This window comes from Pan paniscus, chromosome 7 (genome assembly GCF_029289425.2).
Source record: "Pan paniscus chromosome 7, NHGRI_mPanPan1-v2.0_pri, whole genome shotgun sequence".
Classification (NCBI taxonomy): Eukaryota; Metazoa; Chordata; class Mammalia; order Primates; family Hominidae; genus Pan; species Pan paniscus.
In genome coordinates this window covers 31,368,310-31,512,488 of record NC_073256.2, presented here as the reverse complement: position 1 = coordinate 31,512,488, position 144,179 = coordinate 31,368,310, and the positions used below count along the sequence as shown (strand labels likewise).

General features: G+C 41.7%; 1 protein-coding gene, 1 non-coding gene and 1 pseudogene across 7 annotated transcripts; 1 reads left to right on the top strand and 2 right to left on the bottom strand.

Annotated features, from left to right (window-relative positions):
• The first annotated feature begins 26,544 nt into the window (after positions 1-26,544).
• On the top strand, positions 26,545-26,618 carry LOC112440806 (small nucleolar RNA U3; annotated as a pseudogene).
• Positions 26,619-28,744: 2,126 nt separating this feature from the next.
• On the bottom strand, positions 28,745-28,851 carry LOC112440821 (U6 spliceosomal RNA). Its single transcript, XR_003028819.1, has one exon. It is a non-coding gene; the product is annotated as a U6 spliceosomal RNA (small nuclear RNA).
• A 14,504-nt stretch (positions 28,852-43,355) lies between these two features.
• Positions 43,356-121,060, bottom strand: TRMT9B (tRNA methyltransferase 9B (putative)). 6 transcript variants are annotated; one of them, XM_034965668.3, is made up of 5 exons: positions 120,924-121,060; positions 82,332-82,498; positions 67,007-67,161; positions 60,400-60,573; positions 43,356-52,121 (listed from the first exon to the last, which is right to left on the bottom strand). In XM_034965668.3, the coding sequence occupies exons 2-5, from the start codon at positions 82,388-82,390 to the stop codon at positions 51,085-51,087; spliced, it is 1,425 nt and encodes a 474-aa protein (XP_034821559.1). In that variant the 5' UTR covers positions 82,391-82,498; positions 120,924-121,060; the 3' UTR covers positions 43,356-51,084. The 6 variants fall into 6 exon arrangements, with proteins under 6 accessions (XP_034821559.1, XP_008957795.3, XP_034821562.1 ...); XM_008959547.5 differs by lacking the exon at positions 120,924-121,060 and adding an exon at positions 120,578-120,917; XM_034965671.3 differs by lacking the exons at positions 67,007-67,161; positions 120,924-121,060 and having other exon boundaries at positions 82,332-82,350.
• Between the last annotated feature and the right edge of the window lie 23,119 nt (positions 121,061-144,179).

Sequence of the window (144,179 nt, the reverse complement as noted above, 5' to 3'; positions counted from 1 at the left end):
AGTGAAGGTTCCTGGCTCTCTTAATCACTCGGCACAGGAGGTGATTAATCAAGGAAATGGAGGATTTAACATCTGTCCCAGAGAAAACAGTTTTCCTTACTTCCGGGGCCAGCAGATAGAATGTATTTTTTTTTTCAATAACAAAGATAAGCGGAGCTCTATTTTGTTGCAGTGTTTCAAAACGTAAACATATAAATAGATCATTAATATCATTCCAACAAAGCAGGAAATTCTTAGTCACACGGTCTGTAATGATTATTAAAGCAAGGAGAAAACGCTGAAATATCTCAAAGAGCTAGAGAATATTTCACCCCAAGATGCAGAATACTGAAAATAGAATATGTTTCTGAGCTACCTTATGGAAAGGAAAGAAGATACTAAAATTCTGGAAGAAAGCAGACCTGGCTGGTAAGGCAGGATGAGGGTAAATCTCTTGGTTTGGTGGGGGGATTTGATTGCTTTTTGTTTTGTTTTAGCCAACTTAATCCCACAAACATTCTTGGATCAGATTAATATTTGCCACCATAGGCATATCCCATAACCCAGTGGCCTTCTACTCTGAGAGACCCAACAGTTCCATCCCTTTTGGATGAATAACTTCAGTGGCTCATTCAGCCTAAGGTCAAGCTGCCTTTCAGACGACCCGTGGGCATTTACATTTCAGAATTGCATTTTTTGGTGATTTTTGAACAGAGCCATTTCATGACATAGGAGACCTAAGAGAATAAGAAAACCATTTCAAAGACTAACTCCTTTTGTTTGCTTTCATTCACTTCCTAGTTTCCTCTGATTCTAAACCCATTTAATCCCAAGAAAAGAACAAATAGAGATAAAATCAGGAAATATAAAAAACAGCATCCTCCAAATAAAACCAGACTCTCATTTAAGCAACAATAAAAAGAAGAACCAGTCTCTGAAGGAAGCAAACAAAAGAAGGACCAGGATGAGGTTTCTTTTTCTTTTTCTTTCTTTTTTCTTTTTTTTGGACAGGTATTGCCATGTTGGCCAGGCTGATCTCGAACTCCCGGGCTTAAAGAGATCCACCCACCTCGACCTTCCAAAGTGCTGGGATCACAGGCTTGAGCCACAGTCCACGGCCCAAGGCAAGGTTTCTCATGATCAAAATAGACTTGCAAAAATTCCTGAGTCTACATCACACCTCTGTGCTTGGAGACACCAAAAGAGCCAGACTCCCTTTATTAGGCTACCTGAGAGAATGCGATTTCTTATTTCAATTCTTACACTGACTCTAGGCCTTCTTTTCTCATCTTCTTGGTATTCAGGCTTTCATTATCTGGCCCACGTTCCTTCACACAAATGCCTTCTTTCTCTCCGTGACTTTTTCTCTCTTGCCTCCTTCAAGCCAACATTAGGACTCCAGGGCCCTCCCGGGGCCTCAAGTGGTCCCTGCTCGCTGTGTCTTCCCTCCATCCTTTCCTTGTTTTTCTCTCTCTTCATCTTTCACACCTCCATACACCTTCCCTTCCTATCCCATGATCTCTTAAAAAAGAAAAAAAAAAAAAAAGATTTTTAGTTTCAGCAGATTGCAGTGGCTCACACTTGTAGTCCCAGCACTCCGGGAGGCTGAGGCCAAGGCTGGCAAATCATCCGAGGTCAGGAGCTCGAGACCAGCCTGGCCAATGTGGTGAAACCCCGTCTCTACTAAAGGTACAAAAATTAGTCTGGCGTGGTGGCATGTGTCTGTAATCCCAGCTACTCAGGAGGCCAAGTCACGAAAATCACTTGAACCTGGGAGGCAGAAGTTGCAGTGAGCCAAGATTGTGCCACTGTAGTGTAGCCTGAGTGACAGAACAAAGACTCTGTCTCAAAAAAAAAAAAAGATTTTTAGTTTCTTATAGTTTCTTAGGTTCCCATTAATTTGTAAATAAGAAAAATCACCTTATGTTTCTTATGTTTCTATTAATTTAAAAGTATTGATAATCCCAGCACTGTGGGAGGCCAACGTGGTTGGATCACTTGAGCTCAAGAGTTCAAGACCAGCCTGCATAAAGATGGTGAAACCCCATCTCTACTAAAAATATAAAAATTAGCCAGACTTGGTGGTTAGCAACTGTAGCCCTAGCTACTCAGGAGACTGAAGAATGAGAATCGCTTGAACCTGGGAGGCGGAGGTTGCAGTGAGCCGAGATTGCACCACTGCACTCCAGCCTGGGCGACAGAGCAAGACTCGTCTCAAAATAAATGAATATATAAATAAATAAAAGTACTCAGACTATCTCTGCTAGATAGGCTGAGGAATTATTTGTCTTTTGTCCCCTTTAAAAAGGGAGAACTGACAGGGTGCAATGTTTCATATCTGTAATCCTAGTGCTTTTGGAGACTGAGACAGGAGGATTGCTTGAGAAGAGGAGCTGGAGACCACTCTGGGCAACATAGCAAGATCCCTTCTCTACAAAATATTTTTTAAAAGTTAGCCAAGAGTGGTGGCATGCAGCTGTAATCCCAGCTACTCAGGAGGCTGAGGCAGGCGGATCACTTGAGCCCAGGAGTTTGAGGCTGCAGTGAGCTATGATTGCACCCCTGCACTTCAGCCTGGGTGACAGAGCAAGATCCCATCTTTAAAGAAATGAAAATAAAATAAAACAAAAGTATTCAGACTATCTCTGCTAGATAGGCTGAGAAATTCCTTATCCTTTGCCCCCTTTAGGAAGAGAGAGCTATCTAAAGTCATTATAGAGGGAATACTGCAGGAGGCAGTTGGGTGATAGTTAGAGAGCCAATGGGCCTCAATAAATTAGACAGATGAAGACACAGCTACAGGGTGGTGGTTACAGAAAGTAGATTTGGGCAACATTTTCTTAAGTTCAGGGGCCTATATGCAGTTTTAAAAACAAAGGACATTTGCCAATGGAGAGAGAAATAGCAAAGACGCCATGAGGAAAGAAATACACAGAGCATCAAAGTCACGAAACATGCCTTCCTTTGGAACAGTAGAGAAAGACAGGGTAAGAAAGTATCTTCCTATGCAAGAGACTTGGGGGCCACGGAATCAGAGAATGTTGACTTGGATGGCATTTTCAAGATGGCCAAATCTAAGCACCTAATTTTCTAGAAGTGGAAACAGGCCTAGAGAGGCTAAGATTTTCTTTATTTTTGTTGTTTTGTTTTGTTGTTTTTAGAGATGGGATCTGGCTATGCTGGCCAGGCTAGAATGCAGTGGTTGTTCATAGGCACAGTCACAACACACTGCAGCCTAGAGCTCTTAGCCTCAAGCAATCCTCCCACCACAGCCTTCAGAGTAGCTGAGACTACAGACAGGAGCCACCACACTGCTTTGCCCAAAGGATTTTTTTTTTTTTTTGAGATGAAGTCTCGCTCTCTTGCCCAGGCTGGAGTGCAGTGGCACGATCTCAGCTCACTGCAACCTCCGCCCCAGAGGTTCAAGAGATTCTCCTGCCTCAGCTTCCTGAGTAGCTGGGATTACAGGCAGGTGACACCTTGCCTGGCTAATTTTTGTATTTTTAGAAGAGATGGGGTTTTGCCATGATGGCCAGGCTGGTCTTGAACTCCTGACCTCAGGTGATCTGCCTGCTTCAGCCTCCCAAAGTGCTGGGATTACAGGCGTGAACCCCCGTGCCCAGAACCCTTGCCCGAAGGTTTTAAATGACAGCAATAAATGGGCTAGAAGTCAGGTTTGGATGACAACAGTTATTCTGGAGGAACTTTAGGTTGGTTCCCCGCTGCCCAGCAACATAGTAGATGAGTGCTTCAGTTGTAGTCATTTTTCTCAGGGTTTACCTCCACCAAGGTGCCCTGGTCTGACTTTCATTCAAAACTCAGATTCTCCTAGCGCAGGGCCCTACTTCCTACCAGCCAGCGATGTGTCCTCTTTCTCTACTTTTACTCCCCTAAAGCTATGACTATCCATTGGGTTGCATGAATAATGTTCATTTAAGCAGGTAGGTCTGCACAGTTCTAATTTTTCCACGCATTATCTTATTTAACCCTCACCACAAAAGAAACAATGAGATTGGAGGTCATATTATTCTATGTTACAAATGGAGAAAGCAAAGTACAGCTAGGTTAAGTTCTCCAGGGTTCCCTGTGAAATTCATCACACAAAGCCTTAGGAACAGCCCCTGGCACATGCTAAGCCCCGGTACCTGTTAGATATTATCTTTATTGTTGTACTAGAGGCCATGTCATGTAGCAGGTGGGAGCCTGGACTCTGGAGCCAGATTCTCTGGGGTCAAACCACCATTTATACTAGCTATGTGCTCTCGAGGAGACAGAGGTGATAACAATAAAGAAATTAGTACTCAGCCAGGCGCAGTGGCTCACGCCTCTAATCCCAGCACTTTGGGAGGCCAAGGTGGGCAGATCACGAGGTCAAGAGATGAGACTATCTTGGCCAACATGGTGAAACTCTGTCTCTACTTAAAATACAAACAATTAGCTGGGTGTGGTGGCGCGTGCCTGTAGTCCCAGCTACTCGGGAGGCTGAGAATCACTTGAACCTGGGAGGCAGAGATTGCAGTGAGCCAACACTGCACCACTGCACTCCAGCCTGGCGACAGAGTGAGACTCCATCTCAAAAAAAAAAAAAGAAAGAAATTAGTACTCATAGTAACTAACACATAAGGATCGCTATGTATTATTACTTCTAAATGTGTTTCTTATTCTTTCTTAGTTTAAGCACATGCCTAAAACAAACTGTACACACCCATAAGATTCATATGAATCAAGGTTATTACCATTCAAGCTTGCGTGGCTATCCCTGTGGGTGAGTTGGGAAAGGCCTGACAGCTTCCTCTCCTTATGGAGGCTCTGGAATTTAGCAGCACTGGATTTCTAGATTTTTTACTGAGTTAGGCATTCAACAAACAAGTATCCACTATGACCAACAGAGGAAAGCCACAGAAATGTAAGTCAACCCTCCTGACTTGGAGGTGCTGATAGTCTTTCCAAGGAGACAGAGAAATAATTTCAATACAATGTGTTTTAGTGGAGACTCTACCCAGTGGCCCAGAAAAAGAGAGGACACTTAAACCAGGTGCTGAAGGATGATGGAGGAAGGGGCAGGAGGCACTCCAAGCAGGGGCAAGCTGGGGACATAGGCAGCCTGAAGAAGTCTAGGCTGGCAACAAAGCAGGGAGGGTCCTGCGTGCCTGGAGGAGGCTGTTCTGGAGGCTCAGCAGGAGAAGCGCCTGCAGAAGGAGGCAGGGGAGATGGGAAGATTGAGAACAGCCTTATATACCATTCTAAGGAATTTGATTGTCACGCACCAGGCAAATGGGAAGCTTTGAGAAGCTTTTAAGGAGGGAAGCATGGAGATAGAGTTAGAGCTGTATTATGAACCCAAGACAATTAAAAATTTTTAAATTAAACTGCAAAGAGGCTGGGTGCAGTGGCTCACTCCTGTAATACCAGCACTTTGGGAGGCTGAGGCGGGAGGATTACCTGAGGTCAGGAGTTCAAGACTAGCCTGGCCAACATAGTGAAACCCCTCTCTACTAAAATACAAAAATTAGCTGGATGTGGTGGTGCACGCCTGTAATCCCAGCTACTGAAGAGGCTGAGGCAGGAAAATCGGTTGAACCTGGAAGGCGGAGGTTGCAGTGAGCCAAGGTGGCACCACTATACTCCAGCCTGGGCAACAGAGCGAGACTCCATCTCAAAATACAAACAGACAGGTTGGGCGCAGTGGCTCACGCCTGTAATCCCAGCACTTTGGGAGGCCGAGGCAGGTAGATCATGAGGTCAGGAGATCGAGACCATCCTGGCTAACATGGTGAAACCCCGTTTCTACTAAAAATACAAAAATTTAGCCGGGCGTGGTGGCAGGTGCCTGTGGTTCCAGCTACTCGGGAGGCTGAGGCAGGAGAATGGCGTGAACCCAGGAGGCGGAGCTTGCAGTGAGCTGAAATCGCGCCCCTGCACTCAAGCCTGGGCGACAGAGCGAGACTCCATCTCAAACAAACAAACAAACAAACAAATGAACAAACAACAAAAAAACTGCAATGAAAAAAAGTCAAACAAAAAAATTCAAGTTAAAATGAGGTCACACTGGATTGGGTAGGCTCTAAACCCCATCACTGGTCTCCATCTAAGAAGTGACACAGACGCATGGAGTCATAGGCACGTGGGAGAAGTCTATGTGATGAGGAAGCAGAGATTGGAAGGACGCATCTGCAAACCAAGGAGAGCCCGCAATTGCCAGCAACCACCAGAAGCTACAAGAGGCAAGGAAGGGTTCTCCCAGAGCCTTTGGAGGGAGCATGCCCAGGTGACATCTTTTTTTTTGAGACGGGGTCTTGCTCTGGCTCTGTCATCCAGGCTCAGGGCAGTGGCACAATCTTGGCTGGCTGCAGCCTCCGCCTCCCGGGTTCAAGCAATTCTCTTGCGTCAGTTTCCCAAATAGCTGGTAATACAGGTGCCCATCACCACGCCTGGCTAATTTTTGTATTTTTAGTAGAGACGGGGTTTTGCCATGTCGGCCAGGTTGGTCTCCAACTCCTCGCCTCAAGTGATCCGCCTGCCTTGGCCTCCCAAAGTGCCGGGATTACAGGTGTGAAACACTGAGGCCGGGTGCAGTGGCTCACTCCTGTAATCCCAGCACTTTTGGAGGCCACAGTCCAGCCCCAGGTGACATCTTAATTTTGGACTGTAGTCTCTAGACTGTGAGAATAAATTTTTATTTTTTTAAGTCCAACCACAAATAATTGGATCTGATTTTTTAAAAGAAAAGTCTGGCCGAGTCACACTTGTAATCCCAGAGCTTTGGATGGCTGAGGCATGCAGATTCTTTGAGGCCAGGAGTTCAAGATCAGGATGGGCAATACAGTGATACCCTATCTCTACAAAAAAATAAAGAAAATTACCAAGGAATGATGGCACACGCCTATAAGTCCCAGCTGCTCCAGCCATTGGGAGGCTGAGGCAGGAAGTAGTTTGATCATGCCACTGCACTCCAGCCTGGGCAGCTGAGTACGATCCTGCCTCCAAAAAAATAAAGAAAATAAAAATAAACAAACAAAAGCCTGCAAGGGCTGTGGAGGCTGGATTCACTGGAAAGGATTTAGGCAAGGAGAGCCTTACATAATACCCACAAAAGATCATAAGTGCCCAAACCGAGAGAGTGCTGTGGGGAGGAAATAGCAGGAGGCGAGGAACAGAGAGAATGAGGAGGGAGAATCCTTGGCATGCAGCGGCAGCCCTTTTAGAATAAGAGATGGGAGATAAGGATTGCACTCTAGATCATAGCTGCACTGCCCACGTGAAGAGGGATGCTGCTGTCTGAGATAAGCAGTGCAGGAGGAGAAACAGGTTTGAGATGAAGGAAAAGGGTGGTGAGTTCAAGTGGGAGTCTACTGAGACTTCTGCAGGGGGTCTAAATGGAGTTCTGGCCCGGCCCATGGAAACAGGGGACAAGAGTTCCTGGGAGCAGATGCCTGGCCAAGGCAAGGATTTGGAAGAGTAAAGGGTAGCTGAAGCCCTGGATGATGCAGAGATGTCCTGGTCTAGGAAGAGAACAGAGAGGTCGGTACCAGGCTGCCTGGGATCAGAGTGCTAGCTACCTGCCTGGAAGTCACCTCATAAAAGATTCTAGGGTCACAAGACAGGGACATGAGTTTCTTCATAATTATCGTGAACCTAAGTTTGCTTGTTTTTTTCTTAGCTTGATGTTTTAGGTTCCTGAATTTCCTAGCATAGTGGAGACGATGAATGCCGTTTGGATCTCTTCCATGAAGAAGCTGGAGGCGTCGTGGAGAAGTGGAATGGCTCACGCTTGTAATCCCAGCACTTTGGGAGGCCAAGGCCGGAGGATTGCTTGAGCCCAGGAGTTTATGACCAACTGGGGCAACAGAGCAAGAACTTATCTCTACAGAAAATTTAAAAATTAACAGGGTGTGGTGGTGCATGCCTGTAGCCCCAGCTACTTGGAAGGCTGAGGTGGGAGGGTCACTTGAGTCCAGGAGTTTGAGCCTGCGGTGAGCTGTGATCATGCCATTGAACTCCAGCCTAGACAACAAAGGGAACCCCTGTCTTCAAAAAGGAGAAGAAAAAGAAAAACAAGAGAAAAAAGAATGACTGGTGTCAACCAAATAATTAAATGGAGTAAGTGTGCTTGCTCATGAATAAAAAGTCACAAATTATCCTAGGCTATCTAATATTCAGGCACAGTCCCTGATAAGTGAAGTTAGAGTTGACTAGCATAAAAGAGCTGGTTGCTTTCTTTAGTATCTTTAAAATACAAACAACAAAAACAAGAAAGACAAGCGCAGGCTTGTGCAAATCTTGTCCCAGCACAAAAGGGCTGCACGCAGGAATCAGAACATTTTGTTGATTTCATAAGGCACTACATTCTCCCTTGGGTATCCTGTAATAATCAAAAACTTTGGCAGTTATATGTGTTTTTTATAAACTCTGAGAAAGCAAATTAGGTTGGTTTAGTCAATACACTTTAATTGCCAGACATCAAATTTTCAAAACCTGAAGTTTCTAGAGATTAAAAAATAAAATAAAATTAAATGTTATCCAGAGAGGGCCTGGCGCAGTGGCTCATGCCTGTAATCCCAGCACTTTGGGAGGCTGAGGCAGGCAGATCACGAGGTCAGGAGATCAAGACCACACTGGCTAACATGGTGAAACCCCGTCTCTACTAAAAATACAAAAAATTAGCAGGGCTTGGTGGTGGGCGCCTGTAGTCCCGGCTACTCGGGAGGCTGAGGCAGGAGAATGGTGTGAACCTGGCAGGCAGAGCTTGCAGTGAGCCGATATCGCGTCACTGCACTCCAGCCTGGGCGACACAGCGAGACTCGTCTCAAAAAAAAAAAAAAATGTTATCCAGAGAGGTGACAAGTTTGGGACCTCACGGCAAGTGTTCAGCCCTTACTCACTGTCCTTGTTAGTGACTTGGCATCCCCAGCAGCGCCACCAGCATCCTCTGTGGTGAGCCAGAGCCCTGTCAGCTGAAACTTCCAAACACTTCTGTCAAAGAGGTGAGTGGAAAATTGTAAACCTCCCTAGCTAATTCCAAGGGACTCTTCAAGTGATGGTTCCTCTAAGATATCCCCCAGGGTAGGGACTAAGTGTCCTTCCTCTGGGCTCACTCTGTTTGGCCACATTATTTTGTGTTGTCTGAGTCTGCCTTTTGTTTTGTGTTACTTTGTTTTGGTTTGGGTCTAGGTCTGCTCCTAGACAATAGCGTCTTTGAAGGCAAACATCGCCTTCTTCCCTTCTCTGTCCCGAACACTAACATAGTACCTGGCATATTTCCAGGGCTCCAAAATCATATGGACCAGAAGACAATCTGCTTTACAATCAGACGTGCTTCTGAAGACAAGAGGATGAAGAGAAAGCAGTGGGGAAGGAGGGCCACTCCATGATCTGGGGCAGTTGAATAAAGAAACCTCTGGCCTGGGTGCAGTGGCTCATGCCTGTAATTCCAGCACTTTGGGAGGCTGAGGCGGATGGATCACCTGAGGTCAGGAGTTCAAGACCAGCCTGGCCAACATTGTGAAACCCCGTCTCTACTAAAAATACAAAAGATTAGCTGGGCATGGCGGTGGGTGCCTGTAATCCCAGCTACTTGGGAGGCTGAGGCAGGAGAATTACTTGAACTCGGGAGGGGGAGGTTGCCGTGAGCCAAGATCACGCCATTGTATTCCAGCCTGGGCAACAAGAGCGAAACTCTGTCTCAAGGAAAATAAATAAATAAATAAATAAATAAATAAATAAATAAATAAATAAATAAAAATTAAAAACCTCTTTCCTACCTTGAAGGACCATCCCTGCAGCACCCAGCAAACACAGACACATACTACCTTCAGGGCTCTAGGGTGACATGTGGCCTTTGGTGACTTGAAACCTCCATCTAGTTAGAAAACAAAATCCAGCAACCCGTAGAGTAAATTTTTTTTTATTTCAGTAGGTTTGAGGGAACAGGTGGTGTCGTGGTGATTTCTGAGATTCTGATGCACCCATCACCCAAGCAGTGTACAGTGTGCCCAATCTGTAGTCTTTTATTCCTCACCCCCTTCCCACCCTTTCCCCTGACTCCCAAAGTACATTATATTATTCTTATGACTGCATCCTCATAGCTTAGCTCCCACTTATGAGTGGGAACATATAATGTTTGGTTTTCCATTCCCGAGTTACTTCACTTAGAATAATAGTCTCCAATTCTATCCAGGTTGCTGCGAATGCTATTATTTCGTGTTTTTATTTTTTTATTTTTTTGGCAGAGTAGTATTCCATGATACATATACAGCACATTTTCTTTATCCACTCATTGACTGATGGCCATTTGGGTTGGTTCCATCATTTTTGCAATTGCAAATTGTGCTACTATAAACATGCGTATGCCACTATCTTTTTCGTATCATGATTTCTTTTCCTCTGAGTAGATACCAGTAGTGGGATTGCTGGATCAAATGGTAGTTCTACTTTTAGTTCTTTAAGGAACCGCCACACTGTTTTCCATAGCGGTTGTACAAGTTTACATTCCCACCAGCAGTGTAAAAGTGTTCCCCTTTCACCACATCCATGTCAACATCTATTATTTTTTTGATTTTTTGATTATGGCCATACCATGAGCGTGAATCTTGAGAGCCCAACAAGTTCTTCCTTTATGAGAGATGCAGGAAGTGGAGAAGGAGCTGAATTCTGAGTATCTTTCTTCTCCTTATCTACTTAGACCCTCTTAGACAATTGATCTAAATACCCATTTGTCTCAGAGCTAAGTCTAGTGCGCCCTGGAGGAAATTTAAATCAGGTCAGGTGTGGACAGAAGTATTTGCTGTCTCTTCTCCTTTCTTTTACTTTTTTTCTTTTTCCTATTGGCAAAGGGCAAGAGGAAGATTCAACTCCAAATGCTCACAAAGTATGTTTCTCCTTCATTGTAATTAAGGTTTCAGTCACCCATGGCTTTACTAGAACTGTATGTAATTGCATTCCAGGTCTCCTCTTCAAATGACTCTGGCAATCTTCCCAGGGGACTCCGCTGTAGGTATGTCTTGGTAGGTGCAAGAACTGACTTCTCAAACCATTTGCAAGAACTGACTTCTCAAACCATTTATCTACTTACTTACCCAAGCTCTCCTCCTTTAAAAAATAACAAGTAACAGAGTCTTAAGATATTTATTTCACCTAGCGCTAACGGCTGACAAATAGAAATCCAGACTTTGAGGGGGTGATTTCAAAAGGCAACCTTTGATCTCTTTAAACTGTCAGCCATCAATCTGTAAGAACAGGAAATGTGCTGTATGTAATTGAATCACCACCCTGTTTTCCATCCTCCATTTCTCTTCCCCGATAAAGGGTCTCTCCTCACATTCCTTTATCTTCACCTAATGCCTCACCTCTGAGAGAAGGAGCTAGGAGCAGTGAAGAGAATTAATTTGGTTGCAACAATCTGGGGGGAAAAGGCATGCAAATGAGGTTGAAAGCAGGAGGTTTTACTTTCAGAATCCAGTTGCTATTCACACTTCCTTGTGCTTTGTAAGTGCTTCCAAATGTCACCCTTCAGGGTGAAGGGAGGCGGCTGCATCTGGGTTCAAAAATGTGGTTTCACACTTGGATTCTCCAGTCTGCTCCACAGGGGAATCTGGGATTCCACCAAGCCAGGATGAGACCTCCAGACTTGACAAACCCCTTCAAATGAATCCTGGGCTTGGACGTGCTCACAGTCTACTGTCTGGTCATTTTCAGCGTTATCTTTTAGCACGTGGTTGATCGCAGGCATAACACGCTGCTTAGAAATCAGCAGAGGCTCTCTGCTGAGTGTCAGGATGGGAGGGAGAGAGGGGAGGACTGCATTTCTTGGTAGAGATACCCAATTCAGTGATTTGTTTTATGACACTCCTCAGATGAAATCCACATCGTGAGAGTAAAGGCTAAGAAGGAACCTTAGCTCTTTGGGGTCACCCCAAGCTCTGACCCCCCGCACGGATTGTCATGGCCACACGGCAGCGCTTGAGAATTTCCATTCCTGTGGAGGCCGAGCTCACAGTTCTGCAGATTGTGCTTTTTGTAAGGTGGAGGGGAACAGCGTGATACTGCTGTTACCCAGTTAATATTCCACATATGGCTGCACTTTTGATATCTCTAAGCATGGGGAGTTGGGAGTAGCAGGACATGATTAATAGAAAAAATGAAGTGGAATCAGAATTGTTGGATTCTAGTGCTTTTAGGTATTTGAACCTCTGTCTCCATGTCAGGAAATATGAAGGAGAAATGTCACCTAGACTAGACTAAGAGTCAAGTGAGCATAAAAGGGCTTCAGGTACATCAGTCTGCACAAGGGGCTTAGGAGACACATGCCTTTTTGTCCGTAAAAATGTGGGCATTGATGGATTTTTTCATAGGGTGGTGGACTCGAGCTTTGAAAATCTTCCAGGATGAAATCACCTCTAGCCCTCTCTGGATAATAAAGCTCTGACTTGTTCATGGGGTAGGGTGGACCCCGAACTGTTTCCTGAGAAATTCCTGGCTTTGCCTTCAGGTCCTCCCTGCCTTCCATCACAACATAATAAGGTTTCAAGTCTACAGATCATTCTTCAAATAAGGACACAAAATAACGTCTCTCTAAGCCCTTGAACTGATGCCTTCCAACTCTTACCCAAAAGCTGCGTTAGAGAAAGTTCCTTAGGAAGAACTATTTAAAAATTATTTAGTTCCTTCACTTTTCTTAGTACTTTAGGATTTTTCTTTGGATACAGCTGGACATCAGTAAAGTAAACTCCTAGGTACTTAATACTTGGGTTCCAAACAAAACTACAGAGTTATATTTTCACCAGGGAAGCTCCAAGAAACAGGGTAGAAAGCATGAAGCATTTGGTTTGGACCTGCTTACGTTGTGGAGCTGGGGCCCCTGTACCTCCTGCGTCTATTCTAAGAAACCTCACATCCAAGGTCATATGCAGTGGCTCATGCCTCGGCCTTTGGGAGGTCAAAGTGGGCGGATCGCTGGAGCCCAGGAATTTGAGACCAAGTTAGGCAACACAGTGAGACCATGTCTCTAAATAAGATACAAAAAAAAATTAGCCAGGCTTGGTGGTGCACACCTGTGGTCCCAGCTACTCGGGAGGTTGAGGTGGCAGAATGGCTTGACCCCGGGAGATGGAGGTTGCAGTCAGCCAAGATCACACCACTGCTCTCCAACCTGGGTGACAGAGTGAGACACTGTCGCAAAAAAGAAAAAAGAAAAAAAAACACTTCTCTTCCAAAAAGACTTTTATTTGTAACGGCTTCAGAAAGCTTTCTCTCCCCTGAGTTTACTCTCATTACTGATTTTATCTTCCCTACCCTACCACCCTCCCCTCTACCCTGGGATTTTTTTGAGATGGGAGTCTCAGAATCCAAACGGAAATGCAATATAATTCCGTGGCCCCTTGTGTGTCCTGCCTGCTTGTGACACATTACTTTTCAGACCTTGCTGTCTATCCTGCTTGCCTCCCTCCTGAGTTTTGCATGTGCTTTGGTTTAAATTGTCTCAAGTCCTTTTTGAAAATTAAGTCATCATGCCGGGTGCAGTGGCTCATGCCTGTAATCTCAACACTTTGGCAGGCCGAGGCGGGTGGATCACAAAGTCAGGAGATCGAGACCATCCTGGCTAACATGGCGAAACCCCGTCTCTACTAAAAATAGAAAAATTAGCTGGGCGTGGTGGCGGGCACCTGTGGTCCCAGCTACTCGGGAGGCTGAGGCAGGAGAATGGCATGAATCCAGGATGCAGAGCTTGCAGTGAGCCAAGATCGCACCACTGCACTCCAGCCTGGGCGACAGAGCAAGACTCCGTCTCAAAAAAAAAAAAGAAAATTAAGTCATTACAAGCAAACGTGTTTGTAATGGTCTGTTCTCATGCTGCTAATAAAGACATACCCAAGATTGGGTGATTTATAAAGGAAAGAGGTTTAATTGACTCACAGTTCAGCATGGCTGGGGAGGCCTCAGGAAACTTAACAATCATGGTAGATGGGGAAGCAAACACGTCCTTCTTCACATGAGAGCAGCAAGGAGAAATGCAGAGTGAAAGGGGGCCCGGGGGAAGCCCCTTATAAACCATCAGATCTCCTGAGAACTTACTCACTACTAGAAGAACAGCATGGAGGTCCCTCCCATGACACAAGGGGATTATGGAAACTATAACACAATTCAAGAAGATATTTGGGTGGGGACACAGCCAAATCATATCATTGTTTAAAATACGTTTAACAAAACACCTGTTCAAAATAATAAATTTCAAATTATATACATGTTACAAAATCTCTCATGTACTCCATAAATTTGCACAAATAATAACTTTTTTTAATTAAAATAATCAGTTCGAGAGACTGATGATCCAAGTCATAAATTGGCCAATCCATTTTTGTCTTCTTTCCTTCCAACTATCCTTCCTCTAAACAACTTCAGTTCTCAATAACACTGATCAAGTAACAATGTTACAGTTTAAAGTAGTAACTCTAAATGACTTACAACTCTCAGCACAGAGTCATGCCAGTTAGAGGGTATTGGATACATGTTTGTGAATGAACAACAGAAAATCTGCAAAGATTAGAAACTCGGTTTTGCTCTAAGAGTTTGAAAATTCTTTCCACATTAATTACTTGAGTTTCTACCCCATAATTGAAGTTGTTTTGCTTTTCCTTATGAGCTCCCTCTGGTTTGGACATTGTTCGTGACTTCCAGTGCCGGTTTCATTCTCCTTGGAGGAAAGGGTGAACAAACTGGAGAGCAGGGGCTGGCAAACATTTTTTTTTTTAAGGGGCACAACGCAAATACTTTAGACTTCGTGATCTGTATAGACTCTGCTGCAACTACAGCCGATCCTCATTATTTGTGGATTCTGTATTTCCAAATTCACCTACTCACTAAAATTTATTTGTAACCTCAAAATGAATACTCATGGTGCCTTTGCACTTATTCCTGGAAAAACATATGTCACCTGACACCCACGTTTCCAGCCAATGCTGAACAGAGCAATGTTCTATCTTTTTGTTTCAACTCTCACACTGTAAATAAGTTGCCTGTTCAGGATCTACTTAGTCCCATGTGTTTTGCACTTTTGTGCTTTTGGTTAGTGATTTTGCATTTCAGTGACTCGCAAGTATAGTGCTGAGGTGCTGCCTAAAGTTCCTAAGCACAAGAAGCTGTGAGGTGCCTCAAGGAGAAAACCCATGTGTTGGATGAGCTTCGTTCAGGCCTGAGTTCTAGTGCTGTTGCCGTGAGTTCCATGTTCACAAGTCAGCAATATATATTAAACAGAGTCCCTTTAAACAGAAGCACATGTAAAATATAATTACGTATTGATCAGTAGACAAAAATGTGACCGGAGGCCTACAGCAAACTAACCCTATATTTCCCCTAGGAGCAATGGTTCAGTATTCACTAATTCAGTATTAATGGTAACTTTATGTAACATAAATGTTGCCAATAACAAGAATAGATTGAACTCAGTTCCCCAGATGACGTGCCAAAGCAGCCACAGACAATATGCAAACAATGAGCCTACGTTCCAATAAAATGTTATTTATGGACTCTCAAACTTGAAATTCATATAATTTGTATAAGTAACAAAAGACTGTGCTTCTTTTGAGCTTTCCCCCAACCATTTAAAAATATAAAACTAGTTTAAACCCACTGGCCATACACGAACTTGTGATGGGCTGGATTTGACCCATGGGCTTCTGTTTGTCTGCTCCTGCTGTAAAACCTTGTTTTCAATGAATCTCACTGCTTTGGAGCCAGATCATGGTCAATTTGGGAGGCCCATAATCTTATTCCCCTCTGATATGGTTTGGCTCTGCCTCCCCACCTAAATCTCATCACAAAGTGTAATCCCCATGTGTTGAGTGAGGTGATTGGATCATGAGTGCGGTTTTCCCCATGCTGTTCTCATGACAGTGAGTGAATTCTCATGAGATCTGATGGTTTTATTTTATTTTATTTTTTGCGATGGAGTCTTGCTCTGCTGCCCAGGCTGGAGTGCAGTGGTGCAATCTCAGCTCACTGCAACCTCCGCCTCCCAGGTTCACGCCACTCTCCTGCCCCAGCCTCCTGAGTAGCTGGGACTACAGGCACCCACCACCATGCCCGGCTAATTTCTTATATCTTTAGTAGAGATGGGGTTTCACCGTGTTAGCCAGGATGGTCTCGATCTGCTGACCTTGTGATCCACTCACCTCAGCCTCCCAAAGTGCTGGGATTACAGGCATGAGCCATCGCACCCAGTGATCTGATGGTTTTGTAAGGGGCTCTTTCCTTTCTCTCACCTGCCACCATGTGAGATGTGCCTGCTTCGCCTTCTGCCATGATTGTAAGTTTCCTGAGGCCTATCTAGTAGTGTGGAACTGTTAGTTAATTAAACCTCTTTCTCTTATAAATTACCCAGTCTTGAGTATTTCTTTATAGCAGTGTGAAAACAGATTAATACACCCTGGAAGTCTCTGCCACCTCAGTGTCATCACTCTGATGGGGACTAAGAACATTCATGATGTTTGGGTCTGTTTAACAGAAGGAAAGACTACTGAAGTTGGACTCCAGATCGCTGGTTTTGAAAGCCAGGGGTCTTATTCTGTCACCCAGGCTGGAGTGCAGTGACACGATCATAGCTCACTACAGCCTCAAACTCCTGGGCTCAAGGGATCAATCCTCCCACTTCAGCTTTCTGAGTAGCTGTGACTATATGCGCAGCTAATTTTTTTAAGTTTAAACAAACTGATCACACCTGGCTAATCTGTTTAAACTTTTTTTTTTTTTTTTTTTTGGTAGAGACAGGCTCTCCCTATGTTGCCTAGGCTGGTCTTGAATCAGCCACAAGTGTTCCTCCCACCTCAGTGTTCCAAAGTGCTGGGATTACAGGTGTGAGGCACCTTGCAGGGCCAGGTATCACTTCTTAAATGTTTGACTTGAGGCAACTTTACTGAGCCTCCTACAGAAGGCAGAGAAAGACACCTGTGAATCTCCCAGGGCCATAATGCAGGTTAAACCACACAGCAAGAGTAGGCTTTGCAGATGGGACTCCTGATTGCGCCTTCGCCAGTCCCACCCCTTTGCAGTTAAGAAATTTGACCCCTGAGGTTCCTGGGAAATCATCCAACTCATGCGGAAAGCAAGCGGATACCGACAAATCTCATCCTTTTCTACCCTTCTCAACATTTTCAGGGGTCAGGGATACATTGCAATGTCATCAAAAAATGAGCAGGAAGATTTTTCCCTAAAAACTGTAGCCTTCATTTCCATCCGCTCACAACATGCTGTTTAGAGCACCAGGGAGGCATCCTCAGATTGTCCCCACCCTTGTTTAGGCTCATGTCAGTCAGATAATTCTCAGGCTTGGGCAGAAACCTGCTGGTAAGAAACTTCTCAAGTGTCACTGCTTACAAAAGAGGGAAGAAAACAGAAAAGTCTGTTTATTTTTCTGACCTAAAAGATAACATGGCTTTGCCCTTTCCTTTTGTTTAAGGTTAGATCAGGAGCATTCCTTGAAAGTTGCCCAAGAAGAGATTCTCTCAGCCATTTTTTCCTGGCAATTTGTGTTTTCATTCAAAATGGATTACTTTCGGTAATAACGAGGATTCATATTATAAGAAACAACGCTAATTTCCTCATCTGTAAAACTGAAACAGTGGCTCAAATCCCTGCCTATCCGATCACTTAAAGTGATCTGTAAACTACGTAGGATTTTTTTTTTTTTTTTTTAAAGACACAGTCTTGCCCTGTGGGCCAGGCTGCAATGCAGTGGTGCAATATCAGGGCTTATTGCAGCCTCAACCTCCAGGCTCGAGCAAGCCTCCTGCCTCAGCCTCCCGAATAACTGGGACTACAGATGTGTACCATTATACCCAGCTAAGTTTTCTTTTTTTTTTGAGACGCAGTCTCGCTCTGTCGCCCAGGCTGGAGTGCAGTGGCGTGATCTCGGCTCACTGCAAGCTCCGCCTCCTGGGTTCATGCCATTCTCCTGCCTCAGCCTCCCGAGTAGCTGGGAGTACAGGCGCCTGCCACCATGCCTGGCTAATTTTTTGTGTTTTTTAGTAGAGACAGGGTTTCACCATGTTAGCCAGGATGGTCTCGATCTCCTGACCCAGTGATCCACCTGCCTCAACCTCCCAAAGTGCTGGGATTACAGGCGTGAGCCACCGCGCCCGGCCTATGCCCAGCTAAGATTTTAAATTTTTGCAGAGATGGGGTCTCACTATGTTGCCCAGGCTAGAGTACAGTGGTGCAGTCATAGCTCACTGCAGCCTTGAACTCCTGAGCTCAAGCAATCTGCCTGCCTCGAGTACAGTGGTGCAGTCATAGCTCACTGCAGCCTTGAACTCCTGAGCTCAAGCAATCTGCCTGCCTCCGTCTCCCATAATACTGGGACTACAGGCAGCCACCAAGCCCAGCCTGAGTATTGCCATGTTATTGGATTACAGAAACCGTGGGTGACAAAATTAACTCATCACCTCTATCCCAAGGAATTCATGGCACTTTTCAGATATGGTATCATTAATTTTTTTTTTTTGCAGAGTAAAATGCAATATTCATAAAGCCATAGCCTCAGACCTGAGAGCTGGAGGGGACCTCAGAGGGCTCATCCAAATCCTTTGTCTATGATGGGGAACCCGAGGCTCTTAGGAGCCTGTGGGACGCTGGAGGCGGGGGATCGCGCTGCCCGGTGGCTGGGCCAATCCAGCCCAGCAGGGGCACATCCCAGGGCAGCAAGGGGCATTGTGAGTGGGCAGTCACGTAGCCGCGAGTCTCCTCAAGCCAGGCCAGGTCGTTCTGCTCCACCTGAGGACTGCATGACTCCCGAGGTCAGCATTTTATTACCTAGGTGTGACTCAGGTTTCTCATAACCTTAGTCGCAACTTTCTAGAAATGGATAGATAATGGGAATCTGGCACACTTGTATGCGTTACACTTTTCAAAGACAAAGAAATGTCACAGTGAGAGGTAACAGGGTGCCCAGAGAGCATAGTTTCTCTCTTGTTTTGCAGATAAGAAAATAGATTTGGCAGGCCGGGTGCGGTGGCTCACGCCTGTAATCCCAGCACTTTGGGAGTCCGAGGCAGGTGGATCACAAGGTCAGGAGATCGAGACCATCCTGGCTAACATGGTGAAACCCCATCTCTACTAAAACAATACAAAAAATTAGCCAGGTGTGGTAGCAGGTGCCTGTAGTCCCAGCTACACGGGAGGCTGAGGCAGGAGAATGGCTCAAACCCAAGAGGCGGAGCTTGCAGTGAGCCAAGATAGCGCCACTGCACTCCAGCCTGGGTGACAGAGCAAGACTCTGTCTCAAAAAAAAAAAAAAAGTGTACAAGGGTTCCTGTTTCTCCCCATCATCACCAACAATTGTTATTTTCCGGTTTTTGATAGTAGCCATCCTAATAGGTGTGAGGTAATATCCCATTGTAGGTTTGATTTGCTAGAAATGCATTTTTATTGTAGAAATTATTGGCATTCAGTATACGTGGACTGGCTAAAATATTTTATAGAGACATTCCCGAAGATAAAAATAATATTCAAAGATTCCTTTAAAAGTAAGCAAAGGACACAGAGACATTCCTCCAAAGAAGATATTCAAATAGGTGATAAACACAAGAAAAGATGCTTAACATCACTAATTATTAGGTAATGCAAATCAAAACCACAATGAGATGCAACTTCACACTCGTTAGGATGGCCATTCTAAAAAATTAAAAAAAAAAAAAAAGAAACAAGTATTAGTGAGGATGTGGAGAAATCAGAACCCTTGCGTACTGCTGATGGTAATGTAAAGTGTTGCAGCCATTGTGGAAAACAGTATGGTGATTTCTCAAAAAATTAAACATAGAGTTACCATATAATCCAGCAATTTCTGGGCATATACTCCAAAGAACTGAAAGCAGAGACTCCAACAGATATTTGTATACTCATATTTATAACGTCTTTATTCTCAGTAACCAAACAACCCAATTGAATTGAATTGAATTGAATTGAATTGAATTGAATTATTCTAAATTTAAAACAACCCAAGTGTCCACTGACAGGTGAATGAACAAAAAAAAGTGGTATGTACATACAATGATATATTATTCAGGCTTAGAAATGAGTGAAATTCGGACACATGCAGCAACACAGATGCATCTTCAAGGCATTATTTTAAATGAAATATGCAGGATGCAAAATGACAGATATTGTATGATTTTTCTTATATGAGCTACCTAGTAGTCAAATTCACAGAGTCAGAAAGTAGAAAGTTCGTTGCCAAAGCTAAGGGAAAGGGAGGATGGAGAGTTACTGTTTAATGATTTCAGAGTTGGTTTGGCTTGGGTTGTTGAAAAAGTTCTGGAGGTAGATTGTGGTGATGGTTGCACAACAATGGAAATGTACTTAATGTCACTGAACTGTATGGTTAAAATGTTACATTATATGTTATGCATATTTTACCACTATTTTAAGAAAATCTGTTTAAAAAAGGAACCTCTTCAACTCATCTGAGGAGACCAGAAGTTGCAGTGTCTCTCATATTCTCAAGACTTAAATTTTGCACTTTGACTATCAGAGTTAGAATAATAAAGTCTAATCTCTACATTGTTCAGCTGAAGAAATAGTGTCTCAGAAATATGTCTGTCTTGGGATATCAAATCACGTCAATTTCTTGAGCACTTAATTATGTGTGATGGTTAATTTTATGTGTCAACGTGGCCAGGTTATAGCACCCAGTAGTTTGGTCAAACATCAGTCTAGATGTTGCTGTAAAGATATTTTAAAAGATATGATTAACATATAAGCCAGTAGGCTTTGAATAAAACAGATTACCCTTTATAATGTGTGTGGGCCTCGTTCAATCATTTGAGGGCTGTAAGAAAAATAACTGAGCTCCCCTAAAGAGGAAGGGATTCTGCCTCCAGGCTGCATTCACACTCAAGACTGCAATAGCGGCTCCTTCTGGAATTTCCATTCTGCTGGCCTGCCTTGCAGATTTTGGACTTGCCAACCTCCACAATCGCATGAGCAGATTCTTCAGAATAAATCTCTTTCATTAGCTCTCTTTATCTGGAGAGGCTTCACTAATCACCGTAGAAAGGGCCGCGTGGGATGTACAAGTGATTCAGACCTGGCTTTCAGGCCTTTTGACTGGTTCAACATCCACTTACCAGACTCTAAACCAGAGCAATTGTTTGGTTCACAGCCATGTAATTCATAACATTGCTTGGGAATAAGTGGTTTTCCTGACACATTCGGCTTCTGGTGTGACAATTTCAAAGCACCATAAGCCAAAACCAAAATTAAACCCTTTGAATTTACTATTCTTCCCACTGTGCCACACTGCTCCTCTTAGGAAATAGCCTCACCAAACTTAGGCAGTTTATTGCTGACACGTCCCATCTGTTGTCCTCACAGTGTGAATGCCATGTGTTCGTCAAGTTCACTTGGATTTCTCCCACACACTCACACTCTGTAATCTGGGAATTAAGCTGAGGAAAGTATCCTCTTCCTCACCAGCAACTGCTACAGTCAGCTTCCTTTAGTAAACAATGTCGGTGCAGTGAATGTTCTCAGTAAAGCCCTCTGGATGCGTTCTTTGCCTGTGTAGAGCCAAAGAAAAATAGCTGAAATGTGCAATCTCAGCATTTTTCTGTCTAATATTATCAGTGCTTAGTCTCTTCCATGGAGATCCTGTGTGGATGGCTATGAAACAGGATAAATTTTTTGTCTTAAAAAATGAGCTGATATTACATAACGGAAATTATATATTGGTTAGGATTTCAGCTCCTATTCCCTTCTCCATGAGCTCCATTTTAAGAAACCAAACAAAATAAAAAGGAAACATTGAAGGAAAATATTTGAAGAATTAAGGTTTGGGACACACACAACTTTCTTTGAATTCACTTAATGTTGCCTTTAAACAAGAACAGCTTTTTGATTACAGCTTCCTGATTGCAGTCCTCTTTCCCTCTTCCATGATGACCACCAGCTCCTGGTTCAGCCATGGGTGATGGAGCCAGTGGTTTAACAGGGTTCTCTAAGGATAAAAGGAGATGCTCAAACTACGGGGTTGAGAAGACTCGATGAGCCAAAAAGCAAGCTCTGTTTCAAGGAGCTAAGAGGTGAATCACATTTGTAGAAAGCAAAGAGAACTGGAAGTAGGAATTGAAAAGCTGGGACACAAAGCTAGAATTTAGGATGAATCAGATAAAGCCACCAGCTAGAATGCACCCTCGTTTTCCTAGCTTTACTTTGTGGTACGTGCATTTACTGTAGAGTAGAGGGCTTTTTGAAGAATGAACAAAGGAAAACTATTCTGCTTTCCTTATCTTCTCTGTAATTTCCTGCTAGTGCCCCCACCCTTAGCTACCACCCGCCCCCATACTAATTCAATCAGCAGACTGGCAAGGCTGATTCCTCATGCATTATTTAGAGCGCATGCTGGTGGTGTTAGAACTAGGTTAGGCAGCTGTGAAAACCTAGAGGCTCTCTTGCGATTCTGATTTGCGTTTTTCTGATTCAACTGTGTTGTTCCCTTGTGATGTTCCCCACAGTCCAAAGTGCAGGCTTGGGATGATTCCTGTAATTTCTTTTCTAAGGTGAAAAATGTCCCTGTGATAGAGATGCAGGACCAACTGTTAAAGTTTATGTGAGAATCTGTTTTTAGGAGACAAAATGTATCCAAGATACATGTAAAAGTTGAAGAGCGAAGACAAAACAACAATGATGAAGGTGTGGAAGACAGGACAAAAGGATATTGAAGCTGGGAAAAATATGATGAAGCCCTTCAGGCTTTTATTCCCAAGATACTTGTGATGAGATCCCAGAGCTGCTATGCGGGGATTATAAATTTGGCTTTAAACACTTTAGAAGCCAGGCTAAAATGGGACCATATAATAAATTATGTGACTGGGGGAGGGGTGGTTAGAACAGAAGTACTATTGCTCTTGAAATAGAGATTAGAGAAAAATCCATTCTCCCACCACCCTTATCACCCACTCACAACTCTCTCTGGGGACAACATGAAGACCACAGAGGCTGACTGTAGTGGCTTATGCCTATAATCTCAGGACTTTGGGAGGCTGAGGCAGGAGGATTACTCGAGTCCCAACCTGGACACCGGAGCCAAATTATCCAGGGGTGGTGGTGCATGCCTGTAGTCCCAGCTATTTGGGAGGCTGAGGCAGGAGGATCACTTGAGCCCAGGAGGTTGAGATGTAGTGAGCTGTGGTCATGCCACTGCACTCCAACCTGGGTAACAGAGTGAGCCCGTCTCTAAAAATAAAAATTAAAAAAACAAACAAACAAATAACACTACTGTGCAGTAGTCTTTCTAAGCAAATTTTCTAATGTTCTTGCAACAGAAGCATCAACCTTCTCCAAAGGCTGGGACTGTAGGGATACGAGACGAAACAATAGGCTTGCCTTCAAGAATTTTCTGATTTAATGAGAAGGGGGAGTACGTTATTAACTAACTGATGGAGGGGATTGAATGGATGCCTTTGGGTGCGCATTTCTGTAGCAGGGAGATTTTTCCACATTTGAAGTAGGGTGCACATGATCTGTCTACAGTGCAGTTCTGCACAGAGACCTGCAGCCACTCCAGGACGTGTCTTCTGGAAAACACGAAGTGGCTAAGAGAGAAATGACCTGTGAAAGGGATCAAATGTGCCTCTGTTGGGGTTACAATAATTCATACTTATGAGAAAAGCGTGAAATCCATGAAACCAGGTCGTGGCTCCTCAGTGAAGCATGGAGAAGAGCATTAACTCCCGGAGAAAAGATCACAGGGAAAGGCGGAGTGAAAGGCTCATAGCCCATGTCCCAGGACTGGAGAGAGCAGCTGCATCACAGAAAAACACCAGAAGCTTGCCCGGGAGATGCCGCCCTACTGCAGAAGACACATTCCTTCAGCATGAACAACAGCAGCATCTTGCTGGGATAAAGGAGAGAGGAAAACAAGGAAGGAATTAATTCCAGGGAAACTTTCTCGAGTGAGTAGCATCATATTTATTTCCTCAATGGCAAAGTGCTTTTCAAATTAGCCACCACACCTGGCTAATTTTTCTTTTTTTTTTTTTTGAGATGGAGTCTCTCTCTGTCGCCCAGGCTGGGGTGCAGTGGCGCAATCTCGGCTCACTGCAAGCTCCGCCTCCCGGGTTCACGCCATTCTCCTGCGTCAGCCTCCCGAGTAGCTGGGACTTCAGGCGCCCGCCACCACGCCCGGCTAATTTTTTGTATTTTTAGTAGAGACGGGGTTTCACCGTGTTAGCCAGGATGGTCTGGATCTCCTGACCTCGTGATCCGCCCTCCTCGGCCTCCCAAACTGCTGGGATTACAGGTGTGAGCCACCACGCCTGGCCCACACCTGGCTAATTTTTATTTATTTTATTTTATTTTTTGATACGAAGTCTCGCTCTGTCACCCAGGATGGAGTACAGTGGCGCAGTCTCGCCTCACTGCAACCTCCACCTCCTAGATTCAAGCAATTCTCCTGCATCAGCCTCCTGAGTAGCTGAGACTACAGGTATGTGCCGCCAGGCTTAGCTAATTTTTATTTTTATTTTTATTTATTTTTTTTAGAGACAGGGTTTCATTCACCATGTTGACAAAGCTGGTCTTGACTCCTGACCTCAAGTGATCTGCCCACCTCAGCCTCCCAAAGTGCTGGGATTACAGGCGTGAGCCACTGCACCTGGCCTTACCTGGCTAATTTTAAAAATGTTTTTAATAGAGATGGGGGGTCTCACTATGTTTCCCAGGCTGGTCTCGAACTCCTGGCCTTAAGCGATCTTCCTGTCTTGGTCTCCCAAAGTGCTGGGATTACAGGCATGAGCCACCATGCCCAGCCTATTTTTTACTGTGTTTTGTCTGGTTTTGCCCTAGATACCCAGGTTAGGTGAATGCTGGTACAGATGAAAAATATTAGTATGTCCTAGAAGCAGCTCTGGAATGCCCCAAAGCAGGAATAATAGCCAGCTCCTGAGTGTCAGTGTAAGTTGGGTATTTCCATAAGGATAATGGAAACTTCACATTACAAACAACCCAGTTCCATCCTTGCCCCCTTCTGCCACCATCCTCAGGCCGAACAAGTAGCAGCTAGGAGCATCAGCATCCCATGTTGGCCCCCAGCAGGACAGAGTGGCTTCTTGTCCTGGGCTCAGCTTTTCTTAAGTGATTTCCTCCCAGTAACTTGCTCTTCCCCCTGGGAGACTGGCCAGGCTTCATTCTACCCAGAGCCCTTTCTTTTTTCTTTTCTTTTCTTTTTTTTTTGAGATGGAATCTCTCACACTGTCTCCCAGGCTGGAGTGCAGTGACACGATCTCGGCTCAGTGCAACATCTGCCTCTTGGGTTCAAGCGATTCTTCTGCCTCAGCCTCCTGAGTAGCTGGGATTGCAGGCACCTACCACCACGCCTGGCTAATTTTTGTATTTTTAGTAGAGACAGGATTTCACTTTGTTGGCCAGGCTGGCCTCAAACTCCCGACCTCAAGTGATTCGCCCGCCTCAGCCTCCCAAAGTGCTGGGATTACAGGTATGAGCCACTGCCCCTGGCCAGGAGCACCCCTTTCAAATACAAGCAACCTTGCTTTTTATCCCCTTCCTCTTCCCCAGCTTTCCAGGGCTATTGCAATTCTATGGTAGACAGATTCTCACTGGAATCTTCAGTCATCCCACTTATGATGTACTGTTATGCACGCCGGATACACAAACGTGACACCTATTGGGTTGGGGCCGCCTGGCTACTGGCTCATCCCGTCATGCTCAGTGGCATCGGTTTATTTGTATGGTTATCACAGCACTTAACATTGTTGGAAGTTACCAATTACCTTGTATGTTAATTCACTTACAAGTTTACTGTCTGTTTTCTCCCTCTAGAATACAAAGTCCACAAGACCAGTGACCGTGCTGCATTTTCAATGCTTTGAACAGTCTTTGGCACATATTAGGTACTCAATAAATTTTTTTGTTGTTGTGAATAGAGGATATAGTACATTCTATTTTATTTTTTGTTCATTTATTTATTTTTGAGACAAGATCTCAGTCCGTCACCTAGACTGGAGTGCAGTGGTGCATTCATGGCTCACTGCAGCCTGCATCTCCCGGGCTCAGGTGATCCTCCCATCTCACCCACCGGAGTAGCTGGGATTACAGTCTCACACCACCATGCCCGGCTAATTCTCATTTTTGTTTCTGTTTTGTAGAGACAGGGTCTTGCTATGTTTCCCAGGCTGGTCTCGAACTCCTGAGCTCATGCAATCCTCCCACCTCTGCCTTCCAAAGTGCTCAGATTATAGGCGTGAGCCACCACACCCTGCCAGGATATAGTAAATTTTAAATCAGAGAACTTAAAGAAATACAACTCTACTGAATGCTGCAGTAGGGGAACTTAGAGTGGACAAAGGCCACCAGGAGCTGCAGAGCTGAGGAAACAGGCGTGCAAAGGTATAAAAAGGAGCTGAGAGCAGTGGTTCTCAAAGTGTGCCTCGGACGACTGTGGGGTGGTATCCCTGAGACCATTCCAGGGAGTTTGTAAGGTCAAAACTACTTTTATAATAATATTAGGATACTATTTTCCTTTTTCACTATCTTTACATTTCCACTGATGGCGCCAAAGCAAAGACTGTACTTTCAGGGGTCATTTCTGTAGTTCATTAATATAGTTTTCTGAGCATGTAGAGCACCAAAAAAATAAAAATATACATATTTTACAAAGCAAAAGGGGGTAAAACTGCTGTCATTTTAGCGTGGCACCAAATTATTACCACATACTTACAGCAAAATGAATGGCAGTTTCACTTACGAATGTCCTTGATACATCAGTACTAATTAATTTCATTAAGCCTTGACCTTTATGTTCATACCCATTTAATATTCTGTGTGACCACACGGGAAAGGCACAAAAGCAGTTCTGCTGAACAGTGAAGTTTGTATATTAGTTTTCTTGAGAAGAAAAACACTTGGTAATTGAATTGTGAGTTAACCTAACCTTTTTTTTTTTTTTTTCATGGAACACTGTTTTTACTTTAAATTAAGTAAGACAAACTATGGTTATTTTAGGCTTAAATATTTCATAAATGCTTCCTCAAAAATGAATAAAGTGAGATTGTCACCTCAAGTAAAATAACAGAGTATTTGGTGCCAAAGATAAAATTTGAACTCGAGAAAATAAGAACTATAGAAAACTTATGTCTATCCCAGTGAGCTTGACAGCTTCCTTATAGAGACTGTTCTGATGAGATTGCTGGTAATATTGTTAAAAATATTTTTGATGTTGTATAATAAAATATATTGAAATTGGAAGATCTGTATAACTCAGTGAACCAATATCTTCCAAATATTACAAAATCATGCAGATATAAAATGTATTCAAAGTGCAAAATAAATCAATGTATTTCCTATAACAGAGGAAAAACTCCATTGTTAAGGTTGCAGAAAACTCCATTGTTAAGGTTGCAGATTCCATCCTGAAATTAACTTCTAAGAAACTAGTACTTACTGAACTTAGGTACAGTATCACACCGTAAGCACCAATACCTGAAAAAGCTATTAAAATATTTCTCCCATACACAGAGGTTGATTTGTCTTCACGAACTTCCACTAAAACAGGTTATTACAACAGGCTGAGTGTAGAAGCAGAGTGGATATGAGAATCCAGCTGTTTTCTATTAAGCTAAACATTAAAGAGATCTGTAAACTGTAAATGACATCACTCTCCTCACTACGTTTTTGTTTTGTTTTGGAAAATACATTTTTCATAAACTGTGTTATTTATATTAACATGTAATACATTACTTTTACTTTTATATGAATAAATAATTTAAGACTTTCTCAGTATTGTTATTTTATTTATTTTATTTTGAGGTGGAGTCTGTCACCCAGGCTAGAGTGTGGTGGCATGATCTCAGCTCACTGCAACCTCACATCCCAGGTTTAAGTGATTCTTCTGCCTCAGCCTCCCAACTAGGTGGGATTACAAACGTGCACCACCATGCCCAGCTAATTTTTTTAGTTTTAGTAGAGATAGAGTTTCTCCATGTTGGCCAGGCTGGTCTCGAACTCCGGACCTCAAGTGATCTGCCCACCTCGGCTTCCCATAGTGCTGGGATTACAGGCGTGAGCTACCACGCCCAACCCTGAGTATTATTTGTGAATATAGTAAATATCAATAACGCAGACTTAAAAAGCCATTTGGAATCCTCAATTTTTAAGAAAGTAGGTGGGTTCTGAGAACAAAATATTTGAGAACCTCAGATGTAGATTAGGCCTAAGAGAACTCACCAGTGGCTCCACTGTAAATGAGGCATTTTCTTCTCACTTTTCTCTTTGAGGCCCAAGTCCGCACAAATTAAACAAAATAGAACAATTAAATGGGGCCGGGCGTGGCGGCTCATGCCTGTAATCCCAACACTTTGGGAGACCGAGACAGATGGATTGTTCAACTCCAGGAGTTCAAGATCAGCCTGGGCAACATGGTGAAACCTCATCTCTACAAAAAATACAAAAATTAGCCATGTGTGGTGGCGTGCCTGTAGTCCCAGCTACTTGGGAGGCTGAGGTGGGAGGACCACCTGAGCCCAGGGAGACTGAGGCTCCTGTGAGCCATGATTCTGCCACTGCATTCCAGCCAGGGTGACAGAAGGAAACCCTGTCTCAGGAAAAAAAAAATCTATCTATCTATCTATCTATCTATCTATCTATCTATCTATCTATCTATCTATATCTGAAAGAAATGGCTAATATTTACTGGTGTGTCTTCGTGCCATAGAACATTGACTCTCTTTTTTTTTCATATGTAGAAAAGAGGCTTTATTAAGAAAAAAATATGGAACGCTTCATGAATTTGCATGTCATTCTTCCGCAGGGGCCGTGCTGATCTTCTCTGTATCGTTCCAATTTTAGTGTATGTGCTGCTGAAGCGAGCACAGAACTTGACTCTCATTTTCACCTCAGAACGATTCTGGAAGCCAATAGTTAATCAATCTCATTTTGATAGAAGAAGGAAGAGGCTCAGAACAGTTAAGTTGCCCAAGTTTACAGAGCTAGTAAGTGGATAATAGCCCCATAGGTTTTCTCAGCATTTCCCATGAGACCAGGATGCATCTGATGATTATTAGAAATATTTAGGTCCAGAATACTTTCACCTAAAGTATAAGCACAATTGAGGTAAAATATGGCTTTGATTTGTTTGAATATCCCCATAACTGCCTTGGTACGGCTACTTTCCTGGGCCGGTGAAGACAATGGCATTACAGAGGTCCCCAAATTTCCTGCAGAATTCTATAAACCAGCTGGGCCTCTCTTTAAACTTCTTGGTATAAGTCCTCTTCCAAAGGAAAAGGATGGTTGGATTTATTTTTTTTTTCTTTTCTGTCTGTTTTTGTTCTGGCATTCTTTTGTGAGTATGGAACTGATTACTAAATACGGTCAAACAGCTTGAGTCGGGCTTCCTGTGTGAATGTGAACAGTGCTGATTTCCAGCCTTGCATTTGATATGTTATCTGTGGCGGCTGTGCCCGACGTTGAAGTTTCAGATGGCTTCCTTCAATTTCCTGTATTGTTATAATGGTGGCTGTGTGTGCACATGTGCACGTGTGGACAGAGAAAGCAGTGGAGACAGAAGAGAGGATGTTTCTCTGTGTTTACTTGGATTTTGTGAAAGGTTTTTAGTTAGATATTGAGAGGGCCACATGTTTCAGGGGAAAGAGCCCTGGTTAGCAAAAATGAAGGTCCTCTCTTGTCTGCCACTAATTGCCTGCGTGGTTTTTGGCAAATATTTAGTCCTTGGGCCCAATTCTGCTTCCTTATAAGGCCGCTTTCAGCTCTGAAATTTTGTAACTCTGGTTTCTACTCAAAGCTTCACTTTCCAACTCCCCACACTTGGCTGTTCTAAAACGTTTGTTTTTCCTCCTGGTTTTACTTTCCAGGCCTTTTTTGTTCTCCTCCACTTTCCATTACTATCCCATAGCCTTTTGGATTTAAGTTCTTATAGAAAAGTTCTTCCTTTCTCAGCTCTTATTTTTCAGCTTCCGTTGTCTCTGAAAAAAATATTACGAATGGTCGACTTTATCTTGGAAAGAAGATCCAGAATGTGTTGGCTTCCTGTTTTGTTGGTGAGATGTCTAGAGCTTGGAGATTGGAGTGTGGGTCAGGATTCCCTACTAAGCCTTATATGAGATAGCTCAGAGCTGCTGGGCTGGCAATCACTTCTCTATCTCTGCTCTATTTTTATTAAACACAATTAACTTTAAATATGCAGGATAGGCTACGCGCGGTGGCTCACGCATGCAATCCCAGCACTTTGGGAGGCCAAGGCAGGCGGATCACAAGGTCAGGAGTTCGAGACTAGCCTGACCAACGTAAAACCCCGTCTCTACTAAAAATACAAAATTTAGCCGCGTGTGGTGGCACGCTCCTGTAATCCCAGCCACTCAGGAGGCTGAGGCAGGAGAATCGATTGAACCTGGAGGCAGAGGTTGCAGTGAGTTGAGATCCTGCCAGTGCACTCCAGCCTGGGTGATGGAGTGAGACTCCGTCTCTCTCTCTCTCTCTCTTTCTCTCTCTCTCTCTATATATACAATAAAATATAAATATATATATGCAGGATAATGGCATATCTAATTCATCTGCTTTTATGGCCCAGTATGAACGTTTAAATGGAACCCGGAAATGAAACTTCTCGTTTTTCATCAGCTTCTAGTCCCACGCTGATGGCGCCCCCAGAGCCTCCACAAGTGGGTCTAGTGCCATCTGGTGGTAGGATGCGCTGATGCTTTGCTGCCCGATGGACAGACAACACCGTGCTTAATGAAGAAAACCTGTTGACTGAAATACACGCAGAAACTTAAACAACGGACTGGTGACATTTGCAGCAGATGACTCAGTAGCCCAAAAATTCAAATTTGTTATTAAACATGCAAATCTGTGAAAGTTACAGAATCTTTGGGACCATGCAAAGCTAATATTGATAGGTGTGTGCACTTTAGGCATGAGGCATGTTCAGTTTGTAACTCTGTAGTGAGATGTTTGTGTTCTTAGTATGGAATCCAGATGTTGTCTGCTGGTAATTTATGCTCCTGTGCAAAACATGGGCAAATTGATTAATTTTTATCAATCTCACTTCATCTTGTTCTCATCTGTAAAAGATCATGTCTAAGGACCCTTAAAACGCTTTAAAAACTTTCAAAGAACCTCAAACATTGCAGTATTCTGATTTCCTCTAGTGACTGTATGTGCTTTACGTCCATGCTTTCTTCCAGCCTCCAAGAGTTTAATGTTAACAGGAGGTGTGGGAGAAATAGTAAGAATTGTCGTTTATTGGATGCTGCTATGTTTTTTGTATTCTCTTAGGTAGTTTAACATTTTTAAAATTCTGGTTTACAAAACTCTGCAAGATAAGTATCACTGAGCTCATTTTACAGATAAGGGGTGTAAAGCTTATCGCATTCTGCTTTCCATGTTTACAAACGAAAAGATAAACGAGAAACAAGGAAGAAATGTGCTCATTGTCTTTATAATTCAACACAACACCATTTACAGTGCATTTACAGCTCAGTGCAATTTGCCACTTTGCAACAATACAAAATGTCAAGTATCCAAGCCACATCATTGCTCTATCTTCACATACTGAAAAAGCAGCTGCCATACTGCAATTGTAGGAACAGTTTTAAAAATGCATTTTCCAGGGAGCCAGGGGGAAACAAATATTTGCCGAGACCAGAGCTGGTGTTTCACAGATCTCTTTTCTGTGAGCTGAGGAATGAGGAGAGGTGGAGTGACAGGCCGTCGAGTGTAATTACCATGTCCCAGATGCTGATGCAAGGATGGCGAGTGGCAGAGGACTATTGGCAGGTGTCTCGGGCATGGCACCACAGCAGCACTCTGTTTCTGTTGACCGGTTTGTTTGGGTCTTCCTTTTAAAAGTTGGGCATCCTTTCCCAAAGAGTGCTCCGTAAGGTGTTCATACATTTTATATGGAAAATAAAGATTTTGAGTGAAATATTATGAGAAACAAGGGGCTGATTACTGTTAAATGGGTTTCTTTGCTCTAGTATAGGACTTCTTGAAACCTTTCAGGTTTCAATGTGTACTTTTAACATAATTTATAGATTAAATGTATTTTATTATATAAATTAAATACAGGTGATATGGTTTGGCTGTGTCCCCACCTAAATTTCATCTTAAATTGTAGTTCTCACAATCCCCATGTGAATCGGGAGGGACCCGGTGGGAGGTAGTTGAATCATGGGGGTGGTTAACCCCATGCTATTCTCATGATAGTGAGTTCTCATGAGATCTGATGGTTTTATAAGGGGCTTTCCTGTTCTCTCAGCTTTCATTCGTCTCCTTGCTGCTGCCACGTGAAGAAGGATGTGTTTGCTTCCCCTTCCACCATAATTGTAAGTTTCCTGAGGCCTCCCCAGCCATGCAGAACTGTGAGTCAATTAAACCTTTTTCCTTTATAAATTACCCAGTCTCAGGTATGTCTTTATTAGTAGTGTGGGAATGGACTAATACAACAGGTCAAGGTTAAATAATTCAAATAACCCCAATAGCCGGAGATAAGGCAGAAAATGTAACCCTTCTCCCAGAGCTAGGAATCCTTAGACCTAACTATTTTAGCAGACTTGTGTGTGTGTAAATTTCCAAAAAATATCCTAGTAGCATCACCTCGCTTATGTGGCATAGTGCATTAAACCTGATGAATGTTGAAATAATGCACTGTAGATGTCAAACAGCAAGCCTGGTCCACACTTACATAGGGCAATAACGAAGTCAGTAACAGATTCTCTTTTGAGGAGGGCTTGTGCTCTCTAGGTGGTACACCCCTCCTGCCATCCCACCCTTAGGTCACCCACCTGGCTTCTGGAGGCATTGGGGTTTGTTTCCAATGGTTGAAATAAATGATCAAACCCACACTGACTTGATATCCAGACAGGCTTTACTATATCATAGATATTAGTCATCAAAATTTTAGGGCATAAATTATATGTTTCAGAAGTCTTTTGAGAATTCCTAGGCTGCTAAACGCTTGAGAAAATCCTTGACCCGGATGCATTGCATCTTACCATTTTTTGGTTTTGTTTTTTGTTTTTTGAGACAGAGTCTCACTTTGTTGACCAGGCTGGAGTGCAGTGGCATTATCTCAGCTCACCGCAACCTCTGCCTCCCGGGCTCACACAACCCTCCTGCCCCAGCCTCCCGAGTAGCGCCCGCCACCACGCCTGGCTAATTTTGTCTTTTTAGTAGAGATGGGGTGTCACCATCTTGGCCAGGCTTATCTTGAACTCCTGACCTCGTGATCCACCCGCTTCGGCTTCCCAAGGTGCTGGGATTACAGGCATGAGCCACCGCGCCCAGCCACATCTTACCATTTTAATAGCAACATCTTTACTTTGTGCCTGGAACTTTACATGCAGAAACTTGATGAATCCTCCCAGCAGCCCTATAAAGGTAGGGGCATGTAACATCTTTGATGTATAGAAGATGAACTGAGTCAGAGAGTAGTTAAGCAACTTTCATCCCTACACAACTTCCGGAATCTCTTAGTGACTCCTACTGTTTCCCCTAGTTAGCCTTTGATTCTCTCCGTGAGATCTGCTGTCAGAACTTCAGCTGATCCTGATGCAGCCTTACTGACCTATGGAATTTCCCTTCCTTCTCCAATGCTCACCTCCTATTAGAACCCGTGGGTCATTGCTCTGAGCATGACACACTGGGGCAAGTGTCTGTGTCAAACTTTGTAAGACATTTCTATATTAAGATATAAAGAGAAAGAAGCAAAAAGCAAACTTTTATATACACTCTGACTTCAGTTATGGGAAATGCATGGAGAAGAAGGCTGGAAGGAAAGGCGGTGATGACATTACATTAGAGTTGTAGGGCAATGGATTTTTTTTCTATTTTCTTAGTTTTATGAAATATGGTATACCAGGTATTAAATGAGAAAGGTTTACCCTTTTACTAATTTAAATATTTCTTTCCAAAAACTGAAATACATCTATCAACTCAGATGGTTACCATGCAATATCACAAAACATGCAAGAGTCTTTTTTTTTTTTTTTTTTTTGAGACGGAGTCTTGCACTGTCGCCCAGGCTGGAGTGCAGTGGCGGGATCTTGGCTGACTGCAAGCTCCGCCTCCTGGGTTCACACCATTCTCCTGCCTCAGCCTCCCGAGTAGCTGGGACTACAGGTGCGTGCCACCACGATTGGCTAATTTTTTGTGTTTTTAGTAGAGATGGGGTTTCACCGTGTTAGCCAGGATGGTCTCGATCTCCTGACCTCATGATCTGCCCTTCTCTGCCTCCCAAAGTGCTGGGATTATAGGCATGAGCCACCGCGCCCAGCCTATACGCAATATTCTTTAAAATAGTTACCATTTATCAATTGCTTAATAATTGCTAGGTATCTTACATATGTAATCTTGAACCCCTATAAGAACTGACCAAAGCAGCTATTATTATTATTATTTTTAAGACAGAGTCTCACTCTGTCGCCCAGGCTGGAGTGCAGTGGCACAATCTCAGCTCATGGCAACTTCTGCCTCCTGGGTTCAAGTGATTCTTATGCCTCAGCCTCCTGAGTAGCTGGGACTACAGGTGCACGCCAACACGCCTGGCAAATTTTTGTATTGTTAGTAGAGATGGGGTTTCACCATATTGGCCAGGCTGGTCTAGAACTCCTGACCTTGTGATCTGTCCACCTCGGCCTCCCAAAGTGCCGGGATTCAGGCGTGAGCCACTGCGCCTGGCCCAAAGCAGCTATTACTATACACTTTTTGAAGCTGAGGCAACCAAGGCCTAGAGAAGGGCAGTGATTTTTTCCAAGAACACGTTGCTGGATTTACATGGCCAGGCTCATCTTACTTCAAAGTGATCATCATCAACTAATCATTCATCTGGTAGAAACTTATTATTTCCATTTTCAGGGTACCCAGAAATTTTGTTACTGTATCAAGATCACAGGAAAAGTGTTTGAGACATCACCAGAATCTACAGCTTCTGTTGGTGCTCCTGGGTTCAGCTTCTAGCTTTACGAGTATGCTAGCTTGTCTCCAAGATGGTGCCCGTGAGCCCTAAATTCCTGGATTGACGCTCTTGCCTAGTCCTCTATTGTATCATATCAGGGGTGTTCTGAGTAACCAATAGAAAACAGCAGAGGTGACGGCATGTGACAAAGTTAGGTCATAAAGTACATCATGGCTTCCATGTTTGCTGGCTTCCTCTTGGATCACTTCCTCTGGAGGAAACCAACTGTGTGTTGTGAGAAGATTTAAGCAATCCAGGGAGAGGTCCACAGGGTAAGGATCAGAGACCACCAGCCAACAACGATGCTGGTGAGGGATTTTTAGAAGCAGATCCTCCAGCCCCAATCAGGCCTTCAGATGACTGCATCCCACATTGACTCCAACACTGTGAAATAACACTGAGTCAGACACACCCAGAAAAACCACCAAACTCCTGACCCACAGAAACTGAGATAAATGTTGTTTTAAACCACAGAGTTTTGGGGGTAGTTAGTTACACGGTGATAGATAATTGATAGACATTGCAGATAACTTGTCTTTTTAGTCCACAAGACTTCAGACAGAGAGGAACTCTACTTGAAGATGTATTCTTAAAGAACTACACCTGGTCAGGCACGGTGGCTTATGCCTATAATCCCAACACTTTAATAGGCCGAGGCAGGATGACTGCTTGAGCCCAAAAGTTTGAGAACAACCTGGGAAACATGGTGAAACCCCATCACCACAAAAAAAAATTTTTTAAATTAGCCAGCCATTGTGATATGTGCCTGTAGTCCCAGCTACTTGGGAGGCTGAAGCAGGAGGATTGCTTGAGTCCAGGGGTCAAGGCTACAAGTAAGCTGAGATTGCACCACTGCACTCCAGCCTGGGCTACAGAGTGAGACTCTGTCTCAACTCAAAAAAAAAAAAAAAAGAACTGCAGAACTACACCTGAGAAGACTTCTCCATATTCGGATCTGATTTAAATAATTACATCCTGGACTTCAAACCTGGACATCTTGTACAAGTTTGAGACTTTTGGGAGGAGTTGAGAGGAATGAGAGTATTTCACATGTGGGAGAAATAGAAATAATTTATGGCCAGGTGGTGGACTGTGATGATTTAAAATACGTCCACAGATTATTTAACATTCCTTTCAAAAGATGGTACCTAATTCCCCTCCACCTCAATTTGGGCTGGTCTTAGTGACTCGTTTGTAGTGATAGAATGTAGAAGTGATTGTGTGTGATGTCACAGAGTAGGACATAAAAGTGATGGTGTCTTCCGGCTTACTCTTTCTCTTGGATGATCTGCTCTGGGGACAGTTGTGAGTAGGCCTCCAGCCCACAGCCATGTGAGTGACCCTTTTGAAGAGTGGATCTTCCAGGCCCAGTCAAGCCTTCAGATGACTGCAGCCCCAGCCAACATCTTGGGAGACCCCGAGTCAGAAACCCCCCCTAAGTCACTTCCAGATCCCTAAGTCTCAGAAACTGAAGAAAAAAAAAATGTATGTGGTTTTAAGCCCTAAGTTTGGGGGGTAATTTGTTATGTTGCAATAGATAATATGTCTGATATGGTTTAACTGTGGCCCCACCCAAATCTCACCTTGAATGGTAGCTCCCATAATTCCTTCATGTTGTGGGAGGGGCCCAGTGGGAGATAATTGAATCATAGGGTGGTTTCCCCCATGCTGTTCTCATGGTAGTGAATAAGTCTCACAAGATCTGATGGTTTTATAAAGAGAAACCCCTTTCACTTGGTTCTCATTCTCTTCTCTTGTCTGCTGCCATGTGAGACGTGCCTTTCACCTTCCATCATGACTGTGAGGCCTCCCCAGGCTTGTAGAACTGTGAGTCCATTAAAACTCTTTTTTTTTTTTTTTGTAAATGGTCATGTCTTGGGTATGCCTCTATGAGCAGCATGAAAATGGACTAATACAATATCATTGCTGAAAATTTACCTCATTATATTTTCACATTTGGATGAGAAAAAAGATTTTGGATAAATCCAAGCAAATTCTTTTCATCCTAAGGTAACAGAAACAGAGTAATTTGCCTCTATTCTTGCTGCTATTTTGTCCAATATAAGCCCAGAAATGCCTTTTGTCTTTATTGTCTAATTTTTTATTGTAGAAATTTACTTATTCAGTCACTATATTTAGTTTAGAGAACTTTGCTATAAACAGAACGTTGAAAAATTTTTTAAATACATATTTTCTGAATAGCTACTTTATCATGTACACTGGGCATCCAGAGGCTATAAAGATGAATGAGGTGCAGTTCTTATCTTCATGGAATTTAATCGTTTCATGGACTATTAAATAATTTAAAAACAATAATATATATTAAAGTATCAAACGACATATATCCATATATTCTAAATTGTCTATTACCCTTTTACTCCTGTCTTTTCAACTTAGCCCTTGCAAGTGAATTCTTTGCTAAATTTTAAGTACATTTTATTTAAAAAAATGTTTTAGAGATGGAGTCTCACTATGTTACCCAGACTGGTCTTGAACTCTTCGCTTCAAGCAATCCTCCAGCCTCAGCCTTTCAAAGTCCTGGGATTACAGGTATGAGCCACCGCACCCAGCCACTTCACTTATTTAAAGTTGAATATACTACCAGGTGTGGTGGTGTATGCCTATAGTCCCAGCTACTCCAGCTACTCAGAAGGCTTTGGTGGGAGAATCCCTTGAGCCTAGGAGTTCTGGGCTGCATTACAGCCTGGGAGACAGAGCAAGACCCCGTCTCTTAAAAAAATATATATATATATTTATATATATATTATACAAACACAAAAGCTCACATATCAAAGTCTGTACTCCTGAATTCACACAGTGACACACCCATGTATCCACACAGTGACCCACCCCTGTATCCACAATTAGATTTGGGAGCAGAACATTACCCAGCCCATATCCTGAGGAGCTGGTATTCTGCCTTCCATCGCCATACAAAAATTTTGCCAGTTTTTGAAATTTGTGAATGGAATGATATATGTGATTTTTGGTTTGGCTTCTTTCACTTAAGTTATGCTTGTGACATGTACAGAGTAGCAGTAAATTCCCATAGCTGTATTATATTAAGTTATATGAATACACTTATATAAATACACTTGTCCATTCTACTATTGATGGATAATTCGATAATTTCCAGGTTTGGGCTATAATGAAAAGTACTGCTAGGAATATACATGTACATATCTTTTGGTAACATAGAACTCTTTTTATGTGGTCTACACTGGCAGTGGAATTGCTGGGTCTTGGCGTACTGTCTTACATTGGACTTTCAGCTCAGCTCTGTCTCCCTCTCTCTGTCCTTGCTGTCTGGCCTTGCGATATCTCCTATTAGTGGAGTTTCAAGTTTTTCCACATCTTGTTCCACATCTGCAACAACATTTGATATTATAACATTTTTTTATTTGAGATATTCTTGAGTGTTTTATTATCTATTTTTTACCTAGGTTTTCTTCTGTGCTTGATAAGTCTGAAGGAATTACAGAGAGAGAGACCGTGTAAAATATAAACTGCTTCTGAGTCTGAAATAGGATGCATTAGAAGATGTAACAACTTGTTTGACAGACCCTTGTTCTCCCCCAAACAACCAGATTTGTCCAAATTCCTACCTGGTTACCAAGTTGTTAGTTACCAGTTGTTTGTTACTTGACTAGTTAGTATCAGCTCAGCATCAGTCGGTCCTGTATGGAGGTATACATATATATATAAGATATACATTTAAATATATAAAAGGATATATAGTTAAACGTGCTGATGGCCGGGTGTGATGGCTTACACCTGTAATCCCAGCACTTTGGAAGGCCAAGTTGGGAGCATCGCTTGAAGCCAGGAGTTTGAGACCAGCCTAGGTGACCTAGTGAGACCTCCTCTCTACAAACAAACAAAATAGCTGGGTGCAGTGGCACACACATGTAGTCCCAACTACTCAGGAGGCTGAGGCAGGAGGATCGCTTGAGCCCAGGAGATCGATGTTACAGTGAGCTATGATTTCATCATTGCACGCCAGCCTGGGCAACACAGCAAGACCCTGTCTCTGAAAATAATAATAATAATAGTAATAATATATTGTCCTGGGCAGATGAGGACTTTGATTCAGCTTCCGGCTTTTATTCTCCAGAAGAGGGCAGCCTCGTTCCACGTTTTGTCTGTAGGCCTCCCTGCAGACACCTCCCCGCTCCTGTGTTTGTTAAAGGGCATGCTTTATTTGTTAAGCACATTACAGCCTCCTGGGCAGCCAGGTGGGAACTTGGGAGGTATTTTTTCTCTTTGTTCTTTCTGGCTCTCTAACCAGATTCTAGTTAATTCCACCTGAGGTCTGGACGTGTCCTAGTTTCATTTCTAGACCTGCTGTCCTAGCTCTGTACTGTGTCTCCCAACCTCCTGCTGCAGACTCCTCAAGTCTCAGACCCTGCCCTCCCCTCCCTCACTTTCTCTCTTTTTCAGAGGAATTTTTCCAAAGCATGTGCTCAAAAACGTTCAAAGGCTCGCTAGCATTTGAAGAAATAAATACGTGTGATTAGGTTGAAGTCTAAATCCCCCGGTGGCATTCTTGGCCCCTAAGAATCAAACTGCAATCCGCTTCTCCACTTTCCTCTACTTGTACTGCCCTCAAAAAACCCACTTTTCCGTGGAGTGAGCAGAACTAGGGTTTGAACAACTCTAGGTCTAAGTCCAAATGCAAAGCTCAATATCTTTACTTTCCATCCATAGGACTGTGGCAAGGAACTTACCTCTATGAACCCTAGTTTTCATATCAATAGATGGGGCTCAGTGGTACCTACCCCTCATGGTTGGTGTAATAAATAAACGGTGCTACGAATATGAGAGTTCCTGGCATAAAGTGACCACATGATAAATGGTACTGTCATTGTCATCATCATCATCAATTTACTTAATTTACTCTGAGCTTCGCTTCTTCTCATTGTCCAAATTCCCTGCCCTCCTGCCCTACTGAGATTTCATCTTGTGAGGTCCAGCCTTGTGTCACCTCCTTTACGATAACCGTCTTCCTTTCCCAGGGTCCCAGCGTTCACTGCTACTTCTGAGCACCCTCTTTCAGAGCCAGGTAAAAATTCATTCACACAAGTTTACTGGGCACCCCGAACAGCGCCAGCACTATGCCGGGTACTGTGGGTACTTCAGTGAAAGAGAAAGAGGCAGACAAATCCCTGCCATGGTGACAGGTATACTCTGATAGAGAAATATGCTTAAATAAATAAATAAATAAATATGCGTGATGAATTTCAAAAGGAAATTCACATAACTCTGGGACCACAGAGCAGGAAAATAAATTAGTGTCTCTTCTGTATTAGGGGCAGGGGCCACAAAGGCTTACCTCGGAAAGGCACATCGAAGCTGAGATGGAAGCATGATTAAGTCAGGCCAACTGAGGAGTGGAATAATATTCTAGAAAGAGAGTCAGGCCAACTGAGGAGTGGGATAATATTCTAGAAAGAGAGAACTGTGCCCATCTTATCTGTCCTGCCAATTTTAAATTCTCCAAGATCAGACACTGAATTTTTTTCCCATAAAATCTCCAACAGCACCTGGAAAGTCCCTTGCCTGTAGGAATTGTTCAGAAATTGTTGAACAAAAAATGCAAAGAAATGGCAGTTTTTAAAATTGAAGTCTTTAAAATGATAGGGAAACAAGCTCTTTCTCTTCTGTGTTTTCTGTTCCTTTCTCGGGGTGGTTACATATTTTGAGTCCCAAGATGATATGTTAGTGAAAAACTTTAGTTCTTCACAGATTGCCTCCTTTGAGGGCCGAGAGCTCACAAGATGGCCTGGGTGAGGGTTACTTCAGGACAGCTTCTTACCCCCTGAAGCAGGAGAGTTCTTTCTGTGTGAGGTGTGCAGGTGACTTTATCCATCACACTGAAGTTCCCTCCTTAGCCAAACAAAGGAGTATAGGGTTGAGTTAGACCCCCTAACAATCAAGTTCTCCTGGAGTCATCTTATTTCGTGGAACTTTGGGGTCCAACTACATTTCTTTTAACGAGAAACTTTTAGTTGCCTCTGGGGTGGGGACAGTGATCTCCCAAGCAGCAAGAACCAGGCCTGTGGAAGTGGCCCCCCATGCAGTTTGAAGGTGGCAGCTCCACTCACTCCATGCCAAGCATTGAACACAGGAATCTTCGCCAAGCTTCCCAGTCAGGCAGGCCAGTGCTCAGGCTTGGCGCCACATCTGGGGCTATTCCAAGTCAGGTTTCTTCCACTCCTGGGCAGTGTCTGGGGGGCTCAAGTTCACTGCTGCAAACAGTTGCTGGCTAGTGGGGCTGTTCCTACCCTCCCCTCAATGCAGCATCCTCCCTGGGCAAACACTTTGAGGGCTCTGGCCTCTCAAAGATGGATGGGGTTCACTTCAAAGTGGCTGTGAGTTCTCTTCTGGAGCAAAAGAGCTCTAACAGAGGCCTGCCTTCCCTGATTTTTCAGGGGTGGGGTGTTGGGAAGCAAGGGATATCTCTATCTCAGCTTACCATGCCCTTCATTTTCAGTTATTATGAGCTGTTTCTTTGCAAGAGAAAGAAAAACTTGTAGCTGATGGTCAGATATCGTTCAGTGGTGGTTTCCGTTTTTACACTTGGACGATTAACCCTGAGGACCAAGCCCACATGATTAGTTTTCATCAGTATTCAAACAAAAATCTAGCAAATAAATAAAAACATATTCTTCACACCTGAGGTCTCAGAGAAGGCTGAGAGAGGGGACTTAAACCTAAGGGCCTGAGAGGAAAGGTTGTCTCCTAAGAGGAGCCTTACGATGCAAGAAGTCAATGAAGCCGGGACATGACCCTCCATTGCCAGCTGATCCCAGGAGCTGAGAGCCATCAGCCAGGGTGGGGACTCTTCCTCCCTACAATGCTGAAAACAGGCATGGAGTCGGTGGTGGGCGGGAGAGCTCTTCTGTTGCTCATTTAGAGTAGGTCCTTTAAAATGGCAAATGATTGTTTGTTTCTGGAGGTCAGGGATGGGGTGACATGGAGGATAAAAATACTGTGGTCCCTCAATATCCATGGGGGGTTGGTTCCAGGACGCCCTCGGATACCAAATCCATGGATGCTCAAGTCCCTGAAATAAAAATGATGCATAGCATTTGCATATTACTGACAGACATCCTCCCTTATACATTATATCATTTTCAGGTTCCTTATAATACATCACACAGTGTAAATGTTGTTATACTCTATTGTTTAAGGAATAATGACAAGTGAAAATGTCTGTACGTGTTAGCACAGACATAATCTCCTTTTTTCAAATATTGCTTGAATCTACAGAGGTGGATCCCAGGGATCTGGTGGGATGACTGTGCTAGGTGGAAAAGTGACTGGAGCTGGAAAGGCCTTAGTCAACTATCTCTCTTAACAAAAAATTGGTACAGACATAGGGGAAAAATTGTGGATGATGCAGAATGGTTTTTTAATTGCTAAATTGTAAAGGTGTAAAACGAGTAGTGCTGTAAAATACCCTAAATGCAAAGGGCGTGTGGTGAAGGAGGAGAAGATCAACGCGGAGCTGTGGGATCGGGGCATTTCTTTGACGATGGGACCTGAGTGGGCTGCAGTGTGACAAAGATCTGGATGGATGCATAGGACAGCTACCTGGAGGAATGCAAACACAGGTGTGTGTGGAGGAATGCAGAAAGAAGCATATGGATCTGGTTCTTGGCTTTGCAAGTCACTCCTTCTCGGAGTCAGTGGCTGCCAAGGTTTCTGGTATCCCAAGCATCTGCTGCTTTTCGTTGCACACACGTGCACTTGCATGGGGATTATCTTCTGTGCCCTGCATCCGGGATGGGGTGGGGAGTGAAGTGTTCTGACGTTGACACTTTCCTTCTGATTTCACCCATTGAGAAAACTGTAAAACCCACTATACATCTGTTAAGTATATCATTTTAAGCTAAATTTATGCTTAGATATTTCAAAAATAGAAAAGGAGCATGAAGATGGAAGAAGGGATGGCTTCTAAAGAGAATAACTAGCAATGTTTTTAAACTGGGAGGTTTCTGGCAGAGTACAAAGCACAGGACTGAGGTCTCACTGATTCTTGTCAAAAGGTCAGCACAGAGTGTATTTTATTTTTCATCATTTTTGTCTTTCAAGCAGCCACCTGAGGGCCAATCTGATGCTCGGGGAGATGGAGCATCTTCTTCTATCACAGGTGAGGAGCCATCAAGCTGCCCCATGGCAGGGCACCATCTGCTGCAAGATTGCATCCCCTCTGAGTGGCATGAGAGCCACAGCAGGGTGGGCACAAATCCTCCCTTGCTTCACACCCTCATGCTGGTAATGAGCTGACAAGCTGCAGATGGCGCAGGTCAGGAAAGAGAACAAACTTCCCTACCTCCCAAGCAACATACAAAAATGATATCCTTTCTAGATTAGGACCACATTTGCACACATCCACTTTTGGATAATCTAATACATCTTTATTAATCTCAAAATATGTCTTTTTGGTCAATAACATTCTTTTGATAACCATTAAAGATAATCTATTATTAAAAGGTTAATTTTGCTTCCCTTAGATAAATATAACAGAATTCAGATACGAACTTGCCCCGTTCTGTTGAAGTGTAGTGAGAGCTGACTGTGTGAACTGAATAATGCTTGTCCTGTACAGAATGGTGAAGAAAAGCAAACTTTTGTTCACCTGGGAACATTTTTAAAAAAATACACTGATACTTAACTTAAATAATTGAATACATATCATAAACACACAAATTACACCATTTAAAATATACTTACTACAAAAAGATCCTGAACGTTATTGATTAATGCAAATAAAACTACTTCGCATTATTATAAAAGTCAAAATATTTTACATCACTTTGTGCTTTTAAAACTATTGCTAGCTTCCCCTGGGAAAAGTTAAAATAACTGTACATTGTAGAAAAAAGTTTTTGCACTTTTGACCCAAATACACGTATCAACACGAGAAGAGGCACAATAACAACTAATAATTGTTTTAAATTTCCCTGAAACAAACAAACAAACAAAACCTATTTATTCAATGAAATACATTTCTATGGTAATTGCTAATTTGATGTTTTCACGCGTGCACAAAAGAACTACTTTTTCTTGGTCACTAATGACAGCAAACACTAGATGTCTAGGAATATATATATATGTGTGTTATATATATATTTACAGACATACATATTTAAGAGAGCATATAAAGAAAATAGGACAGTTTGCACATACATATTCAAAGCCTCTCAGAAATTCACTTAGGTCCACATTAGTGAGCCTTAATGTATTGCCAGCGTTTTGTGTAAATAACCAGAGAAGTAAAACAAACTTTAGTAGTGGAGTCCCTCCTTGTACATTAATAGAAAATCTAGTTAGAAGTGGTATGATTAGCTCGTAAGAGGTCAGGAGTTCAAGACCAGCCTGGCCAACATGGTGAAAGTTCGTCTTTACTTAAAAAAAAAATACAAAAATTAGCCAGGAGTGGTGGCATGTTCCTGTAATCCCAGCTATTCAGGAGGCTGAGGCATGAGAATTGCTTAAACCTGGGAGGCAGAGGTTGCAATGAGCTGAGACTGCACTACTGCACTCCAGCCTGGGCGACAGAGTAAGACACTGTCTCAAAAAAAAAAAAAAAAAAGAAAGAAAAAAGAAAAGAGAAAAGTGCTTATCACTTAGCCAAATTCTTGCTAAGGGAATGTAAATATAATTGTACCTTCTTCAGGGAATTCAACATCAAGGTACACTGGCTTAACTGCAGTGACTCACTCATTTTTCAATGTGGAGGTAATATTCATAGAAAAATCAATATTCCATGTGGAGAAAATGTATTTTTCCTGTGGATGTATTAATGATTAATTGGGTTGGAGTAAACTTTACTTTCTGCAGCTCTAGTATTTATTTGTCAAATGAAGGTCCAATTTGACAAACAGCTCTTACAAATGGTCCATCAGATTGGTAAGATAGATTATTCTATAGCTCCAATCCCTCCCAAATAAAGTCATTGATTATCTGTGTATAATCAACTGGGGAAGACACGCATCACAAGAGGACAGAGTATGTGATGTAACTGAAATGATTCACATCCCTGTTAATGTGTCATAGACCGTAGGATCCCTGGGGAATTAAAAATAGAACAATTCAGCTAGAATCTTCTCTTTGATCAACTCTCTTCAGTTTCTGATTGTGCTCTCATACTGAGCTCTTTCATTTGCAATACAATTTCAATCCTTGTTTGGTAAGAGTTCTTTTTAAATGTTTGCACTTCAGTGTTGTAGATAACTGAGGTTGCAGATATGGAGTTTATACTATCAAAACAATCATTAAATAATCAAAATAATCATAATTTTGAGTTAAGATTGGAACAAGAGGAGTTAAGCATTATGGTTGGTTGAGGGTCTGTTAATGCTTCTCTGATTCCCTCCCACTTCCGTGGTTTTCCCATCTGCTGGACGGGTGTATAATAACGCTTACCTCATATGCCTCTTGATGGAATGAAGCCTGTATCGTGCATTTTTCTTTGGAGAAAGATTACAATTATGGCATTTGAAATCCAAGTATATATCTAGGGAATGTGGGAATTACTTGTCATTATGTAATTTCTTATGAAAGCTTTGTCTAAAATAGCAGATTGCAGAACAGAAAAAATTGGGTGCAACTGCAGGAAATGAGACTGAAAAATAATTCAGAGTTAGTTTATGAAGGGCCTGAATGCCATCCAAAGGAGTCTGCATTTATTCTGTAAGACATATTATTTTCTGAAATATATCCCATGGAACACTTGCGCTACAGGATGTTAATATGTCTAGGGCAAGCTAGATTAAGTCCAAGCTTTAGGGTAGTCCTTAAATATGCTAATACGCATCATGATTCTCTAAGGGAGGGTGGTTTGTTGTTTTTCTCAAACTAAACAATATAACTTGGTAATAGGCACACAGGGAATACGAAGAATGTTTCAGCTTGGCACCTGTGGGTCAGTTAATTCTAATATTCTGGGTACCTTCAAGATGCCAGATAGTCATTACCTTGTATCATATGTATCCAGCACACAGCAGATTGTGTATCCAGCACACAGCAGGGCTTAGTAAACAAATGGAGTGAATGAAATATCTGAATAGTCCTCAGTTGCCTTACTTATAAAATGGGAAAACAATAATTGTTGAAAGGTTGAAGAGTTGGAGAAAAGTGGTCCCAGAATATTTTGCAACCAAGAACTATTTTTTAATTCAAATCAAATCGAAACAGATTTACAAATGAAAAAAGATAAAAGGGAAAATATGTAAGAGACTACTATTGAATTATTGTCTAGCTGTGTAATCTTTGCTTAAACTTTTCCAAAGCTCATTTGGAAAGGGGATAATCACACTTACCTTGAAAGGCTCTAATACTCTGCCAAGCACATGAGCTGGGTCCAGGGGTGGGAGTATATGGTGTTGTGGTTAAGAGCAGAGACTAGGAGCCAGACCTGGGTTTGAATCCCAGCTCTGCCTCTAACTAAATGTGTGATGCCTACTATGTGTGTAACCTTAAGCAATTTAATTTCTTTCTGCCTCAGTTTTCCTCATCTGCAAAATGGGAACAATAAGTATACTTATCTTGGAGGGCTGTGGTGAGGACTGCATATAAATTAATGAACGTTGATTTTTTTTAAAAAAAAAAATTCCTTTATTCCTCTTTTTTAACAAACAGCCCCTGGGACAGGGGACCAGGGGAAGGGGAAGGAGGGGAAGTGAGGCCCCAGCCCCACAACCCCTCCCCCCCACCCCTTTCCCCCTTATATATTTATAATCTATATACAAGCCCCGGGGGTAGAGGGCAAGAGGAACTCCCTCAGCGGGGTCACAACAGGCCCCAGTGTGTGATGTTCCCCTTCCTGTGTCCATGTGTTCTCATTGTTCAATTCCCACCTATGAGTGAGAACATGCGGTGTTTGGTTTTTTGTCCTTGCGATAGTTGAATGTTGCATATTTAGAAAAGTTCACAGCTATTCTCATTTCAGATTTTCTATGTAATAGGAAAGAGATGCTGAGGCCTGCCCTAATTTGTTTTTCTTATACTGCAGCTGCTTGGCTGGTGGTTGGTTCCCATTTCCTCCTTCCTCCAAAACTGGGGGCTCACAGCTCATATTTAACCTGTGCCCTCCCCCACCAAGTTCAACTACTGAGTTAGAACTTCTGTTCTCCTCTAAACTCGTATATATGTATTAATTTAATTTAAAATCCACCAGCGCTTTTTTTTTGGCCATTAATATTCAGGGGCATTCATGTTCCTAGCTGGTTTATATTTGGATGGTTTTTTCTCTGGATTACTCCAAATTTTTGCCTATTGAATTGATGGTCACTTAAAAGACAGAGGAATTACTGGCATGTAGAATTTGGAAGGAAATAGAAAGGCAAACGAGAAATAAGAATTAGCACTATTCTGCACGGAGATGTGTGATGAGAAAAGAGAACCAAACCAAACTCCAAGACGTTTGTGTAGCTAGTTTGTTAGTTACTTTGATATGCTGGTGTCATATCATCAGTATACTGGCAATTGGAAAAAATTTAAATAGGTGCTTGAATGATTCTCACTATAACATTATTTTGATTCCATCCTTTGTCCATGTTAATGCGCTTTCCCCCAAATCCTTTGAAGATTCCGTGGAATTCCTCAAATAGACAGTGAGGCATCAGGAAGCCAAAAAAGTTTTGTTTTGTTTGAGATGGAGTTTCACTCTTGTTGCCCAGGTTGGAGTGCAATGGCACAATCTTGGCTCACTGCAACCTCCGCCTCCCAGGTTCAAGCGATTCTCCTGCCTCAGCCTCCCAAGTAGCTGGGATTACAGGCATGCACCACCAACCTGGCAAATTTTTTGTATTTAATAAAGACGGGGTTTCACCATGTTGGTCAGGCTGGTCTCAAACTCCTGACCTCAGTTCATCCACCCACCTCAGCCTCCTGAAGTGCTAGGGGTACAGGTGTGAGTCATCGCACCCAGCTGCCAACCAAGTTTTTAAGACTCCTCCAATAAACCCCCAAACTCTCCCTTCTATTTCAGATAGTGGGACTCTGTGCTGATGCCAGTAAGTAAAGAAGAAGGAATAAGAAAGACACTGTGTGATCTAGTATTAATAAGGAAGTAAGTGATCAAATTACTCCAGCTAGGTCAGTAGAATCTATCATCAAGCAAGTTGAGGCCGACAGCATTCACAAATCAACTGTCTGTGTTTATACTCACTGATGACTTGTGTTTCCTTTCGAGGACAAGCAAGCTTTTTAAATGATCAAGACATTTACATTAGTTTTGCTCTTCAATGGCTTTTTAAAAAAAATCCAAAGGCAGAAGTTAAATTTAAAAGAGATTTCCATGTGACTACCCCAAAGAGAGATTATCAATCACCAAGTTAAATATTTGTATACAAAATAATATCTGGATGCATAGATTCTTATGTTCATTAGATGAAGAGTAGAAGACTTATTAGTCGCCATGCTTTCTTTACACCCCTGTCAAACTTACATGAAAATATTTCTCTCCAAAGAACCGTTCTAGAGAACCCTTTCATACAAAGTGGTGTGTGTACATCTAAGAGGTTGCTCAGACAGTTTAGCTCAAAGGCTAAAGAGTCTGGTAAACTGAGTTCCACCAAGTCTTGACTTTTAAGTGGTAGGCTACCAGCAGAAAGAGAGGACTTCAAGCACAGATTTCTAGCAGCAAGGCCAGGATTAAAAACCCATGTGACAATAGGCTTCAGAGAGAGGAACAATCCATTCATAATTCAAAGGCCGTCAAGCCTGAGTTGTAAGAACATTTTGACTCTGAGAATCTTTTCTTTTTACCAAGAAAATCCCTTGCAGTCATGGTTTAGTGTCCTGAATTAAGAAATAAAAGAAACAGGCCGGGGGCGGTGGCTCACGCCTGTAATCCCAGCACTTTGGGGGGCCGAGGCGGGTGGATCACGACGTCAGGAGATCGAGACCATCCTGGCTAACATGGTGAAACCCCCGTCTCTACTAAAAATACAAAAAAACAGCCGGGCGTCGTGGTGGGTGCCTGTAGTCCCAGCTACTCGGGAGGCTGAGGCAGGAGAATGGCGTGAACCCGGGAGGTGGAGCTTGCAGTGAGCCGAGATCGCGCCAGTGCACTCCAGCCTGGGCGACAGAGGGAGACTCTGTCTCAAAAAAAAAAAAAAAAAAAAAGAAATAGAAGAAACCAAATTAATTTTTAATTTATACTCCACTTATATATGTTTTCAGTCATCCACTACTGCAGGATGTACACTGAACAGTACAATCATATGCATCATTTTCACCAGACAACCTCATCTGCCAAAAGGGTGATAACGCAACCTTATTTTGAAGCCAAAAGAGAGTTATAAACATCAATCGTTTTCAGATACGCTTTAAAAATATTTCTTTAAGTTTGTTCAAAAGTAACATCATTATTTTAAGTTATAGCACAATCATTAAAGGAAAAAAGAACCCAAGAACAAATGAAATTCGTTATTATTTTAGTCACTTTTAGTGGAAAAAATAAAACAAGATTTGGATTTTCATCCAGCATAAAGTAAAAAGACTCTTGTCAGATGTCAATTTTCTCATTAATGAACTACTTGAGACTGTACTCCTGGGTCAACTTGTTTCTGCTTCTCCTGTCTCTAGACCTGTCTTAATTATATTTGTGTCTCAGGATCCATGACATAGATTTAAACAGACCCATGGGCAAATCTAAACAGTGACCACACAGTGTCCAGTCTATTCGTTTCTCTACAAAGTGACAGAAATTCAACCTTTAATCAGTAGAAGTTGTTTCTACCTAAATTCCTAATATAACTAATAAAATGTAGTCACCTTCAATAAAATAAATGCCCAGATACTATTTTAAAGGATACAGCAAATCCAAGTCATACCTCTACCAAGGCTAACTATGCTGTACCTTAATTTGTTTGTTCTCAGAGCTAAAATCAGTGCTTCACTTAGATTCTCCTTTCCTAAAGAGTCCATCAACTCAGAAGAAATACCTAGCTCTTGATGCAGACTCATGATTAGTCAATCTTGGTCTTGGATATTCATCCTTCTAATAAGCATGATTGATAACAATCTTGCTAATAAGCAATAGTAATATCAATCTTGAATATTCATGCTTCTAATAAGATTGGAAGAATACCACTTGGATACTTGCATATAACTCCTACTACCTACATACTCCACTCCTTACAAGCTAACAATGCCTTTATTATTATTATTATTTTGAGACAGAGTCTTGCTATGTTGCCCAGGCTGCAGTGCAGTGATGCAATCATAGTTCACTGCAGCCTTGAATTCCTGGGCTCACGTGATCCTCCTGCCTCAGTCTCTTGAGTAGCTTGGATGACAGGCATGCACCACCACATCTTGCTAATTTTTATAGAGATGGGGTCTTGCTATGTTGTCCAGGCTATTCTTGAACTCCTGGGTTCAAGTGATCCTTCTGCCTTGGTCTCCCAAAGTGCTGGGATTACAGGCATGAGCCACCATGCTCAGCCTAACAGTGCCTTTAAAAACCTCCTGGGCTACATTGGAAACCTTATTATCACATGTCAACTTATTATGAAGCAAGTTTGCTTATAATTTAGTAAAGTCCTTGTAACACTTCTTGGTTCTCTCCACTGTCACTCAGTTTTCTGAAAACTTTAAGTAGAAGCAAGGCCTTGGCAACAAGATAACTCATCACATGGTGCAAAGTATATCTGTGCAATGGATCAAATTTACCTATTATCTTGCACACTGCTCTCATTTATAACCTGAGAACCAGAAATTATCCCCTCACTTTATAAAAATACCGTTTTAAAAGATTATTTAACAGCATAATCTTTTTAAATCGACGTGTAATACTGAAAAACACTATACATGTATTTTATCTCTCTGGGGTTAAAAAAAAGTCTGAGCTGTACTGAAGGGCACTTTCTGTTGCTTCTTCAGATCTTTTATATTAACATTTAAGCACAAATACCCTTTGTCAAGTGCTTTCAATGCCAGAATCTGTGCTTATTCAAACATGAAAACAAAAACAACCAAATAATTAATAGTCTCTGCAGACCAAAGCGTAAATGGATTAACAAATAACACTGAATGCAAATTCAGGTAACCATATCAAAGCAAGAGAAAAGAATGTGGTTCATCTTTTGGAGGAGTTGTCTAAAAGGATCCAATCAATCACAACTTCCCTTTTTCTCTGCAATGATACACCAGTTACCATGATCATTCCCGGAACTCAGGATACGGAGCTCTGACACATTCTCCTTGAGCAGACTGCAGAGCTCCCCTTCTCGAAACACATGGTAGTAGCGCATAAAGGCTGTGTAGTCCAAAACATCAGTCTGTGGATCTTCGACAGACATTGTATCATCTGGGTTGAAATCTGTGGAATTGACTGCAGAAATCCTTCTCAATATTTTACTAGCAGAAGGATTATCATCTTCTAAGTTACCTGCATCCACACAATTCACACCGGTATTAGTGCTATCCAGAAAATTTCCCCCTCCATTTCTCCTCATTTCCCCTTGATGGTCTCCATTTAAATGTTTCAGAGTGCCTGGTGCTCTCAGCCATTCCAAGTGTGTTCCAGAAGAAGATTCCACAAACACTTCCTCATCTAAGCTTTGCTCTTTTGTTGAAAATGGCTCTTGGTGATCAAAGTCTAGACTAGAGTGTCTGGAAGGCTGGACTGTTACAGTGCTATTGGCCCAAACTTCTGTGTTTTTCAAGGGTCTTACTCTTTCAATTTGCTTCCTCAGAGTCGATTCATCCAAAGATCTGGAGAAAAACCAGGAACGAAACGATTTTCCTAATGTGCTGTAAAATCCATATTCTTCCTCGCCTTCCTTAGAAATATTTGCAAAACAGGTTCTTGCCATAGCAGGTTCATAGTCCACGCTGTGGGACCGTTTTGAACCACACTGCTCTTTAAAACAAACAGAACAGCTACACTCAGAGCAAGGAGGATGGTAGGGATGGCCTCTTTCTGGGTATCCACACTGCCTCTTCCTCCCAGACTGGCTGGACTCTGAGAAGAGCTGGGAACACAGGGCCCTGTTCCATGGAACAAGCACGTCTTGCTTCTCAAAGCGACGGTTCTTTTGTTCCATTGCCCAAACGTAAATCATCAGTTGGCCTCCAGGAACTAAGACCCTGGCCATTTCTTTTATTGCTCTGATTCTTCTTTGTTTTGTAGAAAAATGATGTATGACTGAAAAAGACAAAACTAGATCTCAGTGTGTATGCACACACGTAAACCCACACACGTATACACTGGTGTTTACCATATAACAAGGATGAAATTTTGACATCTAATGAAACCTTCTTATTTCCTCCATGGCAACGATGATGACAGAAACAACACAGGCCTGATTTTAGGAGAAACATAAATTTTAGCTTTGGCTCTTGTGCTTTAATATTAGATGGCTGATCTTGGGCAAGATATTTAAGTTCTACAGATTTTAAGTTTCTTCCTCTATAAGAAGAAGTCTAGAGTCCATAAATCCATAAAGTCTCTTCCAGTTCCAAAATACTATGGATTTTTTTAACCAGAAGGATGGTCAATGTGAATTACTAAAATTTGAAAGAGATATTAAATGTTCCCTTTGGATTCTATGAGGCAATTCATTGTTTTAATGAATAATTTTTACTTCTAAAGTAATAGCTGAGAAGTATAGAAATATGTTAAAGATTGTTTCTCTGTCTAGATAATGCAAAGATCAGCAGCTCACCCCAAGTCCAATTGGTTGCTTATAATAAGATATAAAATCGTTGTGTCTATTTAAAAAATCAATGTATACGTCATCATTTTACTTCCAATTCCTGCAAAGTCGAAATGAGCTTCAAGTAAGACTGCCTTTAACAAGTCATAAGTGTGTTATTAGGCATAATTTTATCTGCCAATAAAAGTGCTAGTCTGTTAGTTCTTGAGGGAGTATAATCACAGTATTGTGTCAAGAGAAAACTTCAAATTATTTTTCCCTACACAGATGCACCAATGTATCAGTGAGGAAATTAATCTCAAGCAAAATTGGAAGATTCTTGTTTTGATATGAGCTGTGAGGGCAGAGACAGAGCCTGAGAGGGTTGCTCTAAGGGTCAAAATAATCCAACTGTTCGTGGTGATTTTAGGCAAACTAATCTTTGTAGTTTACCTGCCACAGAGACATATTAAATATCAAAAATGGGGTTGCGTACAGATCAAACTAGTAAAGAAATATCACTCAACAGATACATTTTGTATCATTAGCAATCAAGTTTTCATTCCTATCAACAGCACACAAACCATGGTATCTCTACCATGCAGTAATGTAAGAAAGCCAGAGGTGTGAGGGTGAAATGGGTTTGAAGAACAACACACCAGTGTATTTCATTCTGCTAGAACTTTCGGTAACTAGTTTTGTGATCTTTAAACAATCACTCTATCCTCCTGGCCTCAGACTGCCGCCACCTACTCCCGAAAAGAAGAGTCCTTTAATATGGCTCATTTGAAAGCATACCTTTCTAGAAGAAAAGTCCTGATTACTAAGCTAAGGAGGTATAGCAGTCAGGACTGAGAAAGCCTCAATCCACTGCTAATGCTCACATTTATCCACGGTTACTAAGGGCCATTAATATCTCCTGTGCTGTGTGCAGTGGCTCATGCCAGTAATCCCAGCACTTTGGGAGGCTGAGGTGGGCGGAACACTTGAGGCCAGGAGTTTGAGATCAGCCTGGGCAACATGGCAAAACCCCATCTCTACAAAAAATATAAAAAAATTAACTGGGTGCAGTGGTGTATGCCTGTAGTTTCAGCTACTCAGGAGGCTGAAGTCGGAGGATCATTTGAGCCAGGGAGGTCGAGTTTGCAGTGGGCCATGATCATGCCACTGCAGTCCAGTCTGGCCAACAGAGTGAGACGCTGTCTCAAATATATATATATACACGCACACATATAAATGTATCTCCCATATGTATGTATCTCCCAAAACTTGCACCTAATTCACTTTAGAGCGTCTTCTATGGGTGTATTTTCTAAATACAATCCATCTTCATTATTCATGGATTCTGTATTTGCGAATTTGCCCACTTGATAACAAGTCGCCCCCAAATCAATACTCCCAAAATTGTAATCCCCCAAATCAATACTCCCAGAATTTCGTGGTCATTCACTGACGAATGCAGAAGGGCAACTTGAGCCTCTCAGTACACATATTCCCAGCTGAGATGAAACAAAGCAATGTTCTTTCTTCTTATTTCAACTCTAATACTGTACACAAGGGTTCTTTTTGTGATCTATTTTGTGCCACATTTTCTGCATGTTTGTGCTTCTTGTTGGTGATTTTGCTATTTGAAATCGCCTCCAAACATAGTGTTGAGGTATTATTTAGTGTTTCTAAGCCTTGGAAGACTGTGATGCACCTTATGGAGAAAATACGAGTTAGATAACTTCGTTCAGGCATGAGTTGCAGTGCTGTTGGTATGAGTTTAAAATGAAATAAACTGTCTTTAAACAGAAACACACATAAAACAAGACAATATGTTGTTCAGCTGACAAAAATGTTGTGATCAGAGGCTCACAGAAACCGCTGTATGCCTCTTGGGATTCTATATTCCACTGAATTTATTAATTCAGTGTTCACAGAGACTTTATAGAACATGACTACTGTAGATAATGATAATTGACTATTTTTTGGGGGGTGGTATAAGACAAAAAAAACCCATTAAAATGGGACTATTTTAATAAAATGGTCTCTTTTCAGTAGACTCATACATCAACATTCAGAATTTGATTGGGCTTCAAAGTAGGTTTTTTTCTTTGTTGTTGTTGTTGTTGTTGTTGTTGTTGTTTTGAGACAGGGTCTTGCTCTGTTACCCAGGATGTAGTGGCTCCATCTCAGCTTGCTGCAGCCTCTGCCTTCTGAGTTCAGGTGATTCTCCTCTCTCAGCCTCCTGAGTAGCTGGGACCACAGGTATATATCACCACACCCAGCTAATTTTTGTATTTTTTGTAGAGATGGAGTTTTGCCATGTTGCCCAGGCTGGTATCGAACTCCTGGGCTCAAGCTATCCTCCTGCCTCAGTCTCCCAAAGTGCTGGGATTACAGGCGTGAACCACCACACATGGCCAAGCTTTTTTTTTTTTTTTTTTTTTTAAGAAAGTCCTTATTTATTCATTTATTAATGCTTAAGTGACCATTCCTTTCTTATCAGATGTAACAGCATAATTTCACCCAGGAATATCAGTCGTTCATATTATGTTTTATATTTATATTTAAAGCGTAATAAGTAACAGCCTTTAAGCCAAATGTTCTTAAGAAAAAAAAAGCTGGCCGTGGATGGTGGCTCACACCTGTAATTCCAGCACTTTGAGGGGCTGAGGTGGGCGGATCACTTGAGCTCAGGAGTTCAAGACCAGCCTGGGCAACATAGTGAAACCCCATCTCTACCAAAAAAATAAAAAATAAAAAAAATTAGCTGGGCGTGGTGGTGTGTGTCTATGGTCCAAGTTACTCAGGAAACTGATGTGACAGAATCACTAGAGCCCAGGAGGCAGAGGTTGAAGTGAGTCAAGATCTTGCCACTGTATTCCAACCTGGGTGACAGAGTAAGACCCTGTCTCAAAAAAAAAAAAAAAAAGCCTACAAATGATTACTTCATTACATATTAAATGTATTAGACATGCATACACATACATGTTCTATTAAGAAGCATTGTAAATGTATCTAAAATGGGAAGTGAGAATATATTTATCCGAAATATCAATGTCTGGAAACTATGTTGAATTTTTTAAAGTCCCTTTTGTTTAAAAAATCATAATCACAACTTAAAGGCAAAAGTAGTACTCAATATATGCATCCTAAAGCAGTATTTTCCTGCTGAGAGCCCAGAGAGTAGGTAGGTTGAATTCAATTACTGGATTCCAGATTCAGATGAGAAGTTACACATGATCTCCTTGAATGTCTTGTTACATCTTGATATTTCATCATTTGTTGACATTTAACTTTTCAAGTGTACATGCCTCGCCTCTCTAAACTTCAGCATTCAGAATCTGCAGGTTTAGCATAAAGAAGATTTTTTTTAAACATCAGTACTATTGACATTTTGGGCTAGATAATTCGGGTTTTTTTTTTGAGACACAGTCTTGCTCTGTTGCCCAGGCTGGAGTGCAGTGGTGTGACCTGGTTCACTGCAAACTCTGCCTCCTGGGTTCAAGCAATTCTTCTACCTCAGCCTCCTGAGTAGCTGAGATTACAGGCATGCACTACTATGCCCGGCTAATTTTCTATTTTTAGTACAGATGGGGTTTCACCATATTGGCCAGGCTGGTCTCAAACTCCTGACCTTGTGATCCGCCTGCCTCAGTCTCCCAAACTGGATAATTCTTTATTGTGGGGGCCCACTTACTAGATGACATTACACATACACACGCACACACATCCAGTTGTGACAATTAAAAATGTCTCCAGACATTGCTCATGTCCCCTGGGGAAAGGGGGAAGGAGCAACGTAACCCCCAGTTGAGAAGCACTAGCCTGAAGGGCATTGTTGATTGCTCCTATGTTAATGCGCCACCACTTTTCCCTAGGATGTTTATCAGACTATTCCAAAGGTAAGGACAACAATGTTTCTTTTTCTAATATGCCAATAAAATGAAGGCATAACCAGGTATGATGCTAAGCTCACATTATTATTAAAAGATGTGGAAAAGCAAATAATATATATATGTATATATTTCTTCCTGTTAAGCAGGAAGTGCGAACATAAGAACTTTAAATAGAGAAGTAAATATATGGGGACATAAGAGAGACAGTCTATTGAAATTTCTCATAGTATACTTCCTTTTATATATATTATTTATATTTATATATTTATATATATTTCTCATAATATAGGTCCTTATATATGTCATATATGAGAAATTTCAATAGACTATCTCTCTTATGCCTCATCTAGTTATATAAACACACAAATATATTTATATATATATTTCACATTTATATTATATATATAAATATATATTTCACATTTATATTTTATATATAAATATATATTTCACATTTATATTTTATATATAATATATATTTCACATTTATATTATATATAAATATATATTTCAGATTTATATTTTATATATATAAATATATATTTCACATTTATATTTATATATGTTTATATATATATGATTTTCAGGTACAGGGTCCCTTATATGTATGTTATATGTATATATATATCATATATATATATATATATATATATATATATATATACATATGATTTTTAGGGACAAGGTCTCACTATGTTGCCCAGGCTGGACTCAAACTCCTGAACTCAAACGATCCTCTCACCCCAGCCTCCCAAAGTAGCTGGGACTTCAGGTGCCCGTCACCATGCCTGGCTACCATAATATAGTCCTAAATGTGAAATCGAACTGAAAGTAACCACATCACATTAATTCGTAGTTACAGATCATAAAAACGCGTGCTGTTTTCCACTCAAGGAAGCATTTTTAATTCAAAGATGGTAACTAGGTGTGCTCCATTTTCTCTGAGGGCAAGGCATGAGATGTAAACTGAAAATACAGGACTTAGCCAGATATGCATGGAGTGTTTCCCAAGCATAGGAAAGGTGGTCTCTATCCCCTTCCTTCACCAGTATCTCAGTGGCATGGTCTGGATATAGGTGGCCTTGCAGACTACAAGGAATTTAGCCTGGGCGTGGTGGTTCATGCCTGTAATCACAACACTTTGGGAGGCCAAGGCAGGTGGACTGGTTGAGCCCTGGACTTCAGGACCAGCCTGGACAATATGGCAACCCCATCTCTACAAAAAAAATTAGAAAAAATTAGCCAGGCATGGTGATGTGTGCCTGTAGTCCCAGCTACTTGGGAGGATGAGGCAGGAGGATAACCTGAGCCCAGGAGGTCGAGGCTGCCACTGCACTCCAGCCAGGGTGATAAGAGTGAGACCAATAAAAAAACTGGTCTCACTTTACGCTAAACCTGCGGATTCTAAATGCTGAAGGTTAGAGAGGCGAGGCATGTACACTTGAAAAGTTAAATGACAGCAAATGATAAAATATCAAGATGTAACAAGATATCTAAAAAAAAATTGTCTCGAAAAATAAAAAATAAAAATAAAAAATTCTTGAATCATTAAGAAAATCCAATAACAATTTGAAGGTTTAAATAGTTAAAAAAATAAAAAATAAAATGAGTGTAGACAAAAGAAGACCAAGGAGTCCACAGATTTCTTTGACTTTTTATTTTATTTTATTTATTTATTTATTTATTTATTTATTTATTTATTTATTTGAGATGGAGTCTCACTCTGTTGCTTAGGCTGGAGTGCAGTGGCATGATCTCGGCTCACTGCAACCTCTTCCTTCCGGGTTCAAGCAATTCACTGCCTCAGCTTCCCAAGTAGTGGGACTACAAGTGGTCACCACCATGCCCGGCTAATTTTTGTATTTTTAGTAGAGACGGGGTTTCACCATCTTGGCCAGGCTTGTCTTGAACTCCTGACCTTGTGATCCACCCACCTTGGCCTCCCAAAGTGCTAGGATTACAGGCGTGAGTCACCACGCCCGGCCCATTTCTTTGACCTTTCTCCAATTTCTAGTTAAGTGGAATGACCAAGCCAAAACCTTTTTCCACTAAAGATTCAAAGCATTGTATAGTGTTGCTTAATTCAAAAAGGTTTTCTCCGGGTTATAGACTGAATGTTTGTGGCCTCCAAGACCGATATGTCGAAGCCCTAACCCCCAGTATGAAGGTATTAGGAGGCAGAACTTTAGGAGGTTTAGATGAAGTTGTGAGAGTGGGCCCCCATTATGGGCTTAATGGCCTATTCATAAGAAGAGACCAGAGAGCTTGCTCTAGCTCTCTCTTTCTCCCCTTCTCCTTCCAGTCTCCTGCCGCATTTCACGTGATGATACAGCAAGAATTAAGCCATCTGCAAGCTGGTAGGAGGGTCCCTACCAGAACCTTACCCTGCTGGCACCCTGATCTCAGATGTCCAGCCTCCAGAACGGTGAGAAATAAATGTCTGTTGTTTAAGCGAAGTCTATGGTATTTTGCTTTAGCAGGCTGCAAAGGCTAAGACAATCCCCTTAATGCTTACAACCAAAATGGATCTAACACTTTCAACTGCAAATGAGACTATCAGAGAGCAAGTTTCCATGGCAACCATCTCTTGCCAGTCCTTACTAGTTCCAAGGTTATGGCTTCCAGGTCTGCCTCCCCTCACCATACGAAGAAATAGTCCCCACCTAATGTTGGATAAATCAATCTTTCATCTATTTTAGGAAAAGAGCAAATCATCTTATTCTGCAATTTTGTTATGAATAACTCCATTTTATAAAAGATCATCTGTCTTGGATACAACTTGTTATTCAAATAGTTTTTTTTTTTATTTTTTTGAGATGAGTCTCATTCTTGTCATCCAGGCTGGAGTGCAGTGGCGTGATCTCAGCTCACTGCAACCTCCGCCTTCCAGGTTCAAGCGATTCTCCTGCCTCAGCCTCCTGAGTAGCTGGGACTACAGGCGCTTGTACCTTGCCTGGCTAATTTTTGTATTTTTAGTAGAGATGGGCTTTCACATGTTGGCAAGGCTGGTCTCGATCTCCTGACCTCATGATCCACTCACTTCGGCCTCCCAAAGGGCTGGGATTACAGGCATGAGCCGCTGCAGCCGGCCAAATAGGTTGATTTTTAAGAGTGTATTGGGACAAGTAATTTGCCTTGCAAAATATTTTTCCATTGCAAAACAAACAAACAAAAAAAACCTTGTCATAGGATTCCATTAAATATCAAGTTTCCCTGCATATTTAAATATGGCAGATGTCATGTATTCCTTACCTGCATGTATTTCAGACATGGATTTTTTTCCCCCATTTTTTGGCATGTGTGTTTTCTGGTCACACTTGTTGGGAGGATATGAGAAACACATTCCCTAGACTCATGAACGATCTCTGGCAGTAAATGAGCAGAGTGGCATTATAAAAACAATGCAATCCAAGACCAGATGAGACCTATCTTCTCCATGAACTTGAGTACCAGTGAGTGGCAGATTGGTCCAGGTGACATTTGGTGTGTTAGCCCTAGAATTCTCTGTTAACAAAGGCCACTATTTTGGCCTAAAAAATGGTAATATAACTTCTAAAAATCTACTTTGCTTTGGATTAATCTGGCTTCATTTAAATATAATGAAGTGCTATTTTCAATGAGTAAGATTCCTCTAATCCTTTCTTACTCAAAAGAAATTGGAATGAATCATAAAAAAACTGCAATAACAAGTTGAAGGTTTAAATAGTTAAAACAATCATATGTGCCATAAATACCTTTTGGAGTTAAGTCACATCACTCAAGTAGTTGAAACAATTTTTTTAAATTAGATAAAATAAATTACATTGACATTTCTACACAGAACGGATGTTGAGTCATCAGAACGGACTAAACCAGGTCAATTATTCTCATGGCAAAGGGTGAATGTGTGATCCGGCTGCCTTACCTCCTATGGAGATGATGGCATCGAAGCCCTCATCCCTAAAGGGGAGATTAAGGTTGTCACATACCATGGCTTCACATCCTCTATTCCGGGCAATCTCTACCAGTGGCCCACAGTAGTCACAGCCCACGGTATGTACCTGGCTGTTCACTTTAAGATATTTTCCAGTCCCACAACCTATAAGAGAAAAACCTGCGTTACATGCTATCCTCAATGGAAAGTGTGAAATAGTTCATTTGTCTCATAACAAGAAATATAATTAACCTTTTATTTATTTATTTATTTTGAGACAGAGTCTCCCTCAGTCACCCAGGCTGGAGTGCAGTGGTGCAATCTCAGTTCACTGCAACCTCTGCCTCACGGGTTCAAGCAATTCTCTTGCCTTAGCCTCCCGAGTAGGTGGGATCATAGGCGCGTGCCACCATGACCGGATAGTTTTGTATTTTTAGTAGAGATGGGTTTCTCCATGTTGGTCAGGTTGGTCTCGAACTCCCAACCTCAGGAGATCCGCCTGCCTCGGCCTCCCAAAGTGCTGGGATTACAGGTGCAAGCCACTGTACTTGGCCAACTTTTTTTTTTTTTTAACTAACCAAGACAGAATACAACATGGTGTGAAGGTATTCACAAAAGCAAAAGAAAAGCCTTCAGTGAATACTTACAGATTCTCATATAGAAGAGAGAAAGGCAATAGGAAAAAAATAACATTTATTGAATATTTAATGAGGTAATGTCCACAGGGCTCAGTACACTGGCGCAACCAAGGCACGTTAGCTGGTCCAAGGCAAGAAAGATAGTTCTAGTATCCCAGAGACCACGTGTAGCCTCTAAGCTCACATTCATATTTCATTTTGTATATATGCATGTTACGGCCTTTATTCTCCTGTTGTCTCTCCAAAGATTCTTACCACTTGCTGACTGCAAAACAAACAACTGTCAACAACTTTTCTATTATTTATGCACTAAAACATGCCTTTCAAATTTTTAAAATTTGAACTTGAATTAGAAAAGAAATTTTAACATTATTTTTATCCAATCTCTATTCATTGCTACATTTAAAATGATCTCTATGGGTCCAGTATACAACTCAGATTATAAAAACTACTTTTTTTCTTAAATAGACAATTTTTGATATTCACTTTCCAGTAGCAGAGACCTAAGTAATTCAGGATTTACAAAGCCCAAAGATTTAGATCATTGAGGTCTTACTGATGTTACGACTGAGGAAGGTAGTAACATGAATGAATAACCACCTTGAAACAAAGCCTTCTGCAATCTAATATTTAGTATTATATTCTATCACAGATATATAATCTAATTACTTTCCAGAAATATTAAAAGAAATCATTAGAGCCTATAGTTGTACTTATTGGCATTACTGATAAAATTTTTCTACCTGAAAAGATATCTACCACTATTCAAAGATGATTAGTTTGCTGCTTCTGAAATACACCAGGACACTAATAACCCATCCTTACTAGGCACTTTCAAAATTATGATACAGTAAAAGCAAACTTAAGATTCATTAATGCCAGCTGAGACAGTGGAGAATATGTGAATAAAAAATAAAATTTGGGGTCTGGTGCGGTGGCTCATGCCTATAATCCTGGCACTTTGGGAGGCCGTTGTGGGCGGATCACTTGAGGGCAGGAGTTCGAGACCAGCCTGGCCAACATGGTGAAACCCCTCTCTACTAAAAATACAAAAATTACCTGGGTGTGGTGGCAGGTACCTGTATTCCCAGTTACTCAGGAAGCTGAGGCAGAAAAAATCACTTAAATTCAGGAGGTGGAGGTTGCAGTGAGCTGGGGTAGCATCACCGCACTCCAGCCTAGGTGATGACAGAGTTAGATTTTGTCTCAAAAAAAAAAAAAAAGAAAAATTCCAGGATTATTATTTCTATGTAAATGTGACCATATTATTTCTATGATATTATTTCTTTGATCTCGTAGCCACACGGTTCCCAATAATGATTATGAGAAAAAGTACCCACTGTTTGAAGGCAATCATGGGGAAAATATAATGCACAAAGTATTTTAAAATTAAAATCCTGTGTATTTCAAAAGACGATGGTCCTATTTTAAGAAAAATAACCTTGCAATTCATTTGCTTTTTCATTGGCTCGAGGGATACTTTAGGAGAAATGAAAGGGAAAGTTACTTCAATGATATTAATAAAATCAGACTCATACATCTTTAGAATGAGGACGGCCTGTTCAGAGAGCATTTTGTAATAAGAAGGAAACAGAGGTCTTTTCTCCTGACATGCTTCCAGTGCCCTAGAACTCTTGATTTGCCCCTATTCATTTCTAATGGCCTTCATGTTTCTTGAATTTGAACGATAAAAGAATTTTAAATATTTTTTAATCCAAACTATTGTCTATTCATCAAACAGCTGATGACTTTAGCTAAGTGGAAAAACCTAGCAACAGACACCGTTTCCTTTAGAGGACAGTCATATTACCATCTGTCTTTTCTTCTCCTCATCCCTTTGAACTTCTTTCTTTTTCATTTCTTTCTTCTTTAACTTCAATTTCATTAAAATGCATCTTTCATTTTGGAATGAAAATATGACCATATTTATTGAATAGTTTAAAAAATGTATATAGTACAAAATTCAAAAGATACAAATTGGCAAAAAGATATTTACTATAGATGTAGTTGTTGATTTGCACAGAGCTATTTAAAGAATATTATTTGTGAGACTTTTTTTTTTTTTTGAGATAGGGTCTCACTATGTCACCCAGGCTAGAATGCAGTGGCACCATCTCGGCTCACTGCAACCTCTGCCTCCCAGACTCAAGCTGTCCTCCTACCTCAGCCTCCCAAGTAGCTGAGACTACAGGCATGTGCATCATGCTCAGCTAATTATTTTTACTGTTGTTGTATTTTTTGTAGAGATGGGGTTTCACCATGTTTTCCAGGCTGGTCTCGAACTCCTGAGCTGAAAGATCTGCCCGCCTCACCTCCCAAAGAGCTAGGATTACACGTGTGAGATACCGCGCCTGGCCTATTTGTAGTGTAATTTGTAGCGGCAAAATACAGCAAACAACATATATTAAATGTTAATATGGCACTATTAGCATAGAATGCTAGGCAGGTTTTAATACTGGGTAGCTCTATAATAAATATAAATATGGAATGATTTCCTCAATATATTAAAAGTATAACAAAACCTAGGTGTATAATTATAATTGTATTTATAGTATACTACCATTAGTGTAACCAAAAAAGGGAAATTACCCATCACACACTCACAGGCAGAAATACGCTTATTTTTACATAAAACATCTCAAAAAGATCATACAAGAAGCTAACAGCATCAGAGGCCTCTGGTGTGGGTTGCTTGGTGTCAGGGACTGGGATGGGAGAAGATTTTACACTACGCATTCTTTTGTACTTTGTTGCTGAACCGTATCAGTGGGTTACCTATTAAAATACTTTTACACATTTTGAACCATTTGTTCACATCCTTTCCCTATTTTTCTTGTGACTTGTTGATAGTTTTCCCTTTTTTTTTCTTTTGAATTTAATTCCTTCTGTTTGATACTCTTAGCCTTTTAACCAACATCTTACCATTTCCTAATCCTACCCCACCCGCTTCAACACCCCAGCCCCAGGTAACCACCATTTTAATCTCTCCTTCTATGAGTCCAACTGTTTCAGATCCCACGTATAAGTGAGATCACTGGGTATTTGTCTTTCTGTGCCTGGCTCATTTCACCTAGCATAATACCTTCCAGGTTCCTCCGTGTTGTCGCAAATGACAGGATGCTGGTCTTTTTTTACAGTGATATTGAAGAATGCTTAGTAGATTAAAAAAATTACCGGCCGGGCGCGGTGGCTCACGCCTGTAATCCCAGCACTTTGGAAGGCGAAGGTGGGTGGATCACGAGGTCAGGAGATCGAGACCATCCTGGCTAACACGGTGAAACCCCGTCTCTACTAAAAATACAAAAAATTAGCCGGGCGTGGTGGCGGGCGCCTGTAGTCCCAGCTACTCGGGAGGCTGAGGCAGGAGAATGGCGTGAACCAGGGAGGCGGAGCTTGCAGTGAGCCGAGATGGCGCCCCTGCACTCCAGCCTGGGCAACAGAGCAAGACTCCGTCTCAAAAAAAAAAAAAAATAATAATAATAATCTAGGTTTCTATGACGGGTTGCAGATATTTTTACTTAGTTTGATTTTGGTCTTTTGACTTGAATTGTATGTCTGTCTAGATTTTTGTCTTGTGGAACTTTTCCAGTTTTATAGGGTCAAAGTTATCTGTCAATATAGTTAATCCTCATAAATTACAGCTTCCATATTTGCAGTTAATCTACCCGCTGAAATTTATTTGTAACCCCAACGTCAATACTACAGCCTTGCATGGTCATTGTTAGACTTAAATATTCACAGTGCAGCAAAATATTTGAGTCACCTGAGACCCACATACCCAGCCTCCTTTTTTCAGCTCCCATACTGTAATCAAGTGTCCTTTCCATAATCTATTTAGGGCCACGGTTTCTCCATTTGTACAGTTTTTACTGGTGATTTTGCTGTTTCAAATGGCCGAAGCCTGGGGTTGAAATGCTGTCTAGTGTTCCTGAACATAAGAAGGCTGGGATGTCTCTGATGGACAAAATATATGTGTTAGATAAGCTTTGTTCACGAAAGAGTTATAGTGTGTTGGCCGTGAGCCCAATGTTTATGAAATAATGATATATAGTAAACAAGGTGTCTTTAAACAGAAACACATATGCAACAAGCTTATACATTGGTAAATTGACAAAAATGTTGTGACCCAAAGCTTACAGGAGCGTAATCCAATATTTCCCCTAAAAACAATGATTCAGTATTTGCCAATTCAATGTTTATGATACGTATATGAAATGTAAGTACTGTGAATAATGGCAATCAACTGTATATTCTTTTATGATTTCTTTTTGTATGTGTATCATATATAGGCATTTTGCCCCTGAGAATATTTTAAATAACAATCTAGTCATTTAGTCCTTTAATGAGCTCATTTTCTTATACTTAAATCTTTGCTTCATTTGGAATTTATTTTGATGTAAGGTGTGAGAAAGTAACTCTCTGATTATATATGTCGTTATCCCAAAGCCATTTACTGAATAGTTCCTTTCCCCCACTGATTTTAAGATCCTGGTACGTGGCTTACTTAGATTATACGTGGTAAGAGCTCCAAAGTCACTGCACATTCTGAAACTAGATTTATTATTTTTTAATTTACTTGATAGAGATATTTTTCAAAGACTCCCAATTTCCATGTGACATGCACCCCTTCCCCAGATTCCACATTACTCATACCATCTTCAGCAAGCCACAAGTTCTGGTATGTCTGTTTCTCTTACCAGTATTTAGAATGAATATCAAACTAGACACACTTTGCAACTACAGACTTACAACTCATGGGTGCAGTCAGCATGCAATTGCTAGAACGCAGTTTTAGGTGGGTAGGCCTTGAGCGAGATTCCAACCACATCTTAAGTCTTAGTCCTAGATCTACTAAGCTGTGGTTTACCAGTTCTTGATTTACGAGGATACTGAACCAACGTACTCCAGACAAATAAGTTATTATTAAAATACTGTCTAATTAAAGATGCGCTCCTATAATGAAACACCTATAGAATAATTAAAGGAAAGGACCCATGAGATTCATAAGATATTACTGGACCTCTTCCATAATCCCACAATTCTATAGAAGGCATGTGAGCCACTCAAAGTGAGCCACCAGCGGAGAACACATTTGGCAAATGTGAATATCTTTAAATTTACAACGGTTAGTTTCACAAGCCATCATTCCCATCCTGATTTAGTCAATCAATGTCAGGTCCGTTTTGGTGGAGGATGTACACAAAGGCCCTGAAAAGCCACTGTCTAAATGTAAAGTTTGAGGCCAGGCACGGTGGCTCAAGCCTGTAATCCCAGCACTTTGGGAAGCCGAGACAGATGGATCATCTGAGGTCAGGAGTTTGAGACCAGCCTGGCCAACATGGCAAAACCCCGTTTCTACTAAAAATACAAAAATTAGCTGGCCCTGGTGGCGGGTGCCTGTAATCATAGCTATTTGGGAGGCTGAGGCAGGAGAATCAGTTGAACCCGGGAGGCGGAGTTTGCAGCACGATGAGATTGCACCACTGCACTCCAATCTGGCTGACAAGAGTGAAACTCCATCTCAAAAAAAAAAAAAAAGTTTGAGGAAGTTTTTTACTTGCTGCTGACTTGACTGTCTCGAGTTTCTGCTGTAAAATGAATATTCTAGGTACTGGCATGCCAAGGGTGCAATTTCAGGATTCCTATTAGAACAAAAATGAAAAATCAATCTGAAAAGCAAAGGCTCAATGGAAGGTATTTCATGCTACACGACCCAGTGCTGGGTTACCTGTGACAGCAATGAGGCTGCCTGGTTACCTATGTCAGCGATGAGGCTGCCTGGTTGCCTATGTCAGCGATGAGGCTGCCTGGTTACCTATGTCAGCGATGAGGCTGCCTGGTTACCTATGTCAGCGATGAGGCTGCCTGGTTACCTATGTCAGCGATGAGGCTGCCTGGTTACCTATGTCAGCGATGAGGCTGCCTGGTTACCTATGTCAGCGATGAGGCTGCCTGGTTACCTATGTCAGCGATGAGGCTGCCTGGCTTCTGCTCTTGCAGGAACTGGCGGACACGAGGCCAGGCTTTGCTCTGCAGGTCGCTGAAGTAAGGGGCTGTGCTCTCGTACACATTGTGCACATGCTGCTTCTCCAGCTGGGCGGCTTCATGATCCATCCTGGAGAAAACAGGACCAACCCAAGGCATGCAGGTCAGCCTATGCACCATAGATGGCTGAAGGAGGATGCAGATTTCCTAAAATCTGGAGCCTACAACTGCAAAAGTCATGCTGTTTGCACACTTTCTTATAAGCTGCAAAGAACAATACCTTCACTATAACCTTGCCATAGTTGCCAAAAGACTAGCAAATGCATGGTTTTTACCTGCTATGTTAAGGAAAACAATGGTTTGAGAAAGAGCTAATTATTGTGTAATAAGTTCCTGTACAAGATGAATTCTTAATTTTGGAAGCATAGCCAAAATTCTTACCAAATGGTTTACTTGGGATAAGACCATTGTATCTGATGCTAAATAGATTTCAAAATTTCATAACAGGTAGCTCACCATTTCAACCCAATAACAAAGCCCTATTATTTCTCCCTTTTTAGTGTTTGGGTTCCAGCCATGTCTCTATATCAGTACTGCTTTTATTTTAGTATAGGTGCCCATTTCTTTACTGAATTACTTCAACAGCTGGCAAAACAGTTCTCTTGCCATTCAATGCTTTTCCCAATTTCAATTACATCATAATTATTTTTGTAAAATATAGGACTGGTTGTGTTGCTTCTTATTTATTTATTTTTAATTTTTGTGGGTACATAGTAGGTGTATATATTTACGGAGTACATGAGATGTTTTGATACAGGCATGCAAGGCGTAATAATCACATGAGGGAGAATGGGGTGTTCATCACCTCAAGCATTTATCCTTTATGTTACAAACAATCCAATATACTCTTTTAGTCATTTAAAAATGTACAAATAAATTATTTTTTTACTATAGTCACCCTGTTGTCCTAGCAAATACTAGGTCTTATTCTGTTTTTTGTACCCATTAACAATCTCCACTTCCCTCCTACCTCCCCGCTACCCTTTGCAGCCTCTCGTAACCATCCTTCTACTCTCTATGAGTTCAATTATTTTAATTTTTAGCTCCCACAAATAAGCGAGAACATATGAAGCCTGTCTTTCTGTGCCTGACTGATTTCAGCTAACATAATGACCTCCAGTTCCATCCATGTTATTGCAAATCACAGGATTTCTTTTTTTTTTTTTTTTTTTTTTTTGAGATGGAGTCTCGCTGTATCGCCCAGGCTGGACTGCAGTGGCATGATCTCGGCTCACTGTAACCTCTGTAGCAAGTTCCCCCAGGCCGTGGGCAGGTCTAGAGGTGCTGTCTGGGAGCCAGGGACTACAGTCAAAAACCTTAGAAGTCTACTTGGTGTTCTATTGTACTATGGCTGAGCTGGCACTCAAGCCATGAGATGCAGCCCTTCCCACTCTTCCCTCCCCTTTCCAAAGACCCCTTCCCCACTGTGGCCGAGCTGGTACCTAAGGTGCAAGGCAAAGTCCCCTTTCCTTGTCCCTCCACTTTTCTTAAGCAGGAGTCTTGCCCCATAGCCACCACAGCTGGGAATGTGCTAAGTCGCATCTGGAGCCAGCAAGACTCAGAGTCTCACCCAAGGCCCACAGCGTACTACTTGGGTATCACTGCTGGTTATTCAGGGCCTGAGGGCTCTTTAGTCAGAAGGTGATGGGTCCTGCCAGGACTAGGTCCTTCCCTTCAAGACAGCAGGTTGCCTTCTGGCCCAGGGTGTGTCTAGAAATATCATCTGGGGGGTAGGGCCTGAACAGAGGGCCTCAGGACTCTGCCTGGGCCCTATCCTACCGCAGCTGAACTGGTATCCAAAATACAAGACAAAGTCCTCTTTATTCTTCCCTCTCCTCTCCTCTCCTCAAGCAGAAGGAAGGGCTCTTTTGGAGCCAGGAGCTGTGCAGCCTGGGTTGGGAGCGGGGTGGTGCAAGCACTCCCTTAGCAGCCCTAGCTGGTGTCTCAGTAGTGGCGTTCCCTCCTCCCCACCTAGTCCACGGGCTCTGAGGCCAGTTCAGCAGGAGGACTCACCTAGGAGCTGCAGTCCTTGTGGCCTACACTGGCTTTCAAGTGTATTTAGTACCCCAGAGCCCTTTAGCCTACAGTGGTGAGGCCTGCCGGAACTCAAGTTCAGACTGCTGGGACCAGCAATTCCCCTCTGGCTAGGGCTGGTTTAAATGCTCCCTCTGTGGGTAGGTGTCAGCTGAGTTCAGCCACATGGCTTTGCTTTCTACTGTGACAGGGCAGCACTGAGTTCGATACAGTGTTTCACAAACACAGCATTCTCCCTCCCCTAAGCACAGATTCTCTCTCCACGCACATGGCTACTGCCAGGGGGTTGGAGGAGGGATGGCATGGGCATATCAAGACTGTCTTGCTCACCCTCTTCAGTGCTTCCTTTAGTGATATGAAGTCAAAACCAGGCTCTGTGAGTGCTGTCCTGATTTTTGGTTCTTATGTAGGTGCTTTTTTTGTGTGTTAACTCTGGTCCTTGTGGGGAGGGTGGCGGAGTGGGGACACACCATCAGTGGAGCCTTGCATTTGGCCATCTTGCTCCACGCTACCCCCCTCAGTTCTTACCTTCAACTTCTTCAGAGGCATTTTATAGCTTGTCCCATTGGGTTCAGCTAGCTTAGGCGGGCACATAAGGCTCTTTCCGATCTGGCCTCACCAGAACTCTTAAGGGTTATTTCTCTCCATCTTTCCTCAGCATTAGCCATAATACCCAATGACCCATTGTTTCTCAGCGGTGGCACATTCCCTCTCATCCAGGGGCCTGAACATATGCTATGCTTTACCTGGCTAAATTCTAGTCATTCTTGGATAAGGCATCATCTCCTCCAGGAAGGCTTCCCTGACCTTCCAGGCAGGATAAGGGCAACAGGGAAAGAGTAAGAAAAGCACAAGAGCAGGTCCCGTTTTGGGCTTAACCCTGTAATTATTCTATTCTATTTTGGCATGTGAGTGAGTGGTATCCCAGGGAAGTGGCCAGGGGCTCGGCTTGTGGCTTTTACCTATCAGTATGAAAGTATTTTCAATCATTTAAGAACCCATTTGGCCCTACTGATGGCTATCAGCTATTGCATCCCATGCATACCTCTACAGGGATCACATAGTCCTGTAATTGTTGAATTTAGATAAGATATTTTTCTCTGGAAGAGTCTGCTGGAAGACTCTGGAGAACAAGGACTTGTCTTATTTAATACTGAGTCCCCAGCACTTAGGACACAGCAGACCCCCAGCAAATGATCAAATAAATACACATAATGAGAATGGAATCTGGCTCTGAGTACAGAGGGTAGTACTGGCTTTGGTTAGCAGAGGGAGTGATCACCCTGAGGAGCTGGGGAAGGGAGGGGAGACTACACCTGCAAACTGGCAGATGGGAGCATAACTGGAGAGAAGATACTGTCCCTGGACAGCCTCTGTCCCCGCACCTCTACCCCTATCCTGGGAAGTGGGAAGTACTTGGGTAAGATGGTGTCTTCCCTGTATGGAGAGAGACTTTGAGACTATGCAAATATTGTTTCTTATTTGCTCACCCACCAGTTTTAGCATCTACCAATGATTCTTGCCCCAATTATTACTACAAGTATCACCAAATGATGATAATATAATTCCATCATTCCTTCCGTTTCAAGGAAGAGATATTCAGGATTTACTCTTAAAATGTAATAGGTTGTCTTTAATCAGTATGAACCTACCCACAGCCCCTGCAAAAAATCCTAGCAAACTCCTAACTGAGTATAAATCTAATTTGTGAGGTCTGACTAAACTTCCACCCAAATTGAAACAGCTTATGTTGCACCTTCAACTGAAATTTACAAAGTAAACATATGGCTGGCTATAACTGCCCACACAAGAGAAAAACAGAAACACTGTGTGCTTTTCATTTAAATCAAAATCTCAGTAGATTTTAGTCTATTTACGTTTCCCCTTTCTCAAGGAATCAATCAAGCAATACGATTTAGAGAACACTAGAACAAGTAAGTTTTTCTTTATTGCACTTGGAAATGTTAAGTGGTAACCGACATAAACTGGGTTCCTTGCAATATGCAATTTAAAAATGACTTCAATTTCAAGCTCAGAATTTGTAGTATCTGAACAGCACCCCCTGAGATCTTCCCCTAAGTTTTCTATGGCCTCTACTACCATCGAGTAACCTAAAAGAGAGTTATTCTTAAGTGTATAAGTAATATGAATCTATTTTGTTTTCTGATATTTTACAGTTAACTTTATAAACACTGCAGATTTAAATTTTAAATGCTGCGGATTTAAATTTCCTACAATAGTTTCCACATGAATTTTATGTATATAAGCAAATTCCTTGTGAGTTTCAAAGTGTGACTAAGCTAATAAGACTAGTACTAAAACAAGAGCACGGGTTTCCAGATGAAGTGAGAGATAAACGGTTTGGATTAGCCAGGATTCCTAATCTGTGTGCTGTCAAATTCCAGACCCATAAAATAATCCACATAAAAAGTCAGTATTTAAAGCTTCACATTGTGTCCCTCCTTTGAGATTCAAAATGCACACCAGCACACTATGAGTTTTGAAAAATCTTGGAGAAAACAGTCCTGGTTGATGTTTCAAAAATCTGGCTTTTTTTTCAGAATTATTGGGTCTATAATACTCTTTCTGTCTTTAAACACCTCTTATCTTTTTAGGAAATAATATTCTGCAGAAGACACTTTGGAAATGTTAATTTAGTGTTTTCCAATTTAAGAATGTCCCCAAAACAAAGCATTTTTCTTAGCATCCTTTTCATGTAGTTTTAGTGAAGTATGTTATCTACAAATCATAACTTCTAAGATGGTTTATAAAAAGACTAAAAGTATGAGACGGTAAACGTTTTAACTAGGAAGTCAGAAGGATGCGCATGAGAGTTGCTCATCACTGTCGATCCAAGAGAACCTGCTTCCGAGCCTTGTGCCTCCTCTTTCCAGGGATCTCCGCCTCACTGAGTGGACCCAGGTTGAAAACCAGACCTACAGGGAACCAGTCCATGGGTGAGACTGAGCCAGTCTTGAGAATTTGAACTAAAAGACCTACATAGTCAGATGACCACAAGTGGTTGGTTGTGATCACTTGGAGTCTCTGTTAGGGAGTCCATTTTTAGCCATACACATATGGATGAAGCAAAAGAATATTTTTCTGCAAAATAAATGTAGCTGTAGGGAAAGAAAAACAAGATGAGAATCCGTGATGCTTCATAACATGGTGGGGGAAAAGGCAGAAGGACTGGCAAAGTCTAGCAGATGATATTCTAGTTCTAGTCCCTATGTAGGCTCTAGACAGGGGCTCAGGGTCACTCATCTCCAAGAAACCTGTTCATTTTAGAGTACCAGCCTTGCGCCCTGAGGTACTTCATTTTCTAACCTTGAATCTCAAATCCATACCCTGTTCTAACCCTGAAATATTATTCACTTGAACTCATTTCTGTTTCTTACAACCACACCTTTCCCAAGGCAGGGAAACTGCTTTTTTAATTAACATTTTGAAATGATTATTTTACACTTTAAATAACTAGCGTGCAAGGATGCTGACACATAGTGTTGTAATATCTTACCTTTATTGCTACTTTTCAAGCAACTTGCAAAGCTTACGATGTAACCTTAAAACAAACCCCCAAAATTGAATGCTAGCAATCAAAAGAAATTGTAAATGTGATGACAAAAACATAAATGAGACTGAGTAGACAAAGATACAACTAACTTTCTGGGGGAAGTTGCTGTAGGCACAGAAGAGGAGATCTCAGACATTGAATCATCTTTGTTCCTTCCCTTGCCCCACAAACTCTGCCTATTTCTAGCATTTATTTCTTGGAGGATGGAAGAGAGGACAGAAAGTGACAGAAAACTAACAGGAGAGTTAGTGGCCTGGCATGTTTCCAAAGGGTAGAAAAACAAAGAGAAGGACATTGGCAATTCCTGCTACTAGCAACAGGGTTCTACTGAGAAGTCACAAATGTTTAGTCTTCCTGCCCTGGGCATGTGATTAGGCTAATATTTTTCTACCTACTTGAATTCAGGTAAACCCTATGTGACCTGCTATGGCATAAATGTCATCTGAAAAGATCAGGATTACCCCACTGTGTTGCTTTCCAAGTTCCCTATCCCTTATCTCTGCAATGAAATGTTCCTTGTCCTGGAGGTATCAGCCTGGGTCCCTCAGAACTCTTGATGGAGAGATATCATGGGTATTCTAATCCCACCCACCAAAAGGAATAAAAAGCTCAGTTCATCACATGAACTGCAGAATATCTAGATCATGAAAAAGTAAAAAGTATACATCAGTTTTTATTAGATGACAACTTGTTACCATATAAGTTTCCCCCTTTTTTCTTCATAAAGATGAAAAGTTTTCTTTCTCGTAGAGATATATTATAATAAAATTGAGAGAAAACTGGACACAGTTTTGCATCCTACTTTTTTGAACTTAATATTGTGAGCCAAGTGGCAACTTCTACCTACAGTCTTCTCCACCTTCTCAAAGAAATATAACCTCCACACTCCCTAATTCCACAGCACTTGAAATATGTCATGTGCTGTAAAGTATTATAATGGCTTAAGTATTTCTACTAGATTCTGAACTTCTAAAAAAGAAACAAGATTTCATACCCATCTTTAGTTAGCCCATAATATCTAGCACTGGCCCTGAATGTAATAGGTCTAAATACGTTTAGTGAATTCATGAATGATGGAACTCTAGCCAATTAAACAATATTTCTTTTAAATATTTAAATCATATTTTAACAGTTTTATTTAGGTATAATTGACATATAACAAACTGCATATATTTAAAGTATATAATTTGATGTTTTTACATACATATGTGTGTGCGTATGTGTGTATGTATACGTGAAACCATCAAGACACTCAAGATAATGAACATATCCTTCCCCCGATAAATCACCCCTCCCATCTTCTCCCACCCTGAACAATCTTTCTTTTTTTTTCTTTTTTTTTTTTTTTTGAGATGGAGTCTCCCTCTGTCACCCAGGCTGGAGTGCAATGGCATGATCTTGGCTCACTGCAACCTCTGCCTCCCAGGTTCAAGCAATTCTCCTGCCTCAGCCTCCTGAGTAGCTGGGATTACAGGCACGTACCACCATGCCTGGCTAATTTTTGTATTTTTACTAGAGACGGGGTTTCACCCTGTTGGTCAGGCTGGTCTTGAACATCTGACCTCATGATCCACCCGCATTGGCCTACCAAAGTGCTAGGATTACAGGCGTGAGCCACTGCGCCCAGCCCCTGAACAATCTTTCTAAATGCCATGTTTCTGGGTAAAGAAACAGGGATAGAGAGGTGGACATTAACATATATATCCAACAGCCACAATTTCAAAGGCAACTTTGAGTATTTGATGTGTCGACAAATAAAAGTAAAAAGGTTTTTTCCCAAGTTTTTCCAACTTCTTAATGATCACTGGAAAGCTACGCACATATTCACACCCAGAGGCAAAGAGTAAAAATATTCTGAGGTACTGAAAAGGCTTCCGGGGAAAAGGTTTTTCTACTGTCTCATCAAGGAGATGAGACTCTGTACTTGACCCACAGAAATCTAGTGAACTCTGAGAAAGAAGGCTTTGTTTTGTCCCCAAGAGTGGCTCCTTGTCACCAGGGAGGAGGTGCTATAACTAAATGTCCTCAAGAGGGTGCTTTTTATACCTGCTCCTCCTAAGAAGTTAGCACAGAGACCAGGGTAATAGGCTATAAGCACTTAGCCCTGTCATCAGAAGGGATTTCTCATTTGTTTGTGATGGGAACTTCTATTACCTCTATCTTGAGTTTCTTTCTGTACCACACTTTTGCCTGTAGTGAGTCCTCTATGTTTTAGCTCTATGGAAAACACACGTGGCTTTAGAACAGTTCTGTCTCCAAATACTGACATACATTTATGAATTAAAACCTCTTTCTATCATATAGAACAATAAAGCTTTTAGAGGAAAATACAGAACATCCTCATGACCTTGGAGTAAGTTAAAATTTCTTACAAAGCGTCATATAAAGTGCTAACCATAAGAGGAAAAATAAAGTAGACTATATTAAAATGAAGACACCATGAAGAGAGGGAAAATTCAACCCAGAGTGTGAAGAAGTATTCATAGTACATACAGCTGACAATTGAGTAGTATCCAGAATATAAACAATTCTTACAAATCACAAAGTAATAGAAGACAACACAATTGAAAAATGGGCGAGAGACTTTAACAGACACTTCATAATGGTCAGGAGACGGGCAGGAAACACACACAAAGGGGCTTAACTTCACTAGTATCAGGGAACTGCAAATTTAAGCCACAATGGGATCCCACCACCTATACAAAAGAATGGGTAAAATGAAAAACACAAAGAATATCTAGTGTTGGTGAAAACATGGAATCGGTGAGTTCTAATACACCACTGGAAGAAATGTGAATTGTTTCAGTCTGTTTGGAAAACCGCCTGACAGCAACAACTAAAGCTAAACATATGCATAGCCTATGGCCCAGCAACCCCACCCTTAAAGGTATATACATATATCCGAAAGAAATGAACACCCATATTCACCAAAAGACATATGCTAGAATATCCAAAGAAGCACTCTTCGAAGTAGCACAAATCTGGAAACTGCACATGTGACCATCATCAGTAAAATGATCAAATAAATTGTGGTATATTCATAGAATGAAATGCTACCAGAGTTAAAAGAATGAAAGTTTGCAACCATATGCGACTATATGGATCAATCCCTATATTAGTCCATTTTGTGTTGCTGTAAAGGAACTCCTGAGCCTGGGTAATTTATAAGGACAAGCAGTTTGTTTTGTTCATGGTTCTGCAGGCTGTACAAGCATGGCACCAGCATCTGCTTGGATCCTGGTGAGGCCTCAGGAAGCTGTTACTCATGGTGGAAGGTGACTGAGGAGCACGTGTGTCACAAGGTCAGAGAGGGAGCAAGAGAGAGGGGAGGAGATGCCAGGCTCCTTTAAACAACCAGCTGTCATGTGAACTGATAGAGCAAGAACTCACCCATTACCATAAGGAGGATGCCAAGCCATTCCTGAGGGATCCACCCCCATAACCCGAACACCTCCCAATGGTCCCCACCTCCAACATTGGGGGTCACATTTTAACATGAGATTTGGAGGGGACAAACATCCAAATGATATAAATTCCATAAATATCATATTAAAAGGGAAGTCCACAAAAGAATACGCACTGTTGGATTCTGATTATGGAAAGTACAAAAACATGAGCCCATAGATAGATCAAAGAAAATAAAAAATAAAATAAAATAAAAAATAAAATAAAATAAAATAAAATAAAATAAAATAAAGAAGGTACAAAAACAGATAAAACAAATGTGGGCCATTAGAAGTGGGATAGAGGCTGCCTGGGGTAGCAGCTGGCAGGGAGCACTGGGGGTTGGGAGGTGGTCCTGGGGTGCTGATAATGTTCTGTTTCTTGATCTGGGCTCGGGTTACATGAGGTCGCTCAGGTTATGAAAAATTCATTCATTTATTTGTACATTTATGATATATGCACTTTGGTCCATGTATATTTCAATTAAAACCCCCTTTTGCTTTGAGGCAGTTGCCTTGTTATGTACTTTAAACCATGTTAGAACTTCAAACTGAGCAGAGTATCCTCTCTCATCTGTGTTCTGCCATTCCCATGAGGGATGAATGCCATCCAGTCAGTGCCTTCTGGGCAGCTAGAAACTGGAGATCACTGGGTTCAAAGATCAGGTGAAATGTCAAAGCAGTATCCCCATTCAATAAGATTATGTCATAGTATATACAGAAACTGCTGAGAGAGTTTTGGCTCAGAAGAAATCTAACTGAAGAAATAAGTAACTTAAATGAGATAATGTCCAATGCCAGATTATCCAGTAACCAGCCAAGAATAGAGTCCATTTGCTCCCAGTAAAGAAGTTGTTTCAGTTAGGGCAGCAGGTAAGTGACTCATCAGTATGATGAGAGGAAGGAAATTCATTTTACCTACCTTATATTTGTGATCTTATTACACATTGAATAGCTTTACTCAATAACTCAAAGTGAAATTAAGGATGAATTGTGCCAGCCACAGCTTCCAAGTAGCACAACTATAATAATGTATGAGGATTACTGATCTCAATAAATAGATGGGAACATAAATTGTGTAAAGGTCCAGGAAGGAGGCTACATGATCCTCAGCTTGTAGCAGCAGGTGGTTGCTATTGCTGCTTACCTTCATTCTCTAATTATCTTGCTGTTTCATGGTTACTGTTACTCGTTAAGACAATTTTCAGTTATTTCAGTACCTTATGAAAAATGTATGGACAAACTAGTGTCCTCATTTATTACTCTCATGTGGAGCATCTGTGATATTTAGTCTACTGTTTATGTGGCTCTTTATATGTGCAGTTATTGGAAAAATCTGCTGAGCTTTTTAGTCTGCAGAGAATAAAATCTTTCTGAAAAATGTTATAATATTTAAAAGCCTTAGAACCTAAGACAGTAATGACTTGGGCCTAATTGGTATCTGGATGGTTAATCTCCCGAAACATACACAACTAATAGACGAATCAGTGTTCCCTCCCAAAAAACCAAACCCAAAACAAAAACAACACAAAGAAGACAAACATATGTATCAGTAAAGTTTTCTTTATAAAAATCAAGAAAAGGATCAAGACAGAATGACAAGGAAAAGAAGAAAGAAACCAGGGGAAGTGCAAGGAGAAGAAACGGGGAAATTAATATATGTATTGAATGATTATCATGCGGTTCATATATGTTAGTGCAAAGAAAGTCAGAAATGGAGAATAAGGAAAGCAGACAAAGAGCTAAGAGCTATGACTTAATATGTATAAAGAACAGAGAAAAGAAAAGGTAAAAAATATATAATTTTGTATAAATTTGTTTACATCTACTCCAATTAGCACTCAAACTAGATTTATATAATCAAATATCAACTGCTCATATAACTTTTTACACATTTATCACTAATGGAAATTACATTTTGACTGCTTCTAACTGCAGCTGAAACTTGCTTGAAGCTTTGTGTTAAGAAACTAAAACCCAAAATAATGCCAAAGGTTAACAATTCTTGCTCTAGAAAGTCTAGAGTTGTATTGTGTTGCAGTTTATTATGTTCATTCCACAGTATTAGGAAATTATTAAAAAGGGAAATTTTCAGTGAGCCCTCTGTGTGTGTAAACTGACACATCTTCAAACGAATGCATGAGAAGTCGGGAGCTGCGCCTTGGAACTCAGCCTAGAAGCGTAGGCAAGATTTGAAAATGTTCTTTTCAGCCAGGCGCGGTGGCTCACGCCTGTAATCCCAGCACTTTTGGAGGCCGAGGCGAGTGGATCACCTGAGGTCGAGAGTTCGAGACCAGCCTGACCAACACGGAGAAACCCCGTCTCTACTAAAAATACAAATATTAGCCGGGCATGGTGGTGCATGCCTATAATCCTAGCTACTCAGGAGGCTGAGGCAGGAGAATTGCTTGAACCCGAAAGGCGGAGGTTGCAGTGAGCCGAGATCGCGCCACTGCACTCCAGCCGGGAAAACAGGAGCGAAACTCCGTCTCAAATAAAAAAAATAAAATGTTCGTTTCTTGTCATTTAAATTGCACTTGCAAGAAGAATCGATTCAAGGGTTCCCCAAAGGTGGACAAGACACTCTGCTTTTAAGGTCCTCTTAGCCTGCTTTTCAGGGAAAGTAGCAAACTTGAGAATTCCAACATAGCTAAGACGCATAAATTAAGTCACCTCCGGGCACTTGATGTGTTTGAAGAGCTGAGCGCTACCAAAGGGAAGAAAGGAAAGGGAGAAAGAGAAAAGACGCTTAATCCATGCAGCTAGAGGCATGCAGGCATGAAGGTATTGCCTAGTCAATACCTTCTAGTCAATATCAGTATCTTCTTAAAAAATAAAAAAGTTTTATTTTTTTCAAAACATTAGTTTGAAAGAGCAGAGGGTCCATTAGAGGTAGCAGTGAAAAGTAATTTTGGAGATCTAAGATTCTGGGGAATATCTGATCCGTTCCCAAGCCTGAGACCATGCACACACATATGACCACTATTTGCAGTCACAGACGTTTTAGAGATTAAAATACTTTTAAAAGCCTCTGTTTATCCTCTATTCCTTTGGGGAACTGCACCTCTCTCAGACTCCAAGTGTCACTGAGGCCTGCCAGGCACATTGACAGTGGCAGTGGGGTGGGCACATGATCCAATCTCGGACAGTTATTCTCCCTCGCCCGGGAAATTGACAAGAGGTTGGAGCAGAACTGCTGATGGCTCAGCCCTGAAGAAAAGATCCTCGTGCCTCATCCCAAGTTGTAACTTTCCCGAGGTTTAGTTTGCAGCAGTTCCTTTTATTGTGCCAGCTACTTAGGCACTCCCAACAAATCCTCCTTCTTGCTTTAGTTGATTTTGACATGTATAGCCAAAGGACTAAAGTATTACAAACTTGAATGCTTCTTCACAACCACAGCATGTACCCCAGTGGGGGCCACAGTGAAAGAGATGTACCATGGCCACTAGGGTTGCCAACAGGACTCATCACAAATGGATGAAGGGACTCTGATTGAAGCAAAAGAATCTGCTGAGATAGCAATGTGCTATTGGAATGCCAGCCTAGAAGATCAAAGTTGTCACAGTGCTGGCACCTTTGCCCCCTTTCTGTCTTTCTGTTTGTACTGCCATCCCCTAGTATCTCAGCTAGTCTAACTGGTCTGTCTGTTCCTCTTGCTGTCTCTGCACCCCCCACATCTATCCCCTCTAATATATTCATAAAGATGGGAGTTGGCAACACAACCTTCTCTGTTAATGTCCACTTGGCTGGAGACACAATACATTCCTATAGTAAAAGGTAACTGCGTAAACCACATAGCACATGTGCCATTCCTGGTTTGCTGGCTACGATTCATGATTTTCCTTCTATGAATTCAAGGAAAGTTGGTTAGAATCTCTATTTCATGGCAGTGCAGGGTTAATTTTTCTATACAACCTCATTGGATAATATTCACTCCTTCTTGAAAGCCCTTCAGGGTACCTCTGCTGCCTATGGGATAGCACCTGCACTCCTCAGTCTGTCATGAAAACCCTCCCTGACCTGGTCCAGTCCACTTTGCAGTCTTATATCGTGGAACGACAGTACCTCAAACTCTCAGCTGTATCCACACAAATCTACTCAGTTCTTCCCGAGAGGTACTTGCTCAGGACCTTATTCAGGTCTTTGCTGAAGCCAGCAGTCTATTCTCTCTCACGAGCAATGCTCTCCTATCACTTCCTCCTGCCAAAATCTACTGGTCTGCAAAGTCTAGCACAGTTTCTTCCTCCTGCATAAAGGATTTATGGGTAACTACAGATAAAAATCATCCATTCCAGGACTTATTTTTAGTTTTTACTTTTTGGAGATGGAGTCTTGCTCTGTCTCCTAGGCTGGAGTGCAGTGGCACGATCTCTGCTCACTGCAACCTCTGCCTCCCAGATTCAAGCAATTCTCCTGCCTCAGCCTCCTGAGTAGCTGGGACCACAGGACCACAGGTGCACGCCGTCACACCTGGCTTTTTTTTTTCTTTTTTTGTATTTTAGTAGAGATGGGTTTTCACCATGTTGCCCAGGCTGGTCTCAAACTCCTGAGCTCAGGTGATCTGCCTATCCCGGCCTCTCAAAGTGCTGGGATTGCAAGCATGAGCCACTGTGCCCAGTCAATGATGCTGTTTAAATGAAGTTCTCCTGAGCTTCATGACCATCTAAGTTTCTTGTCCTTCAGATACCTCAGAGACAATATGCCCAAGTCTAAAAACTACACCTCCTATCGCATTTCCTCTGATGGTGAACCACTGCACTGTCTACCCAGGCCTCCCAAAGAGCTAGAATTACAGGTGTGAGCCACTGTGCCTAGCCCCAGGACTTCTATACACTGCAAATTTATTATCTCTATCACTCTTAGGGCATTTTTCTGGATATTGTCATGGACTCTCAACTCTGTATATGTTCCCAACTAGATTATAAGTTTTTGGATGGCAGAGATGGAAATGTGATGTTTTTATATATCTCTATATATGTCTCATCTGTACATTATAGAGCCTAGGATAGTGCAGAACACAGAGCATCACTCAGTAATTAATTGTAGAGCCAATGAATCAAGGAGCTGTTTCTTAGCTCCCTCTGCAAAACAACAATACTTTACTCTGTACAAGCTGGTCCTTGACTCTTTGATTATAAATCCTAAAGAGCCAGCTGTGAGTCAATGGGCACTTGGAGGAAAGCAAGACTGAGCTTTTCCAGTTTTATTTTGTGTTTTCTGATTTGCTGCCCCAGAGGTCTATTGTTGTTGTTGTTTTTGAGACAGAGTCTTGCTCTTGTTGCCCAGCCTGGAGTGCAGTGGCACAATCTCGGCTTGCTGCAACCTCCACCTCCTGGGTTCAAGCAATTCTCCTAACCCAGCCTCCCGAGTAGTTGGGATTACAGGCGCCCACCACCACGCCTGGCTAAGTTGTGCATTTTTACTAGAGACGGGGTCACCATGTTGGCCAGGCTGGTCTTGAACTCCTGACCTCAGGTGATCCACCTGCCTCGGCCTCCCAAAGTGCTGGAATTACAGGCATGAGCCAATGCACCCAGCCAGGTCTGTATTATAGGTACAATCTAGGCATATGATGGTCACTTTTTCATAACTAAAAAGAAATATAAATATTGGAAATGGCTCTCCTATTATAAATGCCATAGAAGACACAGAATTAAAAAAGAGGGAGCATAAAATTCTGCTTTAAATTTCAAAGACACACTTAAACTACAATTCTAAAGTGAAAATGCAAGTTGGTCCGAACAGTTAAAAGACAACTGACGTTATAAAAAAGACCTAATTACAAAATGCATAGCTTTTTCATTTTACTTTTTAATACATGCAACTTCACACTTAACATCTATATATCATTTCCAAGTACAAATGATATTGTAAACTTTTGTGTGATAAAAATCTCATTTAAAAATATGTTTAAGTCCTACAAAAGTATTTTGCTTTCTAAAAATGCTAAATATGTTCTTATAATTTTTACATACCCTGTACAACTACTTTCAAATACTGTTTTCCACCTCATGCAAAAATAAATTCCAACTTACTTTATATCACATTGTCATAAATTTAAAATTATAGGGATTGGGAAAAATTAGGTTCACTAAATATGCACATTGCTAAAAACACCTCATGGTGTGTGAGTTGCAGAAGGGCTGAAAGCTACTAACCTGAGTCATCCTGTGATTACAGGAAAATTACCTCTTGTCTTTGTGAATCACGGCAGTCTCCACCTCCAGAGAGTGACAGTTGCTTCTCATAACTTTCTCAATGTGTAACGTAAATGAAAACTTGTAGGAGTGAAATGAAATAGTGCGGTCCTTCTCATGATAAACCACTTGTGTGAGTCTCTGAAGGAAGCACAGGCCCTATCAGGAAGAAAACAAATACTAAATGTCATTTCACATGATAAGTATATGGAGCCAGCTACAGCCCAGGCTGACTTCCTGACCTATGCATAAATTATCCAGCCAAGTAGGGATTAGAAAGAATTGTTAATATGTGGAGTGTGCCAGAATTATAAGAGCAGTTCAAATCAATAGGCCAATAAATCAATTCCTAAGCTTTCTATAAAACATACAATACTTTCTCCTAAAATTAAATTGAATGATTTCATCTTGTTCCTGGGAAAATTGCTAACATTGAGAGTCATCTCTGATTCCAGGGGCTTAATTAAATAAATACTACCTAAGACAATATTACTAAATTGTACTAAATCATTCCAGTACAATTGGACTGCTCAATATTTTCCATATTATCAGCTACTTTCTTGTCAATTTGATAAGTACTCACAGTTATTCATCATTGTTCACATTTTTCTTCTTCATAAGAGTTTGTCATGAAACCCATCAAAAGGCTTTTAGTTATTAAAAAAATAATGCACCAAAAACCACTTTGTAATATAGAGGTCTTGTGATATACAATGAGATCTCGAGAGATGCCTGATGTGATAGGAAAAGCCCATCCTATAACACCTTGGACCCTAATTGCTTGTCTGCAAGTGGGGTGAATGGACCATAATCTAAGTCCCAGCCTGCAACAATTTTTCCTATTTTCCTTATCACTTGTGTGTTCACCACACTGCCACAAACTGTACTTCTTATTACACCCAGTGATTCTCACGATGGCAGGGTGCGTGTGGGTTTCCTACTCAGAGATGCATGTGGCTTCCCCCAACATTCCCCTACACCAGCCCCACCCTAGTCCTGGCCCCTATTTAAGAATCAGTGATCTGGATGTGCTTTGGAAAACTTCTCTGTAGTTTTCAGAACTTGCCTATAGATTTTAACCCCAGCTACATCTCACTCATATGTAGGCACATGATCTGTGCCATTGAGAGCCACAGAAGCTAACTTTTTAGAAGTGCGTTTAAGAAGCATTTTGAAAGAGCTACCAAAGCATCTTATCTTTCCTCATGCAATTTTAGAGCCTGCCTTAATTATAAGAGACATGATGTTTGCTAACTGAGTCCCTGTGACAGGGTGAAGCTAGAGACTCTCCGTTCGGACTTACCCTGCCAGGCTCTGACCTGGGCAGTCGACTGTCATCAGACAATGTGGTTGTCTATGCGCCTTTCCTTCAGGCATTTGTGCCTAAATATGTTAGACCCCTCAGATAAGCCACCAAAGGGAAAGTCTTCAACGCCCCCGTCAGTAAGAGTACCAATGAGAAGAGGAATTGTAGCTAGTGTAGAAGTAGGAGGCATATGTGTGCTACCTGGGCAGGAGGCTTGTCTATATGCCCAAATCAGGCACCCAAAACACCTACAAATATGACTGATTTTGCTTCATTTTCCTAAATTAGGATCCAAATTTGCCTCTGTCTAAAGTGCATGAATCATATCACCTTCTCCAAGAAGTTGTTGGGCAAAGATAGAATGGGGTCGTATATATCTAAAAGGAGTTGAATTCCAATTGAGTCTTTTTATTAAATCAGTCGTATTTAGTATTGAAAGAAACACATTTCTTTTTCTCTTCTCTTTGACTAAACAGAAGGCCATCTTCTAGGGCAAGGTCTGTACCTTAAACCTTCTGAAATGAGCCATGCGTGTATTTTCCTGGGAAGAGGTTCAGCACCTCAAACCATGGCTCAGGGGCAAAGCCAGATTTTTGGAAAAAAAAAAAATTCTGTATTAAATTAAAAATACACATTCATCTTTTCAGCAAATATTAACTGAATCTCTGGCAGATGTAAGGCACTAGGGATACAGATAAAACAGCTCTCACCCCATTCAGGACCCCAGAATTTAATATCTGAAGCATACAAATAAACAGAAAATTAAAGTGCAGTAGAACTTTACTTCTGGGATGGATACATCCTGAGCTAATGTGATTCCCCAAACTCATGCCTTGCCTTATTTAATACCAAGAATCAAGATTATTTGATATAATCATCTACAAAATAATGGAATTGATATGGTTTGGCTGTGTCCCCACCCAAATCTCATCTTGAATTGCAGTTCCCATAATCCCCATGTATCATGGGAGGGAACTGGTGGGAGGTAATTGAATCATAGGGGTGGTTACCCTCATGCTGTTCTCATGATAGTGAGTGAGTTTGCAAGAGATCTGATGGTTTTATAAGGGAATTTTTTCCCTTTTGCTTGGCACTTCTCCTTGCTGCCACCATGTGAAGAAGGATATGTTTGCTTCCCCTTCCACTCATGATTGTAAGTTTCCTGAGGCCTCCCCAGCCATGCTGAACTGTGAGTCAATTAAACCTCTTTCCTTTATAAATTACACAGTCTCGGGTATCTCTTTATTAGTAGCCTGAGAATGGACTAATACTGTAATCATATATTCATACAATCATTATAAAATAATCATTTTGTGTTATTGCAAATTATTAAACATCATGGACCTTTAGGTCACTTACAGTGTTCAAAATCACAATGTCAATACCCCTTATCTGGTGTGAAGAATGTTATGATGTGGGTGTGCACCGGTGCTACAGGAGCACATAGGCTACTGATCCAGCCTGGAGTGGGAAGGGGGAGTGAAGGCTCCCTCAAGGGGCTGACACCTAAACTGAAGTTCAAAAGATGAGTGGGGTCAGCCAGGTGAAAAGGAGAAGTGGGTGATTCCAAGCATATGAAACAGCATATGCAAAAAGAAAGACACAAAGCCAATAAATGAATAACAACAGCAATAACAGCAACACACACACAGAAATATATACAGATGGTCCCAGACTTATGAAGGTTTGACTTTATGATGCTGTGAAAGTGATATACATTCAGTAATAATTGTGCTTTGAATTTTGAATTCTGATCTTTTTTCCAGGCTAATGACATGCGGTGGGATCCTCTCTCACAATGCTGGGAAGCCACAGAGAGCCACATCTCCCAGTTGGCACACCACCATGAATGTAGACAACTGAGATTCAACAGTGTTCCTTTTTGCCAGGTGATTTTGCCCAGCTGTCAGCTAATGTAAATGTTCTGAGCACGTTTAAGTTAGGCTAGGGAGGTAAGCTATGATGTTCTGTAGGTTAGTTGTATTAAATGCATTTTTTTTTGAGACAGGGTATTCATTCTGTTGCCCAGGCTGGAGTGCAGTGGCACCATCGCAGCTCACTGCAGCCTTGACCTCCCAGGTGCAAACAACCCTCCTGCTTCAGCACCCCCAAGTATCTGGGACTATAGGCATGTGCCATGACATCCTGCTAATTTTGTGATTTTTGTAGAAATGGGGTCCCCTACATTCCCCAGGCTGGTCTCAAACTCCTGGGCTCAAACAATCCTCCTGCCTTGGCCTCCTGAAATGCTGGGATTACAGAAGTCAGCCACTGCACCAGGCCTAAGTGCATTTTTGACTTATAATATTTTCAACTTATAATGGGTTTATTGGGATGTAACCCCATCATAAGTGGAGAAGTGTCTGTATTAATTATTTGCTATAGGCCAGGCCGTGTTGTAAGCATTTAACACATTGACTCATCCCAATAACTATATAAAATAGGAACTACTAGTTCCCCCATTTTACAGAAAAGAAGGAGGACCTAAGTGACTTTCCCAAAGTTACATAGCTAGTAAGTGGCAGAGCCAGGATTTGAACCCAGATAATTTGACCCTAGAGTTCGCACTCTTAACTATACAGATGGCGAGGAGAAAGGGAGGCAAGGAAGCAAATGGTGAAATAAGAGGCTGGAAGAGAGGGTAGGAGTCAGATCATATAGGACCTAGTCCAGCTTCTGAACATCATGGGGAACCACTGAATTATTTCAACAAGAAGAATGACGAAAGTTGATCTGGGTTTTAGAAATTGGCTCTGGCAGTAGTGTAGACTGGCACTGCATGGATGGGTCCACAATGAAGACAGAGAAAGAACTTGGTTAAATATGTTAGCAAAGAATGATATTAATAATGCTTAGAAAGGATTGAAATGAAGGGATATTAAGGAGAAAGAACCAAATTAATAGGACCTGGTGACTCATGCAGAGTTAAGGCAGGGAACATCCTGAAGATGAAGCTCTGATAATAAGCCTGATACAGTACAATGTACCACTACTATCCTAAAATAAGGAAGAAGAAAGAATACAAGGTAAAGCAAAGGAAACTTTAGTAATGGCCATATATAAACTCTAATAAACCCTTCCTTCGTAATGCATGTGAATACATCCAAATTAGTTTACTTAAGATGTATGCATTTGTGGGAAATAGGATATAAGAAGGTCTAGATACAGGTAACTGATTTTGAAATGTCATAATGGTCAGCAATGCATTGTATTGTATATTACAGTATGAGCTGTGTGAACATATGTTCCATAATTGACGGCAGCACTTTCTAGACAGGGACAATATGTCTTATGATCTCTGCATCTTTTTTGGTATTTTTACAATGTTCAATGAATGTCTACTGTATAAACACGTGGAGAACAGAAAAGAAGGATGGCCCCAGGGGAGACAGTACAGTGGTTCACCATCAGAGGAAATGCGATAGGAGGTGTAGGTTTTACACTTGGGCATATTGTCTCTGGTAACTGAAGGACAACAAACTTAGATGGTCATGAATCTCAGGAGAACTTCATTTAAACATCATCATTGACTGGGCACAGTGGCTCATGCCTGTAATCCCAGCACTTTGGGAGGCCGGGATAGGCAGATCACGTGTGGTCAGGAGTTTAAGACCAGCTTGTCCAACATGGTGAAACCCCGTCTCTACTAAAATTACAAAAATTAGCCAGGTGCGGTAACACCTGCCTGTAATCCCAGCTACTCAGGAGGGTGAGGCAGGAGAATCCATTTGAACCTGGGAGGCGGAGGTTGCAGTGAGCCAAGATCACGCCACAGCACTCAAGCCTGGGTGACAGAGTGAGACTCCATCTCAAAAAAATTAAATTAAAAAAATCATTATTCTAGTACATAGCCCATTAGGGACATTAGAGTATATTAAATCAAAAGAGAATACACACAGTAAGAAAAGAAATGAAACTAGAGGAGGAAGGATCACAAACTCTTAAGTCCCATAGATGTTAGCATTAGAGGAGAGGCTAGCCATGTATGATAGAGCTCTACTATAACTAAATTTAATTTGAGAAATGTTGACTAAGCACCTACTAGGCAACAGATGCTTTGGTAGCTGTAAGACAAACAAAGATGGGTGGTCCCTACTGTCTCAAAGCTACAGACTAATTCAGGAGTAACACAGAATAAGAGCTGAATAAGCACAGCCAGGGGTAAGCATATGACGGGTGGATACAAAAGTATAGACAGCAAGCAATATTAGCTTTTCTAGATTGGGGTGACACTTTGACTCTGGTTCCAACTCCCTTTGAATAATGAAGCCAGTAAAACAGCTTCATAAATATTTTCTCCTCTACATAGAACTCCTTAATGATACACCAGAGAGATTACAATGGAAATGCTAAGGAAAGGAACAGCTGGCATCTGTCCTTGAAATCCTATGAGCAGAACAAATTCAGAGCTTCAAAACAACAAAATATGTTGCACCGGGAGAATACGATCCTCTCTGGAATCCCATCAGGGACTAGAAAGTTACCCCTGATAAACATGTTGAAAGAAAGTGAACAACGTGAGGGGCGTTTATCTTAGCGGAAAGAGATCAAATACTCCCTGAGAGCACTTTGTTTTCCTCGAAAAATGTCAAGGAGTATGTGTCTAAATGGACTGTTCACTAAGAGTAGGATATTAGCCCCCAAAACGAAATAGGGGAAATGAACATGATAACATCTGGGTGGGGAGTGTGAGTGTGTGTGTGTGTGTGTGTGTGTGGGTGTGTGTGTTGAGGGAGGTGGTTGTAAGAGGATAATGTAAAAATTAGGAAAAGAGAGCTCACAGCTTAATATTGGTCATGAGATCAGTTACCAAAGGCCATCCCTCCACAGGCAATGACAAGGCCATGTTCATTGCAACTATATTACAATTCATTTTGATTCTGTAGATGAGAAAATGTCAGAAATGAACAAGAAAATCAAAAACGGGAGTGAAGAAAAATGAAAATATAGCACCCGGCTTCCCCTAGGCATTGGCTGCTGGTGTCAGTTTGACAAAAACAGCTGTCAGTTTGTGTTGAGATAAAAGCAATAGGTCCCCCAAAATAGTACCGTGGAAGAAGACTGCTCTGCTATTACATAAGAAAGGCACTTCCAGAGAAGGAGTGGAATGTGTATTACTCATCCTCTTTTCTCCCAGGAAAGAAGGTTTAGGCAGGATAGACGACAAGTAATCCCAAAGTCATTTTACTGAAAAAAGGTTGCTCAAGAAAGAGCTTTTAAATGAAGATCATGGTTTCCAACCATGAAGCTGTAAGTCACCTAATGATTTTTCTAAGGCTGAATTAAGGGGAAACGTGACGATGAATTATATATTAGTGTAACACAATTGCTCCCAAAGAGGCACTCATGGGGTTATTACAGTTTGGGTATCCCTTAACCAAACTGCTTGGGACCAGAAGTGTTTCGGATTTTGGATTTTAGAAGATTTGCATAGACAGAATGACATTTCTTAGAGATGAGACCCAAATCTAAACACAAAATTCATGGATGTTTCATAATACCTTATATACATAGCCTGAGGGTAATTTTATACCACATTTTTAATAATTTTGTGCATGAAGAAAGGTTTGTGTACACTGAACCATCAGAAAGAAAAGGCGTCACTATCTCAGCCACACATGTGGACAATCTGCAGTTGTGTGACCTCACCATCATTCCTGACTCTAAATTTATATGCTTCTGATAAGCAATCATGTTCATATACTTATTCAGACTTAAATACTTAACAGTAAAAATAGGACATATCATTAATACGGTTTAAAAAAAATAGTGTTCAGGGTAGCCAAGCAGCACAACATGAGATACCTGTGTCAGTTGTTAACAGCAACAAATAAGAGCAGGCTTTCTGTCTCCATCTGCAATGCTGTGTTTTGATTAAAAGGCTACTGTACCCTGTATTTTATTTTGCAAGGCAAGAAGCAACATCAGAAGCAGTTGAGGGACCAAAAAGAGGGGCCTCTAGGGATGAGGAGACATTCTGCTAGAAGGGTTTTATTATTATTATTATTTTGAGACGGCGTCTTGCTCTGTTGCCCAGGCTAGAGTGCAGTGACACCATCTTGGCTCACTGCTACCTCCGCCTCCTGGATTCAAGCGATTCTCCTGCCTCCGCCTCCTGAGCAGCTGAGATTACAGGCACCTGCCACAACGCCCAGCTAATTTCTGTAATTTTAGTAGAGATGGGATTTCATCGTGTTGGTCAGGCTGGTCTCAAACTCCTGACCTCAGGTAATCTGCCCTCCTCAGCCACCCAAAGTGCTGGGATTACAGGCATGAGCCACTGCACCCAGCCTGCTAGATGGCTTTTAAAAAATATTTCCTCCAGAGTCACCTGCCTCATTAAGAATTTTTTTTTTGTCTTGGAGCTCTCTCTTTGGTTTTATAAACTGACATGATTTCTTGTGTTATGGCTGCACACTGCTCTAGTCCTTCAATAAGCCCATCGCACCTTTTCACCATGCCATCGACAGGCACTTTTTCTGCAGTGTTGACAATGTCATCTTCATCATCACTACTACATAAATGCTTCCTTTTTCTCATCAGTGTTACTCATAGGGGTATCTGCAGGTCTTTTTGACATTTTCAACAATATCTTTACACCACAGAGCAGGAAATAAGCAAAAGACCACACCGAGTAATGCACGCAGCTCTTGGCCCCATGTGGGGCATCGTGGGGAACCCGTCATTGGTGCCTGAACACATGCCATTTTATTACACTTTGTTAGCGTGCTCGCGTGGGGAAATCTGGGCATGCGAGGAAAACATAGATAGCATCCGAAGAGGGGTGGAAGGGCCTTTTGTCCCTTGGAGAAGCTGAAGAAACCATGTGTCCTGTGGCTGCATTTTGACTGCAACCAGTCACATGAAGTCAGGCGTGACTTCCACTTGTGGCATCATGTGGTCACTCAAAAAGTTTCAAATTTTTGAGCATTTCAGATTTGGAATTTCAGACTAGAAATATCCAACCTCTACTAAAAAAATAAACTAAATAAACTATGATTATGATTTTTTTTTTTTTTTTGATGGAGTCTCACTCTGTCACCCAGGCTGGAGTATAGTAGTACGATCTTGGCTTACTGCAACCTCCGCCTCTTGGGTTCCAGTGATGTTCCCACCTCAGCCTCCCGAGTAGCTGGGATTACAAGCATGTGCCACTGCACCCAGCTAATTTTTGTATTTTTAGTAGAGACAGGGTTTCACCATGTTGTCCAGGCTTGTCTTGAACTCCTGACCTCAAGTGATCCACCTACCTCGGCATCCCAAACTGCTGGGATTACAGGCATGAGCCACCGTGTCTGACCCTGATTATGTGTTTGAATTTCAGACAGAGTCCATGTGTATGCAAAGCATAGTAGAATCTGGTCTGTCAAGGATCTCATGGTGTGGATTCCAGCTCCATCATATCCCTCTTGTGAGTACCCCTGCCCCTTCCCTATCACCTCTGCCTGGGGTTAAGTCCTCACCTGGTCCAGGATTTCCCACTCTTGCAGATTGCACAGTCCAGAAAAATCTCAAAGGGACAACCGGAGAACTAGAGGGACCAGCTGATTTTTTACTTGAGGGCAAAGACATGGATAGGTATGTAGACAGATAGATATAATAGATAGATACAGATATTGTAAAGCCTACTATTTACTATTACCATAATTTCACAGACAAATGGACAATTTTACCCTCATAAAATTTAGGAGGTCATGATCTCAAACCAAAGGAGAGTCCTTTGAAATTGAACAGAATTTATGAAGAACTGACTATATCATGTTTAATTTTCTCATTTCACTACAGATTGATGAAAATGTTGTCACCTCCCAACACTGGCTTTGGGAGGCTGAGGCAGGATGATCACTTGAGGCCAGATGTTTGAGATAAGCCTGGGCAACTTAATGAGATTCTTGTCTCTAAAAAGATTGAAAAATAGCCGGGTGTGGTGGTGCATGCCTATAGTCCTAGCTACTCAGGAGACTGAGGCTGGATGATCACTTGAGCCCAGGAGGTTGAGGCTGCAGTGAGGTATGATCACAACACTGCACTCCAGCCTGGGCAATAGAGCGAGACCCTGTTTCTATCAAAAAAAAAAAAAAGAAAAGGAAGAAAGGAAAGCAAAAATAAACCAATACTGGAATAAAGAACTGAGTTTGGGGAAACAGATAATATAATGGTCTCCAATCTCAAATGCTCCGTGCGGTCACACTCAAGTCCTAAAAGTCACCCTCTGTGTCACCACTGTATCACTCTCCAGCTCTAAAGAGAAAGTCCAAATACCTGAGCATGTCACCTAAAGCCCCCCACAATCTGATCTGCATCTTTGCTCATGATGTCCCACCCCCAATTCACACCCTGTGCTCTGCCAGCGCCATTTGAAGTAGCCAGCCAATGACTTCTCTGTGACAACGAGAGGAGGACTTTGCACCAGAATGTAAATCAAGGTGTTGCTTCTATCATGGAGAGAAACTCTTGCAGTGATCAAAGAAATCAAAGAAAAAGGAATCCGCAGAGTGACTTCGTGGATTTATATTCCAGCACAAGCTCCTTTTCTAAATCAATGTGTTGCTTCTATTATGGAGAAACTCTTGCAGTGATCAAAGAAACAAACAAACAAAAAAACAAAACAACAAAAAAAGGAATCCGCATAGTGACTTCGTGGATTTATATTCCAGCACAAGCTCCTTATCTAAATCAATGTGTTGCTTCTATCATGGAGAAACTCTTGCAGTGATCAAAGAAACACAAACAAACAAACAAAAAAGAATTCGCATAGTGACTTCGTGGATTTATATTTCAGCACAAGCTCCTTATCTAGTGCCACTGCTCTTCCATCTGGGCTGGAAATTCCCTGAATGCTTTGGACATTTGATACCTTCATGCTTTTTGCTTGTCTGTTCCCTCTCTGCCTGGAATTTCCTTTCTCCTCTACACCACCTAACACACCCAAGTATCTTCGAAGGTTCAGCTTGTGTCACGAAGCTTTTCTTGTCTCCCATGTAGGATTCGTCTCCTGTGCTCTCTTTTACCTCTCCTGTATTATATGGTAGGCTTTGGCACTAGTGCTGTGATTGCAATCTTGGTTTATTTTGGCTTTAATATCTCACGGCATTTTCTACTCAACTCTGTAGTGTGCAGTGCTGGGGGGATGCAGAACCTTGCCTCTCACCATAGACACGTGAGCAGGGAGCTTTTCCCACTCCCCGTCCCGTGAGATGGTGTGGTCACACCATGACATACCCACATCCTAACCTCTGGAACCTGGGAATATGACCTTATTTGGAAAAAAGGGTTTATAGATGTAACTAAAGATTTCACGGCGAGATCATCCTAGCTTATCTGGGTGGACCCTACATGCCAATGACAAGTGTCCTTATAATAGACAGGAGAGAAGACAGAAGGCAGAGATTGGAGTTACACTAGCACAAGCCAAAGAGTGCCTAGGCCAACCGGGAACTGGAGGAGGCAAGGAGGAATTTTCCTGTGGAGAATTCAAAGGGAGCAGGGCCCCGCTGACAACTTGATTTAGGACGTCTGGCCTCCTGAGCTGCAAGAGAATACATTTCTGTTGTTTTCAGCCACCCAGTTTGTGGTCACAGCAGCCCCGGGAAACAAATATAGATGCCTGGCCCTATGACCTAGATTCAATCAACCATGAACTCTCATCCTGGGCTCTGAATGCAAAACGAGTCATTCAAAGGCACAGGTGGGGTGACAGTGTCCTGGCCACATCACTCTCACTAAAAGGGGCCCTTGTCCTTCTCAGACGATCAGGGTTCAAACCCATTTTCCAGCCGAGGTTCTCTTGATTCTGTACAGTCCCTACTGTATTCCAGAAAATGTTTTCTCTGCTTAAGATATCCAGAATTCCTTTCTATTGCCTGCAATTCACAATTTTAACTAAATTTTAAAAAATGTGTTGTTCATTGTTCCGGCCATTCCAAGATAAATACGAAGATTCTGAAAAACATCATTAAGTCCAGAATGGGACTCTGACAACCAATGGTGTACGGTAGCAGAAAGCTCATTTAACTAATCACCTGTAGTTGCAGGAATTAGGTACCCAAGTAGGGCAAGGCTTTGGGAGTTAACATTGTTCTCACTGGAGAATGCTACCAAGGGCATGAGGAATTCAAGAAGGCAGGAAGGCATTTGAATGAGCTTAAGAAAAAAGAAACACAAACCTTTTTATTTATTTATTTTTTTTATTTTGAGATGGAGTCTTATCCTGTCGCCCAGGCTGGAGTGCAGTGGCATGATATTGGCTCACTGCAACCTCCCATTTAATTCTTAACTCGACACAGGCTTGATTATCTTATCTCTTGAAGCTGTAGTGCTAAGGCAGCTGAAATATAAACTCCAGGTTAGTGAGAATCTATAGGCTGCCAAATTACTTGAATTCACAGCCTCCCCACATATTTTACGCGAAAGTCAGGGCATTGCCTGCAGGGGTCAAAACTGGGCCCTGAGAACAGGAATGAGAATTTTTGGATGCAGCACTAGGTCACTCCCCTGAAAAGGACAACGCTTACTTCCTCATAGGCCTGCCATTCCCCCGCCAGAGGGAGTTTCCTGTAAGAGGGAGAGAGCTCAGCCCATTCCACACCACCACGTTCCCTCCCCTTCTCAGTATCCCCAAGTCTGTAACTGGCCACTTGCCTGCATGTTCCAGAGAAAAAATATTACAAAGTCAAACCCAGAAGGTTTACGCACCAGAAGATTTACAGCCCATTGAATTTAGAAGGCAAAGATCTGGGGTAAGTATCCACGCATACGGATTCTGCAGGTGACTGCCAAAGAGAGAGAAATGTAATTATAGACTATATTGAGTTTATTAACACGGGTGAGCTTTCCAGGGAGTCTGGACTCCACGTGCCAACCTGGGCGACTGAACGCGGTTCTAGGAGCTTGCTCATCTGTCAAATCAAAACCTGGACTCAATGGTGGCCTAACCAGAGTTGAGACGCTGTGTATGTCTTGGTTAAAGATAACTAAGGTGTAGCAAGTAGGCCTGTTTCATGCTCTGCAGTGGCTACTATATTGGCTGGTTAGTGACACAGAAACAATCTGGAGAAGAGTCATATAAATGAACTTCTCAGAATTGCTCATAGTGCAAGAATCTATCTATCTATCTATCTATCTATCTATCTATCTATCATCTGTCTATCTCTCTGTCACGGGCTAGCAGCAACTGTCTGGGCCAGTGATGCAGGGGTAAACAAATGTACCAAGACAGTTGTAGGTAAAGAAAAGCAGATTTATTAGAGAAAGTTGGAAAATATGTTGCCAGGTTGCAATGGGCACAATCAGCAGAAGAGGAGCTGACTGCCAGGAAACAAAGGCTTGCTGGAGATTTTATAGAATGGTTCTTGGGCTGATCGATAATGCCAAGGTAGCAGGGAGCTCACCTGCATTCTTCTGTCAGCCAAGGAGCTTGATGATAAATCGAAGTGTTTGATGATGAGCAGGAAGTTTGTGAGTTATGCACATTATTTGCTCAGGAGGCCTATATTCCTGGGCCATGAAGAAAGGCAGACCTATAGCTTATTTGCTTTCTCTCTTCGCTTTCCCCTGGTCCTTTCAGCCTGACTCCTTTTCCCTAATTAAGACTCCACACTATCCATCGACTTTTTTTGGAGACAGGGTCTCGCTCTGTCATGCAGCCTCGAGTGCAGTGGTACAATCGCAGCTCACTGCAGCCTTGACCTCCCAGGCTCAAGCAGTCCTCCCACCTCAGCCTCCCTAGTAGATGGGACTAAAGGCACATGCCACGGCACCTGGCTAATGTTTTTGTATTTTTTTCTTTTTTTTTTTTTTGTAGAGATAGCGTCTTGCTATATTGCCCAGGCTGGTCTCGAACTCCTGGCCTCAAGCCATCCTCCTGCCCCAGCCTCCCAAAGTGTTGAGATTACAGAGATGAGCCACTGCACCCAGCTGCAAGAATATAGTTTGTTTGTTTGTTTGTTTTTGAGACAGAGTCTTGCTCTGTCACAAGGCTGGAATGCAGTTGCGTGATCTCAGCTCACTGCAACCTCTGCCTCCCATGTTCAAGTGATTCTCCTGCCTCAGCCTCCCAAGTAGCTGAGATTATAGGCACGTGCCACCACGCCCAGCTAATTTTTGTATTTTTAGTAGAGATGGGGTTTCATCATGTTGGCCGGGATGGTCTCGATCTCTCGACCTCGTGATCCACCCACCTCAGCCTCCCAAAGTGCTGGGATTACAGATGTGAGCCCCCACGCCCGGCCAAGAATATTTTTAACTCAAGAAAATAAGATGGTCATGGTGACTTCCTTGCTTGACACTCTAGGGCTTGCTCCACTGGGGTCGTGAACAGGTTGACGGCTATCTGTGTGCACAGTAACACATTCCTCTCCTCTCCAGGCTGATCTTGTGATTGGCACTGCTGAGTGCTCCATCGACCAGCATTAGTAATAAACCCTGAGCCCATGGCATTATGCAAAGCTTCAAGGGAATCAGCCATCTGTCTGACAGCAGGCTGACTGTCTGGGGTCACCTTCCAACCTGGAGAGGGCAGCAACTGGAGAGGGATTCAATAGAGTAGACATTTAATCTGCATTTGAATTTTCTCTTTGCCCACCAAGCTTCTATTTGCAACACCATCTGCTAGCAGCACCTCCAGGAGGCTCTCCAAGGAAGTTTCTTTGCCCTCAGGCCTCCATCTGGGGCATGAGCAGGCATAGGCAGGATTTGGGAGGAGGAAGCAGGAGCAGAGGTCAAGTTAATGTATTACCCCAACTCCCTCCCAGATAGGTCTGGGTTGAACAATGGCTTTGTCCTTCGCCTGCAGGTCACAGCTGATGCTGGGCAGCTCTTTCCTGGGTTTAAAGTTATGCCAAGTTCTGGAATCCAGTCTTTCCGCTTTCCCTTTCAGGCTAAGGATGGTAATCCTGTCAGTGCTAACCCCAGGATGCTTTGCCATCCCTGGTTAGTTTTCTTAACCTTGCTGACACTTTGTGAACAGCCCTTTTACTAAACTCTCTTCAGTAACATCTTTTGAATATGCCACTTTTTACAGAAATCTGTACTGATATGTTATTTTTATTTTATTTTTTATTTTTTGTACTTTTAGTAGAGACAGGGTTTTACTATATTACCCAGGCTGGTCTCAAACTCCTGACCTCAAGTGATCCGCCCGCTTCTGCCTCCCAAAGTGCTGAGATTATAGGCACGAGCCACTGCACCCGGCCCATATGCTATGTTAATGTAACTAATATATAGTATCTCACACAACGTTGCTGCTGACCAAGAAATTCACTTTATAGTGAAAAAAAAAAAAGTAAAGCATAAACAATGCCCTATTACTAATCCTACCATGTATTCCTCACCTAAAAATCCCTTGCCTTTTACCATGGTGAAATGGTCTCTAAAAGGCTCAGTTAAGCTGCAGGTGGAAAATCTTCGGAGTTGGGAAAGTGGCTTTGTTATATATAGACCTCCCAAAGGAGAACTAGGGCAGGTGCCGAGGGTGGCAGCAGGAGCTCAGCAGTGGCACTGGGTCCTGGTCCGACTGACTGTTGTACCTAAGACTCTTGCCATGGTGGAGCTTCCCTGGGGCACATTTATTTTCCAAGTCTAGTTCTCTGGTTTTCTATGTCCTTCACATTTCAATAAATTCCTGATCAGTCCAAAGATCACGAGTCAGTTTCTGTTGCTTGTAATCAGCAACCATGGCTCATACAGAACTGAGAAAATATTATCGTATTCATTTGTTGATGCTTGTTTATTGCCCCCAACTTTTACTCTTTATGGACAATGACCATACGTGTCTCATCTCTTTATCCGTAATGTCTGTCACCATATCTGGCAAATATGGTGGTGGTGGATTATCATCAATTGAAGGAATGAATGCCCCCATATAGCTAGAAGCATCAATTTATTTATTTTTATTTTTATTTTTATTTTTGAGACAGTCTTGCTCTGTTGCCCACATTAGAGTGCAGTGGCACCATCTCGGCTCACTGCTACCTCCACCTCACAGGTTCAAAGGATTCTCAGACCTTAGCTTCCGAAGTAGCTGGGATTACAGACACATGCCACCATACCCAGCTAATTTTTTGTATTTTTAATAGAGACTCGGTTTCGCCATGTTGGCCAGGCTGGTCCCGAACTCCTGGCCTCAAGTGATCTCCTCGCCTCAGCCTCCCAAAGTGCTGGGATTACAGGCATAAGCCACTGTACCTCCCCTAGAAACATCAATTTAAAAGCTTTTTTTTTCTTTCCTGCTACTTTTAGAAGAAAGGAGCAATTAATAAGTTCTAAATTTTATTCTGGGGTCAGTCTATATATGTTCAACAATTACATGATCAACAAAATATTTGTTATCTATATCAAGTATATCGTTCAGGGGAGTGGACCACTTTGATTCCCATGGGCTTATACCAGCAAATCTACTAATCTATTTGTATCTCTTCTCATATACTCTTTCTTCCTGGAAGAGAGATGAGGATGAACTATCTGTACTTCTATAATACAAACCCTCCTAGCCGTACATGGAATCCTATGTTCTGGACAATTAACAGCTTCTCTCCTGTAATTTTCTTCTCTCTCTTCTCAATCATCTATTTTCCCCATTAGTGTAAAAAAAAAAAAAAACTGCTTATGTATGACCACAGACCATGATCCAGTCTCAACCCTAACTTCCCTGCTTCCTTTTATGGCAAAGTTCTTTCACAAATAATGCTGCCTCTATTTGTTGGTTTTCCTTTGATCTGAAAACTTTAGCTTTATAATCTTTTAGGGGATCATAAAATACCTGTCAACCTCAGGCGTGAAGAGCTGCACCTAGCAAGCTGTGTAACCAAGTCAGCTACTTTAAAAAAACAAAACAAAACAAAACCCTGCCTGCTGCTGTCCCGCCTCCTGTCCCTTTTCATGCAAGAGAAGTGAAATGCTTTTATTTTACAAATAATGCAGTCGTTTACTTTTCATCAACCTCACAACATTACTTTCACTGCAACGCAGGCAGTACTCCAGACTGCCACGTTTTGCTTCCAGCCTTCATCGCCACTTGAAACATCTATTGGCCAACCTGTTGTCTGGAACGAGCAGGACTTGTAGGTGACTTCATATCCCTGGAAACTTATTCTGTTGGGGCTCATTCTTCCATTGCCCTTGAATGAAATTCAGGCAGGCCCACAGATTTTTCATAAATTTCAATAATAAGTAAATGCTCTCCAGATCACAAAACGTTCTCACTTCTGAAATTGATTTCCCGTCCAGTGTAAAATCCAGGCTCCACGTTTCATCACCATTTGAAACTTCTCATCTCCAGCTTGGACCTGCTGCTATCAAGAAGCTTGCAGTGGGAAAGGTGGTTTCTTCTCTTGTTGCATCCTTCACTCCCAACTCAGTAGTTAATGGGACAGGGTCACGGTGGTGGTGAAGGGAGCCGGCAAAGAGAGGTTAGGGAGCCAGAAAAGTCCTTTTCTTTTCTAAGGGACAGGGTCTTGCTTGTCACCCAGGCTGGAGAACATCGGTGCGATCTTGGCTCACTGAAGCCTTGAATTCCTGGGCTCAAGCCATCCTCCCGCCTCAGCCTTCTGAGTAGCTGGGACTACAAGTGCTTGCCACTATGCCTAGCTTTTTAAAAAAAATTTTAAAATATATTTTTGGAGATGACATCTCACTATAATGCTCAGGCTGGTCTGAAACTCCTGGCCTTAAGCGATCCTCCCATCTCAGCCTCCCAAAGTACTAGGATTACAGGTATGAGCCACCACATATGGCCAAAATGTTCTTTTCGACTGGCACTGGTGTGAACTGAGTTCAGTGATCTCTGGGCACGGTGGGAACTAAAGGCTGTTCTCATTCATGAAGTGTTTTGTGGATCTCATGGAATCTTTCACTGGCTCCGTGCAGACGCTTATGGCTGAAGTCCTTTCACCAGCAGTTTTCTGAAACGGATAATCCACCGTCCTGCTGGCTGCCTATGACAGTTCCATGTCATCCACCCCTACACCTCCAACATGTTTCACCCGCCATCTCTTCACCTCTCCAGATGAGATCCTAGCCAATGCCACCTGTCTTTCATGGCCCACATCTAGTCCAAGGAAAACAAGTGCCTTTGTTCTCTCTTCAGTGAAAGTAGCAGTTACTTCCCAAGCAATACCCACTCTCTGCTGCCATAGGTTGCTTCTACCAGCCTTTAGATTTTTTCAGGCATAGCTTGGTCCAGACCACTGTGTCTGAGATCTCATCTGCAGTGGCACATATCCAGCTTTCTGTGTGGTCCTCCTGAAGCCCCTGTCACTTGACTTGAGGATGGGGAGAAATACCTTCTCTTCTCCCACGATGCTGTGCATGTGTTGGCAAGGGAAGGGGCACCCAGAGCATGCCAAAAAAAATCTTCCTAAATACGTCTTCTCCCCAGTGTCCAACTGGGTGTTGGACTAAGGGTCACAAAACCAGATTTCATATTATTCAGCCTTAAAAAGCAATGCAATTCTGACACTTGCCACAAACACGGATAAACCTGGAAGACATTATGCTCAGTGAAATAAGCCAGACCTGAAAGGACAAACACTGCATGATTCCACTCATGTGAGGTTCCTGGAACAGTCAGCTACATAGAGACAGAAAGCAGAATGGTGGCTGCCAGGGCCTGGGGAGTCAGGGTAAAAGGGTCTTAGTGTTTAAATGGCCTGGAGGTTCACTTTGGGAAGATGAAAAAGTTCTGACGATGGATAATAGTGATGGTTGCACAAGACTGTTAATGTATTTAACGCCCCTGAGTTATATAATTAAAAATGGTTAAATGGTCGTTTTTATATTATGCATATTTTACCACAATAAAAAACATTTCAGTCATTTCTTCTGCAAGTCCTGCTGAGGTAGTCTAGCAACTAGCTTCAGAACATGAGAGTCATTGTCACCTAGCGTATTTGGGACCATGCCTGTTATCAAGCCATTGTCTCTCCCCTCCAAACACTCCCTCCTACACACCGCTTTGTGTGGAGAGGGCGGGACCCTGTAAACAGCACTGCTAGTTTACTAAGTGTCTCTGCTGACAAGGGGACACCATAGGGAGCCTGGAAGGACAGGGTGGGAGAGGGGACTGGCTCCTCTCTGTTTGCTCCCTGTTCCTGCCAGAGTTGGCCAGCAACAGCCCTTCACCCTGGCAGCGGCATTTGTTTCCAATAGGAGTCGGTTAGTTTCCAGTTTCTTTCACTTTCCCAGGACTAGCTCTTTTGCACACCCCTAAAAGACACCTCACCCACAAGCAAGTCTCCTCCCAAGAGATCTGCCTCCCAACTCCTCAGGGACTCTCCTCTGAGCTCTCAAAGTCTCCGCACCAGCCGGCCAGCCCCGCCTCCACGGGAGTCTGGGTCCCAGCTCTGGGGACCCCTCGTCCAAGCTTCTAGGTTCTGAGAAGCTCATTCTCTTCTCTTTGTCCCCTCAGCACAGGGGCAGCTGCTTCCTGCTGTTGTTCTTGCCATCCTGCCTCATTTGTTCCCTCTTTGCATTGCTCGTCCTCTAATATCTGTCTAATCAATTCCTTATATTAAATTTTCTCTGTTAACATAACTGATGGGTTTTTCCCTCCCAGACTCTACCTACCACTGCTATATTTTTGCGCTATTGTGCAAAACATGAAAACCATAAAGAGTTCCTTTTCATTATTTGGCTAGAGTTATTTATGGCTTGTCTCTCCCAGTGAGTTTATAAATTCCATGAAATCAGGGTTTTTTTTGGTTCACTGATGCTGTTTTCTGCATTCTAAACATGGCCTGACCCAAAGCAGGCACCCAATCATATCTGTTGGACAAATAAATAGGAAATATTTAAACACTAAAAAAGTAATTTTGGTCATGAAAATATGCTTATAATATGTAAAAGCGATAACCACATCTAAATATATTCGGAGGAAAATAAGTAGCTGAACTCTCTTTTTCTGAAATTTTTAGCAATATCCATTTTCTGCTTTCCCTGCCCCCCATTTTCTTGTTTGCTAATTTTTGTCAGTACTGTTTCTCCATTTTTTTTCTTGCAGATTAGGGCAAGTTATCCACAAGATAGTCATTCAGCCAGCAAAATCCTTTTTAATGTCAACTGTATACTGGATATGGCACTAGATGCTGCAATGACAAGTTCATTTTAAATCCAGCTAATACACAATTTGAAATTGGAACACCAATACAATATGTTAAACCTCACAAAGAAAACTTCAAAAGTAGAACTCAGAGGATTTCATTATTATGAAAAAATGCTGTACCAGGAGAACCCTGAGGTCACAGGCCCAGGCCCGCCGTTCCCTGGCAAAGTGACCTTGAGCAAAATATTTAGCTTCTCTGGGTACATGCTCTTTCCTCTTAGAAATAAAGAAATATCAAAATGAAAAACAAAACAAAAAAAGAAAAAAATTGAAAAAAGGGGAAACAAAAAGAAAGAAAAATAAATAAATACCAGTATTTGATAATACAGCAGGGCAACGACAGTTAACAAAACTTTATTGTCTCTTTCAAAATAGCTACAAGAACTGCAATGTTCCCAAGGCAAGGATACATGTTTGAGGTGACAGTATGCAAATTACTCAGATTAATCATCACATATTGTATACATGTGTCAAAATAGCACATGTACCCCAAAATATGTACAACTATGATATATCATTTAAAAATGCAAAAAATGAAGAAATACAGATACTTTCTAAAGTGCCTCTCCTCTTTTAAGACTGAGCCTTCATAGAGAAATGTGTTTTAACTTCCCCCAAATCACAACAGAACTTTCGAGCATTGGCAGCCAATATGCAGACTTGAATTTCTTCTTATCACAGTTCCCAAACGCGTTACCCTGTACAGACTAAGAGGCTAGAAAGACGTGAAGTGAGTGACAGGAAGCCAAAAGTGTCATAAAAAGCCTTGGTGCCAATTCCTAATTCCAGTTCCAAATAAAATTGTGATTTTCTGTAGTGATACTTTTTAAACTTGGATGGATATTTTTAGGACCTTAATCCATGGAATAGTATTAATATTGACAGCTGCATTAACCATCTCACACATTTGAATACATTGCAAGCCTCAAAAAAGGTCAGCACAGCCGGCTCATCTCTTTCACTGATGTAAATCTGCAGGACTGCCCAGAAGGCGTCCGCTCTAGATCTGAACAACGGAGTCCACGTTTACCAAGAGGCCCTGCACCAAGCCATGAAAGTGGATTGGAATCATGGAGCAATAAGAAGAGGAAGGCACCTGCCATAATGTGCTCTCTTCACTGTTAGGTTGGGATGGAGAATACTGAATATATGACAACGTAAAAGTTGGGCAAATGCTACTTTGAAAATAAGAGTGAATAAATGAGGAGAAATAGGCTTACATAAAAAACAGGACCAAAAGTTCACGGACAGTGAAGGAAGGCACTGGTCTGTTTAATAATAACAGATGTCTACAAGCTAACGAAGTAAATTTGTTTTTTGTTTCATATATTTTTGTTCACAGAAGTGAAACACTTCGCACATACCTGGAAGAAAACCAAGTGGTATTGGTGTTATCACCAGGAGAGGGGCTAAAGGTTATTCAGCAACAATGAGGTCACCAAGGATCTCCAAAAGTTCTGCCTCGTTATGCATGGTTGGCCTTCTGTTTCTGAGTTCCACATGGGCCAATGTGACCAACTGTGTATCAAAAATATTTAAAATCAGAATCGTGCCTGTAATTCCAGCATTTTGGGAAGCTGAGGTGGGAGGATGGCTTGAGGTCAGTTTGAGACCAGCCTGGGCCGCATAGCAAGACCATGTCTCTACAAAAAAAAAATTAAAACATTAGCTGGGTGTGGTGGTGCAGGCCTGTAGTCCTAGCTACTTGGGAGGCTTAGGTGGGAGGATTCCTGGAGCCCAGGCACTTGAGGCTGCAATGAGCCGTGATTGTACCAGTGCACTCTACACTCCAGCCTGCGGTATAGAGAGACTCGAGTCTCTAAAAAAAGAAGAAAGAAACAATAAAAAGAGAATTTTTAAAAAAGAAAAAATATTAGGAAAAAATAAAAAATAATACAAATAAGAGATACATTATTACAACTACTTAGCACTTACATTGTATTAGGTTATTGCAAGTAATCTAGAGATGATTTAAAATAATGGGAGACTGTACACAGGTTATATGCAAATACTATGCCCTTTTATATCACAGAGTTGAGCATCCATGAATTTTAGTACAGGGGTGTGGGGGTAGAGTGGGTCCTGGAACGAATCCCCTTTGGATGCAAAGGAGTGACTGGGTGCGTATGTACACTTACTTATATATACACAATACAAAAACATAGGAAGGTAGATTTACAGGCCTCTGTGAGCCCAAAGGTAGCTAGCACTGTCCCAGAGACTAGGATGGATGGAAACCTGTGTAATCAAGAGACGGTGGGCCTTTCAGTATTTTTGTTTGTTTGTTTGTTTGTTTTTAGACACAGTTTCACTCTCTTGCCTAGGCTGGAGTGCAGTGGCGCAATCTCAGCTCACTGCAATCTCCACCTTCCAAGCGATTCTCCTGCCTCAGCCTCCCGAGTAGCTAGAATTACAGGTGCATGCTACCACGCCTGGCCAATATTTTGTATTATTAGTAGAGATGGGGTTTCACCATGTTGATCAGGCTAGCCTCGAACTCCTGACCTCAGGTGATCCACCCGCCTTGGCCTCCCAAAGTGCTGGGATTACAAGCATGAGTCACCGCACCCAGCCCACTTTTCAGTTTTATATAAATATGTGTAAGAGCAGGCTTATGTGACCACTGCTGAAGGCCTGCAAATGTGTTGCTTCTCCATGGGGTGAGTCAGGCCAGGCCTGTGTAGATAATGAACAGCATGGCTCTCTAGCCACCATACTACACCTCTTCTAGTAACTGACCTTGTCAAACAGGACCACACCTCCTGTGAGAGGTAGGGGTGCACTCTCGCGACTCAGGGAGGGGCCTTCTGGACTGCCAGCTGCTCAGGCTGTCCCTCCCACCCTGAGGACTGATTCCTCCCAGAGTGGGGAGCTGAACCTGGAGTCCACGTGGCTATCGGCTCACAGCTCATGCCTCCAAATGTCACTCTCTTAAGATTCCAGTTAACCTGATTGCATTCCATTAAAATGCAGACCTCCTATTAGAAAGCATTAAGGGATTTTGGTAATTTATTTAAAACTATGTAGCTCTTCACAACAAATATACCAGAAATTGCTAAAATGTCTGTCACTGGATAATGTCTGTTTATGAAAGGAAAAGTCTCCTTTTACAGCAATTCCAACCAAACAACAAGCCTGAGGCTTTCTAGATTAAAGGGACAGAAACCAGGAAGATCTGCCCACTTCCTCACTCTTCTTGACCTCATCCCCATCACACAGGCCACATGCCCAGAAAGTCATATACTCCTGTAGGACTTTATAGTCCCTTGGGATGTATGTCTTCCGTGACTTGAACAGTATTTCATTTAAAATAGCACTTTTGGCCAGGTGGTGGCTCATGTCTGTAATCCCAGCACTTAGAGAAATCGAGGTGGGTGGATTGCTTAAGCCCAGGAGTTTGAGACCAGCCTGGACAACATGGTGAAATCCCACCTTTACTAAAAATGCAAGAATTAGCTGGGTGTGGTGGTGTGTGCCTGTAGTCCCAGCTGCTCAGGAGGCTGAGGTGAGAGCCCAGTAGGCGGAGGTTGCAGTGAGCCAAGATCGTGCCACTGCACTCCAGCCTGGGCAACAGAGCAAGAGCCTGTCTCAAAAAGTAAATAAGTAAACAAATTAGAAGACTGTTGTCTTTTTTAGCAGCTGTATAATAAGGACCTTCAGCCTGTCCAAAGACATGGGAAAATTAAACTGTTAACAATGCTTCAAAACCCATTTGTTAAGCTTTGTCCCACTGATCACTTTCATACTGACCATCACTATATGCATAAAGATGTATTTAATACTCTCCTGACATTCTAAGTGGATGAGTAATTATAATTCTACTATGGAAGTGACTACTCACTTAAAAAGAAAAATTGAAAACTCAGGAGGCTTTGCCATTGTTAATGAGCTGCTTTAATTAGAAAGGATGCATTTAATTATTAGTTCATTGGTGGAGAAAAGCTAAAAACAATCTAATTGAAGAGGGTCTGCGTTGGTCAAATGGTAACTGGAGAATGTCATCCTTTTTAATGTCAACTTTAACCCAAGAAAAATCTCTGGGGTCAACAAATCATCGTTGTCACCATCCCTGCCATTTCGTTATGGTCTGGTGAGGTTCAGTCTTTGTTGAGGAGCTATAGGATGGAGTAGTAGTTCAGAAAAGGATTTTTCTAGACCTATAGTCCCAAGGTCAAGTCTCAGCTGTGCCACTGTCTAGTCCTATGAAATACATTTGTTCCTAAAACCTTTGAGGACTTTTTACCGACGCCTTTGTTCAACCCACTGGTATTTAACTTAACTGATCAAAGATTTCTGGACATTGTGCATATCTTTGGATGATCATTTCAGAAAGAGAACAAATTCAGGAGATGACTTACCCAGGATCCTAAAGATATGTCTCGTTTGGACATGAAACTTGTAAAACATTTCTGCTTCTCAATTTGAATTTTGTGTACTGTTAAAAAATACCTAGGATGTCATTACCTATCCTTCCCACACCTTGGGAGTATTCACCGTCGGTGTCTGTAAGGAAGGTGAGTACTAGAGTACTACCTAGCCCTAAAATGCTTTTGGATTATAATCTTATAATGTAAACATGGAAAGGAACACTGTAAAATGGAAGCAAGGTAGTAAGAATGTGGTAAAGCCGATTTTTTTGCTCCTCTGGGAAAACAAGGCCTGCAGACTTCCCCACTGCACCCAGCTCCTCAACAAACCCTACGAAGCTCAGGTCCCATCTTGAACAGGATGGTTCCCCTAACCCTATGTGCTAGAAATGAGGGTGCTCTGTGAGTTCCCACAGCATCCAGTTCTTACTCTCATACATTGGATGGTATTCATGCTTGCCATCTCCTGTATTAATCAAAGAAGTCCCAGGCTAAATAAATGGGCACTGAACTAAAAATTTAGACCAATTTAAATAAATGCTGTGCCACATGGCTAAACAATAGAAATAGCTGTATTATCATGGAAATCTTTCCAATGCATGCTTTTATGTCAATCTAAGTAGTCTGTAAGTAACACATTTTTATTGGTAACATAGGAGCTAATTATGACAAAGTATTACAGAACAGCAATGTCTAGCTTGTAAATAACACATCTTTATTGATAACATAGGGGTTATCAATAAAGACGACAAAGTATTATACAGTAGCAATGCTCTCCAGGGTTAACAAAGTGTCTGCATCCACACTAAATGGCACATGGTTGTATTTGTTTGGAGTATTTCTTCCCCCCGCCCACACCCTGAGCACAGAGACAAGGTCTGTCTCTGTCACCGAGGCTGGAGTGCAGTAGCTCCTGAGTAGCTGGGACCACAGGTAAGGGTCACCATGCCAGGCTACTGTTTTTTTTACTTTCTGTAGAGATGGTGGGGGGGGTCTTACTATGTTGCCCAGCCTGGTCTTGAACTCCTGGGCTCAAGTGATCCTTCTACCTTGGTCTCCCAAAGTGCTCGGATTATAGGTGTACATAACCATGCCTGGCCATGGAGTGCTTCTTTTTTTTTTCTTTTTGAGACAGAGTCTTGCTCTGTCACCCAGGCTGGGGTGCAGTGGCACTATCTTGGCTCACTACTACTTCCGCCTCCCAGGTTCAAGTGGTTCTCCTGCCTCAGCCTCCCGAGTAGCTGGAACTACAGGTGCCCGCCACCACACCCGGCTGATTTTTGTATATTTAGTAGAGATGGGGTTTTGCCATGTTGCCCAGGCTGGTCTTGAACTACTCAGCTCATGCAATCTGCCTGCCTCAGTCTCCCCACATGCTGGGATTACAGGCGTGAGTCGCTGTGCCCCAGCCTGCCCCACCTTGCTGTTGGCTGCCACTTCTCACTCTCATTGTGTCTGTCTCCACAAGCTCCTCCACTTTCTAATTTCCTGCTTGTAGTCTACCTTGGGCTTAAAAAAAAAAAAAAGTCAGACAACTAAGCCTTTTGGGATCCTATCAAAAATATGAAGAAAAAGACTTTCGGGTCATCAGACAGGTCAGCTTTGGACTAATGAGTTTGGTGACATCCTGTACTGACAGCTCACAGGCCACCTTGGTTCTGGATGGGGATCCGGATGCTGGGGGAAGGCTGGCCACACCATGTCTTCCGGCTAAGCCCTTGAGTAGTTGGCCTTCTGATTGCCAGCCTTCTGCTTTTTAGCCAAATCTCCCTGCCACCATCTCTATGCTCTGTGTTCACTGTGATGCTAGCTCTGTTTCTTTCCAACTGAGCTCCTCAATAGCTTGGATTTTGTAGTTCCCTCCAGAGTCTCCGAATCCACACCTGCTTAATACCTACAAAAACCAATTCAGCCATATGGCTTGAATGCTTATATCACACACAGAGGCTTTTGGTTCTGAGTAAGTGCCACGATTATGAAAACTGCACTGAAGCAGGGAATAACACCAGTTGAAAGAATGGCCTCATTTGCAGGCAGCTTGCACTGTATTTTATAAGAATGTGTTTGACATTTTAAGCTTTCCTGTGGCAGCAAATTGTACTTCTCCTAGTGGGAGGGGTTATTAAGTCTGTGACCAGAATAAACCAGACTATTTTGGAAAGTTTAATTTTTTCGGTTTTCATATTCCATTTTATGACTGTGTTTGTTTTTTCAGAGATAAGCCTGTGTGTAAGAAAACAGTCTTATCTCTGAACCAAGCACATGGCTCACACCTGTAATCCCAGCACTTTGGGAGGCCGAACTGGGAGGATCATTTGAGGCCAGGAGTTTGAGACCAACCTAGGCATCATAGTGACACCCCATCTTTACAAACAAAACAAACAAACAAACAAACAAACAAACAAAATTAGCCTGGTGTGGTGGCATGCTTATAGTCCAAGTTACTCAGGAGGATAAGGAGGGAAGATCGCTTGAGCCCGGGAGTTTGAGGCTACAATGAGCTGTGATTGTGCCACTGCACTCCAGCCTGAGTGACAGAGAGAGACCCTGTCTCAAAAACAAACGAACAAGCAAAAACAAACAAAAAGCAGTCTATTATTTAGAGTTAAAAACTACAAATACTATTTTTTAACCTCAAGGAGTTCTATCATAAACTGTTTTAAAAGTAAAAAACAAATTAAACGGGAATACGGAACTCTGGCTCCAAATTTAAAATTACAAAATAAATAAGACAAAGCATTCGACGTGAAGTTCCTGCGGCAGGATGGAAATGTTCTGGTAAGTGGCTATCAAACATTTCACAGAAGCTAGGAGGCCATCTATTTTGTAAAATACACAACTATTTTACTTATTGCCAAGAAAGATGAGGATGTGTTATCAACTGTAGGATGTACCCCATGTCAATGATGTTGAAATGTAAAATAATGTTTTTCAAAAAGATGAAATACAATATTTTTGAAAAATAGCTTTAAAATAACAAAACTAATGTCACAATAATGACACGAGTCTTTTTGAGTTTCCTTAGAAAAGCCAGTATTCTACCTTGATCATAAAATCTCTGTTTTAGGGCATCCTAAATTGTTAGAAAATGAGAAGTTACACAGTTCATGTACGAGAAGATCAGAGTCAAAAACAAGTGAATGGATTACAAAACCAAAGCTGATGCGATTGGTGTCATTTATCAATATTTGGGAATCAACCAGTATGGAAACAATATCACTAGTTTCTTGAGGAGCAAGGACTAGAACCCATATGGACTGATTCCACATGTCCACAGATCTATCATGCCACGCTGCAGCCTAGTTTAAATAAACAGAAAACAGGAGCTACTCAGGCACAGCTTAAATGAAAGTAGCCATTGCACAAGGTTTTAAAAAACTTGTATACATTTTTGTTTTGTTTGAGACAGGGTCTTCTTCTGCTGCGCAGGCTGGAGTGCAGTGGTGCAATCACGGCTCATCATAGCATTGACCTCCAAGGCTCAAGCAATCCTCTCTGCTCAGCCTCCTGAGTAGCTAGAACTACAGGCACACTCCACCACCGCCAGGCTAATTTTTGTTTTTGTAGAGACGAGGTTTCACCATGTTGCCCAGGCTGACCTTGAATTCCCGGCCTCAAGCGATCTGCCTAGCTCTGCCTCCCAAAACACTAGGATTACGGGCATGAGCCACTGTGTCCTGTCAGTATACATGTGTTTTTCTGTTTTGTTTTGTTTCTGTGACAAAGTCTCACTCTGTCTCCCAGGCTGGAGTGCAGTGGTGCAATCTCGGCTCACTGCAACCTCTACCTCCCAGGTTCAAGCAATTCTCCTGCCTCAGCCTCCCGAGTAGCGGGGATTACAGACGCATGCCACCACACCAGGCTAATTTTTGAATTTTTAAAGTAGAGACGGTGTTTCACTATATTGGCCAGCTGGTCTCAAACTCCTGACCTCATGAATCGCCCACCTTGGCCTCCCAAAGTGCTGGGATTACAGGAGTGAGCCACCATGCCCAGCTGCCAGTATACATGGTTTAGTGATTACTATTTACCTGTAATAAAAAGCTACATGTAAAAATATAACATAATTTTTCCTCCATTTTTTAGTTATTCAATTATTCTTCAATTTCCTGCTTTAATGGATAAATCATAATACTCAGCGGACTGGGAAGAAATCAAACCCCCAAATCATGTGGCTACAAGTTTTTAACTTGACAATTGAGTTGACAAGCCCTACCTCGTCTATAGCACAAACACACAGCCACAGCATGAAGTCAGTCAGCTGTTAGCTGTGCCAGTGGTAGGATTTCTAGTAGGTTCTGCTTTTCAAAGACTCACTTTCATTCTAAAGTGGTATGCTACACATAAAACCATCAATCTGGCCAGGCGCAGTGGCTCATGCCTATAATCTCAGTATTTTGGGAGGGCGAGGTGGGCAGATCACTTGAGCTCAGGAGTTCCAGACCAGCCTGGACAACATAGCGAGACCCCGTCTCTACAAAAAATATAAAAATTAGCTGGGTGTAGTGGCACACACCTGTAGTCCCAGCTACTTGGGGGGCTGAGGTACAAGGATCGCTTGAACCCAGGAGGCAGAGGTTGCAGTGAGCCAAGATCACACCACTGCACTCCAGCCTGGGTGATAGAGGGGAACCCTATCAAAAACAAAAAACAAAAAACAAAAAACAAACAAACAAAAAAAAATTTTAAGCCAGAACACATCATCTTAAGGAGAACAAAAATCTTCTGTATGCACATACTGCCAACACATTTTAAAAGGCCCACATTTTAACAAGTAGACAAACTATCAGACAAGAGATCATAAATTATTTTGGCTGACAAAAATCATTAAAATTATCTAACTCAACATTCTGCATGTAGGTTTCTACACATAATGTATATGTATGGGTGTGTCTACACAGCTTTTTGAAGGGAATGGCATATGATGAAGCCCATTTTTCCATAGTTATGATGGTGTCCTAGCAAAGCAAGAATATCAAGGTCTGCATTTCTGCCAACTCAATGCATAGCCCCAAGAGCTTCCTGCAGAGGAAAGCTAGCATGGAGAATCCAGTCCATGTCTGTAGGACAAAACATTAATGGTAGAAGGTTGTAGAAACTTGTGGATGGTTGGCATTGCAGCTTCAGGGCTGGCATTCTCTGTGGTTTCAGGTGTGTCTGTTAATGGATTCTGTGGTCTCCGATCCAAGTCTTTAACCAATATGAAACTGGATGGCAAGGAAGTGGTCTGCTGAGAAGTCTGATTGAATATATTCTCCTCGCCTGCTAAAAGCCTGGGTGAAATGTCTGCACTGAAGGTGCAGTGTAGCTGATTAGATGTTTCCTCTGGGATTAAGGCAACAGAGCTGCTCTGTTTTGTTAATTCTCTTGACTTGGAGCTATGTAGCCTACCATTTGACCTGCCATCACTTGGATCCCTGAAGGTAACGTTTTCTTCTTTCTTTTTTTTTTTTTTTTTGAGATGGAGTCTCGCTCTGTCACCCAGGCTGGAGTGCAGTGGCGTGATCTCGGCTCACTGCAAGCTCCGCCTCCCGGGTACAAGCCATTCTCCTGCCTCAGCCTCTCAGGTAGCTGGGACTACAGGCGCCCACCACCACGCCCAGCTAATTTTTTGTATTTTTAGTAGAGACGGGGTTTCACTGTGTTAGCCAGGATGGTCTCCATCTCCTGACCTCGTGATCCGCCCACCTCGGCCTCCCAAAGTGCTGGGATTACAGGCGTGAGCCACCGCGCCCGGCCGAAGGTAATGTTTTCTACAACTCCTATGCTAGCATCAAGTGAGGTATTTCTTAACTTTAAAAAAATATATGATTTTTTTAAATTAAAATATTGCATTGGTGTGGTACTTGAGTTACAACTGATGAACCACTATTGATATTTATTATTAACTAACATTCATAGGCTGTATTAGGATTCACTCTTTGTATTAGACAGTTCTTTGTGTTTTGCCAAATGCATAATGTCACATATCCACCACTACTATATCACACAGAATAGTTTTTTGTTTGTTTGTTTGTTTTGAGATGGAGTCTCACTCTGTCACCAGGCTGGAGTGCAGTGGTGCAATCTCAACTCACTGCAACCTCCACTTCCCGGGTTCAAGCGATTCTCCTGCCTCAGCCTCCCGAGTAGCTGGGACTACAGGCACGCACCACCACGCCCAGCTAATTTTTGTATTTTTAGTAGAGACAAGGTTTCACTACGTTGGCCAGGATGGTCTAGGTCTCTTGACCTCGTGATCCACCCACTTTGGCCTCCCAAAGTGCTGGGATTACAGGTGTGAGCCACTGCGCCCGGCCTAGTTTTATTGCCCTACAAATCCCTGGTGTTTAACCTATTCTTCTCTTACCCCCACACTCGACCCATGGCAACCACTGATCTTTTTACAGTCTCTAGAGTTTTGCCTTTCCATATGTCAATTAGCTGGAATCACACAGCATTTAGGCTTTTTCAGACTGGCTTCTTTTACTTAGTAATATGCATTTAGGGTTCCACCGTGTCTTTTTGTGACTTGAAAAATCATTTCTTTTTAATCACTAAATAATATTCCATTGTAAGGATATACTACAATTTGTTTATCCATTCACCTATTGAAGGACATCTTGGTTGCTTCCAGTTTTTGGCAATTAGGAACAAAGTGGCTACAGACATTTGTGTGCAGGTTCTGTGTGGAGTTGCCTGTTCATTTTTCAGTCTTCACTGATACAGGTACAGTCCAAGGAGAGCAGGCCTGGGAACACTGTCCATTCTGGGCTGCCGTAAGATACTCCGTGGGCTCCATTTTTCTGAAAGCTCCTTAATACCTGTTTGGTTCTCAGCTACCATTTCTGATTGTCAGGTAGCTTCTGCAGATATATTTTCTTAAGCTTGGTTACTACTAGTGACTGAAATGTAACTATTTCCCTTAAGGCTGCCACTAAAAATGAGCAGATTTCCTCTGTTGACTCCTTAGAGTGCCAAAACTGGCTCAGAGAATTAAACAGGCGGAGCAATTCCCATATAGTAAATGCAGCAACTCCTTATTTGTCCCAGAGGCATGGACATTACTTTCCAGGACTGTAAAGCTCCAGTGGAAATTGTGTTACTTAAAACTTCCAATGAAGAGTTGCAATTTGATGTCTCCACTTCCATAAAGGGATTGTCTGAATTGAGATCAGCTGCACGTATGTTCTTGACACTGGCATTCAGGTGTCTACTTCCACAGCCAAAGGAAGAATACTTTTCTGGGTACCTGGAAGCTCCCTATTCTGCTGTAGCCTGTCTCCTTTCATCTCAGCTTCCAAATCAAGAGAAGCAGATTAAGTATTCCTTTTCTGAAATCTTTGGGACCAGGCCAGGCATGGTGGCTCACGTTTGTAATCCCAGCACTTGGGGAAGCTGAGGTGGGAGGATCGCTTGAGCCTAGGAGTTCAAGACCAGCCTGGGCAAAATAGCCTTTTTGTGAGACCTAGTATACACAAAAACTAAACAAAGTTAGCTAGGTGTAGTGGCGTGAACCTGTAGCCCCGGCTACTTGGGCGGCTGAGGCAGGAGGATCATTTGAGCCCAGGAGGTTGAGGTTCCAATGAGCCATGATGGTGCCACTGCACTCCAGCCTGGGCAACAGAGCAAGACTCTGTCAAAAAAAAAAAAAAAAAAAAAAAAAAAAAAAAGGAAGGAAAAAGGAAAGGAGAGGAGAGGAGAGGAAAATACAAATGCTTGGGACCAGAAGTGTTTCCAGTTGTGGCATATTTGCATGGACATAAACACAACATACATTTATGATTTATATACACATAGCTGAAGGTAATTTTATACAATCTTTTGAAATAATTGTACGCATGAAACAAAGTTTGGACTGCGTTTTGACCGCAATCTGGCAAGTGAAGTCAGGTGTGGGATTTTTCCACTTGTGGCATATCATATTAGTGCTCAAAAATTTTTGGATACTGGAGCATTTCAAATTTTGGATTTTCAGGTTAGGGATGCTCAACGTGTAGTTGTTAGACCTGTTCCCTTTCACCCAGGAAGTTCATGGTCCCATGTGTTACAAAGATGTTCTTGGTCACATGAAGAATTCTTTTTATTATTATTATTATACTTTAAGTTCTAGCGTACATGTGAACAACATGCAGGTTTGTTACATAGGTATACATGTGCCATGTTGGTTTGCTGCACCCATCAACTTGTCATTTACATTAGATAGTTCTCCTAATGCTATCCCTCCCCCAGCCCCCGACCCCTGACAAGCCCCGGTGTGTGATGTTCCCCGCCCTGTGTCCAAGTGTTCTCATTGTTCAATTCCCACCTATGAATGAGAACATGTGGTGTCTGGTTTTCTGACTTTGTGAAAGTTTGCTGAGAATGATGGTTTCCAGCTTCATCCATGTCCTCACAAAGGACAGGAACTCATCCTTTTTTATGGCTGCATAGTATTCCATGGTGTATATGTCACATGGAGAATCCTTTTGTTCAATCTCATGCTGGTTCTTTGTGCTACTGAAGGCCATCATTCACTTTGTTCAGATTCTGACATTCTAGATGCTAGCCTTGTTCATTTAGAGACATACATCTGTGGTAAATGCATCATGGTAGTTGTGACAGAAAAACTAGCTTCCTTTCTTGTATGGAGATGAAATTTAAGATCTCGGGTGCTTTTTTCAGCAGGTAGTTTGTTTCAATTACCTGCTTCTTCTGATGAACCCTACAGAGGCATAGCTGGGCACCAATCTGATGCAGTACTATCCTGGAGAAACAGGATCAGAAATATCTTACAGAAGAAAAGAATGCTTTTCTTTTCCTTCCATTTTTAATTTCTTCATTTAAAAACCAATACTTGGGTATATACCTAAAAGAATTGAAAGCAGGGACTCTAAGAGATATCCGTACACTCATATTCACGGCAGCATTATGCACAACAGGCAAAAGGTGGAGGCAAGCCATGTATCCGAACTGCAGCTGAATGGATAAGCATAATGTGGCGTAAACAATGGGATATTATTCAGCCTTAAAAAGAAAGGAGATTCTGATATACACTATAACATGGATGAACCTTGAAAATATTATACTACATGGAATAAATTAATCACAAAAGGACAAAAAACCTCTTTTTCTTTATAAATCACCCAGTCTCGGGTACGTCTTTATCAGCAGGGTGAAAACGGACTAATATACTATATAAGTGGAATCCCTTATTGATATTTTTAACAGCAACAAAAAGGTACTGTGAGGAGGAGGGATGGGGAGTTATGGTTTAATGGGTATGGAGTTTCACTTTGAGAAGATAAAAACGTTCTGGAGATGGATAGCAGCGATGGTTGCACAGCAATGTGAAAATAAATGTCACTGAACTGTACACTCAAAAAACAGTTAAAATAGTACACTTCATTCTATGCAAAATACAAAATTCTATGCATATTTTATTACAATTTTTTAAAATCAATGTTGCAGTTAATGCAATCAAGCTTTAATACTAGCACCTTAATCTTGAGTGACCATTAAGTCCTGGTCACCCCTAGGTTTGCTGAGGCAGTCTCCATTTATGCTTCTGTATTCAGGGCAATCACTAATCATTCCCTCTTCACTCTCAAAAGTGTCCTGGCTTGAACAATAAGTCATCTGATCACCCTAGATCTATTTCATAATTGTATTAAGTCATTGAATTACCATCTTTGTATGTAAATGTCTTAACATTGAGAATGTACCTGTATTTTTTTTTAATTACTCTAATCATAAATTTGATGTCCCATGGAATGTTATAGGCTCTGATAAAATTTTAAAGGCTTCTGATTACTTTCTGAACACTGATTAGAGCACCAAGAGCAGTCCTCATTTCTTATAAACACATTATTTCTCTAAACACTAAAACTCTCTAACATTTATCAAGCTCACCTACTTCACTAGCTCTGTGTTAAAGGGAACAGAGAAGACAAAGACATGGGCCCAGACAGTTGCTACTTCTTGCCTCTCTTGGCTACCTTTTTGTTGCTATTAAAAATATCAACAAATATTCTTTGAAATCAGAAACATGTTCATGTTTCAATTATTTCCATCTTCCACCTCACCATGAGAGAATACACCACTTTCTCTTCGAGTAAGCTACTGTTCTGCACTTATAATAAAAGTACCATACTATCATAACCTTATTGTTATCCACTCCCTGGACGAATATTTTCTCTCATTTTCCAACTCCAAATATCAGAGGTAAATATAACAAAATTTTGTTCAATAATCAAGACCATCCCTTGATGTGCTAATGTAATTTGTGAGTGCAAATAAACTGGTAATTTACTGCTTAAAAATAGAAGAGATCCAATCATATCTACTTCAATAGTTTGGAAAAAAAGGAATCTGACAAGCACCAGGGTATGAAATAAGTAATTAAAGTGAATTCAAGCATACTCTTATGTTATTCTCCAATAAACAAGTCATGTCTATTTCTGTAATCCTTAAAATGAGCATGCTGAAAGTTACAGGGGAGAGAAAGATTTGGGAAAAACACAGATAATTCATCTAATGAAAGAACTAACAAGCCAGGTGCTATTATTTCTCTCTTAGTACATTACTTTCTTCCTTTGTATTGTGGTTCATTAAATGGGTAGACTATCTGCGGCTTTGAGAAGGAAAAATAATTTTTAAAAAATCATTTTCCTAATATTTTACCTTGATTATGAAACCAAACCTAAGAAACATTATTTCCATTCAATTAGTACCATATGCAGAGGCAGGCGCTTGGTAATTTTTAGTTATTCATTTGCTTGATGCTTTTTCCAGCAATTTCAGCTGCAAAACGATAACATCCATCTGTTTGAAAAGGTAACTGGTTAGCAACTAGCTCCTTTAAAAAATTTTTACAACATATCCTCTTACCTTTCCAAAGTCAATCTCTACCAACTTTAAAAATAAATATTCTAGCCAAATCTCGGATGAAATATATTTTAGATATGTGTTAGGCATGATGGATTGTCACAGAACATTCACTCCTATCTCCTTCAAGTGTGCATCCCTCTACCTTTGAGGCTAGAAACCTATAAGCTGCATTTCCCACAGTCCCTTGCAGCTAGGGTTCTGGGCACAGTGTTCTTCCAGGGAGATGAGCAGCGTAAGAAGGAAAGTGGAGAGCATCTAAGGAAAACATTTGCTTTCTTGTTTTTGTTGTTGGTAGCAATGTTCAGTCACCAGCTTCCTAGGGTGGAGAGGCATTTTGCAGCAGCCTCTCTGATCAATGGAACACAGCCCAAAAGGTGCACCCTTGATGTTAGCAGTTCTAGTGGTGGTTCTGATTTCCAGTCCCCAGGCTGTGGCAATGACAGCAGCAACCCTGGGGGCCCATCAAGCTTGCCGCCTGGGAGCCAACGCATGAGGCTCAGGCCAGGTCCCCTCCTCTACTTTCAGTTGCAACCTTCATTCCAACCTTCCTGTGAGCATCTAATTCTCATATTCAACCCCTTCCTGCTCGAAATAGTTAGGATAGTTTCCATTATCTGCAACCTAACAGAGAAGAAAGAGAAGGTAGAAATGAGCACATTCGATACAGCAAAATGGGACGTAACACCCCAGAAGAACCATGGAAGTGGCAAAGGTTGTGCCTATTTGACATTCACAGTTACACCTTTAAGAACAAGAAGTTCATAGGCTGCACCTTCCAGGACTACCCAAATCAGGACTAACAACCCTTTAGGGCTTAGGGTTGATGCCGAGACATATTAACAAAGGCTGGGAAATAATGATCGGGACCCCTAGAGAGAAAAGAAGGGAGGATAAGAGGGAACAGGGAAAGGCAAAGAGAATAAAAACACGCATATGTGTGAAGAGGACCATACACCAAACTCCTCAAGTGCCCTCCTTCCCCTACCACCTCATCATCATCTCTAAAAACAACCACAGGTTACTTCTTTAACCTAGCTGAGTCAAAGGCCTGTCTAGGGTGGAGAAGATGCAAGTGTGACAGCCTCTGGCTCCCAAAGGACACTGATTACTAAGAGTACAGCATATTCTATACTCTGTGCTATAGGAGTATACTAGCAGTATATTCAGTATACCCAGATGGGGGATTAAACCAGTGACCCAAATATTCAGTTCTAGAGTCTATTAGGCAGCAACCTCTCTGCAGCCTCCAGGAGATGATATTTAGTCAACACCCTCCTACTTCTTATTATAAACCCCTCTTTATGACTGCTCACAATGTGCCAACTGTGTACTCAGCATTTACACCTATTCATTTGCTCCCCACAGCCACCTGGGGAGGTGTCATTATCTCCATTTCACAGACAAGGAAATGGCTCAGAGCTGGGCTTTTTAATCCAGGTGATCTAGTTCAAACTCTTAAAATGTCTTCTTTGAGTGGTTAGAAGTTTCTCTGGATGAGAAGTGAGTATCCAAAATGAATGATGTTAACTCTTTTTGAAGATGTCTCAGCTAGGAGTTCTATGCAATGTACTTTCTTTATGGCATCAAAAGAAGTGAGTCACAAAAGCTGAAGGACATTTAAATGGCCATTTGGCATCACTCTTCAGTCTGTCCTTAAATGAATTCTGCAGTTATCTTAATGCTTTCATGCCATTCTTTTCAGAAGAATTCCTAATTTATCTACGAGTAAAAACATAAGATTGCACAGACAAGCGCTGACAGCCTAATTTCAATAATGCATTATACCAGGGGCTTAATCGCAATGAGAGCTTTCACTCAATTCCTGTTTAAAAATACAAATGAGAACAGTGACATGTAGTAAACAGGCATTTAATTGCATTTTGCTCTCAACATTATGAGCCTGTAGAGTGACAAATATGTCTTGCTTGTGTCTTCTTCAAAGCAATGATAGAGCCTTCTTCATAAATGTGTTTCAAATTTTGGAGACTAGTTCTCTAAAGGAGCATATAAATTCTTTACAAGTGAAATGCATTTAAGCATCCACATATCCACCTATCAGAAATGCTATAAGGTCTGGTCTCTTCTTTACAACCCCTGCAATCTCCAGTAAGATTTGGCTGTCAGAGACACACATACACAGAGATTTAAGATTTACTGGGAAGATCCCCACTCCCATTGACCTTCCAATTTAAAGCAGAGTTAACCATTCACACAGGGTATTCCCAATTTCACATCACTCTGGTAAGTAAAATTTTATTAAAACCTTTGAACTACCTTGGAACTTTATCCATATTAAGATATACACGCAAAAAGGCACATTTCCAAAGAACATCATTACGGTAATTGAATCTTTCTAGAAACAAAATTTCTTTGGAGTTAGAAAAAGAGTGTATACAGAGCTCTCTTTTCAAATCTGATCAAATGCGTTAATAAAGCAGCAGTTCTTTGGCACAATTTCCTCAGTGACAAGATATGTCCCAACTTCTCAAGGTCTTCTTTAAATAAGTTATAGGTAACCAACGACCATCTGAGAGCCACTTCCATCCTCCCAAGTGATCTTCTTGCTATGAGCAACTCTAAGGCACCACTCACAACACTGGACAGTTCTTTACCCTGTATTCTCAGCCAGCCATCAAAGACAGAGAAAGTTCTAACTCTCCCTTCCCCAAACTTCAAACAAGTTAACCATTCGTTAGCTAAAAGATAAAGGCTTCCAAGGTGGGTGGATCATTTGAGGTCAGGAGTTCAAGACCAGCCTGGCCAACAAGGTGAAATCCCCCTCTCTACTAAAAATACAAAAAAATTAGCTGGGCATGGTGGTTTGCACCTGTAATCCCAGCTACTGGGGAGGCTGAGGCAGGAGAATCGGTTGAACTTGGGAGACGGAGGTTGTATTGAGCCAAGATCGCACCACTGCACCCCAGCCTAGGCGATAGAGTGAGGCTCCATCTCAAACATAAACAAACAAACAAACAAATAAATAATAAAAAATAGAAAGATAAAGGCTTCCATTTGCTGATGTCACATGAATAATAGCAATTTTTATTGCTGAAACAGGGTGAAATGCCAATGGTTAGCTGTAATATTACCAATAATCTTAACCTGAAAACAATATAGATATATTTTAGCTCTTTCTACACACTAAATTTTCAATATACATTTAAATTCATGCCTACCACCTAACATAAAGCTCTGCAAGTAGACGTTTACAGCCTTATCTTCTTTCTACATAGAGCATTGTGGGCTCACATCATTTATCACAAAGAACCCAAGTACTATAAAAAGAATCAGCCGGGCCCGGTGGCTCACGCCTGTAATCCCAGCACTTTAGGAGGCCGAGGCAGGCAGATCACGAGGTCAGGAGTTCCAGACCAGCCTGACCAACATGGTGAAACCCCATCTCTAGTAAAGATACAAAAATTAGCCAGGCATGGTGACGGTTGCCTGTAATCCCAGCTACTCAGAAGACTGAGACAAGGGAATTGCTTGAACCCGGGAGGCGGAGGTTGCAGTGAGCCGAGATCGTGCCATTGCACTCCAGCCTGGGTGACAGAGAGAGACTGTCAAACAACAACAAAAAAAACCCCACACATAGCAAGTAATATCATACAAATCCTTACCTTCCTATTTTGGCATTCCTTCTTAAACTGTATTTTCATCGTGAGCTTTGAAAACTTTCTGGCTTCAAGTTATCTTAGTTCTTTGCCTCTTACTAATTAAAAATCAGTTCCCCAGGGAAAGATACACGTGCACTCCATGAAAAAATACGAATCAATTTTAACCCTTAAGGCACTAGACATGTCCTTTATCTCTGAATTCTGATTTATCCAATCTCACACCCAAAGCACATCCCGCAATCCCTTACTGCATGGCTGTCTCGCCTGTTTTGATCGTATTGCAAGGCTGTTTGCAAGGTAAACAGCCACCCCGGGCTACTGGAAAGGCAGGGGACGAGCAGGAACTCACCCAGGCGGCCAGACCCGGGCGCGGGCTCCCGGGCACGCGCTAGACGACCCGTCGCGCCCCCTCCTCCCTGCGGGCGGGCGCCGAGGCAGCGGATCTAGGGCGGAACAGAGGCTTCTCTCCGCTCCCCTATGCAGACCATTGTCAGTGCTCGGGTCGCCGGCGCTTTCTGCACGGTGTGGCGACTGGCAGCAGCTCTCCCGATGCGAGTAGCCACAGCGCTGTCCCGCAGCCAGGGGCAAAAGCTGCTTTTGCCTCAGAGCCGAGGGCTGCACCAGGTGTAACTTCCACCCCTTGACCTATTTTAGAGTGTGAGGATGAAAGGAAGAGGAAAAAATAGACGGAGGGCGCGCGGGCGTGCGGGCGGCAGGGTGCGCGCGTGGCCGTGGGGGAGCGCGCGCGCGGGCCGGGGCTCGTGTCGGGGCTTCCAAAGAGAAGTTGCAGCGAGGCGCCCCCCGGCCTCCGGCGCCTGGGCCCTGTCGGGGGTGCTTCGCTAGCCCTTCTTCCCGCCGCGGCCGCAGGCCAGCTTGGCCCGCCCTACTCCGGCGCCCCGCGCGGGAAGCGCAGCTACCGGGGATCGGGGGCTTTGGGCTGGCCCCGCGACAGCCGTCGGGAGACCGCCCGCGGCCCCCGCCCGCGTCACCGTCCCCGCCTCCCCGGGCCGCCTTCACCTTTCGGGAGGCGGCGCTCCGGCTCAGCTGTCCGGGAACCCAGGCCTGCGGCGCCTCCGGGCAGCGAAGGCGGGCTGGCGCGCGGCGGAGCCGGGGACTGTCGCCTCCCCGCCCCGTTCCCTGCAATCGCCCCGCCCGAACGTGCCCGGGAAGTGAGGCTGGGCTGCGCCCGCCCCGCCGGGGACGGGGTGACCTTCCGGCCTCCAGCCTTGCCCTTGTTGCCTGCCTCTCTCGGCGTGGCCCTTCCTGCGTAGAAGACGCCCCGGCGGGCGCACCTGGTCGGCCCGCAGCGCCATCAGCGCAGTACCTTGGGTGACGACGACGCTTGGCTTTAGCGCGGCTCTTCTCACTTAATTTTTTACAGCCTCGGACTTCAGCGGAAATGCCCCCTTGGGGTCGGTTCATTGGGATAACTGGAGATGGGGGGGTTAAGTAGGGTGCCACGGCTTAGACGCTCCAAATCATTCCACTACACAACATGCCTAATCTGCTGAGTTTTGCAAAACGAGCCCCATCAAAAAAGCATCCATCAGAAGGCGAGGTGGAACTTAGAAGTTTTTGCCCAAAACTGGACACAAACCTTTCCTCCCCGCATTGCTTCTGTGACAATAGCGTTAACTACTTTCTTCCAGGTCCCTAACGTAATAGTATCTTCAACCGCCTATTATTAAACAACTCCGTTATCATCAGGGATCTATGCACTTTAAAAATGCACGTTCTTAGTGACGAAAAGTGAGCACATTTAGTAACCGCTCTGCCGCCCTTTGTATAGAGGTTCGTGCTCCTGATCCCCAGCGTAGGGGGCAGAGTTCATGTCGAGCTGTTGTTTCCAGTTCAGGTTATTTATGGGGACCCAACTACAGGTCTCACATAGACGCTGGTCTATAACAGGTTATTTGTGAGGACCCAACTACAGGTCTCACATGGACGCTGGTCTATTTCAGGTGCTACTAAGAGGGCTAATGGAGATCAGCATATAGTTTCTGATTCTGGAATGCTTTTCTAGTGCCACAGTATATTGGGTGGGGTGGAGTAGGGGAAACCTTTGTTTGGGCTTCTCTTTATCGTCATGCCCTGGATAATCAGATTGACATTTTCTTTTTCTGTAAAGGCCTCACATTCAAAAAGAAAGAAAGAAAGAAAGAAAGAAAGAAAGAAAGAAAAAAATCACGAGTCTGGTTTTACGTATTCTTGAGCTGAATGCCAGCTACAGAAATGCAACAGCTCATCCTTGCTTCCATTCACTGGAGCTACAACTACAATATGTCTTTGGACACAGAAGACGCATTGGATACTGTGATGTTCCTTGTCCTCTTCTAACAGTGCATTAGGAGACAAAGCATACCTAAAGTATAGGATAGTGCCTGGCAAATAGTAGGACCTGATAAATACTCGTCCAGTGATTGAAAGACTGTGATAAACAGGAAAGTAACCTAGCTTAACTTTTGTAGGAAAACATGAGGGAAATCAGTTATAGGTGACATTGTCAGGGAAGGCATCCTGGAAGTGGTGTCCAATGTCTGATTTAGATATAAAAAATTGGCTAAGGACTAGGTGAGGTGGCTCATGCCTGTTATTCCAGCAGTTTGGGAGGCTGAGGTGGGAGGATCGCTTGAGGCCAGGAGTTTGAGACCAGCTTGGGCAACATAGTGAAACCTCATTTCTGAAAGAAATACAAAACATTAGCTGGGCGTGGTGGTGCATGCCTATGATCCCAGCCATTCAGGAGGCTGAGGCAGGAGGGTCACTTGAGCCCAGAAGCTTGAAGTTGCAGTGAGCTGTGCTTGCACCACTGCATTCCAGCCTGGGTGACAGAGACCCTATCTCAAAATAAATAAATAAATAAATAAATAAATATAATTAACTAGGGAGTGGAAGTGAGAAAGTATATTTGATATGCTTTCAAGACATAATAGAGGCAGAGATTCTTAACCTTTTGTAGGTAATAGGCCCCTATGAAAATGTTGATAGAAGCTTTGAAACCCCCTTATATAATAAACAAATGTAAAATATTTGCATATGTTTTCTGAAAGTTCACTGACTGGTTGAAGCAGACATGTAGAATCCCTAGAGACTTGTGAACTATGACATGACTTACCAACTTCTTTCTTGTTTGGAGGCAGGTAGAAAAATAAAGAGATTTTTCTAGTTGAGGCCATCATAAGCGGCATTTCAGTGACCAGCAGTAGAATTTGGGTAATGGTTGTGGGAAAGGAAAGAAAAATGTACTGTAAAGAAAATTTGTACACTAGAGAAACATAGCTAGACTTTAAAACCATTTATGTTATTTTTGTACCAGAGAATTTCACTTTCACATCTCAGCAAAAAGGAGGAAGGGATAAAAAATGACTGTCAAAATATTGACAGTTGCTGATGCTGGGTGTACACATGGGGGTTTATTGCATTATTTTCTCATTATTTGTGAGGTTTAACGTTTTTCACTTTTTTTAAAATTTCAGTGGATTTTTACTCTTGGTAGTCATAACCAATCCTATGGCATTTCCTAACTTGAGTTCTTAGAATGGAGATTTTTGTATATAAAAAGAGAAAGAAAGAAAAGAAAAAGAAAACAATACAAATAGGCCAGTGATGCCACACATAAGATTGTTATTAATAAGTAGAGTCTATGTAGAAACAATACGTTTTCTCTGAGGAAGAATTATAAAGTGTGTTGGCCATAGTCTCAACAGAAATTAGACAACTATGAAACGTTGAACACGTGTTTTTCTGGTTTTTTGTTTGTTTGTTTTTGAAACGGAGTCTTGCTCTGTCACCCAGGCTGGAGTGCAGTGGTGCGATCTCGGCTCACTGCAAGCTCCGCCTCCCAGGTTCACGCCATTCTCCTGCCTCAGCCTCCCAAGTAGCTGGGACTACAGGTGCCTGCCACCATGCCTGGCTAAGTTTTTGTATTTTTAGTAGAGATGGGGTTTCACCGTGTTAGCCAGAATGGTCTCGATCTCCTGACCTCGTGATCCACCCGCCTTAGCCTCCCAAAGTGCTGGGATTACACGTGAGCCACCGTGCCCGGCCTTCTGTTTTTTTCTAATGTTACACTTAACTTCACTGTATGTTGCTTAGTTAACTAAGTTTCTTTATCATTACATTTTATTATTATATCATGCATGTAATTTATATACTTATATATTATATATTCATATGCAATGTAAATATATATGCAATATGAATATATATTCACATGTATTATATATTTTAATATATTTATATAATATAAATTATTGTATTATGTGTTATATACATACATATATTTACATATAACAGAATATATTATATATATTATATATACAGATGTTCCTTGAATTACCATGGTTCATTTACAATTTTTCAACTTTATGATGATTTGAAAGCAATGCATATTCACAAGAAGTTATACTTCTAGTACTCATACAACCATTGTGTTTCATTTTTAGTACAGGATTCAATAAATTACATGAGATATTCAACACTTTATTATAAAATAGGCTTTGTCTTAGATGGTTTTGCCCAATTGCAGGTTAATGTAAGTGTTCTGAGCGCATTTTAAGGGTAAGCTAAACCAAGCTATCATGTTCAGTAGGTTAGGTGTGTTAAATGCATTTTACAACACTTTCCATTTACAATGGGTTTATTAGGATGTAACCCCCATCATAAGTCAAGGAGCAACAGTACTATATAATATTATTATGACCTTTCTCAGTTAACTCATTTTCTTTATTAGTCAACTCCCTGGGTCTGGCACAAACCTCTTAAGGCTGCAGATGGCCGGCCATGATTCCTTGAATGCTTGCCTTACTCACTGCCTGTTTCTGAGCAAGGCAGCCCCAATGCTTCCTTATACATAGGCTGCACACTTTCCAAATGTGACCAATTCAATCAACCAAAGGAGCTATCTAGCATGTCCTGTGGACTACAAGGCTGTTGCCTAGCAAAGCATGAAATTTCTCCAGCTTATGTAATAAATACTGCACACCTGAAGTCTCTTAAGTTATGGCATTTAAGTAAGGAATTCACGTAAGTTCTTTTCCTAGAGCTTTTGACCATTATTTTACTTATCCTCATTGGCTATCACAGTCCTTAGCACTTAGAACTCAATGCACATATTTGCATTAATATGCATGTGTTGCCATAAGCCTCAAAATGTGCTGCATGATGCTTATGTCACCATTTCATTCACTTCAGCCTTGACCATCTATTTTATTCAAGGACCTGGTCTAAGGTACTGGCTCTTAGCCATTGAGGGTGCTTACCTATTATTAGCTTAATGGAGACTTCCCAAAAAAATTACTGTATTTTTACCCACTTTTCCCCACCTTTCCAAGTCATCCCATATTTTTTTAGTGGTTTTAGCTAGTTTAGCATGATAACATCTTGATGCATAAGGAAGTGGAATCATCACCAGGCTGAATGGTACACCCGGGTGAGCTTAACCTCAGATTGCAGGAAGAAATTGTGAGGTGTGTTCCAGTCTCCCAGACTGATCTTTAGGAGACTGGAGACAAAATATTCCAACAACAGGGATAGGCAAAGCTCAAGCTTTATGGCCTCATTGGTTTTAAAGGATTCCCCACAGTGACCCAGTCAGAATGCACTGAGAATCAAAGAGCTCACAGCTGTTTATTAGTCAGCACAATTTAGAGACAGACATGCTAACCAAGAGCTGTCTTTGTCATTTTGGGATGTTCACGGGCTGGAGTCCCAGTAGCCATCTCCTAAATCCTAAACCCTTCAGTTCTTCAGCCATTTTGCTGCCAGAGAGTGTGTAGCTGCTGCCTTTATCCAAGGAACTGACATCTTCCACACCTGTGAAACCTGGAAGCCCTTCTCAAGGTACATAGGGAACTTCCTGGCATTGGGAATAGGATGGTTTCTTCTCTCATAGGGTTTTATGCACCAAAAAGAGAAATGCCACTTCTTCTCTTTCTTCCTGAACTTTTAAAAAAGTAGTCCTGCCAAGTCTCATCATTTCTCAAGCACCTGTCCTTGGTCCTCTGCTTTTCTCTCTATATAATCTCCCTAGACAACCTCATCCACCTTTCTAACTGCAAGGAAAAATGCTGTGTAGATTTCTCAAAATCCTGTTTCCCTGAATTGGTCTTCTCATAAACCTGCAGATCCCATGCTCTCATCTTGCTTGACATCTCCACCAGGGTGACCTCAACACATTCGAACCTGAGGTCCTTTGCCCTCCGTGCACCTAAAGCAGCTGCCCTTTTCTTTCTTCTACCATCTCTGTCCTCCCAGTCACCTGGCACATTCTTAGACTCTGCTTCTTCTGGCCCTTCATAGCCCATGGGTGACCACCATCTGACAATTTTGTATCTGTACTGCTTTTATTTATCAACTCTGCTCCCTTCTTATTGTTTCTATTCTAGTTCTTTATGTCCCATTACTTCCCACCTAGATGATTACACTAATTGCTTAATCTGCTCTTCTGATTGCCAAGGCCGTCTCTTCCATAAAAGATAATTCCAGACAAAAAGCTTTTGTCTAGATTAATCTTTCTGTCCTAAGAATGTATCAGTTCTTGATCTAGATCCTTCTTACATTTATCACTAACCTTTGTATAAAGTATTATTTTATTCAACAAAGATTCATTGCTGAGCAGTCTGTGAGAAAAGCAATGGGGAGCAAAACAGATAAGATATCTACCCTCATGGCACTTATAGTCTCGTGGGATGACAAACATTAATCAACTAATCACAAATATCACAACTAAAATGTGCAACACCAAATTGCAACGCATACCTTGAAGGAAGACTGCAGAGTTTCTAGGAGAGCTCACAGGTTTCATCACTTTCCCAGAGGGAGGACTGTGTAGGATTCAGCCTTAGATCCTCAAAGTCTAGTCCAGAGCCCTGCACATGGAAGTATTGAATAAGTTGAAGGAACATATGCATCAAGAAAAAAAATTCAAAACAAACTAACAAACAAAAAACACAAAAAATGAAAAAAGAATAAAACAAAGAAAAAAAGCCAAAAGAACATGTGCATCTACTTCTGACATATACATGTGTGATCTTTTCTGTACTACACAATACTGAATAAAACACACACCGGATGTTCCCTCAAATACTGACCTCAACACATAGCCATGTTAGCTCTTTGCTTTTGTTTCCATGACCACACGTCCATGGGGCATCTAATCTCTAAATACATCCTATTTTCTTTGCCAGCATGACAATATGTAGAAACTTGTTATCCTGGTAGCATTACCAAGAATAATTGTTGCTTTATGGTGAAAGTTCTTAGGCATGCTTTAATACTTTGCTGTTATCACCAACACAAACCCATCATCCCTCTTCCCTACAGTTTGGAATGTTTGCTGAAGATGTCAAACAACATTGTTTCTTTTGCCCCTTGGGAAACTGGTTCATCCTCCAGCTGTCCTTTGTGTCATTTGCCAGCTTCCTCTCCATTTCCAAAGCTGTTTGAGTATTACCTCTTCATCCTCACGCTCTTACCTTTTGTCTGTCACTCTTTCATCATTCTGCTATTATGATCACGTAATTTTTGGAGTCAGCTTTTCGCTGGAACACTGAGTGACACATATCACTTGGCTTATTTTATCTCTTTTTTTTTCTTTTTACAATACTATTAGATAATTTGTTTCAAGAAGCACTTTTGTGCACAGAATCTCAGGTCTGATTTGGGTGTGTGTGTTGTTTGTTTCCAGCTTTGAACGAACAAGGACTGGAAAAGATGAGCTTATTTGTCATGGTAGGAAAAGAAAAACTGCAAAAAAATACAATAAATTTCACCAACAGAGAATGTGTTATATAAATAAGGGAGGAACTACATGTTAAAAAATGCAGAGCCGTGATCCTGAAGACAATTTAATGACCTGGAGATACAATGCAGTGTTAAATAAAAAGCAGTTTCACCCCAATATTTTAACATTATATAGTATATTTACATATATATAGGGGAAAATGCTGGACAACCATACGAAAATGTGACTAGTGATTTTCTCTAGGTGATGGAATTTTATTTTCATATATATATATACATATATATATATACTTTTTTTTTTGAGAGAGGCAGACTTGCTCTGTCCCTCAGGCTGGAGTGCAGCGGTGCAATCTCAGCTCACTGTAATCTCTGACTCCCGGGTTCGAGTGATTCTCCTTCCTCAGCCTCCCAAGTAGCTGGAATTACAGGCGCGTGCCACCAGGCCTGGTTAATTTTTTTGTATTTTTAGTAGAGACAGAGTTTCACCATGTTGGTCAGGCTGGTTTCAAACTCCTGACCTCAGGTGATCCACCCACTTTGGCCCCCCAAAGGGCTGGGATTACAGGCATGAGCCACCACACCTGGCCTCTTCTATATATTTTTTAAAGGGAAGGGGATTCTATGCAGTTTGCGAGCAAAGCATATCCCTATTTATAGCCACAACTCTTGTCTCATAAATTTTATTGCTATTTCATCACTGCTCTTACCAATGAAATATGTGAGGAGCAGTACCAACATAGCACTCTTTTGTTCTCTTTATTATTATTTTAAATTCCCAAGGGCAAAAGTACGAGAAAGTCCAATTGTTTCAAGTGTAGAAGTCACAATGACCTCATCATTCTCATTGTAAAAAGCTGTTTTATGTCTATGTCAAAAATAAATTACCTATTGTATTTACATCCTGTTTTTTAGGTGAAGGCAAATGTTGGCTCCCTGGCTAAGTGTCTTGATGAGATCTACCTATTAGTAATGGTAATCTTGGGTTTGTATGACAGTCAGCTCTAGGAAAAATGGAGAAATAGGGTCACTCTGTGTGTGTGTGTGTGTGTGCATTATGTGCACTTGTGCACTCACCTGCGCTCGTGTCATCCCTAGAGATTTGATTCTGGGGAAAATAAAGGGTGAATTTTGAGATAGTTGGTTTTTATTTTTCTCTGGAGATATTTTTTGAACTTTTTGGGGGATACAAGTTTTGAGATATTTTCAAATAAATTAATACTTAAGATTAGATCCTAATGTATGTTACTAGAAGTTAACGCATTGTAAAATAGTTTCAGAAAGCTGTGCCATAAGAAAATTTTGTTCGAAAACTATTTGCAATTGTCAAAGCACAGCTCTTATCTTCTGAGAGCAAGCAAGGCAATACTAATCTTCTTCAGCCTTCCTCTCAGAGTTCAAATAACCAGAGTTCTGTGACACTGATCTTAACCAAGACCTCTGGGCCTTAAATTACTTATCTAAAAAGAGAGAGCATTGAGTCAGATAATCACTGAGATCACCCACGGTTCTTAAAAGAAAATGCATTTTTGCTTAGATCTGGAGTGAAAATCATTCCATTGTAAAAAGCTATTTTATGTCTATGTCAAAAATAAATTACCTATTGTATTTACATTCTGTTTGTTAGGTGAAGGCAAATGTTGGCTCCCTGGCTAAGTGTCTTGATTATATCTACCTATTCGTAATGGTAATCTTGGGTTTGTGTGAAAGTCAGCTCTAGGAAAAATGGAGAAATAGGGTCACTCTGTGTGTGTGTGTGTGTGTGTGTGCATTGTGTGTACTTGTGCACTCACCTGTGCTCATGTCATCCCTAGAGATTTGTAGAGTTGTAAAATAAAGAAGGAATTTGGTGCTTTCTTTATTGCATTCATTTATGATCTAAAGGTTCAGTAGGAAAATTTCCCATTTTCCAAGCTGCATTTCAAAAGGCTGGGTGTGGAGTTAATAGTTGGTAGAAGCTTCTATTTAATTCATCCGAAAAATTTAGGAAGAACTTGTGAGATGGAAGAGGAAGGAGACTTATTCTGAGATGCTCCAGAGGGCAGACTTGGACCAGTGAATGCAAGTTACGAGGAAGAACATTTAGACTCAACTAGAGGAAGAGATTTCTAAAGTTTGAACTGCATAAAAGCAGAGCTTTTGCAAGAGGCACAACTCTTTGTCTCTGGATCAGCAGAGGAAGAGGGCAGCTCGTTTACTGGTGATGTTTGTAGAGGGTACCCATACATCAGACAGGAAGTCGTGCCAGACACCTCAATGTCCCCTCCTGGGCTGGGGTTCTTTGATGTGATATGACAATGTACTTTGGCAAATGGCAGAATACACAGTCTTTTCAGGTGTTTGGACAAAGAATGAGCCTAGAATTTTCACAACACAGGCTTTGCAGCTCTTATTTCTCTTTCCTGCTCCGATGGTGTCACCTTCTGTACTGGTGATGAAACTGGTTATGTTTGGAATAGGAGTCAAGTCAAGGTATAAGTAACGCGAGAAAGAGATGGCAAAGACTGGTTTCATCCAATTTATTTGAGGGATCCAGCTGAGACCAGAACAGGGAATCCGCCTTGGAGACCATGAAAAAATGTTTTCATGGATAATCCAGGAAAATGGCGTCCTAGTTTCGGCATAAGACTGCACATACCTGTTGAACTGGAATTTGTACTTTCTTCTTCCCATTTAATGTGAAAGAAGAAAAGAAAACAGAATAAGCAAACGAGAAAGAAAAGAAACTTTATCTGAGGAATGCAAGCCTCCTGTAAATGATCAGGCCCAGAGAGGCAAGGGAATGAGGCAGCAGTCAGGCTCCACTTCTCCCCTGGAGCTAAGCTAATCATCTCTTGAATCTGCTTGCTCTAGACTGACTGTCGCCACAAGTAGCTGTAAATTAACCTAACAATGCCATGCACTGGACACCATAACTAATATCCTATAGTTCAAAAATATATAGCTAATTACTAATCATTGTCATTTCTGGTAACCAATGGGAATTCCTGACAACTTGTCTGCCTTGTTGCCTTTAAAAACCTGCTTGTAAGAAAGGTTGAATGAAGCTCATATCCAAAGTTACTTGGGTCTGAGTCTTTCAGGCAGCTGTCCTCATCTTGGCTCAAGTAAACGCTTTAAAATTATATTTTGTGCCTTAGCTTCTTCCATGAGGTTGCCACAAATAACAATTATCAGTAGAAAGATGACTAGAAGCATTTTAAAAATCCAACTGAGCAGTCAAAACAGCCACTAAAGGTCAGAGAAGTTATTTTTTTCTTGTAGTTTGTCTAAAAGAAAAATAAATTACCATCAGGAAACAAAAACAACAAAACAGGAGAAAATGCCATTCGCAGGAGAAGATTGCAGGTGAAATAGCACAGAGGTTGAAGTCACTGCTCAGGGCCAGACAGGTGGGAAGTTTCCTTGGCTCCTCCATTATTTATTTATTTATTTATTTATTTATTTATTTATTTTTAAATTATACTTTTAAGTTCTAGGGTACATGTGCGCAACGTGCAGGTTTGTTACATATGTATCCATGTGCCATCTTGCTGTGCTGCACCCATTAACTCGTCATTTACATTAGGTATATCTCCTAATGCTATCCCTCCCCACTCCTACAACCCCACGACAGGCCCCGGTGTGTGATGTTCCCCTTCCTGTGTCCACGTGTTCTCATTGTTCAATTCCCACCTATGAGTGAGAACATGCAGTGTTTGGTTTTCTGTCCTTGAGATAGTTTGCTCAGAATGATGGTTTCCAGCTTCATCCATGTCCCTACAAAGGACATGAACTCATCGTTTTTTTATGGCTGCATAGTATTCCATGGTGTATATGTGCCACATTTTCTTAATCCAGTCTATCATTGTTGGACATTTGGGATGGTTCCAAGTGTTTGCTATTGTGAATAGTGCCGCGATAAATATACGTGTGCATGTGTCTTTATAGCGACATGATTTATAATCCTTTCGGTATATACCCAGTAATGGGATGGCTGGGTCACATGGTATTTCTAGTTCTAGATCTTTGAGGAATCACCACACTGTCTTCCACAATGGTTGAACTAGTTTACAGTCCCACCAACAGTGTAAAAGTGTTCCTATTTCTCCACATCCTCTCCAGCATCTATTGTTTCCTGACGTTTTAATGATAGCCATTCTAACTGGTGTGAGATGGTATCTCACTGTGGTTTTGATTTGCATTTCTCCGATGGCCCATCACTTTCTTAATTGCAGGAGAGAATTCATCCATGATTTTGGACAGTGGCTCTTTTCTTTCCCCACAGCAAAGCTTTTCTACATTTACTATTCAGGACGTATACAGGCAACTGTAAGGTAACATAGGTCACTTCTCTCAATTCTATCTGATTACAAATCGGATCAGCATAACCTGGAGCACACAATTTAAGAAAAATGTCAAGCACAATTTTCCTATATTCAAACTTAATACATGTTAAAAGAAAATTTTGTTTACACAAAGATTAACTTGTAATTTTGTAATCAAGATTCAAGAAATGTTCATGCACACTGTTTAGCCAAAAAAAAAAAAAAAAAAAAAAGGGCAGGCAGGCACAGAGGCTCATACCTGTAATCCCAGCACTTCGGGAGGCCGAGGTGGGGCAGATCACTTGAGCCCAGGAGTTCAAGACCAGCCTGGGCAACATAGTGAAACTCTGCCTCTACCAAAACACACACACACACAGACACGTACACACAAAATTAGGCTGGTGTGGTCGTGTGTCTGTAGTTCCAGCTGCTCAGGAGGCTGAGGCAGGAGGATTGCTTGAGCCTAGGAGGTCGAAGCTGCAGTGAGCCGTGATCATACCACTGCACTTCAGCCTGGGAAACAGAGGGAGACCCTGTCTCAAAAAAAGAAGACGAAAATCCTGCCACTTGTGACAACATGGATGAACCTGGAGGGTATTGTGTTCAGTGAAATAAGCCAGGTACAGAGAGACAAAAAACATGTGATCTCACTCATATGTGGAATCTAAAAAAGGAATTTAATCTAAATTCCTTTTGTTGCAATTTGGTGGTGGGGATATAGGTCAAAGAACACAAAATGTCAGATAGGAAGAATGCCTTCAAGAGATCTATGGTAAATATGATGACCATAGTTAATAACATCTTGTATTGTTGCAAAATGCTGTTAGTGAATGTTAAGTGCTCTCACCACAAAAATGATAGCTATGTGAGATAATGCATATGTTAATTAGCTAGATTTAGTCATTCTACTATATATATACTACAGACAATTTTATCTGTCAATTAAAAAATGTTTAAAGAAATGTTCATGCAAAAGAGAAAGCTATTTAAAATGGAAACAAAAATGAACACTTTTTCTCAAGATTGCAATTTATACCTAAATGTATAAAGCCAAATAAATGTATGCATTCTGTATACCTTAGCTTCAGCTTTAAAGAAACTCTGCAATGGTTTGGGGTTCTAGAGTTTGATATATCCAATTGTCATGTTTAAATGTCAGTAAAATTTAACGATAGAAATTATTTGGAATTATTCCAATATGTATTCATTCAGGATCCAGGAAATATTAGACAAAAAAGGGGAAAAATGAGGATTTGAAAAGGTATGTTATGTTTTTACTATTGACTAAGAAAAAAATTAGAAACAAACAAACAAAACACCTATTTGCTTCTCAGCAGATGAATTTTTAATGTTGCTGGCCAATTATTCTAAGGCAAGAGCAAAGTCAACAGTTTCCTCAGGGTGGTCTTGTCTTTAGGAGAAAATAACAGATGGAATCACATCATGTTAATAAAGCAATTATGTATGCATACAAAGTTTAAGGGATGTAAGGGATTTTCGAAATAATACGATGCAAATAAAGGAAACAAATGTTTACCCCTAAACTTCTGAAGATTCAGAATTGTATGACCCGGAATATAAAAACATCCATAATTGTGCCACCTACAAACATCATTGTTAATATTTTGGTGCATTTCTTTTCTGTCTGTCTGTGTCAATCAAAGTTGGGATTACATTGTATTCATTTTTACTTTAAATTGCATTTTTTGTGCAACATATCGTGTTGTTAAATAATCTACAAAACATTGATTTTTAACACTCTCATAATCTTTCATTTAAAAAGTATTTATAATGTGCCCTGTGGTGGACGAAACACAATGGTGCTTTAACTCATGTAATCCTCAGGAGATCCTGAGGAAGCATTAGTGTTATTATTGTTATGATCCCTATTTTTTCACAAATGGGGGAAACCGAGGTTAAGGGAGGTTAAGGAACTTGCCCCAAGCCAACAAACAGCTGGGCTGTGACTTGAAATGATTTGCATCTAACTCTAATGCCAATATTCTTAATGATTATGGTAAACTTTCTCTATGTGAGAAATGTAAATGATTCAAATGAAATGTCAAAATCTTTTTTTTTTTAACTTGTCAAGAGATCAAGTAACTTTTTTCAGGTGTACTGACTAAATCGCCATGACAGCTATGTGAATTGTATCTTTCCTTAGAGAGTAAATGATACTGCCTGTTTATCAAGGTCTTCAGTTTTCATTTGCACTTGTCTGATTTTTTAAAGGCCAATATATTTTGTCTATGCTTGGAGAATACGATAAGCCTACCTTAAAACTATGTAATGAAATCCAAATAACAATATATTTTGCTTCTTTTTCAGAATAGCATTATATGAATCACAAATTAAAATCATATAAAGTGTTGCTTTGTATATTGTCATTTACCATATGCCATATCATATTGTAATTCTCTCACTCTGTGTGTCCTCTCCCTTGTCTAAATTGTAAGCACCTTCAGTAATTATATCATTTATTGCATTTTCAGAGTCGAGTGCATCTTGTAAAATAGTTATTCAATATTTGCTTCCATCCAGCTACTTGGGGGGCTGAGGTGGGAAGATCTCTTGAAGTCAGGAGTTTGAGGCTATACTGTGCTATGATTGTGCCTGTCAATTGCCATTGCACTCCAGCCTGGGCAACATATCAAGATCCTGTCTCTTAAAAAAAAAAAGAAAATTAAAAAAAAGTTGTTTGCAACGTACATAATGTTGTTCATGTTTCATGTATCAGTAACTAAATACAAATTACTTAAAGACTAAACAATAGTCCTCTTAAATAAATTGGTCTTTATAGATAATATTGTCTCTGTGGCAGAGATAACGTTAAGTGATCAACAAACTAGGCTCAGTTACCTCTTGGGCACGCAGGAGACTACATAGCCCAGTCTCCTTTGTCTTTAAGTGGGACCACATCCATGTGACTTAGTTCTGGCCAATAGAATGTGGACAGAAATGATGCATGGCAAGTTCTAGTCCTCACTCTGTACAGCCTCCTCTATGTCATGATCTCTCTTTCTTGCTCTTTCATTCTCTGTCTCTCTTTGTCTGCTGAATACAGGTAGAATTAGTAAGGAAGAGAGACCCAAGAGATTGATGAATCTCCATGTAGAAGATCACAGTCTGAATTCTAAATGTGACTGTGATGTGAGCTATTGAGATTTAGGGGTTGTTTGTGATAGCCTCTAGCATCCTATTGTGTTTATCATGTATTGAGTTTCAGTTCTGCCTCAGGTACATACCAACACACCCTCTACTATCACATTCTCTTCCTTTCCCTCATACTGTTCTCTCAACATGACATTTCTTCTTTCTATATTTTTATCTATTAAAACTGTACTTATGACAGAGTTCAGATGCCCCTTACATAAAGCTTTGTTTCATATCACAGGCAAAATAATCTTGCTGCACTGTAACCCATCACAGAATTTTCTTCCCTTATTCCACATCCATAGTCGAGTGCTGGTCACCATCATGTCCCTAATGCCCAATGGTTGGCACTTACAATATTTATCCAACAAATGAATGAATTAGTGCATTTCATTTCTCTCACAGGTTTGATACATTCCCTGTGTGTAGGATCATGTCTCATTCATCTTTATACTTCCCAGTGACAAGCACAGAACTTGGAACATAGTAGATACTCAAAAAATGTTTGTGGAATGGCTAAAGTATTATTAATGATGATTGAGAGAGGTGCATTTTTTAAATATAAGTGTTCACAGTTTTATAATTCTTCAAGTATTTAATAACTTTCACAGCAGGAAAATTTGTCATTAAATTTAATCTAAATTCCTTTTGTTGCAATTTCAAGTTTTTAATGATTTTTGTTACCTTCAGTCACAGCACTTCTGAGCAGGAAGAGGCTCAGTTCTCAGAAGCTATTTCTGTCTTGACTGATATATTTACAGAAGGGGTGGTAATGATTCAACTGCTCTAAATCAATACTGCTGAATTATTTCAGGAAAGACAGGGTTTTTGGACACTTCTCCCTCCGTATATTCTTTTTCCCTTATGGTTTCTATAATTAGTCACAAATCTATGCTTGTATGAAGGTGAAAAATTGAATATCATTATTTAGGGAGAAGTGAGGGAGATGGCAATTGGTGACGCCTACTCTATTGCTGAAGGCTCAGTAAGTAGTACTATAAATAGAAAACAAACTAGGCCAGGCACAGTGGCTCATGCCTGTAATCCCAGCACTTTGGGAGCCAAAGAAAGAGGATCACTTGAGCCAAGAGTTTCAATCCAGCCTGGGCAACATAGTGAGACCCTGCTTCTACCAAAAAATTTAAAAATTAGCCGGGGTGGTGGCCTGTGCTTGTAGCCCCAGCTACTCAGGAGGCTGAGGTGGGAGGATCACTTTAGCCCAGGAGTTCGAGGTTGCTGTGAGGTATGACAGCACCACTGCATTCCAGCCTAGTGACAGAGTAAAACCTGGTCTCAAAAATGAAATAAATAAAATATTTATTTCCCAATTATAAAATCAAGAAATGTATATCATATGAGCAAAGTGGTAAAAATTGCATGGAATTAATTATCAAGGATTTGTAATTATCCAAAGTATAAACACAATCTTCTGATTTCAGAAAATACATCTAAGCATTGAAAAAGCCCACCATGGTTGTTATTGCACTGAAATGGCCTCCAGCCATACCCTGAAATGCAAAAATATATGTTTATTGCTAACTATTATAAAGACAGCAAAATAAGATTTTATAGTTTAACTGTACAGCTAATACCCAAATATATTTTTGTAAAAATTCAAACAACAGGGAAGATGTACAAAAGAAAGGGCCCTTTTGACAACCTCCTTCTCCCCTCACTTGCACTTTCCTTCCCAGAATTAGCCTCTTTTAAGGGTGTTTTATTCCTCTAGATTTCTGTGCAATTGCAAAACAACTATATCCTTATACAAATAGGATAAAAAGTAGCTTTTATTTAAATATCACTGAAATACTTTGGATATTTGTTCCCCTCCAAATCTCATGTTGACATGTAATCCCCAGTGTTGGAGGTGGGGACTAGTGGGAGATGTCTGGATCATGGGGGTGGGTCCCTCATGAATGGCTTATCACCTTAGTGATGAGTGAGTTCACGCAAGATCTGGTTTAAAGTATCTGGCATCTCCCACTCTCTCTCTCTTACTCCTGCTCTGGCCATGTGACATGCCTGCTCCTGCTTCACCTTCCGCCACTAGTAAAAGCTTCCTCAGGGCTCCCCAGAAGCCAAGCAGATGTCAGCACCATGCTTTCTGTAAAGCCTGCAGAACTGTGAGCCAATTAAAGACTTTTCTTTGTTAATTATCCAATCTCAGGTATTTCTAGCAATGCAAGAACAGTCGAATATCGTTGCTTGCTCATTTCACTTCCCCAATTTCATAGAGTTGGATATCTTTTTCTTACTGATTTGTAAGGTCTTTTTATTAATTCTAAACCCTCCTTTTTTTGCTATAAATGTTGCTAAATTTTCTCCCAGCTACGAGACTTCTAAATTTTGTTTCTCTTTTGTCATCTAAAAGTTTTCACTTTTTAGGGAGTCAAGGCTATTAATCTTTTTTATACAATGACTTCTGGGGTTCATATTTTGTTTTTGAAATCTTTCTCCTTCCTATGATTATAAAAACTCTTGCCTATATTTTTGTGTAATGGCTTTGTTCTTTATTTATTTTTGCTCTGGTGAGAGATAAGGATCATGTCATAAAAGCAGTATGTGTCAATGACCATTCTGACCTTCCATACTTCCATAGAACCAGGGTTTAGGGATGCGAGTCTCATTCTACCAATCAGAGGTTCTCACAAGAGACTTTGATTTGAACTGAGTTATTTTGAGAGAAACAAAGGGCATGGGGCATTCACTTTGCAGGTTTGGGTCATGGTGGAAGTAGCAAGGTGTGAAATCAACAACTATGGTGGCCGCTTCTCATCAGGCAGATGGATTCCTGTATTGGCAGCTTCCTGAGAAGTGGTGTGGTTCTGGTCACTGCTGTGGTAGAAACTTCTGATTTTTGCAGCTTCCCCTTTTGTAGTATATGCACCAGTTCCTCGGGCTGTTTAGTTCTGTGGTTTGGTTTTGCTGGTCATTCCTTAAAATAAACACTGGAATCTTTTTCTTCATGAATTCCCTGCAAGGATTGTGTACTCCACGTACCCTCTAATATGTTCCATTTACCTTAAACTAGTTTGAAGGAATTTTATTTTTTGAAACTATGAACCTTGACCAAAACAACATATGACATTCCGTTTTTGCCCCGAATCTATTTCAACACCATTTATTGTACAACCTTTTCCCTACTTAAAGGCCTCTTTTCATAAGTCTTCATAATTATATTTGAAGGATCAATTTCTGTATTTTAATGTATTTTATTGATGTGTTTATCTACTTTTGTACTGATTCCACACAGGTTTGTTTTGTTTTGTTTTGTTTTGTTTTGAGACAGAGTTTCGCTCTTGTTGCCAAGGCTGAAGTGTAATGGCCCCATCTTGGCTCACTGCAACCTCCGCCTCTCAGGTTCAAGCGATTCTCCTGCCTCAGCCTCCTGAGTAGCTGGGATTACAGGCGCGTGCCACCATGCTCGGATAATTTTTTTTTTTTTTTTTTGTATTTTTAGTACAGATGGGGTTTCTCCATGTTGCTCAGCTGGTCTCGAACTCCCAACCTCAGGTGATCTGCCTGCCTCGGCCTCCCAAAGTGCTGGGATTACAGGAGTGAGCCACCGCGCCCGGCCGATTCCACACAGTTTTAACTGCTATTTTTTTGTGTTTTATATGATGGCTTACTATGAGTAGGGATGTTTCTTTCCATTGATTTGCTTGTTCAGAATTTCTTCAGCTAGTCATGAACATTTTCCTTCCCAAATAAACTTCAGAATTATTTGGCTGAGTTGCATAAAATGTACCATCAACATTATGATTTCCTTTACATTAAATGTAGAGTTTAATTTGATAAGATGCTTTAAAACTGTGGTTTTCAAACCTTTTGGTGTCAAGACCCCTTTATATTCTTGAAAATTAATAAAGACGTTAGAGAGCTCTTATGTGGGATATATCAGTTAATATTTATGTCAGAAATTAAAACTGATAAAATTTAGAAATATTTATTAACTAATTAAATATAACGATAAAATGTATTGTATGTTTATTAGGAAAATAACTATATTTCCCAAAACAAAAGTATTAGTGAGAAGATTATTTTACATTTTTGATTATTTTACATTTTTGCAAATCTCTTCAATGTTTAGCTTGGTAGAAGAGACCTGGATTCCCATATTGGTTCAGCAATCAATCTGCTGTGATATGTTGTTTTGATTGAAGTATATGAAAAATATCAGCCTTACACAGGTATGGAATTGGAAAAGGAAAGAGTGTTTTAATAGCCATTTCAAATAAGTGTGGATATTTTTCTTTGCTACTGCACAACAGCTTGATAAGTAGTATTTTCATAGAGGTTAGCTAAAATGTTGAATCTGAAAATTTGTCAATGAAATTTTTTTACTTGGATACTTTAAAAGCCATTGATCTGTCCTGTACTTTTAATTAGATCTTTTATTCATGCATTTTGTAACATGATTCACTGATCATCTGGCAAACATTGGTTCACTGAGTTATGGTGATCTTCCAGATATTAACACATCTTATTATACGAAATCAAGATAGCACATTCATTAATATTACCACTGATCTGATTAGAAAAGTCTTCAATCATTGAAAAGCTGACAAGCTCATTATGATAAATCCAAGTTACCCAAAATTTTAAGTTTCATTTAAAAGCTTAAATTATTATTATTATTATTAATTTATTATTAGAGATGGGCTCTCGCTACTTTACTCAGGGTGGTCTTGAACTCCTGGCCTCAAGTGATGCTCCTGCCTCAGCTTCCGGAGTAGCTGGGATTACAGATGTGACCGCCCCCACCTGACAAAAGCTTAAATCTTCTCATTAGCAATAAACACGGTCAGTTGTTTTCTCTGAAGCAACCGGCCCGCTTCATTCCCTTTTTTTTTTTTTTTTTATTGAGACGTACTCTCGCTCTGTCGCCCAGGCTGGAGTGCAGTGGAGCGATCTTGGCTCAGCGCAAGCTCCGCCTCCCGGGTTCGCGCCATTCTCCTGCCTCAGCCTCCCGAGTAGCTGGGACTACAGGCGCCCGCCATCACGCGCGGCTATTTTTTTTTTTTTTTTTTTTGTATTTTTAGTAGAGACGGGGTTTCACCGTGTTAGCTACGGAACTCCATCTCCTAACCTCGTGATCCACCCGCCTCGGTCTCCCAAAGGACTGGGATTACAGGTGTGAGCCACCGCGCCCGACCACTTCTTTCCCTTTTTTTAAAGAAAATGTCTGCCCAATAGCGAAGAGTTTTCTGTTATTTGTTCTTTCAAGTAAAAACAGTATTCCATGAAAAAAAAAGAGAATACATTACCCGAAAAAAAAATTTTGTTTAAACTTTAAGTTGATAGAGCTTTTTGGAGGTCAGAATTGAGAATAAGGAAGGGTGGACCTGAATTACATTTACTTCATTACTGATTTCTCCATTTCATAGTTCACACCCGGGGGCTTATCATGATGGACTGAATAATCCGTTTATTCAGAAAAGGTCTTCAAGCAGTGGAAAGCGGACAAGCTCGCTAAGGTAAATTCAAGTTATCTAAAATGTTAAGTTTCACTGAAAAGCTTGAATTTTGATTTTACTATTTTACTTTATTTGATGTTTTTTCCTGAAAAATACATATCGAGCCCCTGCCATGGACTGAACCCTGTTCTTAGTCCTGGGTATGACTAAACAAAGTTGCAACCCTTACATTTTGATGAGGTTGAGAGGTGACAACGTGCTAGCAGCCCTCACTCGCTCTCGGCGCCTCCTCGGCCTCGGTGTCCACTCTGGCCGCGCTTGAGGAGCCCTTCAGCCCGTCACTGCGCTGTGTGGGCCCCACTCTGGGCTGGCCCAGGCCGGAGCCGGCCCCTGCTTGCAGGGAGGTGTGGAGGGAGAGGCGCGGGCGGGAACCGGGGCTGCGCGCGGCGCTCGAGGGCCAGCGCGAGTTCCGGGTAGGCGCGGGCTCGGCAGGCCCCGCACTCGGAGCCGCCGGCCGGCACTGCCGGCCCCGGGCAGTGAGGGGCTTAGCACCCGGGCCAGCAGCTGCGGAGGGTGCGCCGGGTCCCCCAGCACTGCCGGCCCGCCCGCGCCGCTCTCGAATTCTCGCCCGGCCTCAGCCGCCTCCCTGCGGGGCAGGGCTCGGGACCTGCAGCCCGCCATGCCCGAGCTTCCCGCCGGCCCGCCCCCCCAACCTAAGCAACATGAGCACTGGGGCAGAAACCTTTCTAGGCAGAGTGAACAGCAAGTGTTCTAGAAGCAGGCGTGTTCTAGCAGGTTTCAGGAAATGAAAGAAGGCTAGGGTGGCCACTGAAAAAGAGCAAAGAGAGTAGAAGCAGAGCCTGCTGTCAATCAAGTCTGCTAACGACTTGAGATGTTTTTCTCAGCAAGATGGCACGCTGTTCCAGGAGGGCCGTGAGCAGGGCGGTGACCAGCGAGCACTGTGTGTAACAGGGTGACTGGCTGTTGTGTGGTTAAGTAGGGGAGGGCAATGAATGAGTCCTGAGGTCTGGCGCTCAGGATCCTTTCCAGCCTCTTTCTAGAGTGCTCCACAGTCCTGCAGAGACCAGAAAGGGAAAACCACATGCCGTGGATTCCTGTGTAGCTGGGGTTCTGGATGGGACGGATGTAGGTTCCACCAATCAGAAGCACTCACAGGAGATTTAGGAAGGTCAGTTCTCCCACCTCAGCTTTCTGAGTAGCTGGGACTACAGGTACACGCCACCAGGCCCAGCTAATTTTTGTATTTTCAGTAGAGATGGGGTTTTGCCATGTTGGCCAGGCTGGTCTCGAACACCTGACCTCAAGTCATCTGTCCGCCTTGGCCTCCCAAAGTACTGGGATCACAGGCATGAACTACCATGCCCGGTATTATTTTAAAAACTCCGTAAACATTTACTTCCCCTCCTAATGTCTCTTCTCAGTGGCCAGCCTGTTGTTCCTCCCTGCATGATTCCTCACACAGCCTCTTCTTCCCCTGCAGATTTGCCTCTACTCTTCTAATCCTTTCTATTTCCCTCAGCCTTTCTTAAGCAGGGCAGTTCAGCTCTAGCATCTCTAATATGTAATATGCTTCCACCCCATCTCAAGATCAGCAAACAGACCCTCAGGTGACCAGAATTTATGCTCCCTAGGTAACATTTGAGGGGCTTTAAAGGACAAAGACATTTTTCTTATATCATTCAGCAAGTTAGTAAAACTATTTACCTTTATGGATATTTGAAGGATTCAGTGAGATATCAAATGTGATCTGCCTGGCTTAGTGCCTAACACATAGTATGTGATTAATAAAAATCAGGCCTTTAAAAATTATATAGACAGGGTCTTACTCTGTCACTCAAGCTGGAGTGCAGTGGTGTGATCCTAGCTCACTGCAACTTTGAACTCCCACCTTAACCTCCCCAGTAGCTGGGACTACAGGTACGTGCCACTACACCTGGTTAATTTTTTAATTTTTTTGTAGAGATGGGGTCTCACTATGTTATCCAGGTTGTGCTTGAACTCCTAGCCTCAAGTGATCCTCCCACCTCGGCCTCCGAAAGTGCTGGGATTACAGGCGTGATCCACTGCACCTGGCCAGAAATCGGTTCTTGCTCTTCCTGACCTTCAGTTCTCATTTATTACGATTTCTGATTTTATCTTTTTTATGTTTTAATATCATGGAAAACAGCTAATTCACAATTGGAAATCATTCCCAAGGAAGCAAAGTTTGACTCCTGCTGGTGTTCCCTGCCCTGTCGGCACATGGACAGGCACATATTAGGGTTCAGTGCATGCTGGTTGACAAGGACCAGCAAGTGGGTTGTGATTATTTAAATTGGTTGTCTTGGGAGCCAAACATAGGGGACTATGCTGATGTATCAAAGCACAATCAAAAAGATCTAAAAGTCTCCTTTGTTGTATTTTCATGCCTATCTCACTGTCCTTATCAGCCAGTTCCCCCAGAATAACTAAGAGATTAAAAAGCTTAAACTTAATTTTCTTGCTTAAACTCAATGTTCCAAGAGCCTTCCAACCTGACAGCAGTAAAATATTTAAGTCTATTAGTCTATGGTTCCAGGAATTTCAGAGAGATGCTTGTGTCAAATGATTTCCAGCAAGGACATATTAAATTGCCTTTATCTCATCTGTCTGTGAGGATCTTGAAATGGAAGCTGTTTATTGGAGGGGTGCAGCCAGACAGTCAGAGCCTTTTTTGAAGTCCTCATCATCCAGCTCTTAGTTTATGACATTTGAAGCACTTACTTGCTGACAGAGATGGAAGTTAGCTATTGATTCAAATGATTGGCAGTACTTAGCAGGACTAGGTACATGTAACTTAGACACTGGAATGGATTTTTAAATTAACCTCACTACTGGATCTGCTATTCAGCCCCCAGATCTGGGAAAACACTCCTTTCAGAATCAAATGCTAAGATTTCATTTTAAAGCTGCACCTACCTATTACAGTTCCAATTTGGAAATTTTTCC

What these genes read in the sequence shown, in the direction of transcription:
- TRMT9B (XM_008959547.5), bottom strand. Translation starts at nt 120,616, where the DNA reads ATGAAAATACAGTTTAAGAAGGAATGCCAAAATAGGAAG. An exon ending in AGGAATGCCAAAATAGGAAG is followed by an intron (nt 82,499 to 120,577) that starts GTAAGGATTTGT and finishes TCTTCCTGATAG; the next exon opens with GGCCTGTGCTTCCTTCAGAG. An exon ending in GTGATTCACAAAGACAAGAG is followed by an intron (nt 67,162 to 82,331) that starts GTAATTTTCCTG and finishes TGTTTTCTCCAG; the next exon opens with GATGGATCATGAAGCCGCCC.